The sequence below is a fragment of the Coregonus clupeaformis genome, chromosome 15, assembly GCF_020615455.1.
Source record: "Coregonus clupeaformis isolate EN_2021a chromosome 15, ASM2061545v1, whole genome shotgun sequence".
Taxonomy (NCBI): Eukaryota; Metazoa; Chordata; class Actinopteri; order Salmoniformes; family Salmonidae; genus Coregonus; species Coregonus clupeaformis.
Genome location: NC_059206.1, coordinates 24,582,428 through 24,726,606, shown reverse-complemented (window position 1 = coordinate 24,726,606; position 144,179 = coordinate 24,582,428). Strand labels below are relative to the sequence as shown.

At 45.1% G+C, this 144,179-nt stretch overlaps 3 protein-coding genes, 2 long non-coding RNA genes and 7 other non-coding genes across 13 annotated transcripts; 5 read left to right on the top strand and 7 right to left on the bottom strand.

Annotated features, from left to right (window-relative positions):
- Nucleotides 1-8,725: 8,725 nt before the first annotated feature.
- LOC121583184 lies at nucleotides 8,726-10,309 on the top strand. The gene is made up of 4 exons (XR_006003451.2): nucleotides 8,726-8,851; nucleotides 9,147-9,255; nucleotides 9,419-9,489; nucleotides 10,234-10,309. It is a non-coding gene; the product is annotated as an uncharacterized LOC121583184 (long non-coding RNA).
- Nucleotides 10,310-10,312: 3 nt separating this feature from the next.
- LOC121583104 (SUN domain-containing protein 2-like) lies at nucleotides 10,313-16,112 on the top strand. The gene is made up of 13 exons (XM_045225357.1): nucleotides 10,313-10,498; nucleotides 10,777-10,854; nucleotides 10,949-11,049; nucleotides 11,275-11,328; nucleotides 11,415-11,468; nucleotides 11,632-11,686; nucleotides 11,872-12,011; nucleotides 12,109-12,231; nucleotides 12,330-12,417; nucleotides 12,526-12,641; nucleotides 14,678-14,848; nucleotides 15,062-15,151; nucleotides 15,397-16,112. The coding sequence occupies exons 1-13, from the start codon at nucleotides 10,354-10,356 to the stop codon at nucleotides 15,508-15,510; spliced, it is 1,329 nt and encodes a 442-aa protein (XP_045081292.1). The 5' UTR covers nucleotides 10,313-10,353; the 3' UTR covers nucleotides 15,511-16,112.
- Nucleotides 16,113-46,201: 30,089 nt separating this feature from the next.
- LOC123492648 lies at nucleotides 46,202-47,784 on the top strand. The gene is made up of 4 exons (XR_006661822.1): nucleotides 46,202-46,327; nucleotides 46,623-46,731; nucleotides 46,889-46,959; nucleotides 47,700-47,784. It is a non-coding gene; the product is annotated as an uncharacterized LOC123492648 (long non-coding RNA).
- Nucleotides 47,785-47,792: 8 nt separating this feature from the next.
- On the top strand, nucleotides 47,793-53,537 carry LOC121583183 (SUN domain-containing protein 3-like). Its single transcript, XM_045225385.1, has 13 exons — nucleotides 47,793-47,962; nucleotides 48,241-48,318; nucleotides 48,413-48,513; nucleotides 48,739-48,792; nucleotides 48,878-48,931; nucleotides 49,095-49,168; nucleotides 49,334-49,472; nucleotides 49,568-49,690; nucleotides 49,789-49,876; nucleotides 49,985-50,100; nucleotides 52,113-52,283; nucleotides 52,502-52,591; nucleotides 52,799-53,537. Exons 1-13 carry the CDS (start codon nucleotides 47,818-47,820, stop codon nucleotides 52,910-52,912), a joined length of 1,347 nt encoding a protein of 448 aa, XP_045081320.1. The 5' UTR covers nucleotides 47,793-47,817; the 3' UTR covers nucleotides 52,913-53,537.
- A 5,234-nt stretch (nucleotides 53,538-58,771) lies between these two features.
- Nucleotides 58,772-71,619, top strand: LOC121581993 (vasculin). Of its 2 annotated transcripts, none has more exons than XM_045225068.1 (11): nucleotides 58,772-59,128; nucleotides 59,608-60,303; nucleotides 61,677-61,796; nucleotides 61,989-62,112; nucleotides 62,642-62,826; nucleotides 63,186-63,252; nucleotides 63,815-64,002; nucleotides 66,107-66,265; nucleotides 66,853-67,040; nucleotides 68,548-68,650; nucleotides 71,126-71,619. In XM_045225068.1, the coding sequence occupies exons 3-11, from the start codon at nucleotides 61,734-61,736 to the stop codon at nucleotides 71,279-71,281; spliced, it is 1,233 nt and encodes a 410-aa protein (XP_045081003.1). In that variant the 5' UTR covers nucleotides 58,772-59,128; nucleotides 59,608-60,303; nucleotides 61,677-61,733; the 3' UTR covers nucleotides 71,282-71,619. The 2 variants fall into 2 exon arrangements, with proteins under 2 accessions (XP_045081003.1, XP_041753412.2); XM_041897478.2 differs by having other exon boundaries at nucleotides 61,989-62,124.
- A 14,802-nt stretch (nucleotides 71,620-86,421) lies between these two features.
- Nucleotides 86,422-86,494, bottom strand: trnaa-agc. Its single transcript has one exon. It is a non-coding gene; the product is annotated as a tRNA-Ala (tRNA).
- A 1,702-nt stretch (nucleotides 86,495-88,196) lies between these two features.
- Nucleotides 88,197-88,269, bottom strand: trnaa-agc. Its single transcript has one exon. It is a non-coding gene; the product is annotated as a tRNA-Ala (tRNA).
- A 1,683-nt stretch (nucleotides 88,270-89,952) lies between these two features.
- trnaa-agc lies at nucleotides 89,953-90,025 on the bottom strand. Its single transcript has one exon. It is a non-coding gene; the product is annotated as a tRNA-Ala (tRNA).
- A 1,976-nt stretch (nucleotides 90,026-92,001) lies between these two features.
- On the bottom strand, nucleotides 92,002-92,074 carry trnaa-agc. The gene has a single exon. It is a non-coding gene; the product is annotated as a tRNA-Ala (tRNA).
- A 1,173-nt stretch (nucleotides 92,075-93,247) lies between these two features.
- On the bottom strand, nucleotides 93,248-93,320 carry trnaa-agc. The gene has a single exon. It is a non-coding gene; the product is annotated as a tRNA-Ala (tRNA).
- Nucleotides 93,321-94,998: 1,678 nt separating this feature from the next.
- On the bottom strand, nucleotides 94,999-95,071 carry trnaa-agc. The gene has a single exon. It is a non-coding gene; the product is annotated as a tRNA-Ala (tRNA).
- Nucleotides 95,072-99,999: 4,928 nt separating this feature from the next.
- Nucleotides 100,000-100,072, bottom strand: trnaa-agc. The gene has a single exon. It is a non-coding gene; the product is annotated as a tRNA-Ala (tRNA).
- Nucleotides 100,073-144,179: the final 44,107 nt, after the last annotated feature.

The window sequence follows — 144,179 nt, the reverse complement described above, 5'->3', positions numbered from 1 at the left end:
GATAATCAACTCAAACGAAATATCTCTCAAGACACAGGAGCTTGTGAATTCAAGAATTAGACTTTATTGCATAACAAAGTCAGAGTTTGCTCCATGAAGCAACTGCTTGCCCTGAACTGGAGTGCTCCTTTTTATACAGAAACATTGATACAACTGATGGTTACACCTCCCTATGTGAATCAACAGCATCTTTCAGTATCACATGTTGGCTGCTCACGAGGGCTACTTGCGCTTCTCTAAGTGGGGCCTCTGTGTCTTATTAGTGGCATGACTCAAAAAATTATGCACATACGTACGTTAAAGAACAATCACACTCTGTATTGACTATATTCACTATCCAGGCATGCATCTGGAGTACAAAGTATCAATCATGTTCATTCTGTTTCACCATTATCATTTCATAACACATTATAAAACATATCCATTAATACTTAAACATGATTTAAACATTTATCATTTACCATCCTCCCTGGCCCTTAAGATTATGTGCATGTGGCCATGTGTCAGGTCATAAGGTCATAAGCACAAAGAAATGATAACACTAGTTCCATTGTTACTCCAATCTCCACACAGCCACCACGAGGAGTTGTATCTCCATCACATGTCATTGACATGCCCTGACCATCTGCAGGGAGTTTATGATAAACACATAAATGTCTCTGCTCTGTATTAACCTTTCAACTGGTTCTCAATCCATAAACATTTTAAGGCATATAGGTGTTTAATTCTACAACATATGTACTTGAAAATCATCTATAGGATCAGCCAATAGTGAAGAAGAAAATGGACTACTTCAAAATGGAGATTCCCTCAATGGCTCTGCCCATACTGTCACAGGTGCTATGATGGTACAGATACAAAGATGAGTCTCCTATCTATCTCTATGGTTGTGGTTTACCTACAGCAAGGCTCCGTGCAACATGGCAGTGTTGCCATTGTTTATAGAAGTTTTTCTTTGTAATGTCAAAATAAACATGTCTCCAACCCCCATATCACACACTCAAAAAGTGTAAATATTCCTTGTACATTGTACCTTTGATCACATGGTTTTTGTGAAGTTCATGCAGTTGACATGCAGTTATCCCTATAATGCAACACACTTTGAAAGGCGGTGACCAACAATATTTTTACACAACCATCCATTCATAAATGGGAGACATTAGAGATGTGAAAAAACATGGTTGTGTTTTGTAACTTCTACTCCTGTATCTCAGTTGGTAGAGCATGGCGCTTGCAACGCAAGGGTTGTGGGTTCGATTCCCACGGGGGGCTAGTATGAAAAATGTATGCACTCACTAATTGGAAGTCGCTCTGGAGAAGAGCGTCTGCTAAATTACTAAAATATAAAATGCGTATCTGTGGGGGCGTTGCCAGTAGAGCTCACCAGCTTGTAGTCCTAAAAACAAGAAATGATTTACCTCATGCTCCTTCAGCCATTCCTATGGGGAAAGAATAGGGTTTTGGGATAAATGCTGAAAATAAGGTCTGAGGTTAACACAGGCTTATGAGATCTTATAAGTTTTGTTCTATGAGATATCAGTCAGTTAACATGATCTTTATGAATTATGAAGACTTTGTGTTTTGTTTTGTTTATTACATAAATGCTTCAAAATTCAGAAAAGTGACATTAGCTGATGAAGATGATCTCATAGAACAAAAAGTATAAGATCTAAGCCTGTTTACCACAGACCTTATTTTCGGCATTTATCTGAAAACCCTATAAAAAGAAACTCCATTCATTTTCCCATAGGCTTTGTCCAACTAGTTAGAGCCTACAAAAAGACGCCATTACTATTGCTCTCTATGGCATACTGTTCCAGACAGGTTCCAGAGGTGTCTTTTGTTTTGGTGTGGGGAGAAGAACAAAGGAGAAGGGGGAAGCTGCAGCTCAATATGGCGACCGGAGAATAGGCGAGTGGGCGTGTCGAAAGGAAAGTAGTGGGCTTGTGGAAAGAAGTGGGTGTGTCGAAAGGAAAGTAGTGGGCGTGTGGAAAGAAGTGGGTGTGTCGAAAGGAAAGTAGTGGGCATGTGGAAAGTAGTGGGCGTGTGGAAAGGAGTGGGTGTGTCAAAAGGAAAGTAGTGGGCGTGTGGAAAGAAGTGGGTGTGTCAAAAGGAAAGTAGTGGGCGTGTGGAAAGAAGTGTGTGTGTCGAAAGGGAAAGTAGTGGGCTTGTGGGAAGTAGTGGGTGTGTCGAAAGGAGTGGGTATGTCGAAAGGAAAGTTGTGGGCTTGTGGAATTTTGTGGGCGTGTGGAAAGGAGTGGGTGTGTGGAAAGGAAAGTAGTGGGCGTGTGGAAAGTAGTGGGCGTGTGGAAAGGAAAGTAGTGGGCGTGTGGAAAGTAGTGGGCGTGTGGAAAGTAGTGGGCGTGTGGAAAGGAGTGGGCGTGTCAAAAGGAGTGGGCGTGTCAAAAGGAGTGGTCGTGTTGAAAGCGCTCTGCTGTAGGTTAGACGTCTTTTTTCTTCTGTTTCTTACCACACAGCCTAACATTGAGCTACCATACCGCGTTTCACTGTTAGTTTTGCACAAATAATTTTACATTTTCAGTCATAAAACCAACTATTGTTCCTTTTTGATAAAGAAATACTGATGATGGGTGTACTGTTGCTTCATGCGTTGCATGCGTGTGCTTACTGTGACTCTCACCCTGATACTAGGCAGCTGCTTCCCACACCGTTGCCGGACAGTAGCGCTTGTCAAGCGAAGGGCACTGTGTCCAGGTGTTGTTGCTGTTCATCAAATCAAATCACATTTTATTTGTCACATGCCCCAATACAACAGGTGTAGGCCTTACAGTGAAATGCTTACTTACAAGCCCTTAACCAACAATGCAGTTTCAAGAAACAATAAGTGTTAAGTAAAAAATAGATTAATAAAAATAACAGTAAAATAACAGTAGCGAGGCTATATACAGGGGGTACCGGTACAGAGTCAATGTGCGGGGGCACAGGTTAGTCAAGGTAATTGAGGTAATATGTAGCGGCAGGTAGCTTAGTGGGTAAGAGCGTTGTGCCAGTAACCGAAAGGTCGCTGGTTCTAATCCCCGAGCTGACTAGGTGAAAAATCTGTCGATGTGCCCTTGAGCAAGGCACTTAACCCTAATTGCTCCTGTAAGTCGCTCCTGGATAAGAGCGTCTGCTAAATGACAAAATATAAATATATATATAAATATATGTACATGTAGGTAGAGTGACTATGCATAGATAATAAACAGTGAGTAGCAGCAGCGTTAAGGAAGGGGGGGGGGAATGCAAATAGTCCGGGTAGCCATTTCATTAGCTGTTCAGGAGTCTTATGGCTTGGGGGTAGAAGCTGTTAAGAAGCCTTTGGACCTAGACTTGGTGCTCCGGTACCGCTTGCCGTGCAGTAGCAGAGAGAACAGTCTATGTCTAGGGTGGCTGGAGTCTTTGACAATTTTTAGGGCCTTCCTCTGACACCGCCTGGTATAGAGGTCCTGGATGGCTGTAATCTCTGCCAAAGGTGCTTCTACAAAGTATTGAATCGGTGTGAATACTTATTGTGACGTCACGAGAGGCTACACAGCTTTCAGCGGGATTGCTCAAGTAGTGCAAGGAGACAAGGTTCAAACAAAACAAGGATTTTATTATAGGTCTTGGGAAATTAACGAAAATATAACAAAATTCTGTTCTCTTGTGGCTCTTTAAGGGTTAACAGTTCAGGGATGTCTCTTCCACATCCAAATCATAATTCTCACTCGCTCAGATAACTTTTCCCCAGCCTTACTGTAGTCCACGTTGCAGCTAGTGGCCAACCCAGCAAAAAGTCCTTCCAAATGTCTCTCACGTATTTCCACAGGTGCATATATCCAAAGGTGAGTATTTCCCAAAGGTAAGTATCTCCAAATCCTTATATTCCTCATGGAAGTGGACGTGCAGCACTCTTGTCCTCCCGAGAGCCCAGGTTGGAGACTGTGTCTCTTCACCCCCACACACTCCCTCAGTGTGTCTCTTCCCTTCCCAAACCTTCAGCTCATCAGCTCCTCATTTGTTTCAGCTGCGTGGGAAGATTGGCCATAGAGGGGTGGAGTTCCCGACCATACCAGCAGATGGAGCCATAGCTGTCTGGGTTTGCAGCCACCTCAGGGGGATGTAACGTCCCTCCAGGACACAGCCTCTCGTGACATCACACATCCCCCCTCCTCGGGACCGAGCGTCCTCGTCGGGGTAAAGGCAGCGAAGAAGGCATCACGCCGGGAGAGGGCGTCCGCATTGCCGTGGTGCTTGCCAGCCTGCTCTCTCTTCAACTCCTCCACCTCTAGGACCAGGGACTCAGCCTCCTGTTGTCTCTCCTTGAGTTTCTTACTGAACGCATCAGCCTTGGTTTTAGCAGAGTTTAGCTTCTGTTGAGCAGCTTTCAGTTCCTTCTCTCTCTCTGCCTCCGCATTCTTCATCTTGTTCTCCAACACCTTGTACTTCTCCTCTGCCTTCTTCTGGACCTCCTTACTACTGCGCAGGGTCTCCTCACACTCCTCGATGGTCCTGCGCAGCCTCTCCAGCTCCTCCTGTTGCTTATGGAAGGAGCTCTGTTGGAGTTTAGCCTGGAGGATATCTAACTCTTCTGTCTTCATGTCTAACTGTTGCTTTAACAAACGATACCTCTCAGCGGTCCCCTTCAGACCAGACAGTTCTTTGTCCAGATTCTGTAGCTCCGTCTCTGTGTCGGTCTGGGCACCTGCCATCCCTATCAGAGCCCGGGCGGGAGTGAGTAATTCGGAGGATTGCACCGGAGCCTTCCCAGGATGAGTTTTGCCTCTCCGTTTCCGAGGTACTCGGGTTATCCTCTCCTGAGACTCTCTCCAGAGTGGGTAAAAGGCTGGGCAGTCTCGTCCAATTAGGACAGGGACGGGGAGGGAATCAACCACCCCCGCCGTCGTGTGTATGGTTCCCCGTGTGCTGGTCATTGTAAGTTCAGTAATGGGGTATTCTCTGGTGTCCCCATGGACACAGGAAACTGGGAGGACTTTCCCCGGGGTCAGACACGTTGGGCCCACCAAATCCTTACGCACCAGGGTGGCCCGGCTACCAGAATCCAGTAAGGCCTCCACATCATGGTGATTCACAGTTACCGGGCAGGTGGGGGGTCGATCTGGGCCGCCATCTACGACTCCCAAGAGCGAGGCAAAATGGTGTGTGGGTGCTGAGCTGGAGGACTCCGCAGTGGGCATAGGTTCATCGGCTGGTTTCCCACACTGCCAGGAGATATGTCCCATCTCCCCACACCGGTAACACTGTCGAAGTTTCCCCCTCCTGGTGTACTCTTCTTGGACCCGCCTGGTTTCTGGCTCCCCCTGGAGCCGGGATAAGTCCTGACGTGGCTGGGTTCGAGACCTTGGGGTCCTTTGGACGGGTTCTTCCCATTTGTGGTGGGGCCGCCCTCCTGGGGTCTTTTCGGGAAGCATTCAGCATCTCCGCTGTGGCCTGGTACTTTTCCATAGCTTCCACGGTCAGATCAGCCGTGGTCAAGGCCTGTTGACTGATGAACCGTTTTGCCTCATAAGGCAGGGCGCGTAGGTAACGATCCACCACAACGGCCTCCACCACCGCCGCTGCTGTATTCCTCTGCGGATCCAGCCATTTCCTTGCGATTCGGACAAGTTCATGCATCTGCGCCCGAGGAGGTTGGTCTGGTTGGAAGGTCCAGCCGTGAAAGCGCTGGGCCATACCAAACTTTGTGAGTCCATATCTGCTGAGGATCTCAGACTTCAGGGGCATCATAGTCAGTAACCTGGTCAGGGCCCAGGTCCCGGACAGCATTCAGCGATTCCCCGGTTAGAAAGGGGGCTAACAGACCAACCCACTGTTGCTTGGGCCAGGCTTCCCTAGTGGCCGTGGCCTCAAATGCATGCAGGTATGCCTCAATGTCATCGGTAGCTCCCATCTTAGATATAAAGTCACTTGCCTTTATTGGGCGGGTATTTTGGACCACCCTCTGTCTCTGCAACTGCAATTCCTCTGCCTTCAGAAGGTTGGCTTTCTTTTTGCTCCTCCAAGAGAGCCACGTTTGCTTGCATCTGGGCTTGCTGGCCAGCAACAAGGGCTTTCAATATGTCCTCCATTTCAGTCGGCGGGGAGCCTACGGCCAACTTGGAAAACTGGGTGATCAAACCTTCGGTATCCTCCTCTGACATGCACTATTAACGCTTGAGCGAGCCCGTATTCTCCACCATCTGTGACGTCACGAGAGGCTACACAGCTTTCAGCGGGATTGCTCAAGTAGTGCAAGGAGACAAGGTTCAAACAAAACAAGGATTTTATTATAGGTCTTGGGAAATTAACGAAAATATAACAAAATTCTGTTCTCTTGTGGCTCTTTAAGGGTTAACAGTTCAGGGATGTCTCTTCCACATCCAAATCATAATTCTCACTCGCTCAGATAACTTTTCCCCAGCCTTACTGTAGTCCACGTTGCAGCTAGTGGCCAACCCAGCAAAAAGTCCTTCCAAATGTCTCTCACGTATTTCCACAGGTGCATATATCCAAAGGTGAGTATTTCCCAAAGGTAAGTATCTCCAAATCCTTATATTCCTCATGGAAGTGGACGTGCAGCACTCTTGTCCTCCCGAGAGCCCAGGTTGGAGACTGTGTCTCTTCACCCCCACACACTCCCTCAGTGTGTCTCTTCCCTTCCCAAACCTTCAGCTCATCAGCTCCTCATTTGTTTCAGCTGCGTGGGAAGATTGGCCATAGAGGGGTGGAGTTCCCGACCATACCAGCAGATGGAGCCATAGCTGTCTGGGTTTGCAGCCACCTCAGGGGGATGTAACGTCCCTCCAGGACACAGCCTCTCGTGACATCACATTATGTAAATGAGATATTTCTATATTTCATTTTCAATAAATTAGCAAAAATGTCTAAACATGTTTTCACTTTGTCATTATGGGGTATTGTGTGTAAATGGGTAACACAACAAAATGTGGAATAAGTCGAAGGGTATGACTACTTTCTGAAGGCACGGTATATGGTCAGTTTAACAGTGGTAAGAGAGCACATAGGGAGAACTGATGGTGCTGAGAAAGAACACTGTTTGGCGCAAACACTGACCCTCTCCTCATCACCATGGAAATAGAATTAGAATTGGACATGGGTTCTATTTCTATGCTCATTACAGTACGATCAACCTGTCAGGTGAAAACAAAGAGTTCAGAGGCTAGAGCAGGGATAATCAACTAGATTCAGCCACGGGATGAATTCTTCTTGAGCGGATGGTCAGGGGCTGGAACATAATTACAAATATGAGAAATACTCAAGGCTGATCCGAGAGGACCATGTACACCGAACAAAAATATAAACGCAACATGTAAAGTGTTGGTCCCATGTTTCATGAGCTGAAATAAAAGATCCCAGATATTTTCCATATGCACAAAAAGCTTATTTCTCTAAAATGTTGTGCACAAATTTGTTTACATCCCTGTTAGTGAGCATGTCTCCTTTGCCAAGATAACCCATCCACCTGACAGGTATGGCATATCAAGAAGCTGATTAAACAGCATGATCATTACACAGGTGCACTTGGTGCTGGGGAAAATAAAAGGCCACTCTAAAATGTGTAGTTTTGTCCCAGAACACAATGCCACAGATGTCTCAAGTTTTGAGAGAGCGTGCAATTAGCATGCTGACTGCAGGAATGTCCACCAGAGCTGTTGCCAGAGAATGTAATGTTAATTTCTCTACCATAAGCCGCCTCCAACGTCGCTTTTAGAGAATGTGGCAGTACGCCCAACCAGCCTCACAAACGCAGACCACGTGTATGACATCGTGTGGGTGAGCGGTTTGCTGATGTCAATGTTGTGAACAGAGTGCCCCATGGTGGCAGTAGGGTTATGGTATGGGCAGGCATAAGCTACAGACAATGAACACAATTAAATTTTATCGATGGCAATTTGAATGCACAGCGATACCGTGACGAGATCCTGAGCCCCATTGTCATGCCATTTATCTGCCGCCATCACCTCATGTTTCATGTTCCATGTCGCAAGAATCTGTACACAATTCCTGGAAGCTGAAAATGTCCCTGTTCTTCCATGGCCTGAATACTCACCAGACATGTCACCCATTGAGCATGTTTGGGATGCTCTGGATCGACGTGTACAACAGCGTGTTCCAGTTCCCGCCAATATCCAGCAACTTCGCACAGCCATTGAAGAGGAGTGGGACAACATTCCACAGGCCACAATCAACAGCCTGATCAACTTTATGTGAAGGAGATGAGTCGTGCTGCATGATACAAATACCGACTGGTTTTCTGATCGAATGATCGACGCCCTACTTTTGATTTTAAGGTATCTGTATTCCCAGTCATGTGAAATCCATAGAATACACATAATGACACACAAATAATGCAAGAAAATCAAGTTTCCCTGCAAGACAAGGATTTTCCCGACTTTCAAGAATCCCTGAGCTAATTTCTAAACATTTTGCCATGAGGCTGAGAGAAAATGTTGCAGTTTTACAGCTAATTTCCTGTAATATCATGGTTTATGACGTGTTCATGTGCTATATGGTGGCTAAATGTCGCCATCGTGTGTGGAATAGGCAGACATACAAGAAATGAGAGAAAAGTGGCGATATTTATTTATTTATTTGTATTAGGGAACGAAACAATCAAATGGATTTTGGAGAGCTGTCAATCAAAATACGTTTGGCGAGGAGAGCTGATTATGACGTAAACTGCGTCCCCCATTCTATTTCTATGGTTCCATAGACGCAACAATGTAAACGCTCTGTAAATTCCAGTGTTTTCAACACAGTGGCTCATTAGCAAAGTTACACTTTCTGCTGCTACATCTTAGTTTAAAGACTGCAAAAATTACTGTATGAATTGGCCTACAAGACTCCGGTAAGTAGAAGGCAATATTTGATCCAAAAAGCCCGGTTTTAGTCGGGGTTTTTCGACGCATCATCTTGTAATGCTATGCTGATTTAAACTCACAAAATGCGAGAAAAGTTTCCACGATGAATCAATTAATCAGAAGAGGAATTTGTACAAATTAGCTGTAGGACCCAATATTTTCCACTGTTGTCCAGTTTTGTGCTCTAAGTAAGATGAAGTTGTCCATGACAACACTGACCTAAGGTGGGGTTTGCTTAGGCTTGGCATTTGAAATCAATCAATCTCTTTATTTTTCTCTCAGTCATGTCTAGAAGAAGTGCGAGACTTCTTAATGTAGGGTACTATGACCAGTCCTCAGATGATGAAATCTCTGGCTCCATGGTCTCCTACAAGGAGAGCCCTGTGCCTAGGTAGGTAGGTGTGTGTGTGTGTGTGTGTGTGTGTGTGTGTGTGTGTGTGTGAGTGAGAGAGTATCGCTGTGTGTGCGGTGATGCTTATTGCACTTACGGTGGTATTAGCACAGTGTTAACTGTGTGTGTGTCAAATCAAAATGTATCTGTGTGTCTGTCTCAGGGTATTCAACAAGAGGAAACCGAGAACAGGGGGCCATAAGGGAATCCAAAAGCCAAATCAGCCAATCAAAGGTGATGAATTAATTGGTACTGCTGACATCACTTCCTGCCTGCGCTAGGGGTTGTCCAGATTGATAACCCCTATCTAGCCCCTTGTCCCTAGGACATGGTTGTTCTGTCTTGCCAACTCCATGACAATGATCATAGGAGTTGTGACAACACAGGATATGTCCCTAGCCCGGGTTAGACACTTTTGTAGATTGGAAATCATATGCGATGTATTACTAAAGTTCTTTCTCTCTCCCCCCACCCCTCTTTCCCTCTCTCTCTCCCCCCCACCCCTCTTTCCCTCTCTTTCCCTCTCTTTCTCCCTCCTCCCCCACCCCTCTTTCTCTCTCTCTCTCTCTCCCTCCTCCCCCCACCCCTCTATTTCTCTCTCTCTCCCTCCTCCCCCACCCCTCTCTTTCTCTCTCTCCTCCTCCCCCCACCCCTCTCTTTCTCTCTATCCCTCCTCCCCCACCCCTCTCTTTCTCTCTATCCCTCCTCCCCCAACCCTCTCTTTCTCTCTCTCCCTCCTCCCCCAACCCTCTCTTTCTCTCTCTCCCTCCTCCCCAACCCTCTCTTTCTCTCTCTCCCTCCTCCCCAACCCTCTCTCTCTCTCTCCCTCCTCCCCCATCCCTCTCTTTCTCTCTCCCTCCTCCCCCCACCCCCTCTTTCCCTCCTCCCCCCACCCTGTTTTCTCTCTCTCTCCCAACATCCTCCCACCCCTCTCTTTCTCTCCCCCTCCCCCCTATTCCTTCCCTCCCCCTCTGTCAGTCATGGCGCCAACTGTGAGGGCCGTCCAGAGAAGGCAGACCTTCCTGTCTCCTACTGTGGCACCCAGTGTGGCCCCCTGTTCCTTTGGCCCCCGCCGCCTCTGTGGCCCTGCAGCCCAGCATGAGCTCCTCCAGCATTGGATTCACCAGAATTGACAGCTCTGGCTACTGCTCTGATTCTGAGGAGCCACTGAGGGTCAAGACACGCTCCAACAGGAGACTATCCAGCGGGATAGGCACTAGGACCAGTGCCAGCGCTAGCTGCAGTGAGTTCAGTGTGTCTGTCTGTGAGAGACAACACAAGCTTGGCATTTGCATGTCTTTATATGCTTGTAAAAAATAAGAAGATAAAAAAAGCTGGTTAGTTAGCATTAGCTTAGCATCAGTGTGTCTCAATTCAATTTTCAATTTAAGGGCCTTTTTAATTTATGCGTGTCTCTCTGCTTGAAATTTGTCAGCATTAGTTTAGCATTAGCTCGTTGCTTTGCTTTTGCCTTGTTTGTTAGCATTAGCATTATCTTTGGCTCTGTGTGTCTCCCTGTAGGCCGTTCATGTTTCCCGACTGGTTTGCCATCCTGGTTTGTCATCTTCCTCTTCCTCCTGCCCGTTCTCCTGACCTTCCGTGAGTGTGACGTAACGTTCATGTTCACACATCTAAATATCCTCCTATAAACCTGTCCTCTGTGTGACCCCGAACCACAATGTCTTCCCTGCAGTATTTGTCTTTCCGACCGTGTTCCCCACCATGAACCTCAACCTTCCAATGAACCGGCCGACTCAACCTGACTCTCCGCCCGACCTGACATCAAAGGCTACAGTAGGACCTCTGTTTTTCATCTGTCTTCTGGTGACGTCTCACATGGCACACTATACCCTATATAGTGGCCCACTTATGTGGGCTCTGGTCAAAGGTAGTGCGCTACATAGGGAATAGAGTGCCCTTTGGGGCAGACTGTGTTATCTATGTCTTGATTGGGTGAATGCTGCAATGAAGCTATGCATGGGCAACACTCTGGTTGACTAGTTAAAACTCTTTCTACAGTATGGAACTTCTATCATGGATTCAGCTCTTGAAGACAAAATGGACAACATCCAGGTACAAAATAGAGAGAGGGGGGTGGAGAGAGAATGCACAAAATGTTTGGCCATATTAATTTATCTGTCCATGTGCTTGTCTTGCAGAGAGAGATTGAAATTCTTAAACAGAAAGCACACCAGCACCGAGGCATTTCCCAGGTGAGAATAGTCAATCTATCCCTTTGTAGTGGAAGTACCTGGGATTATTTTCTATTTGTTGCTGTAGTATTGCCAGTTTGTCAATTGAGATGTGGTGTCAATAATTGCCCTTCTGGAATTAATAAAGTTTATTCAATTGAATTGTGTTTGTGTCCACCAACAGATGGTACAAAGACTCAATATCGACATGAGGGGAGTAAGGAGCCGAGATGAACAACGTCAGAGGGAAAGGGAACAGGTGAGTGTGGACCAGTCCTGAAACTACCCATATAGTCCCTAGCTCCTACCCCATAAAAAAACAAGACAAAAGTTATGTTGTATTCTATTCTAGAAGACAAATATCTGTTTCTCCCAAAATAGAAAATACATTTGTTTTGTGTTGTTTCATTCTATTTTATTGTAGTGTCTCTATTGCTGTCTCTACTGCTGGAGAGCGTCTGGCCCAGGACGCTGCCGAGTTCGGCAGCAAGATGGCCTGATCTCCAAGAGGAACAGTCCATTACCACACAGAGGGTCAGAGCCCTGGAGGACACCAGTGATACGGTAACACACACGTACACGCAGGCACACGTGCACACACACACACACACATACACACACACACTTCTCCTAATATGCGTGATCTCTGTGTGTTCTCTAGCTGCAGCAACAGGTGACCACCATTCAAAACCAGCCTCCCCCTGCTCCCACACCAGAAAACATACACCTGACACCTGATTTTAAAGAGGCCATGGAGAAATGGCTGCGTGACCAACTGGCCCAGGTGGGTTTATTTATTTTCTTGTAAAATAAACAGAAGATGTGATGCGTTTTTAAAGTTGACCGTGCATGTGTGATTGTGTGTCTGTCTGTGTCTCACAGGATGAGAGATGGGACATGAAACGGGTGATAAAGGATTGCAGTCGTCCGTTAGCGGACCGACTGCCTGACTTTGCCTTGGAGTCTCAAGGTTTGTGACATCACTGTACTTCAGCATGTTTTCCGTATGTGCCACAGAAATAGTCCCAGCACGTGTGGATGCTTTATAGACTACAGTATCGTGTGTGTGTGTGTGTAGGTGGCAGTATTGTAACCAGCAGATGCTCTGAGACGTATCACACCCGTTCGGCCTGCGTGAGCTTCCTGGGGATTCCCCTGTGGTATCCTGAAGAGACCCCCCGGACTGTCATCCAGGTTGGTACCTCTCTCTCCCTTTGTGTCATCCTATATCTCTCTTTCTGAAGTGTGTCGTCTTGACCACCATGTTTAAATGCAGGTTAACCATTCTCCTACAATTTCCGTGGCCTGCGGAAATCTAATTAACATAATACAAAAATTCCCATCTAAATCCATCTGTTTAAGCTAGAGATATTTGTTTCTTTGTATGGGCTGCGTCTCAATCCACCACATCCACCCGATATCGCCCTTCCGCATCTGCGGTGAAAGGTGGCAAATTATTATGAGACTCTCACAAACACGATGATGTTCTGTTTTTTATATTTTTATACACTAAATTTTTTACATTTGAGTCATTTAGCAAACGCTCTTATCCAGAGCGACTTACAGTTAGTGAGTGCATACATACATTTTGTAATTTTTCATACTGGCTCCCCGTGGGAATTGAACCCACAACCAAGGCATTGCAAACGCCATGCTCTACCAACTGAGCTACATCCCTGCCAGCCATTCCCTCCCCTACCCTGGACGACACTGGGCCAATTGTGCGCCGCCCCATGGGTCTCCCGGTCGCGGCTGGCTACGACAGAGCCTGGATTCGAACCACGCGATGCAGTGCCTTAGACCACTGCACCCCTTCAAATGAGTGGATTCTGTTATTTCAGCCACACCCATTGCTGACAGGTGTATAAAATCGAGCACACAGCCATGCAATCTCCATAGACAAACATTGGCAGTAGAATGGCCTTACTGAAAAGCTCAGTGACTTTCAACGTGGCACCGTCATAGGATGGTCCTCTGTAGCTCAGCTGGTAGAGCACGGCGCTTGTAACGCCAAGGTAGTGGGTTCGATCCCGGGACCACCCATACACTAAAATGTATGCACGCATGACTGTAAGTCGCTTTGGATAAAAGTGTCTGCTAAATGGCATATTATTATTATTATTATTATTATTATGCCACCTTTCCAACAAGTCAGTTTGTCAAAATTCTGCCCTGCTAGAGCTGCCCCAGTCAATTGTAAGTGCTGTTATTGTGAAGTGGAAACATCTAGGAGCAACAACGGCTCAACCGCGTAGTGGTAGGCCACACAAGCTCACAGAACGGGACCGCCGTGTACTGAAGCGGTACCGAGGTCCAAACTGCCTCTGGAAGAAACGTCAGCACAATAACTGTTTGTCGGGAGCTTCATGAAATGGGTTTCCATGGCCGAGTAGCCGCACACAAGCCTAAGATCACCATGCGCAATGCCAAGCGTTGGCTGTAGTGGTGTAAAACTTGCCGCCATTGGACTCTAGAGCAGTGGAGATGCGTTCTCTGGAGTGATGAATCACGTTTCACCATTTGGCAGTCCGACGGACTAATCTGGGTTTGCGGGTGTCAGGAGAACACTACCTACCCCAATGCATAGTGCCAACTGTAAAGTTTGGTGGAGGAGGAATAATGGTCTGGGGCTGTTTTTTCGTGGTTCGGGCTAGGCCCCTTAATTCCAGTGACGGGAAATCTTAACGCTACAGCATACAATGACATTCTAGACGATTCTAGTGCTTCCAACTTTGTGGCAACAGTTTGTGGAAGGCCCTTTTCAGCATGACAATACCCCCGTGCACAAAGCGAGGTCCATACAGAAATGGTTTGTCAAGATCGGTGTGGAAGAACTTGACTGGCCTGCACAGAGCCCTGACCTCAAAATCAAATATCTAAATGATCCTTGGTATGACCATCTTAAAACAATTCCATATGTTGGCTTAGTAGAACCGACCCCCCCCCCCTCACCGCTGGCTTAGACAGGCCTTAGACTCTAGATCAGTGTTTCCCAACCCAGGTCCTCCCAACAATAACAAAAAATGTATTGTAACCCTGGACAAGCACACCTGATTCAACTTGTCAACTAATCATCAAGCCCTCAATGAGCTGAATCAGGTGTGCTTGTCCAGGGCTATAACGAAACAGTGTACTGTTGGGGGTACTGGAGGACCAGGGTTGGAAAACACTGCTCTAGAGGGTTAAAGACTGATCCAAATACACCTGTCACTCATCTTTCACCCCCTCAGGGCCAGCAGGTGCTGCCTGGCAAGTGTTGGCCGTTTCCTGGGGCCCAGGGCACTATGACCATCGCCCTGTCTCACCCCATCCACGTGACCCATGTCTCTCTGGAGCACCTCTCCACCGCCGTCTCCCCTAACGGACGCATCGACAGTGCCCCCAAGGACTTCGCCGTCTACGTGAGTCACCTCTGAGGGCCTGTATTCACAAAGTCTCTGAGTGTGGGGGGGGGGACCCTTTCCTTCCCTGTTCAGCACTCCAACTCTGAGGCTCTTTCCTTTCTTGTACCACATAGAATCTACAGTGGGATGATTTGTACAGGGATGTTTTAGTGCTATGTTGAATACCTTTTAATTGACTCCCTCACTTTTTCCCACTCGCTTTCTGTGTAGGGCATGTCTACTGTCAGCGAAGAGGGAACACTGCTCGGAATGTTTACATATGACCAGGCTGGAGATCCCCTCCAGACATTCAAATTGCCTGTGAGTCCAATGCTGACAAACTATTAGAGATACATAGTAAAGATACAGGCTAATGAGACAGGTAGGGATACATAGTAAAGATTCAGGCTAATGAGACAGGTAGTGATACATAGTAAAGATACAGGCTAATGAGACAGGTAGAAATACCTTTTGGGGCCTAATGTGTATGCATTAAGACTTATCTCAAAAGTAAATAAGCTTGGACCTCTCTCACCCTCTTCTCACTCTGACTTTTTTTTTCTCAGAACCCTACTGCAGTGTATCGGTATGTGGAGCTCCATGTCCTCAGCAACTGGGGTCACCAGGACTACACCTGTGTGTACCGCTTCCGGGTTCACGGCAAGATGGCTTCCTTTTGAAGGGGATCGTCTATCTATCTTAACCCCTGTGTGTGTGTGTGTGTGTGTGTGTGTGTGTGTGTGTGTGTGTGTGTGTGTGTGTGTGTGTGTGTGTGTGTGTGTGTGTCCACCCCAACCCCAGAATTTTCACTTTCATACTGGAGCATATATTTTGCCTCTAAATAAAATCTGTATCAGGCAGTGTTTGTATGGTTTTGGCACTAATTGGAACTGAGTGTAATGATGGTGGCCATATTGGATTCCCAATAGAGTTGAATTACACCAGAATAGTTGTAAATGTCATAAGTATAGTACGCCATTCTAAAAGATGTATCTTATTTGCAAAACTCATTTACAGGTGATTAAACCCCCATCAAATGGTATTATGGCAGCCATATTGGATTTTGCACACTATATTGGATTTGGGGCAAAATCCAGGGTGGCCCCGAGGCTCAATAACTCTCCATGCCCTGAAATACACTAAGGAGCCTTTGACTGGGGAAGAAAAACATAACTTTTCAGTGTCTGGGTCTGGGCCCTTTGTTTTCCTTAGAGCCATAACACTAAACAACTTTTTGTCAGGAAGTACCATACAGTAGGGTTTCCCAAACTTGGGGGGGGCCTGGTTGCACGTTTTGGTTTTTTGACCTAGCACTACACAGCTGATTCAAATTATCAACGCTTGATGATGAGTTGGTTATTTGAATCAGCTGTGTAGTGCTAGGGCAAAAACCAAAACGTACACCCGAGGGGGCCCCAGGACCAAATTTTTGGAAGTATTGAATGGGAGTAAATTTGACTTGGAACATTGTCTATTAACCAGCTACCAAAAAGTAAAGTCTACATTCATCATTAATATTCATAGTTCATATTTCTGCCTATTGTTAATCTGTGTTGATATTTCCACAATGCATCAAGATATCCTCATGCTGTTTGTGTATGTAGGGCAGCCAGGCAATATTCTGCACTAACGCAGCTGACTGTAGACGAAAGTCAACGAGTGAAGTCGGGGGAGATGTGTCTGCGACAGCTGAAAGTCAGACAGTGTTGTGGTCATAGAGAATGATAGAGGCCTCTAGTGGCCAAAAGGCATATTACCATGGGCAGAGCCATTGAGGGCTTCCACCATTTTTAATGTAGTCAACTGGGTGGGACTTCCAACTTGTAACTTGTTGGAGTCATCAGGGGGATTGTTGTAGAAACATTTGACTAAGAGATAATCAACTCAAACAAAATATCTCTCAAGACACAGGAGCTTGTGAATTCAAGAATTAGACGTTATTGCATAACAAAGTCAGAGTTTGCTCCATGAAGCAACTGCTTGCCCTGAACTGGAGTGCTCCTTTTTATACAGAAACATTGATACAACTGATGGTTACACCTCCCTATGTGAATCAACAGCATCTTTCAGTATCACATGTTGGCTGCTCACGAGGGCTACTTGCGCTTCTCTAAGTGGGGCCTCTGTGTCTTATTAGTGGCATGACTCAAAAAATTATGCACATACGTACGTTAAAGAACAATCACATTCTGTATTGACTATATTCACTATCCAGGCATGCATCTGGAGTACAAAGTATCAATCATGTTCATTCTGTTTCACCATTATCATTTCATAACACATTATAAAACATATCCATTAATACTTAAACATGATTTAAACATTTATCATTTACCATCCTCCCTGGCCCTTAAGATTATGTGCATGTGGCCATGTGTCAGGTCATAAGGTCATAAGCACAAAGAAATGATAACACTAGTTCCATTGTTACTCCAATCTCCACACAGCCACCACGAGGAGTTGTATCTCCATCACATGTCATTGACATGCCCTGACCATCTGCAGGGAGTTTATGATAAACACATAAATGTCTCTGCTCTGTATTAACCTTTCAACTGGTTCTCAATCCATAAACATTTTAAGGCATATAGGTGTTTAATTCTACAACATATGTACTTGAAAATCATCTATATATTTCCCCCTCTGGGACTTTTAAGTCCCAACCAATAAAACAAAAGATAACATAAAATGAGTGTAAGCATGTGCATATACTTATTCTTAGCCTTGCCATCTGTGGTTACATTTTATAAGAATATATATTCAGACCAATGTATCTTCCTCATTGTCTGACCCATCCTGATGAGGACCCATAGCCCAGTCAGGTATTGGATACAAGTCTGCAAGGTTTTTCTCTAAATTAACCTCCCCATTTTCCTGTTGGGCTTTGTAACCATGGCAGGCCCATCCACCCCCAGGAACAACTCCATACAGACATTCAGGATTCCCAAATGGACAGTCCATTGGTCCTCCTTTAACATTACAAGATTTCCCATATTTATTAACATACTGTCCTGGAGCTCCCTGAACTGGGTGTATTTCTTTGGCTGAACTAGTAACAATTGTCTGTACAGTCATTTGTTTTACTGTGGTTTGAATCAAAAGTGATTTTAACAGAGGTAGTATACAACAAAACACTACTCCCATTACTACAAGTGATATTCCTATCATTATTGCCATTTTTGTAAACATTGCACCCCATTTTCCCAAAGTTAATTCCATCCAGTCCCAAACATGAGCATCATACCCAGCATTATCCTTAACCTCTTTTCGTAGTCCTTTGAGCTTAGTCATTGCTTCAGTGAATGAACCATCCGGAGCAGTATTATTGGGGATAAAAGTACAACATTCATCTCCAAACATAACACAAACTCCACCTTTTTGCGCCAATAGCCAGTTTAGAGCCTGCCTATTCTGCCATGCCATTCTACTGGTAGCCTGTACTTGCTCTCCTAGAGCTGATAATGCAGAGTCTGTGTAATTAATAAACCTTTGTTGATTATAACAAATATAATTGATCCATTCTAGGTTTCTGTTGGCTGAAATCCAGACAAGTATTGATTCAAATCCTGCTTTAATTTCATCTCTTGCCTTATATTCATTTGGAATTCCTCTGGGTTGACCTATTGCATCTAAATATACATTGGGGTCATGTTCATATGATCTTTTTACCCTTTTATTATTATTCTGTGCATCCCTATTTGTTGTTTTGTCTACCTCCCACTCTGATATAACCACCTCCTGAAGCATTTGTACTCTAGCACATACTCCCTTCCATCCTTTAGGCAAAGTAGCTCTAATCTTTTGTCCTCCACATACCCAAAATAAATCTGCCACTGCCACCGATTGATCCTCATAAGGAGAAATCAATGGCATTGCCAGTGTTTGCTTCTCACATTCCCCAGGATCACCCGGCCCTCCATTTGTAGCTATTACCCCAGTACTTGATCCTGCTGCCTGATAAACTGCTCTGTAGGGGGTATCTGCATTCCAGGACGTATCATTATTTAGGTGCCATGTGGTCTCACACTTTCCCTTAAATGTTCCCAAATCGTGCTCCCCATCTGTTTTATTGTAGCATTCATAATTTAGATTATAGTCTATACGGTATTTTTCCGGTGCTTCCATTTTTCTGGGCTCTATTCTGATATCTAATTTTTTACACCACTCTCCCCATCCTGTTTGATTATAGAATCTGTAATGATAGGGATTTCCCAAAAATGATAAACATTCTGCAGGACAGTAGGGCCTTTCTCCTCTTTTAAGATGACAGTAGCTTAGTTGGAAGTTAGCACAGTCCTTGTAACTGTGTGGACTTGGTATTACTATCAATTCTTTTAATGGAGAAGGAGCACATACTAAACAATTTGTTTTTCTATTAATTATTTTAGCTGAATATTGTGCCCATTTGTACCAATCATTTTGCATGGCTCCCTCCCATAGCCTTTCTAATTTTGGTGATGCTATTATTACTTTCGGTATTACTGTTGGGGCTGAGGTAGATTGTCTATTTTCCTGACTTCCCCAATTTGTTAAAGAATCCCATACATTTTGAAAAAACCCATTTGTTCCTATTTTTTCTAATCCTGTCTTTGTTGGTTCAACTGCTATAGTAATTAGTGGTCCTTGGGTAGTGGTCATAGTTACATTAACTATTTCAGGTTCTTCCTCCTGTCTAGATTGGTGTTTGGAAATAGGATCAATGTCCATTGTTGTTATACTATTTCCTTCTAACCCTTTAACACTATCTATTTCCAATATGTACTTTGCATTATTTTCTTGAGTCAATTCCTTAAAGGTAATTTCCCAACTAGTGTCTCCTTTGTTAACTTCTATTTGGCAGCCATATTCATCCCAGATTGCTTCTCCTCTTGTTCGATGTTTAGCCCACCCACAAAGTGATTTTTTCTGGCAGAGGTTTTATCCTACGTATTGAAAAGGATCTTTGAGTTTCTTCAACTGTCAGTACTTGCGCTGGAATAGAAATACTAGTTCGAGCTATCCCCAATAGTACATGCTTTTTTTATTCTATTCTTCAATCTAACTTTAGGGGCCAATTTCTTAAGCACTGATGGAATCATGAGATGTTTAGCTTGTTTTATATCCATTATTTTTCCATGTCTATTTACTTTTGGCTCAACTTCTACACAATGATTTACTAGACATTTTATTCTAAACATTACATATCCTTCAACCTGACACTTCCCCAATCTAGGCCATCCTGTATACGATACTTGTTCTTTGTTTACAACAGCAATTCTTCCTGGCTCAGTAAGACTATCTCTAGAATATTGTATAGTTGTAGGCAGACCCACCACCATCTCTCCTAGGTTAACTGCTATTACCGTTAGAGCAATTCCACAGTTCTTAAATTGTCGGAGATCATGTGAGGGCAGAGAAGTCAATTGTGGGAAAGTCTCTTTCCTCAACAGCAGAGGAGTCTCTTCCTTCAATGGTAGAAAGATCGCTTCTTCCTCCTTCTCCTGTTGTCCCTCCACTCCCTGGGTGTCTGCTTGTGTTTGGGGGATCTGCCATAGCAGGCATCCTATCAGCAATATTCCCCACATCATCAGGCCCCTCCTCCCGACTCTCCGGATTTTCAGGTGGGAGTGCCTGTTGTCCTTCGACGTTGGCACTTGGACTCGTGCATGCTTCTTCTTCTTGGACTCCATCTGGTGCCTCGACATCCTCCTCTTCCCCATGGCTCGACGATGGCAGACTGGTTCTCTTCGGGACCCTGGTGCAGTGGTTTAGATGGTACCACGTCGTACTTCCTTCCACCTGTACTGCTGTGGGCGTCGCTCGGATCCCCGTATATGGTCCTTCTCTCCTGGGCCTCGTTCCACTTCCCACGAAACACTCGGATGTAGACTTGATCTCCTGGAATCACCGGTCCTGGCTCCTCTAGTCCAGGTTCCGGTTCTCGCCCCTTTTCCTGGAGATAGATCACTTTATGTATAGCAGTTAGTTGTCTTACATATGCTTTAAGTTCCATCTCTAATTGTTCCAATGAGGGTCCTTTGTAGGGCCCTCTTAGACCTGGCACTGGCATGGGTCGACCCGTAAGCATTTCATGCGGGGGTTAGATGCGTATTTCTGTTAGTTTGCATGTGATAACTCATCAATGCTAGTGGTAGTGCATCCACCCAATTGAGTTTTTGCACTAGCACATATTTTATTCAGTTTAGCCTTGAGGGTGCCATTAATTCTCTCAACCATCCCCTGAGATTGCGGATGATACACACACCTAATCTTTGCTTAATCCTTAGCTGCTGTAATACTTGCTTCACTGTTTTCTGAATAAACGCTGATCCATTGTCTGAACTGATTTCTGTTGGTATTCGAATCTGGGTATTACTTCTCTAGTTAGAAATTTGATTACTGTTCCTGATCCTAGATCTGCTGAGGGTACCGCTTCTACCCATCTACTGAATCTATCTATGATCACTAGCATGTACCTTTTGCCATTCACCTTTTTTATCATATCTACATAGTCCATGACTAAATGTCGAAATGGTCCTTCAGGAACCGGTATGTGCCCTATGGGTGTTGTTATCCCTTTCCTTACATTGTTTTGTGCACATACCTCACATCTTGCTAATGCCTCATCTATTGTTGCCTGTAGGTATGGAGACCAGTATCCTTGTTTTTTAATTTTCCTTACTATTTCCCCCCTTGCGCAATGGTCAAAACCATGCGCATCAGTTATCAGTAAGTTGAGCAACACAATGGGTGCTACTATGGTACCTTCATGTGACCTCCATAATCCCTTCACATCTTTGGTGGCCCCTCTTTTGTGCCACATAGTCTGTTCATAAGGTCCTGCTCTTTCCTGCATCCTTATTATATCGTCTGGCTGTGGCATGGATTCAATAATGACCATTGGTGCTGTTAACACTGGGACGGTGCATCTAGATGCCTTTCTTGCAGCTTCATCAGCTGCATTGTTTCCTTTAGTTATAAATCCTTTTCCTTTTCTATGCGCCTGACATTTCACTATCGCCAATTTAGTGGGATACATTAACGCCATCATTAATTCCACAATCTGCTCGTGGTGTTGTATGGGTGTACCATCGCTTTTCTTGAACCCTCGCTGCTTCCAGACTGCCCCAAATAGATGACACACCCCATGTGCATATGCTGAATCAGTATAGATATTAACAGTTTTTCGTTTCCCTAGGATGCAAGCTGCAGTGAGTGCTTTTAGTTCAGCCAACTGGGCTGAGCATGGCTGTGGACAGTACTCTGCTATCACCTCTTTGAAACTTTCTCCTTGTTTTTGCACTACTGCATAGCCCGCATGATTTCCCACATGATCTTTATAACAGGATCCATCAACAAAATACTCTTCTATGCACTCTTCCCCTAGGCTGGACAATGGGGTTGACTCTAAGTCTGGCCTTAGTCGAGTAAATGTCAATGAATCTGCTACACAGTCATGTGCTCGCCCCTCAAACTCTAAGGGGATTCTTTCAGCTGGGTTTACTGTACTGCATCGTTTAATGGAAACATCTGGATAGGTCAATAGAGTCAAGTATTCCAAAGTTCTAGCATTGGTAAGGACAAACTTCCCTTGTTCTATTAGTTCCACTATTTTATGGTGTGTATATATTATTACCGGGTATCCCATAGTAATTGTGGACGCTTTGTCATATGCATATTGTAATGCAGCTAGACCTTGATAACAGGGTGGATATCCCTGGGCAACAGAATCTAGTTTAGAACTATAATACGCAATAGGTTGTTTTCGTCTTCCACTGCATGTCTCTTGCATAAGTACCGCTGTTGCATACCTATCACATCTATTTGCCACATACAACAAGAATGGTTTTGTGTAATCTGGGGCTGCTAGAGCCGGAGCTGACTGTATTTCCTTCTTTATTGTTTGACGCAGTCAATGCGTCAATGTTCCATTCCTGTCATGAGCCCTCTCACTCCACCGGGTTACCACCTTAATGTGTTTCCACTATCTTCCACTCTGCTCATCTCTCTCTCTCTACTCAGCCTAACGAGCTCCACCTGTCCCTGCTCTGCTCGGCTCTAATTACTCTGCCAGCTGCGCTGCATTACCCACTAACCTCTCCCAGTATTTAAAGTCCCGTCTTTCAGCTCTCCTTTGTCAGATCGTCTGCAAAGCTCACACCCGGAACCTGTGTGCTCGCGCTTCTGGCTCACCCTTGTTTTGTGACCCCGGACCTGCCTGATTCCTGGATACTCTTCTGCCCCAGGAAAACCAGACCTGCTTTCTGCCATTACGACTCCTGACTACTCTTCGACCCCGGTAACTCTGACCAGCCTTCTGCCTTGCTACAACGTATTTGGATTTCCCTTGAACTGTACTTCTGCCTGTTTTCATCCGCCCGTTGTGTCTGTGTTTCCTCCCCCAGGACTTCTGGACCACCAACCACCGGCGTCATCGGACGCATCGCTGCCACTGGGGGAGGCACAGACCCAGCACATTGGACGGGATAACCCCTGGAGCCTTCACTCACTCCCTACTTCCCTTTTCCCTTAAGTTTAAATAAACTTTCTGGTGTGACGAATTGTGGTCCTCTTGTCGTCTGTCTGAACCGTGACAGTACGATCTGACCATCATGGACTCAGCGCACACTTCCCCCGACATGGAAACCGAAGAACCTGAGCAACCCACCGCCATGCTACGCCTGGAACACACTGAGAGAGAGCTAGGCCGCATGAGCGGCGACATCACCTCTCTGCTTCAGGTCGGCTACCAACAGCATCAGCAGTTCCAGCAGCACCAGCAGCAGTCCCAGCAGCAGCAACAACAACTCGCCAGGATCATCCAACTCCTCACCAACCTTACCCCAGCCAGTCTGCCCACCAGCCCTGCCTCCGAGTTACCTGCCCCGGTCATTTCAGCCGCTGCCCCGGAACCCAAGATTGGAAACCCCGAGCGGTTCAACGGCGATTCTACCCAGGTCCGGCCATTCCTGACTAGCTGCCGACTTCAGTTCTCCTTGCAGCCAAGGACCTTCGCCACGGAGGGGGCTAGGGTCGGGTATGCCATCACTCACCTGACGGGCCGAGCTCGACTCTGGGGAACAGCAGAGTTCGAACGTCAAACCCCCGCATGTGCAACCTTCGACCTGTTTGCTGAGGAGATGCTGAAGGTGTTTGACCTGGATTCACCAACCGCAGAGGCGTCTCGTGAACTGTTCAGTATTCGACAAGGCAGACGTACAGTCGCAGACCATTCCATCGACTTCCGAACCCTGGCAAGACGAAGTTCTTGGAACACACCATCGTTGGTGGACGCGTTCTTCCATAGCTTGGCTGACTATATCAAGGACGAAGTTGGTCTCCCATGAACTGCCTTCCACTCTTGATGAAGCCATCGCACTGACTGTCCGGATCGACAGAAGGATACAGACCCGTCATCGTGAGAGGGGGCGCCAAGGTCCACCAACTACCGGCATTCGGAGAGATCCGACTGGGCTCCTGTCAGCTACTGCCACTCACCCAAGTCAGCTTGATCAGTCTGAGCCTATGGAGATTGGGCGAGCCTCTCTCACTCCTGCAGAGCGCCAGCGCCGCTTCACCTCAAACCTCTGCCTCTATTGTGGAGGTGATGGACATCGTGTGGTAACCTGCCCTTTAAAGCCGAAGCTCACCGGGCATAGGGGGAGTCCGGTTGAGCTCAATGACCATCCAGTCCTCCGACCGCAAACCCTTGCTGCAAGTTCACCTCCGCCTCTCTGACTCTACTCACACCCTGGCTGCTCTGGTGGATTCTGGCGCCGAAGCCAACATAATGGACATCAAGCTGGCACGCCAACTGGGACTGGAGAACCTCCGTTTGACACCTCCTATTCCTGCCCGGGCACTGGACGGACACTTACTCGGATCGGTCACTCATGTCACGGCCCCGGTCTTGATGGGTCTGTCCGGAAACCATCAAGAAACTATCCAGTTTCACCTGCTCCCCTCTCCAGGCCAACCCCTCATCCTGGGTTACCCATGGCTCCGCCCGGCACAACCCTCAGCTCGACTGGGTGACCGGGGTGATCAGGGAGTGGGGAGAGGACTGCCACCGAACCTGCCTGCTTGCTGCCGCACTACCCCCTCGGCCAGTACCTACTAACTCCGCCCCTGACCTCTCCCATGTCCCAGAATGCTACCATGGTCTCAGAGAAGTGTTTAACAAAGCAAGAGCCACATCTCTGCCCCCTCACCGACCGTACGACTGTGCCATCGACCTCCTCCCTGGAACAGCCCCTCCAAGGGGGCCGTCTTTATTCGCTGTCTGCTCCTGAAAGAAGGTCCATGGAGGACTACATCAATGACTCTCTGTCCACAGGATTGATCCGTTCATCTTCATCTCCGGCTGGTGCTGGCTTCTTCTTTGTGGGGGAAGAGGGACGGATCTCTTCGCCCCTGCATCGACTACAGGGGACTCAACGACATCACAGTGAAAAACCGTTACCCTCTCCCTCTGCTCACCTCTGCTTTTGAGTTGCTCCAGGGAGCCACTGTTTTTACCAAGTTGGATCTCAGAAACGCTTACCACCTAGTGCGGATCCGGGAGGGAGATGAATGGAAGACCGCATTCAATACACCAACAGGCCACTACGAGTATCTGGTTATGCCTTTTGGCCTCACCAATGCTCCTGCTGTGTTCCAGGCTCTAGTGAATGATGTACTGCGGGACATGTTAAACAAGTTTGTCTTCGTTTACCTGGATGACATCTTAATCTACTCCAGAAACCTGTCTGAACACACCCGCCATGTCCAGCAAGTCCTTCATCGTCTTCTGGAGAATTCCCTCTACGCCAAGGCAGAGAAATGTGAGTTTCACGTCAAGACAGTGGCCTTCCTGGGGTACATAGTGGCAGAGGGAAGTATCCAAATGGATCCTGCCAAAGTATCAGCAGTCACGTCATGGCCAGTTCCGGAGAACAGAAAGAAGCTGCAACAGTTTCTGGGGTTTGCTAACTTCTATAGAAAGTTTATCCGGAACTACAGTACCGTTGCTGCCCCTCTCACTGCTCTAACCAGCACCAAGCAACCCTTCACCTGGACCCCAGCAGCCGACAAGGCCTTCAGTACCCTCAAGGTAAGGTTCACCTCCGCTCCCATCCTCCAGATGCCTGACGTGGACCGGCAATTCATTGTGGAGGTGGACGCCTCGGATGTGGGAGTTGGTGCTGTGATTTCTCAGTGGGCTGCGGAGGATAGGAAGCTCCATCCCTGTGCCTTTTTCTCACGTCGGTTGTCCCCCTCTGAGTGCAATTACGACATAGGGAACCGAGAGCTGCTGGCTGTGAAGCTTGCCTTGGAGGAGTGGCGTCACTGGCTGGAGGGGTCCACCATTCCATTTTCGTTTGGACCGATCATAAGAACTTGGAGTACATCCGCACGGCCAAACGGTTGAACTCCAGGCAGTCCCGCTGGGCCCTGTTCTTCACCAGGTTTAATTTCACTCTGTCATACCGGCCTGGATCACGCAACACCAAGCCAGACGCCCTCTCCCGTCAATTCCAGAAGGATGACAACCCCTCCAAGGATCCTGTGTCGATTCTGCCAAGTCCCTGCATCGTAGCAGCTCTGACCTGGGCTGTTGAGGAACAGGTGCTGGAAGCTCTCCGTAACCAGCCCGGTCCCAGCACTTGCCCAGCTGACCGCCTTTTTGTCCCCGAAAACCTAAGGTCCCAGGTCGTTCAGTGGGGACATGACTCCGCCTAGCTTGTCACCCTGGCTCCACCCGCACTTACAACCTGCTCGCCCAGAGGTTCTGGTGGCCCGCTCTGAGAAAGGATGTACGGGAATTCGTCCAAGCCTGCCCCATCTGCAACCAACACAAGTCGTCCTGCCAGCCCCCAGCCGGATTGCTGCAGCCCCTGCCTGTGCCCAGACGTCCCTGGTCTCACATCGCCCTTGACTTTGTCACGGGGCTGCCCCCTTCAAGGGGCAAGACCGTCATTCTCACCATAGTTGACCGATTCAGCAAGATGGCACACTTCATTCCCCTCCCCAAGCTCCCAACCGCCAAGGGAGACCGCCCAGGTGGTCCTGGTACACGTCTTCCGGATCCACGGACTGCCAAAGGATGTAGTTTCTGACCGTGGTCCACAATTCTCCTCCGCTTTTTGGAAGGAGTTCTGTCACCTGCTGGGAGCCACAGTCAGTCTGACTTCCGGATTCCATCCCCAATCCAATGGGCAGTCAGAGCGGGCAAATCAGGAGCTCGAGAAGGCACTGCGATGCATGACTTCACGCAACCCCCACTCCTGGTCGCAGCAATTGACATGGGTGGAGTACGCACACAATTCTCTGACCTGCTCTGCCATCGGTATGTCCCCTTTCCAATGTGTTTATGGATACCAGCCTCCTCTATTTGCCAGTCAGGAAGGGAGGTTACTTGCCCATCTGCACTTGCGTTTGCCCGTCGATGTCGCCGCACCTGGTCACAGGCCCGAGCCACACTTCTCAGATCCGTTGCCAGCTACACTACCGGGGCCAACCGTCGGAGAATCCCTGCTCCCACCTACCATGTTGGTCAAAGGGGTGTGGTTGTCGTCAAGGAACCTGCCACTCAGGGTGGAGTCGCAGAAGTTGGCACCTCGGTTCATTGGCCCATTCCCTATCATAAGAGTGATTAGCCCAACTGCTGTCCGGCTCCAACTGCCTAATTCCATGAGGGTGCACCCCACTTTCCATGTGTCTAGGATTAAGCCCATTCATGAGAGTCCGCTGGTCCCTGCTGCGCCTTGTCCTCCTCCTCCACGGCTCGTCGATGGTGGTCTGGTTTACACCGTCCGCCGCCTGCTTCGGTCCAGACGGAGGGGTAGGGGTCTCCAGTACCTCATTGACTGGGAGGGCTATGGACCTGAGGAAAGGACCTGGGTGCCAGCTAGTCGGATTGTGGATAGGACTCTCATCACCGCCTTCCACCAACGGCATCCTGATCAACCTGCAATCCGTAGGGGGCCGCCCAGAGGGATCCCTAACCGTCCTGCCCGCTCGGCTTCCTGTCCTGTGCCTGATCCTGTCTCGGGACCTGTCCCATCTCCCGACCACGGCCCTCCGGCTTCCTCCGAGGATGAGGGCGTTCGCTCGGACCGTTCGGAGGAGTTCTAGCCCTCCTCCGGCTCCCCTCCTCCCGCCCGGCGTGGTGTTGCTCTTGGGACTTCTGGGGCCGTCCCTTGGGGGGTCTGTCATGAGCCCTCTCACTCCACCGGGTTACCACCTTAATGTGTTTCCACTATCTTCCACTCTGCTCATCTCTCTCTCTCTACTCAGCCTAACGAGCTCCACCTGTCCCTGCTCTGCTCGGCTCTAATTACTCTGCCAGCTGCGCTGCATTACCCACTAACCTCTCCCAGTATTTAAAGTCCCGTCTTTCAGCTCTCCTTTGTCAGATCGTCTGCAAAGCTCACACCCCGGAACCTGTGTGCTCGCGCTTCTGGCTCACCCTTGTTTTGTGACCCCCGGACCTGCCTGATTCCTGGATACTCTTCTGCCCCAGGAAAACCAGACCTGCTTTCTGCCATTACGACTCCTGACTACTCTTCGACCCCGGTAACTCTGACCAGCCTTCTGCCTTGCTACAACGTATTTGGATTTCCCTTGAACTGTACTTCTGCCTGTTTTCATCCGCCCCGTTGTGTCTGTGTTTCCCCCCCCCCCAGGACTTCTGGACCACCAACCACCGGCGTCATCGGACGCATCGCTGCCACTGGGGGGAGGCACAGACCCAGCACATTGGACGGGATAACCCCTGGAGCCTTCACTCACTCCCTACTTCCCTTTTCCCTTAAGTTTAAATAAACTTTCTGGTGTGACGCAATTGTGGTCCTCTTGTCGTCTGTCTGAACCGTGACAATTCCAGGCTTGCTCTAAGGTCTAGTTGTCCTGCTTCTTTCATGATTTCTCGTAGAGGAGCAGTTTTAACTGCATACTCCTCTATCCAGTCTGAGCTGAATCCAGTCATCCCTAAGAACGTCATCATCTGAGCAACTGTTTGAGGTAGTGGTGCCTTGCTGATTCCTTCCAATTGTCCTGGTGCTATTGCCTTTGTTCCATGTGCAATTGTTCTTCCTAGATATTCAACTAGGGATTGGCAATACTGAAGTTTCTTTTTGACACCTTGTGTCCTCCTTCTGCCAGTCGCTTTAAAACCTTTATAGAATCAGCATGGCATTGTTCTAAGGAGGTAGCGCAGATCAACAGGTCATCCACGTACTGGATCAATGTTCCTTCAAGTATTAGATCTTCTAGATCTACTCTTAACACCCGATTGAACAAATGAGGAGAATGCTTAAATCCCTGTGGAGTTCGAGTATACGTAAGTTGTTTACCTTTGTAGGTAAATGCAAACAAGTGTCTGCATTCTTCTGCCAGGGGCACACTAAAAATGCTCCACATAAGTCAATCACTGTGAAGTACTTTGCTTCTGGGGGAACATTGGTGAGTAGCGTATGAGGGTTTGGAACATCAGCAGGCCAATCGTGTACTATTTCATTTATGGCCCTTAAATCATGTACCAGCCTCCACGTTTTCCCATCTGCTTTAAGGACCGGCAACAAAGGTGTATTACAACAACTTTGTGTTTCTATTAGTACTCCTGCTTTTATCAGTCCTTCAATTTTGCCACTGATGCCCTCTTCTGCTTCAGGTTTCATATGGTATTGAGCCCTCCAAGGGGGCTTAACATGTGGCTTTGTTTTGACAAACACAGGACTTGCCGATTTTACCAATCCAACATCTGTATCATGTTGTGACCATACCTCCTGAGGTATGTTTTTCTCCATTTCCTGTTTTAGCTTGTCCTCCAATTCTGTTACTTCCCCTAGCTGTGTTAGCTGTTGGGATGTAACTTCCACTGCCCTGGGGTCCCCAGTCATTATTGTAGTATGGTGTATTTTGATTAAGGCTTTATCTTTCGAGTGATAAATCTGTGGATTTTCTGTTTTGTTCCATTGAATTGTTTTTGCTCGCATCATCATGGTGCCCAAATCCTTAGCCTCCATTCCCTTGTTCACCAGCAAGGTAATGTGTGGGGCAGCTTTAGAAACATTATACCATTTTGCCACAAAGTCTGAGCCATCCATGTCCATCACCTCCATTGCTGCTCCTTGATTTCCTATAATTATGTACTGAGACATTATAGGTACTGATTTCCCATTTGTATTTAACAACCACAGTTGCTCTAAAAGATCATCACGATAGGGATCATATTGCATGGTGCAGTGAAATTCTGACTTTCCTCTTTCCGCTTCTGGTATCTGAGCCTGAATAAACCTACCCCATTTCTTTACTGCTCTATCTACTTCTGTCTCAATATCCCCTAACCAATAGACATTTGCTGAATCCTGTTTCATTACCATTTGTAAGTTCAACCCCTGCCCTTTCTATAATTACTCCTTCAGAGGAACATCGAATTTGTATACCCATTTTGCATAGGGCATCTCTTCCCAATAGATTGACAGGGGGTGTGTTCTGATACAAGTATAGGGAGGGTTGCGGATTTGTCATCCGCTGTCAGGCGAACTGGAGCTGTCATTGGAATTAACTGCGTTTGTCCCGAGAATCCTATAGTTTTTGCATATTTGCCAGACATGGGGAGGTGAGAGGCATAATTTGGACTTACACAAGTGTAAGTGGCTCCAGTATCAACCATCATTGGTGTGCCTCTGTTCTCTATTTGAACCTGCAGCATAGGTTCTTGATCAGCTTGTGTAGTTAGTACTGTAAACTGACCCTCCCCGGTAGGATTCTCTGGGCACCCCTAGTACCCCTGATTGGGCCCAGCCCATGGATTCACAGAACCTTGGATTTGTTGCTGATTTTGTTGCCAGCCGTCAGGTTGCTTCCAATTATTTTGGTTTTTGTTCCCCTGTTGTTGCCAGGGTTTTGTGGGGCAGTTTCGTCTGATATGCCCTTGCTGCTGGCATCCCCAGCAAATTCCAGGTTGCCCTTGTGGGCCCTGATTTCCTCCTTTTTGATTATTTTGCTGACATTTTTGTTGTTTATTGTTATTATTCCATTGCCGGGGTTGTTGTGCATACACATTCACTACTGGTACTGTGGGTTGTACTTGGGCCTGTGGCGCGGGAGGCAGATATGGCCCTCCTGGAGTAACTGCAGCCATCATTCCTGTTTCATTCGCAGGTGCTGCTACTGGGGCCTGGATTTTCTTCTTCCCTCTGTTTGTCAGTTCTTCCAATTGGAGTTGAGTCAGCTTCCTCTGAATGTCTCTCCCCTGCTCCATAAGTCTCTGTTCATCCTTTCTGTGTTTTTCTACTGCATGTATCACATGGTCACAGAATTCTTTGTGTGTCTTTGAGGTTAGTCCCACCACATCCTCCAGCCTGCTTCTTACTGATTGGGGCATTGCCTCTATTATGGAGTTTCGGAATAGAGTTGTCATCAGTGGGTCCCCTTCTGGATCTCGTTCCGTTTCCAGTCTCCATCGTTTCATCTGTTCATGTAGATAGGCAGCTGGATTCTCAGTTTCTCCCAGTGTCCCCCCTTTCAGTGACTTGGGGTCAATTCTCGCCGGGTATTCCAGTCTTAGTGCTTGCCAGACTTCGGGGCGGTGTGAATCAAAGTCCATCCCATCTCCTTGCGGGTCACTCACTTCTCTACTCAGGTCACTGTTCCCCAGTATATCCTCCATCTTTGCCTTTCCAACCACCCTTGCCAACAGTGCCTTCAGATCCCCCACAGCCAGCAGTTTCCCCATGGTCTGTTCCTCAAAAATCCTAATCCATTTTCCCGCCCCATCATGCAAATCTGGCAGACGGGCAACCAATCCTTCCAGGTCCTGTGATCCCCACGGAGCATAGTGAGCCTGGGTACCTTTTATCAGAATTGGATATTGTCCCTTATATTTTTCAGGCCTTCTCAATGTTCTCCTATTGCGCAATCTTTCTTCTCTTATGCCTTGATTGCAATCCCCCCATATGTCAGCTGCTGCTCCCTCCTCCTCTAGCTCTCTACCTGTATGCTGTCTTACCTCACTTTGCTCCCTTTTCTTTTCTTCCTTTTCTCTCAACATTCGCCTCATCCTGTCCATTTCTCTCTCTATTTGTTCGTTTGTTGCTTCAATTTCTGCCATTTCTTCATCTGAGAGTTCTCCATCATCTCTCTTCGTCATTTTCATTCTTCCCAATGCTTCCCTCAGCTCTCCATAGCAGTCCAATCTATTTGGCTTGATTTCTACCCTTCGCTTGATTCCTTCTGTTTCCTTTGAGTTTTTTTCCATCCTTTGGGAGGATGTAAACAAAGGTCTTTCTTCTTCCATTTCTATTTCTCCTTTTATTGATACTACTCCGGACACCTGGGGATATTGTCCACCAACATATGGTGGGGGTCCCACAGACCAATCTGCTTTCTTTTTGTTTGTTTTCTCATCATCTTTTCTCAACATGTTTCTGGCTTCTCGCATGTTCCGTAGCAATCCTTCTCCTTCCATTTTGAACATGTTGAGTACTTCTTTTTCTCTTTCTTTTTTGACGCTTCTCTTCTTTCCTGTGTCTTTTGTTTTATGGTTCTTTATCAGTGTTTCCATTTCCTCACACACCGAGACATCAAATGTTCCTCCTTCTGGCCATTTGGTGCCCATTTTCCTGGTGCGTTTCTCCCATTTTTCAGATGTTTTCGCTATTTCTTCCTTGCCTAAGGGATACCTGGCACTCAGTATTTCTACCGCCGTTTTATTCATATTTATGGCCTATATTTTTTAACTTCCTTTTTAATCTATTTTAGTATTCCTCCTATTTATTTATTCTTATATTAGTATTTGTTTTTATTGTTAGACTATTTGTGCTTCTTTGATTATTGTTTGGTTAGAACTTATTTATTATTAATGGGCATTTGACAGTCTCCTTATATCATAATAATATTTCCTGATGTCCACTTTTGTGTGGACACCTCATAAATCTTTCTCTTCCTCGTGTTTTTATCTTAGCTTTAAATCACTCAGCTATATTCTTTATGTAATAATAAAATGACTTATCCTGATGTCCACTTTTCTTTTGTGTGGACAACTTATACATCTTTCCCTTCCTAGTACAGAGATTTTCACACTCACTTGCTCTCTCACTCTTTTACTCTTTCACTCTCGGTGTGAGACCGGGTGCGTCCTTCCTACCGGGTCACACTTAAGTGACAGTCCAGAAAAGGTGCGCCAACCTTTCTCCACCCAACACAGAGATTTTCACACTCACTTTCACTCTCACTCTTTCACTCTTTCACTCTCGGTGTGAGACCGGGTGCGTCCTTCCTACCAGGTTACACTTAAGTAACAGTCCAGAAAAGGTGCGCCAACCTTTCTCCACCCAACACAGAGATTTTCACACTCACTTTCACTCTCACTCTTTCACTCTTTCACTCTTGGTGTGAGACCGGGTGCGTCCTTCCTACCGGGTCACACCTAAGTGACAGTCCAGAAAAGGTGCGCCAACCTTTCTCCACCCAACACAGAGATTTTCACACTCACTTTCACTCTCACTCTTTCACTCTTTCACTCTCGGTGTGAGACCGGGTGCGTCCTTCCTACCGGGTCACACCTAAGTGACAGTCCAGAAAAGGTGCGCCAACCTTTCTCCACCCAACACAGAGATTTTCAAACGACCTCAAACACAGCTTCTCTCCTCAACACAGAAAATGAGCTGTTATCTGCAGGATTTCTTATTATTCTCATTCATATAGATGAGCAGCCACTTGTGCCCAAATGAATCAGACAGTTGAATGACTCACAGCCACCAAAGTAAACCACTCACTCACATAAGATGAGCAGACCTACTCTTAGTTAACACTTTATCAAAAGGTTTAAGCCCTTGTGACTATTTAACCCGTTCACCTACTCAGGATAACCGGTGTTACTCCAATTTATGGTGTCACCTACGCCGGATGACCTAACTTTTTACCTGATCAACCCTACCTAATTTTGGCATCACCACAACACAGGATGATGACCTGCCCGTTCAGTCCTCTGGAATTTTAGCTCTCCAAAGCGTTATCCACAGGATTTATATTTATTTAGCCCCCTAGGTATTACACTTCCTCAACACACCTGGACTTCTACTACGCTTTCCTAAGCGACCTGTCAATTCTGCCCTATTTTTCTGTTACACTTTCTCAACACAGAAAAAGGAGCGGTATTACACAGGATTTCTGCCTACCTAAGCAGCCTATAAACGATACACTTTCGCTACACGTTCATAGCGGTATTCGAAGGACTTAACATGTTATTGTCTGATCACTCAACCAGCTGGACAGCCGCCCGTGTCGAAATGACCCAGACAGAGCGATCAGCAAAATGAATCAAATGAATCGACCGAATCGAACAGACGCATCAGATGAGCAACCGAGTGACCCCGACGATTGAACGCACGAGTTGAGCAGTCGAATCAAACAGATCAATCAGACTGTCCAACTCAGCAACCCGAATGAGACAGATTAATCATCCAACCTGACCCCAATCTATCAAATCTCAATGGATTAAACAGAATTAGTAGCAGGATGAACAATTGAATCAGATGTTTTGAAAAGAAAACGGTTCAGACGAACAACCGAGTGTCATTGACAAGTACAAGACGCGTCAAACCGTCGGTTTAGTCAAACAGATGCATTCATACTGACCAAATGATCAACTCAAACGAGACAGATAACCCACCCCACTCAACCACAATGACTGACCCATCCCAACCCAGGCAGACCTATTTATACTATTTTCTACTTATTGCAACCCTCGAGGCTTTTTTATCATTTAGCATGTATTTTAAATTCAAAAGCTCCCAGTGTCTAATTTTCTGGTTCTTATATTTGGAGAGACCTACTAGGTTTTTCTGCAGATGTTGCCGAGCCCCAGATCGAACCACACAAACGTTATACTATATGAGTAAGAACTTAGCTTACCTCTTAAAAGCGGCCGCTTTTGTTTGTATGGTCCGTCCTGTCATGAGCCCTCTCACTCCACCGGGTTACCACCTTAATGTGTTTCCACTATCTTCCACTCTGCTCATCTCTCTCTCTCTACTCAGCCTAACTAGCTCCACCTGTCCCTGCTCTGCTCGGCTCTAATTACTCTGCCAGCTGCGCTGCATTACCCACTAACCTCTCCCAGTATTTAAAGTCCTGTCTTTCAGCTCTCCTTTGTCAGATCGTCTGCAAAGCTCACACCCGGAACCTGTGTGCTCGCGCTTCTGGCTCACCCTTGTTTTGTGACCCCGGACCTGCCTGATTCTTGGATACTCTTCTGCCCCAGGAAAACCAGACCTGCTTTCTGCCATTACGACTCCTGACTACTCTTCGACCCCGGTAACTCTGACCAGCCTTCTGCCTTGCTACAACGTATTTGGATTTCCCTTGAACTGTACTTCTGCCTTGTTTCATCCGCCCCGTTGTGTCTGTGTTTCCTCACCCCCCAGGACTTCTGGACCACCAACCACCGGCGTCATCGGACGCATCGCTGCCACTGGGGGGGGGCACAGACCCAGCACATTGGACGGGATAACCCCTGGAGCCTTCACTCACTCCCTACTTCCCTTTTCCCTTATGTTTTAATAAACTTTCTGGTGTGACGCAATTGTGGTCCTCTTGTCGTCTGTCTGAACCGTGACAGTACGATCTGACCATCATGGACTCAGCGCACACTTCCCCCGACATGGAAACCGAAGAACCTGAGCAACCCACCGCCATGCTACGCCTGGAACACACTGAGAGAGAGCTAGGCCGCATGAGCGGCGACATCACCTCTCTGCTTCAGGTCGGCCACCAACAGCATCAGCAGTTCCAGCAGCACCAGCAGCAGTCCCAGCAGCAGCAACAACAACTCGCCAGGATCATCCAACTCCTCACCAACCTTACCCCAGCCAGTCTGCCCACCAGCCCTGCCTCCGAGTTACCTGCCCCGGTCATTGCAGCCGCTGCCCCGGAACCCAAGATTGGAAACCCCGAGCGGTTCAACGGCGATTCTACCCAGGTCCGGCCATTCCTGACTAGCTGCCGACTTCAGTTCTCCTTGCAGCCAAGGACCTTCGCCACGGAGGGGGCTAGGGTCGGGTATGCCATCACTCACCTGACGGGCCGAGCTCGACTCTGGGGAACAGCTGAGTTCGAACGTCAAACCCCCGCATGTGCAACCTTCGACCTGTTTGCTGAGGAGATGCTGAAGGTGTTTGACCTGGATTCACCAACCGCAGAGGCGTCTCGTGAACTGTTCAGTATTCGACAAGGCAGACGTACAGTCGCAGACCATTCCATCGACTTCCGAACCCTGGCAAGACGAAGTTCTTGGAACACACCATCGTTGGTGGACGCGTTCTTCCATAGCTTGGCTGACTATATCAAGGACGAGTTGGTCTCCCATGAACTGCCTTCCACTCTTGATGAAGCCATCGCACTGACTGTCCGGATCGACAGAAGGATACAGACCCGTCGCCGTGAGAGGGGGCGCCAAGGTCCACCAACTACCGGCATTCGGAGAGATCCGACTGGGCTCCTGTCAGCTACTGCCACTCACCCAAGTCAGCTTGATCAGTCTGAGCCTATGGAGATTGGGCGAGCCTCTCTCACTCCTGCAGAGCGCCAGCGCCGCTTCACCTCAAACCTCTGCCTCTATTGTGGAGGTGATGGACATCGTGTGGTAACCTGCCCTTTAAAAGCCGAAGCTCACCGGGCATAGGGGGAGTCCGGTTGAGCTCAATGACCATCCAGTCCTCCGACCGCAAACCCTTGCTGCAAGTTCACCTCCGCCTCTCTGACTCAACTCACACCCTGGCTGCTCTGGTGGATTCGGGCGCGAAGCCAACATAATGGACATCAAGCTGGCACGCCAACTGGGACTGGAGAACCTCCGTTTGACACCTCCTATTCCTGCCCGGGCACTGGACGGACACTTACTCGGATCGGTCACTCATGTCACGGCCCCGGTCTTGATGGGTCTGTCCGGAAACCATCAAGAAACTATCCAGTTTCACCTGCTCCCCTCTCCAGGCCAACCCCTCATCCTGGGTTACCCATGGCTCCGCCCGGCACAACCCTCAGCTCGACTGGGTGACCGGGGTGATCAGGGAGTGGGGAGAGGACTGCCACCGAACCTGCCTGCTTGCTGCCGCACTACCCCCTCGGCCAGTACCTACTAACTCCGCTCCTGACCTCTCCCATGTCCCAGAATGCTACCATGGTCTCAGAGAAGTGTTTAACAAAGCAAGAGCCACATCTCTGCCCCCTCACCGACCGTACGACTGTGCCATCGACCTCCTCCCTGGAACAGCCCCTCCTAGGGGTCGTCTTTATTCGTTGTCTGCTCCTGAAAGAAGGTCCATGGAGGACTACATCAATGACTCTCTGTCCACAGGATTGATCCGTTCATCTTCATCTCCGGCTGGTGCTGGCTTCTTCTTTGTGGGGAAGAGGGACGGATCTCTTCGCCCCTGCATCGACTACAGGGGACTCAACGACATCACAGTGAAAAACCGTTACCCTCTCCCTCTGCTCACCTCTGCTTTTGAGTTGCTCCAGGGAGCCACTGTTTTTACCAAGTTGGATCTCAGAAACGCTTACCACCTAGTGCGGATCCGGGAGGGAGATGAATGGAAGACCGCATTCAATACACCAACAGGCCACTACGAGTATCTGGTTATGCCTTTTGGCCTCACCAATGCTCCTGCTGTGTTCCAGGCTCTAGTGAATGATGTACTGCGGGACATGTTAAACAAGTTTGTCTTCGTTTACCTGGATGACATCTTAATCTACTCCAGAAACCTGTCTGAACACACCCGCCATGTCCAGCAAGTCCTTCATCGTCTTCTGGAGAATTCCCTCTACGCCAAGGCAGAGAAATGTGAGTTTCACGTCAAGACAGTGGCCTTCCTGGGGTACATAGTGGCAGAGGGGAGTATCCAAATGGATCCTGCCAAAGTATCAGCAGTCACTTCATGGCCAGTTCCGGAGAACAGAAAGAAGCTGCAACAGTTTCTGGGGTTTGCTAACTTCTATAGAAAGTTTATCCGGAACTACAGTACCGTTGCTGCCCCTCTCACTGCTCTAACCAGCACCAAGCAACCCTTCACCTGGACCCCAGCAGCCGACAAGGCCTTCAGTACCCTCAAGGTAAGGTTCACCTCCGCTCCCATCCTCCAGATGCCTGACGTGGACCGGCAATTCATTGTGGAGGTGGACGCCTCGGATGTGGGAGTTGGTGCTGTGATTTCTCAGTGGGCTGCGGAGGATAGGAAGCTCCATCCCTGTGCCTTTTTCTCACGTCGGTTGTCCCCCTCTGAGTGCAATTACGACATAGGGAACCGAGAGCTGCTGGCTGTGAAGCTTGCCTTGGAGGAGTGGCGTCACTGGCTGGAGGGGTCCACCATTCCATTTCTCGTTTGGACCGATCATAAGAACTTGGAGTACATCCGCACGGCCAAACGGTTGAACTCCAGGCAGTCCCGCTGGGCCCTGTTCTTCACCAGGTTTAATTTCACTCTGTCATACCGGCCTGGATCACGCAACACCAAGCCAGACGCCCTCTCCCGTCAATTCCAGAAGGATGACAACCCCTCCAAGGATCCTGTGTCGATTCTGCCAAGTCCCTGCATCGTAGCAGCTCTGACCTGGGCTGTTGAGGAACAGGTGCTGGAAGCTCTCCGTAACCAGCCCGGTCCCAGCACTTGCCCAGCTGACCGCCTTTTTGTCCCCGAAAACCTAAGGTCCCAGGTCATTCAGTGGGGACATGACTCCCGCCTAGCTTGTCACCCTGGCTCCACCCGCACTTACAACCTGCTCGCCCAGAGGTTCTGGTGGCCCGCTCTGAGAAAGGATGTACGGGAATTCGTCCAAGCCTGCCCCATCTGCAACCAACACAAGTCGTCCTGCCAGCCCCCAGCCGGATTGCTGCAGCCCCTGCCTGTGCCCAGACGTCCCTGGTCTCACATCGCCCTTGACTTTGTCACGGGGCTGCCCCCCTTCAAGGGGCAAGACCGTCATTCTCACCATAGTTGACCGATTCAGCAAGATGGCACACTTCATTCCCCTCCCCAAGCTCCCAACCGCCAAGGAGACCGCCCAGGTGGTCCTGGAACACGTCTTCCGGATCCACGGACTGCCAAAGGATGTAGTTTCTGACCGTGGTCCACAATTCTCCTCCGCTTTTGGAAGGAGTTCTGTCACCTGCTGGGAGCCACAGTCAGTCTGACTTCCGGATTCCATCCCCAATCCAATGGGCAGTCAGAGCGGGCAAATCAGGAGCTCGAGAAGGCACTGCGATGCATGACCTCACGCAACCCCCACTCCTGGTCGCAGCAATTGACATGGGTGGAGTACGCACACAATTCTCTGACCTGCTCTGCCATCGGTATGTCCCCTTTCCAATGTGTTTATGGATACCAGCCTCCTCTATTTGCCAGTCAGGAAGGGGGAGGTTACTTGCCCATCTGCACTTGCGTTTGCCCGTCGATGTCGCCGCACCTGGTCACAGGCCCGAGCCACACTTCTCAGATCCGTTGCCAGCTACACTACCGGGGCCAACCGTCGGAGAATCCCTGCTCCCACCTACCATGTTGGTCAAAGGGTGTGGTTGTCGTCAAGGAACCTGCCACTCAGGGTGGAGTCGCAGAAGTTGGCACCTCGGTTCATTGGCCCATTCCCTATCATAAGAGTGATTAGCCCAACTGCTGTCCGGCTCCAACTGCCTAATTCCATGAGGGTGCACCCCACTTTCCATGTGTCTAAGATTAAGCCCATTCATGAGAGTCCGCTGGTCCCTGCTGCGCCTTGTCCTCCTCCTCCACAGCTCGTCGATGGTGGTCTGGTTTACACCGTCCGCCGCCTGCTTCGGTCCAGACGGAGGGGTAGGGGTCTCCAGTACCTCATTGACTGGGAGGGCTATGGACCTGAGGAAAGGACCTGGGTGCCAGCTAGTCGGATTGTGGATAGGACTCTCATCACCGCCTTCCACCAACGGCATCCTGATCAACCTGCAATCCGTAGGGGCGCCCCAGAGGGATCCCTAACCGTCCTGCCCGCTCGGCTTCCTGTCCTGTGCCTGATCCTGTCTCGGGACCTGTCCCATCTCCCGACCACGGCCCTCCGGCTTCCTCCGAGGATGAGGGCGTTCGCTCGGACCGTTCGGAGGAGTTCTAGCCCTCCTCCGGCTCCCCTCCTCCCGCCCGGCGTGGTGTTGCTCTTGGGACTTCTGGGGCCGTCCCTTGGGGGGTTCTGTCATGAGCCCTCTCACTCCACCGGGTTACCACCTTAATGTGTTTCCACTATCTTCCACTCTGCTCATCTCTCTCTCTCTACTCAGCCTAACTAGCTCCACCTGTCCCTGCTCTGCTCGGCTCTAATTACTCTGCCAGCTGCGCTGCATTACCCACTAACCTCTCCCAGTATTTAAAGTCCTGTCTTTCAGCTCTCCTTTGTCAGATCGTCTGCAAAGCTCACACCCGGAACCTGTGTGCTCGCGCTTCTGGCTCACCCTTGTTTTGTGACCCCGGACCTGCCTGATTCTTGGATACTCTTCTGCCCCAGGAAAACCAGACCTGCTTTCTGCCATTACGACTCCTGACTACTCTTCGACCCCGGTAACTCTGACCAGCCTTCTGCCTTGCTACAACGTATTTGGATTTCCCTTGAACTGTACTTCTGCCTTGTTTCATCCGCCCCGTTGTGTCTGTGTTTCCTCCCCCCCCAGGACTTCTGGACCACCAACCACCGGCGTCATCGGACGCATCGCTGCCACTGGGGGGGGGCACAGACCCAGCACATTGGACGGGATAACCCCTGGAGCCTTCACTCACTCCCTACTTCCCTTTTCCCTTATGTTTTAATAAACTTTCTGGTGTGACGCAATTGTGGTCCTCTTGTCGTCTGTCTGAACCGTGACACGTCCAAGCCGTTTCACAACCGCAGATGTACACCGTCTCTGATCCCTATTTTTAAACTTCTGGACAAGCTCGCCAATTATGTTGTAGAAACATTTGACTAAGAGATAATCAACTCAAACGAAATATCTCTCAAGACACAGGAGCTTGTGAATTCAAGAATTAGACTTTATTGCATAACAAAGTCAGAGTTTGCTCCATGAAGCAACTGCTTGCCCTGAACTGGAGTGCTCCTTTTTATACAGAAACATTGATACAACTGATGGTTACACCTCCCTATGTGAATCAACAGCATCTTTCAGTATCACATGTTGGCTGCTCACGAGGGCTACTTGCGCTTCTCTAAGTGGGGCCTCTGTGTCTTATTAGTGGCATGACTCAAAAAATTATGCACATACGTACGTTAAAGAACAATCACACTCTGTATTGACTATATTCACTATCCAGGCATGCATCTGGAGTACAAAGTATCAATCATGTTCATTCTGTTTCACCATTATCATTTCATAACACATTATAAAACATATCCATTAATACTTAAACATGATTTAAACATTTATCATTTACCATCCTCCCTGGCCCTTAAGATTATGTGCATGTGGCCATGTGTCAGGTCATAAGGTCATAAGCACAAAGAAATGATAACACTAGTTCCATTGTTACTCCAATCTCCACACAGCCACCACGAGGAGTTGTATCTCCATCACATGTCATTGACATGCCCTGACCATCTGCAGGGAGTTTATGATAAACACATAAATGTCTCTGCTCTGTATTAACCTTTCAACTGGTTCTCAATCCATAAACATTTTAAGGCATATAGGTGTTTAATTCTACAACATATGTACTTGAAAATCATCTATAGGATCAGCCAATAGTGAAGAAGAAAATGGACTACTTCAAAATGGAGATTCCCTCAATGGCTCTGCCCATACTGTCACAGGTGCTATGATGGTACAGATACAAAGATGAGTCTCCTATCTATCTCTATGGTTGTGGTTTACCTACAGCAAGGCTCCGTGCAACATGGCAGTGTTGCCATTGTTTATAGAAGTTTTTCTTTGTAATGTCAAAATAAACATGTCTCCAACCCCCATATCACACACTCAAAAAGTGTAAATATTCCTTGTACATTGTACCTTTGATCACATGGTTTTTGTGAAGTTCATGCAGTTGACATGCAGTTATCCCTATAATGCAACACACTTTGAAAGGCGGTGACCAACAATATTTTTACACAACCATCCATTCATAAATGGGAGACATTAGAGATGTGAAAAAACATGGTTGTGTTTTGTAACTTCTACTCCTGTATCTCAGTTGGTAGAGCATGGCGCTTGCAACGCAAGGGTTGTGGGTTCGATTCCCACGGGGGGCTAGTATGAAAAATGTATGCACTCACTAATTGGAAGTCGCTCTGGAGAAGAGCGTCTGCTAAATTACTAAAATATAAAATGCGTATCTGTGGGGGCGTTGCCAGTAGAGCTCACCAGCTTGTAGTCCTAAAAACAAGAAATGATTTACCTCATGCTCCTTCAGCCATTCCTATGGGGAAAGAATAGGGTTTTGGGATAAATGCTGAAAATAAGGTCTGAGGTTAACACAGGCTTATGAGATCTTATAAGTTTTGTTCTATGAGATATCAGTCAGTTAACATGATCTTTATGAATTATGAAGACTTTGTGTTTTGTTTTGTTTATTACATAAATGCTTCAAAATTCAGAAAAGTGACATTAGCTGATGAAGATGATCTCATAGAACAAAAAGTATAAGATCTAAGCCTGTTTACCACTGACCTTATTTTCGGCATTTATCTCAAAACCCTATAAAAAGAAACTCCATTCATTTTCCCATAGGCTTTGTCCAACTAGTTAGAGCCTACAAAAAGACGCCATTACTATTGCTCTCTATGGCATACTGTTCCAGACAGGTTCCAGAGGTGTCTTTTGTTTTGGTGTGGGGAGAAGAACAAAGGAGAAGGGGGAAGCTGCAGCTCAATATGGCGACCGGAGAATAGGCGAGTGGGCGTGTCGAAAGGAAAGTAGTGGGCTTGTGGAAAGAAGTGGGTGTGTCGAAAGGAAAGTAGTGGGCGTGTGGAAAGAAGTGGGTGTGTCGAAAGGAAAGTAGTGGGCATGTGGAAAGTAGTGGGCGTGTGGAAAGGAGTGGGTGTGTCAAAAGGAAAGTAGTGGGCGTGTGGAAAGAAGTGGGTGTGTCAAAAGGAAAGTAGTGGGCGTGTGGAAAGAAGTGTGTGTGTCGAAAGGAAAGTAGTGGGCTTGTGGGAAGTAGTGGGTGTGTCGAAAGGAGTGGGTATGTCGAAAGGAAAGTTGTGGGCTTGTGGAATTTTGTGGGCGTGTGGAAAGGAGTGGGTGTGTGGAAAGGAAAGTAGTGGGCGTGTGGAAAGTAGTGGGCGTGTGGAAAGGAAAGTAGTGGGCGTGTGGAAAGTAGTGGGCGTGTGGAAAGTAGTGGGCGTGTGGAAAGGAGTGGGCGTGTCAAAAAGGAGTGGGCGTGTCAAAAGGAGTGGTCGTGTTGAAAGCGCTCTGCTGTAGGTTAGACGTCTTTTTTCTTCTGTTTCTTACCACACAGCCTAACATTGAGCTACCATACCGCGTTTCACTGTTAGTTTTGCACAAATAATTTTACATTTTCAGTCATAAAACCAACTATTGTTCCTTTTTGATAAAGAAATACTGATGATGGGTGTACTGTTGCTTCATGCGTTGCATGCGTGTGCTTACTGTGACTCTCACCCTGATACTAGGCAGCTGCTTCCCACACCGTTGCCGGACAGTAGCGCTTGTCAAGCGAAGGGCACTGTGTCCAGGTGTTGTTGCTGTTCATCAAATCAAATCACATTTTATTTGTCACATGCCCCAATACAACAGGTGTAGGCCTTACAGTGAAATGCTTACTTACAAGCCCTTAACCAACAATGCAGTTTCAAGAAACAATAAGTGTTAAGTAAAAAATAGATTAATAAAAATAACAGTAAAATAACAGTAGCGAGGCTATATACAGGGGGGTACCGGTACAGAGTCAATGTGCGGGGGCACAGGTTAGTCAAGGTAATTGAGGTAATATGTAGCGGCAGGTAGCTTAGTGGGTAAGAGCGTTGTGCCAGTAACCGAAAGGTCGCTGGTTCTAATCCCCGAGCTGACTAGGTGAAAAATCTGTCGATGTGCCCTTGAGCAAGGCACTTAACCCTAATTGCTCCTGTAAGTCGCTCTGGATAAGAGCGTCTGCTAAATGACAAAATATAAATATATATATAAATATATGTACATGTAGGTAGAGTGACTATGCATAGATAATAAACAGTGAGTAGCAGCAGCGTTAAGGAAGGGGGGGGGAATGCAAATAGTCCGGGTAGCCATTTCATTAGCTGTTCAGGAGTCTTATGGCTTGGGGGTAGAAGCTGTTAAGAAGCCTTTGGACCTAGACTTGGTGCTCCGGTACCGCTTGCCGTGCAGTAGCAGAGAGAACAGTCTATGTCTAGGGTGGCTGGAGTCTTTGACAATTTTTAGGGCCTTCCTCTGACACCGCCTGGTATAGAGGTCCTGGATGGCTGTAATCTCTGCCAAAGGTGCTTCTACAAAGTATTGAATCGGTGTGAATACTTATGTAAATGAGATATTTCTATATTTCATTTTCAATAAATTAGCAAAAATGTCTAAACATGTTTTCACTTTGTCATTATGGGGTATTGTGTGTAAATGGGTAACACAACAAAATGTGGAATAAGTCGAAGGGTATGACTACTTTCTGAAGGCACGGTATATGGTCAGTTTAACAGTGGTAAGAGAGCACATAGGGAGAACTGATGGTGCTGAGAAAGAACACTGTTTGGCGCAAACACTGACCCTCTCCTCATCACCATGGAAATAGAATTAGAATTGGACATGGGTTCTATTTCTATGCTCATTACAGTACGATCAACCTGTCAGGTGAAAACAAAGAGTTCAGAGGCTAGAGCAGGGATAATCAACTAGATTCAGCCACGGGATGAATTCTTCTTGAGCGGATGGTCAGGGGGCTGGAACATAATTACAAATATGAGAAATACTCAAGGCTGATCCGAGAGGACCATGTACACCGAACAAAAATATAAACGCAACATGTAAAGTGTTGGTCCCATGTTTCATGAGCTGAAATAAAAGATCCCAGATATTTTCCATATGCACAAAAAGCTTATTTCTCTAAAATGTTGTGCACAAATTTGTTTACATCCCTGTTAGTGAGCATGTCTCCTTTGCCAAGATAACCCATCCACCTGACAGGTATGGCATATCAAGAAGCTGATTAAACAGCATGATCATTACACAGGTGCACTTGGTGCTGGGGAAAATAAAAGGCCACTCTAAAATGTGTAGTTTTGTCCCAGAACACAATGCCACAGATGTCTCAAGTTTTGAGAGAGCGTGCAATTAGCATGCTGACTGCAGGAATGTCCACCAGAGCTGTTGCCAGAGAATGTAATGTTAATTTCTCTACCATAAGCCGCCTCCAACGTCGTTTTAGAGAATGTGGCAGTACGCCCAACCAGCCTCACAAACGCAGACCACGTGTATGACATCGTGTGGGTGAGCGGTTTGCTGATGTCAATGTTGTGAACAGAGTGCCCCATGGTGGCAGTAGGGTTATGGTATGGGCAGGCATAAGCTACAGACAATGAACACAATTAAATTTTATCGATGGCAATTTGAATGCACAGCGATACCGTGACGAGATCCTGAGCCCCATTGTCATGCCATTTATCTGCCGCCATCACCTCATGTTTCATGTTCCATGTCGCAAGAATCTGTACACAATTCCTGGAAGCTGAAAATGTCCCTGTTCTTCCATGGCCTGAATACTCACCAGACATGTCACCCATTGAGCATGTTTGGGATGCTCTGGATCGACGTGTACAACAGCGTGTTCCAGTTCCCGCCAATATCCAGCAACTTCGCACAGCCATTGAAGAGGAGTGGGACAACATTCCACAGGCCACAATCAACAGCCTGATCAACTTTATGTGAAGGAGATGAGTCGTGCTGCATGATACAAATACCGACTGGTTTTCTGATCGAATGATCGACGCCCCTACTTTTGATTTTAAGGTATCTGTATTCCCAGTCATGTGAAATCCATAGAATACACATAATGACACACAAATAATGCAAGAAAATCAAGTTTCCCTGCAAGACAAGGATTTTCCCGACTTTCAAGAATCCCTGAGCTAATTTCTAAACATTTTGCCATGAGGCTGAGAGAAAATGTTGCAGTTTTACAGCTAATTTCCTGTAATATCATGGTTTATGACGTGTTCATGTGCTATATGGTGGCTAAATGTCGCCATCGTGTGTGGAATAGGCAGACATACAAGAAATGAGAGAAAAGTGGCGATATTTATTTATTTATTTGTATTAGGGAACGAAACAATCAAATGGATTTTGGAGAGCTGTCAATCAAAATACGTTTGGCGAGGAGAGCTGATTATGACGTAAACTGCGTCCCCCATTCTATTTCTATGGTTCCATAGACGCAACAATGTAAACGCTCTGTAAATTCCAGTGTTTTCAACACAGTGGCTCATTAGCAAAGTTACACTTTCTGCTGCTACATCTTAGTTTAAAGACTGCAAAAATTACTGTATGAATTGGCCTACAAGACTCCGGTAAGTAGAAGGCAATATTTGATCCAAAAAGCCCGGTTTTAGTCGGGGTTTTTCGACGCATCATCTTGTAATGCTATGCTGATTTAAACTCACAAAATGCGAGAAAAGTTTCCACGATGAATCAATTAATCAGAAGAGGAATTTGTACAAATTAGCTGTAGGACCCAATATTTTCCACTGTTGTCCAGTTTTGTGCTCTAAGTAAGATGAAGTTGTCCATGACAACACTGACCTAAGGTGGGGTTTGCTTAGGCTTGGCATTTGAAATCAATCAATCTCTTTATTTTTCTCTCAGTCATGTCTAGAAGAAGTGCGAGACTTCTTAATGTAGGGTACTATGACCAGTCCTCAGATGATGAAATCTCTGGCTCCATGGTCTCCTACAAGGAGAGCCCTGTGCCTAGGTAGGTAGGTGTGTGTGTGTGTGTGTGTGTGTGTGTGTGTGTGAGTGAGAGAGTATCGCTGTGTGTGCGGTGATGCTTATTGCACTTACGGTGGTATTAGCACAGTGTTAACTGTGTGTGTGTCAAATCAAAATGTATCTGTGTGTGTCTGTCTCAGGGTATTCAACAAGAGGAAACCGAGAACAGGGGGCCATAAGGGAATCCAAAAGCCAAATCAGCCAATCAAAGGTGATGAATTAATTGGTACTGCTGACATCACTTCCTGCCTGCGCTAGGGGTTGTCCAGATTGATAACCCCTATCTAGCCCCTTGTCCCTAGGACATGGTTGTTCTGTCTTGCCAACTCCATGACAATGATCATAGGAGTTGTGACAACACAGGATATGTCCCTAGCCCGGGTTAGACACTTTTGTAGATTGGAAATCATATGCGATGTATTACTAAAGTTCTTTCTCTCTCCCCCCACCCCTCTTTCCCTCTCTCTCTCCCCCCACCCCTCTTTCCCTCTCTTTCCCTCTCTTTCTCCCTCCTCCCCCACCCCTCTTTCTCTCTCTCTCTCTCTCCCTCCTCCCCCACCCCTCTATTTCTCTCTCTCTCCCTCCTCCCCCACCCCTCTCTTTCTCTCTCTCACTCCTCCCCCACCCCTCTCTTTCTCTCTATCCCTCCTCCCCCACCCCTCTCTTTCTCTCTATCCCTCCTCCCCCAACCCTCTCTTTCTCTCTCTCCCTCCTCCCCCAACCCTCTCTTTCTCTCTCTCCCTCCTCCCCCAACCCTCTCTTTCTCTCTCTCCCTCCTCCCCAACCCTCTCTTTCTCTCTCTCCCTCCTCCCCCATCCCTCTCTTTCTCTCTCCCTCCTCCCCCCACCCCTCTCTTTCCCTCCTCCCCCCACCCTCTTTTTCTCTCTCTCTCCCAACATCCTCCCACCCCTCTCTTTCTCTCCCCCCATTCCTTCCCTCCCCCTCTGTCAGTCATGGCGCCAACTGTGAGGGCCGTCCAGAGAAGGCAGACCTTCCTGTCTCCTACTGTGGCACCCAGTGTGGCCCCTGTTCCTTTGGCCCCGCCGCCTCTGTGGCCCTGCAGCCCAGCATGAGCTCCTCCAGCATTGGATTCACCAGAATTGACAGCTCTGGCTACTGCTCTGATTCTGAGGAGCCACTGAGGGTCAAGACACGCTCCAACAGGAGACTATCCAGCGGGATAGGCACTAGGACCAGTGCCAGCGCTAGCTGCAGTGAGTTCAGTGTGTCTGTCTGTGAGAGACAACACAAGCTTGGCATTTGCATGTCTTTATATGCTTGTAAAAAATAAGAAGATAAAAAAAGCTGGTTAGTTAGCATTAGCTTAGCATCAGTGTGTCTCAATTCAATTTTCAATTTAAGGGCCTTTTTAATTTATGCGTGTCTCTCTGCTTGAAATTTGTCAGCATTAGTTTAGCATTAGCTCGTCGCTTTGCTTTTGCCTTGTTTGTTAGCATTAGCATTATCTTTGGCTCTGTGTGTCTCCCTGTAGGCCGTTCATGTTTCCCGACTGGTTTGCCATCCTGGTTTGTCATCTTCCTCTTCCTCCTGCCCGTTCTCCTGACCTTCCGTGAGTGTGACGTAACGTTCATGTTCACACATCTAAATATCCTCCTATAAACCTGTCCTCTGTGTGACCCCGAACCACAATGTCTTCCCTGCAGTATTTGTCTTTCCGACCGTGTTCCCCACCATGAACCTCAACCTTCCAATGAACCGGCCGACTCAACCTGACTCTCCGCCCGACCTGACATCAAAGGCTACAGTAGGACCTCTGTTTTCATCTGTCTTCTGGTGACGTCTCACATGGCACACTATACCCTATATAGTGGCCCACTTATGTGGGCTCTGGTCAAAGGTAGTGCGCTACATAGGGGAATAGAGTGCCCTTTGGGGCAGACTGTGTTATCTATGTCTTGATTGGGTGAATGCTGCAATGAAGCTATGCATGGGCAACACTCTGGTTGACTAGTTAAAACTCTTTCTACAGTATGGAACTTCTATCATGGATTCAGCTCTTGAAGACAAAATGGACAACATCCAGGTACAAAATAGAGAGAGGGGGTGGAGAGAGAATGCACAAAATGTTTGGCCATATTAATTTATCTGTCCATGTGCTTGTCTTGCAGAGAGAGATTGAAATTCTTAAACAGAAAGCACACCAGCACCGAGGCATTTCCCAGGTGAGAATAGTCAATCTATCCCTTTGTAGTGGAAGTACCTGGGATTATTTTCTATTTTTTGCTGTAGTATTGCCAGTTTGTCAATTGAGATGTGGTGTCAATAATTGCCCTTCTGGAATTAATAAAGTTTATTCAATTGAATTGTGTTTGTGTCCACCAACAGATGGTACAAAGACTCAATATCGACATGAGGGGAGTAAGGAGCGAGATGAACAACGTCAGAGGGAAAGGGAACAGGTGAGTGTGGACCAGTCCTGAAACTACCCATATAGTCCCTAGCTCCTACCCCATAAAAAAACAAGACAAAAGTTATGTTGTATTCTATTCTAGAAGACAAATATCTGTTTCTCCCAAAATAGAAAATACATTTGTTTTGTGTTGTTTCATTCTATTTTATTGTAGTGTCTCTATTGCTGTCTCTACTGCTGGAGAGCGTCTGGCCCAGGACGCTGCCGAGTTCGGCAGCAAGATGGCTGATCTCCAAGAGGAACAGTCCATTACCACACAGAGGGTCAGAGCCCTGGAGGACACCAGTGATACGGTAACACACACGTACACGCAGGCACACGTGCACACACACACACACATACACACACACACTTCTCCTAATATGCGTGATCTCTGTGTGTTCTCTAGCTGCAGCAACAGGTGACCACCATTCAAAACCAGCCTCCCCCTGCTCCCACACCAGAAAACATACACCTGACACCTGATTTTAAAGAGGCCATGGAGAAATGGCTGCGTGACCAACTGGCCCAGGTGGGTTTATTTATTTTCTTGTAAAATAAACAGAAGATGTGATGCGTTTTTAAAGTTGACCGTGCATGTGTGATTGTGTGTCTGTCTGTGTCTCACAGGATGAGAGATGGGACATGAAACGGGTGATAAAGGATTGCAGTCGTCCGTTAGCGGACCGACTGCCTGACTTTGCCTTGGAGTCTCAAGGTTTGTGACATCACTGTACTTCAGCATGTTTTCCGTATGTGCCACAGAAATAGTCCCAGCACGTGTGGATGCTTTATAGACTACAGTATCGTGTGTGTGTGTGTGTAGGTGGCAGTATTGTAACCAGCAGATGCTCTGAGACGTATCACACCCGTTCGGCCTGCGTGAGCTTCCTGGGGATTCCCCTGTGGTATCCTGCAGAGACCCCCCGGACTGTCATCCAGGTTGGTACCTCTCTCTCCCTTTGTGTCATCCAGGTACCTATATCTCTCTTTCTGAAGTGTGTCGTCTTGACCACCATGTTTAAATGCAGGTTAACCATTCTCCTACAATTTCCGTGGCCTGCGGAAATCTAATTAACATAATACAAAAATTCCCATCTAAATCCATCTGTTTAAGCTAGAGATATCTGTTTCTTTGTATGGGCTGCGTCTCAATCCACCACATCCACCGATATCGCCCTTCCGCATCTGCGGTGAAAGGTGGCAAATTATTATGAGACTCTCACAAACACGATGATGTTCTGTTTTTTTATATTTTTTATACACTAAATTTTTTACATTTTAGTCATTTAGCAAACGCTCTTATCCAGAGCGACTTACAGTTAGTGAGTGCATACATACATTTTGTAATTTTTCATACTGGCTCCCCGTGGGAATTGAACCCACAACCCTGGCATTGCAAACGCCATGCTCTACCAACTGAGCTACATCCCTGCCAGCCATTCCCTCCCCTACCCTGGACGACACTGGGCCAATTGTGCGCCGCCCCATGGGTCTCCCGGTCGCGGCTGGCTACGACAGAGCCTGGATTCGAACCACGCGATGCAGTGCCTTAGACCACTGCACCCCTTCAAATGAGTGGATTCTGTTATTTCAGCCACACCCATTGCTGACAGGTGTATAAAATCGAGCACACAGCCATGCAATCTCCATAGACAAACATTGGCAGTAGAATGGCCTTACTGAAAAGCTCAGTGACTTTCAACGTGGCACCGTCATAGGATGGTCCTCTGTAGCTCAGCTGGTAGAGCACGGCGCTTGTAACGCCAAGGTAGTGGGTTCGATCCCCGGGACCACCCATACACTAAAATGTATGCACGCATGACTGTAAGTCGCTTTGGATAAAAGTGTCTGCTAAATGGCATATTATTATTATTATTATGCCACCTTTCCAACAAGTCAGTTTGTCAAAATTCTGCCCTGCTAGAGCTGCCCCAGTCAATTGTAAGTGCTGTTATTGTGAAGTGGAAACATCTAGGAGCAACAACGGCTCAACCGCGAAGTGGTAGGCCACACAAGCTCACAGAACGGGACCGCCGTGTACTGAAGCGCGTACCGAGGTCCAAACTGCCTCTGGAAGAAACGTCAGCACAATAACTGTTCGTCGGGAGCTTCATGAAATGGGTTTCCATGGCCGAGTAGCCGCACACAAGCCTAAGATCACCATGCGCAATGCCAAGCGTTGGCTGTAGTGGTGTAAAACTTGCCGCCATTGGACTCTAGAGCAGTGGAGATGCGTTCTCTGGAGTGATGAATCACGTTTCACCATTTGGCAGTCCGACGGACGAATCTGGGTTTGGCGGGTGTCAGGAGAACACTACCTACCCCAATGCATAGTGCCAACTGTAAAGTTTGGTGGAGGAGGAATAATGGTCTGGGGCTGTTTTTCGTGGTTCGGGCTAGGGCCCCTTAATTCCAGTGACGGGAAATCTTAACGCTACAGCATACAATGACATTCTAGACGATTCTAGTGCTTCCAACTTTGTGGCAACAGTTTGTGGAAGGCCCTTTTCAGCATGACAATACCCCGTGCACAAAGCGAGGTCCATACAGAAATGGTTTGTTAAGATCGGTGTGGAAGAACTTGACTGGCCTGCACAGAGCCCTGACCTCAAAATCAAATATCTAAATGATCCTTGGTATGACCATCTTAAAACAATTCCATATGTTGGCTTAGTAGAACCGACCCCCCCCTTAGACTCTAGATCAGTGTTTCCCAACCCAGGTCCTCCCAACAATAACAAAAAATGTATTGTAACCATGGACAAGCACACCTGATTCAACTTGTCAACTAATCATCAAGCCCTCAATGAGCTGAATCAGGTGTGCTTGTCCAGGGCTATAACGAAACAGTGTACTGTTGGGGGTACTGGAGGACCAGGGTTGGAAAACACTGCTCTAGAGGGTTAAAGACTGATCCAAATACACCTGTCACTCATCTTTCACCCCCTCAGGGCCAGCAGGTGCTGCCTGGCAAGTGTTGGCCGTTTCCTGGGGCCCAGGGCACTATGACCATCGCCCTGTCTCACCCCATCCACGTGACCCATGTCTCTCTGGAGCACCTCTCCACCGCCGTCTCCCCTAACGGACGCATCGACAGTGCCCCCAAGGACTTCGCCGTCTACGTGAGTCACCTCTGAGGGCCTGTATTCACAAAGTCTCTGAGTGTGGGGGGGGGGGGGGCCCCTTTCCTTCCCTGTTCAGCACTCCAACTCTGAGGCTCTTTCCTTTCTTGTACCACATAGAATCTACAGTGGGATGATTTGTACAGGGATGTTTTAGTGCTATGTTGAATACCTTTTAATTGACTCCCTCACTTTTTCCCCACTCGCTTTCTGTGTAGGGCATGTCTACTGTCAGCGAAGAGGGAACACTGCTCGGAATGTTTACATATGACCAGGCTGGAGATCCCCTCCAGACATTCAAATTGCCTGTGAGTCCAATGCTGACAAACTATTAGAGATACATAGTAAAGATACAGGCTAATGAGACAGGTAGTGATACATAGTAAAGATACAGGCTAATGAGACAGGTAGAAATACCTTTTGGGGCCTAATGTGCATGCATTAAGACTTATCTCAAAAGTCAATAAGCTTGGACCTCTCTCACCCTCTTCTCACTCTCACTTTTTTTTTCTCAGAACCCTACTGCAGTGTATCGGTATGTGGAGCTCCATGTCCTCAGCAACTGGGGTCACCAGGACTACACCTGTGTGTACCGCTTCCGGGTTCACGGCAAGATGGCTTCCTTTTGAAGGGGATCGTCTATCTATCTTAACCCCTGTGTGTGTGTGTGTGTGTGTGTGTGTGTGTGTGTGTGTGTGTGTGTGTGTGTGTGTGTGTGTGTGTCCACCCCAACCCCAGAATTTTCACTTTCATACTGGAGCATATATTTTGCCTCTAAATAAAATCTGTATCAGGCAGTGTTTGTATGGTTTTGGCACTAATTGGAACTGAGTGTAATGATGGTGGCCATATTGGATTCCCAATAGAGTTGAATTACACCAGAATAGTTGTAAATGTCATAAGTATAGTACGCCATTCTAAAAGATGTATCTTATTTGCAAAACTCATTTACAGGTGATTAAACCCCCATCAAATGGTATTATGGCAGCCATATTGGATTTTGCACACTATATTGGATTTGGGGCAAAATCCAGGGTGGCCCCGAGGCTCAATAACTCTCCATGCCCTGAAATACACTAAGGAGCCTTTGACTGGGGAAGAAAAACATAACTTTTCAGTGTCTGGGTCTGGGCCCTTTGTTTTCCTTAGAGCCATAACACTAAACAACTTTTTGTCAGGAAGTACCATACAGTAGGGTTTCCCAAACTTGGGGGGGGCCTGGTTGCACGTTTTGGTTTTTGCCCTAGCACTACACAGCTGATTCAAATAATCAACGCTTGATGATGAGTTGGTTATTTGAATCAGCTGTGTAGTGCTAGGGCAAAAACCAAAACGTGCACCCAGGGGGGGCCTCAGGACCAAATTTTGGAAGTATTGAATGGGAGTAAATTTGACTTGGAACATTGTCTATTAACCAGCTACCAAAAAGTAAAGTCTACATTCATCATTGCCCTTGAGCAAGGCACTTAACCCTAATTGCTCCTGTAAGTCGCTCTGGATAAGAGCGTCTGCTAAATGACTTAAATGTAAATGTAAATCATTAATATTCATAGTTCATATTTCTGCCTATTGTTCATCTGTGTTGATATTTCCACAATGCATCAAGATATCCTCATGCTGTTTGTGTATGTAGGGCAGCCAGGCAATATTCTGCACTAACGCAGCTGACTGTAGACGAAAGTCAACGAGTGAAGTCGGGGGAGATGTGTCCTCCCGAGTGGCGCAGTGGTCTAAGGCACTGCATCGCAGTGCTAGCTGTGCCACTAGAGATCCTGGTTCGAATCCAGGCTCTGTCGTAGCCGGCCGCGACCGGGAGACCCATGGGGCGGCGCACAATTGGCCCAGTGTCGTCCAGGGTAGGGGAGGGAATGGCCGGCAGGGATGTAGCTCAGTTGGTAGAGCATGGCATTTGCAACGCCAGGGTTGTGGGTTCGATTCCAGTATAAAAAATAAAAATGTATGCACTCACTAACTGTAAGTCGCTCTGGATAAGAGCGTCTGCTAAATGACTAAAATGTAAATGTAAATGTAATGTGTCTGCGACAGCTGAAAGTCAGACAGTGTTGTGGTCATAGAGAATGATAGAGGCTAGTGGCCAAAAGGCATATTACCATGGGCAGAGCCATTGAGGGCTTCCACCATTTTTAATGTAGTCAACTGGGTGGGACTTCCAACTTGTAACTTGTTGGAGTCATCAGGGGGGGATCAGCCAATAGTGAAGAAGAAAATGGACTACTTCAAAATGGAGATTCCCTCAATGGCTCTGCCCATACTGTCACAGGTGCTATGATGGTACAGATACAAAGATGAGTCTCCTATCTATCTCTATGGTTCTGGTTTACCTACAGCAAGGCTCCGTGCAACATGGCAGTGTTGCCATTGTTTATAGAAGTTTTTCTTTGTAATGTCAAAATAAACATGTCTCCAACCCCCATATCACACACTCAAAAATTGTAAATATTCCTTGTACATTGTACCTTTGATCACATGGTTTTTGTGAAGTTCATGCAGTTGACATGCAGTTATCCCCATAATGCAACACACTTTGAAAGGCGGTGACCAACAATATTTTTACACAACCATCCATTCATAAATGGGAGACATTAGAGATGTGAAAAAACATGGTTGTGTTTTGTAACTTCTACTCCTGTATCTCAGTTGGTAGAGCATGGCGCTTGCAACGCAAGGGTTGTGGGTTCGATTCCCACAGGGGGCTAGTATGAAAAATGTATGCACTCACTAATCGGAAGTCGCTCTGGAGAAGAGCGTCTGCTAAATGACTAAAATGTAAAATGGGTATCTAAAAAGTGTGGGGGCGTTGCCAGTAGAGCTCACCAGCTTGTAGTCCTAAAAACAAGAAATGATTTACCTCATGCTCCTTCAGCCATTCCTATGGGGAACATTTATGGGGAAAGAATAGGGTTTTGGGATAAATGCTGAAAATAAGGTCTGAGGTTAACACAGGCTTATGAGATCTTATAAGTTTTGTTCTATGAGATATCAGTCAGTTAACATGATCTTTATGAATTATGAAGACTTTGTGTTTTGTTTTGTTTATTACATAAATGCTTCAAAATTCAGAAAAGTGACATTAGCTGATGAAGTTTATCTCATAGAACAAAAAGTATAAGATCTAAGCCTGTGTTTACCACAGACCTTATTTTCGGCATTTATCTGAAAACCCTATAAAAAGAAACTCCATTCATTTTCCCATAGGCTTTGTCCAACTAGTTAGAGCCTACAAAAAGACGCCATTACTATTGCTCTCTATGGCATACTGTTCCAGACAGGTTCCAGAGGTGTCTTTTGTTTTGGTGTGGGGAGAAGAACAAAGGAGAAGGGGGAAGCTGCAGCTCAATATGGCGACCGGAGAATGGGCGAGTGGGTGTGTCGAAAGGAAAGTAGTGGGCTTGTGGAAAGGAAAGTAGTGGGCTTGTGGAAAGTAGTGGGCTTGTGGAAAGGAGTGGGTGTGTCGAAAGGAAAGTAGTGGGCTTGTGGAAAGTAGTGGGCGTGTGGAAAGGAGTGGGTGTGTCGAAAGGAAAGTTGTGGGCTTGTGGAAAGTAGTGGGCGTGTGGAAAGGAGTGGGTGTGTCGAAAGGAAAGTTGTGGGCTTGTGGAAAGTAGTGGGCGTGTGGAAAGGAGTGGGTGTGTCAAAAGGAAAGTAGTGGGCTTGTGGAAAGGAGTGGGTGTGTCGAAAGGAAAGTAGTGGGCTTGTGGAAAGTAGTGGGTGTGTCGAAAGGAAAGTAGTGGGCGTGTGGAAAGTAGTGGGCGTGTGGAAAGGAGTGGGTGTGCCGAAAGGAACAATGCGGGGGACAATGCAAATAGTCCGGGTAGCCATTTCATTAGCTGTTCAGGAGTCTTATGGCTTGGGGGTAGAAGCTGTTAAGAAGCCTTTGGACCTAGACTTGGTGCTCCGGTACTGCTTGCCGTGCAGTAGCAGAGAGAACAGTCTATGACTAGGGTGGCTGGAGTCTTTGACAATTTTTAGGGCCTTCCTCTGACACCGCCTGGTATAGAGGTCCTGGATGGCAGGAAGCTTGGCCCCAGTGATGTACTGGGCCGTACGAACTACCCTCTGTAGTGCCTTGCGGTCTGAGGCTGAGCAGTTGCCATAGCAGGCAGGGATGCAACCAGTCAGGATGCTCTCGATTGTGCAGCTGTAGAACTTGTTGAGGATCTGAGGACCCATGCCAAATCTTTTCAGTCTGCTGAGTGGGAATAGGCTTTGTCGTGCCCTCTTCATGACTGTATTGGTGTGTTTTGTCGTGCCCTCCCCATTGAGTAGACTGTATGTGCATGTATCAAGGTGACATCTAGATGGTTTTTAATATGAGTTATTTCTTGTGTAGGCTGCTATCCTACTTGAACTAAAATCATGGGAGGCGGGGAAAAATGGCCACATTAGCTACCATTGAGGATTTCATGTTGAAGGCACACCGCGGTACTAGAATGGTACCAATAATTGCTTTTATTTCACCAGATGTATGACCTTGAGCCGTTTACTTTAAAATCACACACAGAGGAAGTTATAAGGATAATTTAGTTGCTAATGGCAGCCTGCAGTACCTCAGTCGGCCTTCAACTTGAGATACTCCATGAGAGAAAGCAGCACTGAGCTAGCCTACAACGTCATTTCCTAGAGTACCTCAAACTGCACATGCAATGTTTCCAAAAACTCCTCCATGTAGCAAGATGGCGACTCGCTGAATTGACACTTCCTGATCAAATGCGCCACTGATCATTCTCATAGGAAACAATGGGGTGATGTCATCGATGGCTTTGTTCATATTTTTTTACAGTCTATGGCAGCAACCCATCCATGTATGTTGCATTGATCCGATCTGTAATAGACTATGGCAGTATAGCGTATGGTTCGACAGCCCGAACCACATTGGAAAGGCTAGATGTCATACAGGGGCAAAGACTCAGAATAGGTAGTTGGGCGTTTCGGATGTCCCCAGTGGCTGCATTACAGGTGGAGATGGGGGATATGCCATTGCAGATTAGGAGACAGCAGCTGGCAATGAATTATTGGGTCAACCTACAGGGACATGGGGTGTCTCATCCTGCGAAAGGGATTTTGCAGGCATGCTGGGAACATGAGCGAAGACAGAACACGAGCTTTGGGTGGGTGGGTAATACCCAGGCGAAGGAGATGGGACTGTATGGAAAGGGAGTTTAGTCCAACGGTAGCTATTCCTGTAAATCCACCATGGCTACTCCCGCCTCCAGTAGTTGATCTAGAAGTGTTGGAGAGACTACAGAATGATTGGGAGGGTGTTCATCCATCTGATTTGTTTAAGAGAAGTCTGGATACTGTGTATCAGGATTTTGTGGCCATTTACACAGATGGTTCAAAAGATCCAAGGACAGGACGTACTGGGTCAGCATTTGTAGTGCAGGAATGTGTGGTGGAAGTCAGGAAACGTATTACAGATCATCTGGCCCTCTGTAGCTCAGTTGGTAGAGCATGGCGTTTGCAACGCCAGAGTTGTGGGTTTGATTCCCACGGGGGGCCAGTATGAAAATGTATGCACTCACTAAATGTAAGTTGCTCTGGATAAGAGTGTCTGCTAAATGACTAAAATGTAAAATCTAGCTGTATATATGGTGGAGCTGATGGCCATACTGTTGGCCTTGCAGTGGGTGGAGGAAGTTAAGCCAGACAGAGTAGTTATTTGCTCTGATTCATGTGCAGTGTTAATGAGTCTCCCGTCCTTTAGCTCACATAGCAGACAAGACCTGCTTTATGAGGTGCTACAAACCCATGGCAGGATTAGACAGATGGGTATACAGATAAGATTTACTTGGGTCACAGCCCATGTGGGGGTGGAGGGGAATGAGGCAGTTGATGTACTGGCTAAACAAGCACTTAGTAGTGGGGATGTTGATGTTGTAGTTTCAATGAGCAAGGCAGAGGGAAAAAGCCTGATATGGACAGTGATGGTGCAGAGATGGCAGGAGCAGTGGAATAGAGATAATAAGGGCAGGCATTTATTTCAAGTACAGAGGAAAGTCGGGGAGGGGAGGACGGCAGGAAGGGACAGAAGAGAGGAGGCTATTTTTACAAGATTAAGGGTGATAGGAAAGCATCCAACAGGAAAGTGTGATTATTGCCAGGAAACAGAGACCGTAGAGCATGTATTGCTACAGTGTGGGCAGTATCAGAGAGAAAGAGAGAGGATGAGATCTAGTATGAGGGAGAAGGGGATACAGGAAATTAGTTTAAAGAGTATACTGAGTAGAACGTCATTAGATATAGTCTGAAATATTTTGTTATCTTTTTTTAAGAGAAACGGGGCTGGCAGGTAGGATTTAGTTTCTCCCTGTCTCTGGGCCACACTCCAGTACAGTAGGTGGCGGTAATGCACCATAACGTTGGATGCCAACCGCCGATAAACCCCACTGAAGAAGAAGCCCCCCACCCCACACGCTTAGAAAAAAAGGGGGGCGGGGGGTTATTCACGTTAATGTTTGACGAGATTCTCGTCAAACATTGATGTATCAGCGCCATTTTGGGAAGGAGACAGGCAAAAGCGGCAAAAATTAAAAAATAAGCGAGGAATTTGCAAACACTTTAACAAGTTAATGAGATGGTCAGTGTGAAAAGGTTTATACATACATATCAGCGTCTTGACCTAGTGTTACGAAACAACAAAAAAGCGAATGACAACTGCTTAAGGGGGCACGAGCGAGTAAGCTGTGACTGACTGATTCTGCAAGCTACCTAAAAGCTAACGACGCTAGCTAACGTCAGCTTGTGTTTGTTGAACCACATGAAGGAGTCACTATCTGCAATGTAGCTAACTAGCGAAGTTATAGGAAGAGCTTTGACATAATTGAAAGGTAAGTATTGCGGAATGGCTCACTGAACGTATCAAGAACAGGGAATAGCATTAGCTCGTTTGGCAAACTACCTGGTCAACTAGCTAAGTTAGCTAGCTGACATTTCAAGAGTTGAGTGAGCTAGCTAGCTAGTAACAGCAGCTAACTTGTGTACGTTAGCTGGTGGTGTTTAAAAGGTATTGACTGTAGAGTGAATAACACAGCCATGTGACCAAATCGCAAATTTAACACAGGCTATAGTCAAATATACTTTTAACTAACCCTTAGGTTTCCTCTCTTATCTGTGATATATTCTACACACTCAATATAATGCCAACTAGGTCACGTTACGCTAGCTGTAACTGTCAAAGGTACAAGTACAGCTAACGTGACTTTCTAGCCTGCTAACTTTTGCCCTTAACTAGCAATCAGCCTTATGTATCGTTTAACGCAGTCTTAGCAAACTATATTGCTTTCATTCTTTCTCTTTTGGAATACAGGTGAACACTGAACAGCCTCACTTTGTAGGATATCCCAATCATCAAAGAAGAGAGACGTGACTTTCTACTGTTGGCTCAACGTCCGAGTTGCATTGAATGGGATAAACAGCATCTGAACATGTGGACTGGTTTTGTGGAATTACAGAATAACTATTTCATTTAGCATTTTATTTGAGACTTTGTGATATTATGTGAACTTACATAAGGCACTGACCGGATTTAGTCTCCTCTTCCAATTTTTCCATGTTTCTCAAAAAATGAATCATTATTGAAAGTTACAGTTAGCTAGCTAACTTTACTTTTGGCAATATGTGATCACACAAAAATGTTAACGCCTGATTTAAACAAATATGAGTTAATGGTATCTGGGCAGTTAAAACCCCAACAAAATCACTGAATCCTTCCTAAAGGGATCTTAGTAAATCCACCCCAATGTCTCTTTTGTAAAATTGGGCGAGAACTTCGTTGGATTTCCTTCAACATCTCTGAAGGACTTAATCATTCTGGGAACTGGAATTACATGGCAGAAATGGAAAGTTAGTTGGGAATATCAACTTCAACATTTTGTAATTGACCCTATCTGCACGATACATGTGGGGAGCAGACTAACTGGATAACTAATTGTGAGAACAAAAACACTGGGAGAATTTTGGGATTACAGCGCAGCAGACGCCTCTGCTCAGTCCTCCGTAGCTGGTTTGTATGACTTTGAATTTATTGCACCCAAATGTCTTGCAACAACAAGAATGTCTTGATATTTGCATTGTTAGACATCAAGCCAAGGTAGTAAACAATGTTGATATTTGTTTTTTCCTCTTTTGTCACCTATCCATCAACATGTAGAATTAGTATTGTTGATCGACTGCAGGTTTAACATCTCAAATGTTGTGCTTGTGAGCTAGTAAGCAATTGGAAACAGTTATGCAATGCTCACATAGGTCTGTAGTGAGAGGAACAAAATGCTGCTGGTTGAATCTCGACTGTGACCTCTTGTTATCTGACTAGACGGTCGTGTTAATAGTTCAAACACTGTCTGGCTGTTGAAATCAAATGCCGCCACAGACTTCCCAGTGTTTTGGAGGGATTAAAATGCCTCACAGTTGGAAGCAGTTAATGAATATTTCTTAATCTCACATAGAGGTCCCTTCTATGCTTTGGTCTCTTGTCACAATGATTATGTTGATCTGTGTGTGGCACTGGATAAAAACCTATTCTCAGTCTGGTCCACTGAGATAATGAAGGGCTCTTGACATATTTGAACAAAGCATTGTTTTCCGATAGCAGGATGCATCTCATATAGTAGACACGCATGCCCAGAGGAAGATAGTACAAGGTTCTTTCTCACACAACGTCCCAGGTGTATGTTTGAATTGTCATTTTGACAGCCAGTAGTACAAGCCATGCTTCCTTTTCTAGTATTTGACGTTTCCATTCACAACTGTGTATTTGTGAGACTACTAACTGATGACCAACCCTGAGAGAACCATTTTGTTAACCTCCTGATGTAACTAGGGTTGCTAAATTCCCTGGTTTTCCAGAAATCATATCCTGGTTGGAAGATTCTAGATTTCCTTCTTATTCCCTCCTCATTACAGAAATCCTCCAACCGGGATTTTGGGAAAACCAGGGAATTTATTGAAAGAACCTCGATTTGTGCAACCCTAGACGTGACACTGTCATGGTCCATCCGATCTTCATCAGTCGGGCCCTGTGATGATGAATAGCTCTCTGTTGCATCAGCTTTAAACTTCCATTGGACTCTTTCATGTCATGCAAGGGTTGGATGCAACTCACTGCCACATGAATGTAATATCTGCTGTCTGCTATGCCTAATGGGAAGCTAAAGGGACTGGAGCAGGAAAAACTCCATTCAGTCCCCTTGCATTGTATAGGTTGGTTTGTAGTTTGCCACTTGAAAGTGAATTCAATTGAGAAGTCGTTGGGCCTAATGCCCATAAACACACTGTCATAAATCCTGGAGTTGGCTCAGTTACTACAGTATCTCTCTCAAATTCCACAGTGCCTCTTTCTCACCCTCTCTTTATCTCTCTCCTCTCTCTCTTATTCAGGGGCTGGAGAAATGATGTGTTGATGTCTTGCCCACCTCACTGGAGACGCAAACCTAAATGGCGCAGCATGACTTCACTCCAGCCTGGCTTAACTTTCCCACAGCACCCTCATCAGCCAAGGTACCTTTGTGTTTGTACTTTCAGTGTGTTTGTGTGTAGCCCTTGTCCAGTCCTGTGTGTGTACAAGATATACTGCCTGTCCCCTTGTGAAGAAACACGTCTTCTGTTCATGTCAGACACACACCGAACATAACATGTGATGGTTGTTGTCCGGAGGATTCGTTAGCCTGACAGTCTGTCCATGTGTGTTAGCCCTCTCAGGTCTATGACAAGTCTTTCCAGTCTCCTGCCAAATGTCTGGACAACCACGGGGATGTGAGTCGCAGACGCCACAACTCATCAGACGACTCAGAGTCTGTCAACGGACGCACTGGGGGTACGGAACTGGGTTAGAACATCTATTAATGTTAGTGAGAATGAACAAATCAAGAGCTGGTTTGACTCTGTGCCTCTCAGTTAACCGCTTGCTTGTCTGGCTGTCTACCCATCTAACAATCTATTCTTCATCTACCTATTCATCCATGTGTCTGTCTCTGCGATAGAGGGACTAGATTCAGCCGTGGGACACTTTATTATTATTATTATTATTATTTTCTTGATTGGATGGTCAGGGGGACGGAACATAATTATAAATCATTTGTAGACTGTAAATTGACCACAAGTAGCCCAAACAGAAAATATATTTGACTGAAACATAATCATTTCAAACCTTGCTTCCATTTGTATACGATCACATGTATCTCTCTATTATGTGTCGGAATATTTTGGAACAGATTTCCAAAATTAAAATCACTTGGAGCTGATAAGATGTTTTTAGTCTTTTGTGTCCAACAATAAAAAAATCACAGCCAGTTGGGGAACCCTGCTCTATACTCTGTGGTAAAGTCAAGTTGTCTGTTTCACAGGAGGCTACTCCAGGAAAGAGAGGAACGGATGGAGAGTCCGGAACGGCAGCGAGGGCTCCAGCTCCCGCGCTCCCCTCCAGCAAGGTGGACCCTCGCCTCGCTCCAAGAGCAAAGGCCAGCCGAAGGGCCAGCAAGGCCACAGGGACGACGGGGACAGACGCAAACAGTTTCAAGCGGAAGACTTTGTGAGTGGTGTAGTAAGGAAGCCCTATGGAGCTGTGACCATCCCTAGGCTTTTTTCTTATGACCCTTCAAATAATCCTAAACAAAACCAGTTTGAAGTCATCACACAATCTCACGCAAATACAATCAGCCATTACATATTGGTTTAGCTCACCCCAACTCCCCTTTAGGAAACACTCCTCAATCTGTCTTCCCTAAATTCCTCATCTAGTATTTAATATTATGCTAGTGTCTTCCAAACATATGGATATGGATTGGGAATTTTGTCATATTGTTTAAAAAACTCTTTGTTTTTGCCACGTGTCAGATTTATCCTACACAACTTGCTTGTGTAGTAAGATGCCTGTTGTTTTTCTTTCAGCCATCACTCCATCCTGATGCGGACCGGGAGGTCAACCGTGACAAAGCTGTTGCCACTGGAGTATGGGGTGAGCTCCCAATCTATTCTCTCCATTCTCCAACTTCATTTGACTTTTATGCAGTTGTCTCCTTTGGTTGCCCTTTTGGAACAAATAGGATTAATACATATTTAAAGCTACAATATGTAACTTTTTGTGCGACCCTGACTAAATTCACAGAGAAATGTAAGTTATAGATCTGTCATTCTCATTGAAAGCAAGTCTAAGAAGCGGTAGATATGTTCTATGTGTGCAATTTTTATGCTCTCCATTCTTAAGTTTTTTTGTTTTCGCGTACTTTACTTTTTGTTTTGTACTCCAGCTGAAGATACAATATTTTTGGTTATTGAAGAGAGATGTCACAGCGGTTTAAATGGTAGAATGATTCTCTAAACTGCTTGTTTTGTCACACAAAATGAACTATTAGAATTTTAGCAACCAGCAAATGGCGGTGCGTTCTCTGCATATTGCGCCTTTTAATTCATCTATTATTATGATAACTGTACCTTTGTGGGTTTTTTTTATAGTGAGGCTTTTACATTTTGAGGCAAATTGAAAAGCTGTGGTGTTTCATCCTGCTCCGTCTGTTTAGAACACCCGCCCAACCCTCAATCCAGGGCCTCTAAAATGATGGTAATCAAACGCGTCTCCAGGGAGGAGCCCACACCAGCACAGACCTGCGCGTCCACGCCTCAACAACCACAAGCCCCTTCCCGCAACGGCACTGGCCCCTCCCTCTACAAGGGCCCCATCCCCAAATCTGTCAGTCTTCCAGTCAAGGTGAGATTGTCATGTCCTTGTCTCCTTTTGACTTTTCCTTCCTGATCTGAAAGGCCAGGATTGTAGACGGTGTGAAAGGTGTGCTTTCTTCTGTATCCCTGTCAGCTATTCAGTCCTGTCAGACCAGTTGCTGTTTCATTCTCAGTTGGCTTTGTAAAAAGCACATGCACGCAGTTTTTTAGTATTGATTGAAGAAACAAATTAACCAATGATTGATATGCTCTTTTTTTAAAAGATATACACTACCGTTAAAAAGTTTGTGGTCACTTAGAAATGTCCTTGTTTTCCATGAAAACATACATAAATTGAGTTTGAATAGGAAATATAGCAAAATGCATAGGAAATGTAGTCATTGACAAGGTTAGAAATAATGATTGTGTCCTTCAAAATTTGCTTTCGTCAAAGAATCTTCCATTTGCAGCAATTACAGCCTTGCAGACCTTTGGCATTCTAGTTTATTTATTTATTTAGTCATTTTAGCAGATGCTCTTATCCAGAGCGACTTACAGTTAGAGTGCATACATTTTTCATACTGGCCCCCCGTGGGAATCGAACCCACAACCCTGGCGTTGCAAACGCCATGCTCTACCAACTGAGCTACACGGGGCCCTAGTTGTCAATTTGTTGAGGTCATCTGAAGAGATTTCACCCCATGCTTCCTGAAGCACCTCCCACAAGTTGGATTGGCTTGATGGGCACTTCTTACGTACCATATGGTCAAGCTGCTCCCACAACAGCTCAATAGGGTTGAGATCCGGTGACTGTGCTGGCCACTCCATTATAGACAGAATACCAGCTGACTGCTTCTTCCCTAAATAGTTATTGCATAGTTTGTAGCTGTGCTTTGGGTCATTGTCCTGTTGTAGGAGGAAATTGGCTCCAATCAAGTGCCGTCCACAGGGTATGGCATGGCGTTGCAAAATGGAGTGATAGCCTTCCTTCTTCAAGATCCCTTTTACCCTGTACAAATCTCCCACTTTATCACCACCAAAGCACCCCCAGACCATCACATTGCCTCCACCATGCTTGACAGATGGCATCAAGCACTCCTCCAGCATCTTTTCATTTGGTCTGCGTCTCACAAATGTTCTTTGTGATCCGAACACCTCAAACTTCGATTCGTCTGTCTATAACACTTTTTTCCAATCTTCCTCTGTCTAGTGTCTGTTATTTTGCCCATCTTAATCTTTTCTTTTTTTGGGCCAGTCTGAGATATGGCTTTTTCTTTGTAACTCTGCCTAGAAGGTCAGCATCCTGGAGTCGCCTCTTCACTGTTGACGTTGAGACTGGTGTTTCGCAGGTACTATTTAATGAAGCTGCCAGTTGAGGACCTGTGAGGTGTCTGTTTCTCAAACTAGACACTCTAATGTATTTGTCCTCTTGCTCAGTTGTGCACCAGGGCCTCCCACTCCTCTTTCCATTCTGGTTAGAGTCAGTTTGCGCTGTTCTGTGAAGGGAGTAGTACACAGCGTTGTACGAGATCTTCAGTTTCTTGACAATTTCTCGCATGGAATAACCTTCATTTCTACAACAAGAATAGACTGAGTTTCAGAAGAAAGTTATTTGTTTCTGCTCATTTTGAGGCTGTAATCGAACCCACAATTGCTGATGCTCCAGATACTCAACTAGTCTCAAGAAGGGCAGTTTTATTGCTTCTTTAATCAGCACAACAGTTTTCAGCTGTGCTAACATAATTGCAAAAGGGTTTTCTAATTATCAATTAGCCTTTTAAAATGATAAACTTGGATTAGCAAACACAACGTGCCATTGGAACACAGGACTGATGGTTGCTGATAATGGGCCTCTGTACGCCTATGTAGATGTTCCATTAAAAATCAGCCGTTTCCATTTACAACATTAACAATGTCTACACTGTATTTCTGATCAATTTGATGTTATTTTAATGGGCAAAAAAAATGATTTTCTTTCGAAAACAAGGACATTTCTAAGTGATCCCAAACTTTTGAACGGTTATAATTATATATGAATGAATGTTTGATGTTTTGTTTCTATTGACTGACTTATTGATTGATATAGGCTAGAGGGAAGAAATGATCGTTAGGAATGTACATTGGAATGATTGACTAATTGCTGTGTTTCCCAGGCGAGTCGCTCCAGCTCGTCGTCCCCGGTGGACAAGGGCAGTCAGCCGCGGCTCATGATGCGTCTGACACGCATGACACGCTCAGACCGCAAGAGCACCTTCCTCAAAGCCCTCAAAAAGGACATGGTGGACGAGGAGGACCTCCATCACCACTGCAAGGTGTGTGTGTCACCCAGAGAGAAACTACTTTTCCCCCTCAAGAAATGTACAGAAAAGTGTGTTTGAAGGTGTATCAAACCAAATTCACTGACATTACATTTACATTTACATTTTAGTCATTTAGCAGACGCTCTTATCCAGAGCGACTTACAGTTAGCGCATACATTATTTTATCGAACCCACAACCCTGGCGTTGCAAACGCCATGCTCTACCAACTGAGCTACATCCCCTGCCGGCCATTCCCTCCCCTACCCTGGACGACGCTGGGCCAATTGTGTGCCGCCCCATGGGTCTCCCGGTCGCGGCCGACCTACAACAGAGCCTGAATTCGAACCAGGATCTCTAGTGGCACAGCTAGCACTGCGATGCAGTGCCTTAGACCACTGCGCCACTCGGGAGTACATCACTTTGAATAGCCAGCATACAAGGAAGTAGTTGTTGGAACACTTCGTAACGCTGTCTTTCATGCCTTTACACTTTCTTGACAACAGTCGCCCACCCATCATTCTATCATTTTTAAATGGTTATTTCAATGAGAAGTTGTGTGATATGACACAGCCTTGACCTTCGCCCTCTCACCCCTCAGGATGACGATGGTTTCCATCCACAGAACAGCAATGTGGGCTGCGGGGACGAGAACCGTAACCGGTGCGAGCGAAGTGTCTCTCAGGAGAACGGCAACACGACCACACTAAGAATGAGGCAGCAGGTGCTGCGTTCCTCCACCCTCCCCCAGCAGGAGGTGCTGTCCAGCTCTTTGGAGGCAGAGCATAGGTAAACACTGGACGTTCTGACAACAGTTACACTTGGGTTAGTGCTATCTGGAATCCTTGGGACGTCCCTACCCTAAACCTTAACCCTAACCTTAATCATTTTAAATTTCAATATCAATGGGGTGACGTCAGAGTTGAACGTCCCAATGATACCGGTTAGCTCCTATTTACTGTTAGGAGTTTGTGGATCTGAAGCAACCAGATAGATGTTATTAAAGGGATAGTTCACTTAAATTACAAAATTACATTGGTTTCCTTACCCTATAAGCAGTCAATGGACAATGTATGACAGCAAGCCATTGTTTGGTTTAGTTTCCCTAGCACTGTTTCCACATGCTAAGGTTTTAACATTTGTGGCACAAACCCTGTTCAAGTCATGGGACCGATATTAGCATTACGTCCAAATCATCTGAAAGTATCTCAGATTTTGAAGCTCAGTAAATTCACTTGTTGCACACATGCATCACACATCACACATATCCGGTCCCTTCAGATCTGCAAATACTGAATTGGTTGGGGCAAGTAGGCAGGGCCTAAAATTAACACCCGCCAAGTGCGGGTAGATTTTGGCATTGGATGGTAAGATGTCTATTTCACCAGCCTCGTTGGCAGGTGGAGAGGGCTCCACAGTACGAGCATTTAACTCGCATTTGTGAAGAAAAATAGTGAAGTATGATCTAATTTCTGTTAAAACAACTGCTTCAGTAGCTGTTTTCAAAGTATTTCTGCCATTTTGTTTCACAGCTGGTAAATGAATCGCACAAAGTCATAGAACTATGAATCCTATAGCCTATCTCACCTCGCGCAGCAACACTGCCTGGCTGTGCGCACATGAAGTGCTGAGTGAAAGATACATTTTTAGACGCGCTGTGCACAGGCATAAGTTGGTCTAATTTACTTGAACCGAAAGTCTACTGAGACTTTGTCCTTGTTTCTTGGCTATTTAAATTGTTTTGTTCACAAGCTAGGTTGTTTTTCAATGTTTGAGTTTCAACTGTTAGGGAAGAGAAGACAACGTGGCTACTAGTTAGTCTCTCTGTCTCAGGCACCAAACATGACTCCAGTCACATTACCACGGTAACCTCCTGCCCTTAAAGGGGCAGGTAAAAATGTTTCTCATCTGTTTCTCAAACGTTTCTCATTTTGGTTTAAAAAATAATAATTTAAATTAAACAATATACCACGTTACTTATTACTAGTAATACATTTTATTGTTTTAGAAACATTACAAAGCATGCTTATCTGTTTTTTTTTTTCTGTTTTGTTGGTGTAATTCTGGCAACAACAACTTTTGCTTGGTCAAATATCTGAGTGGCTGGTAGATTTGTAAAATCTTCCTACCACAGTGGCTGGTAGACAAAAAAAAGTTTTAGGCCCTGCTAGTAGTGTTGTTGTGGAGGAGCAACAGAGCAAGTGGGTGTGGTGAAATGTGTTTCTCTTTTGTCTGGCTTATAATTGTAGAGGCACAATTGATAGAAATCCTAAAAGTGAATCTCATCCCTCCCCAGGTTATTGAAAGAGATGGGTTGGCAGGAGGAAAGTGAAAACGACGAGACGTGTGCCCCTCTGACAGAGGATGAGATGAAGGAGTTCCAGGCCATCAGTGAACAGGTAGTTACTCATCCACCCATTCATACTGCAGTATTCTCTACTCCCTTCATACTGCAGTATTCTCTACTCCCTTCATAGAGCGGTATTCTCTACTCCCTTTATAGAGCGGTATTCTCCACTCCCTTCATAGAGCGGTATTCTCTACTCCCGTCATAGTACTGTTCTATTACGACGCCTGTGTTCCTGAACTCCAGTCTGTCATAAAACACTCATTACTCTGTCACGTGTGACGTGCCCTTGTCAAACAAATCATTATAGTTTACAATAACCATAATTACATTTCTAGAAATTCACTGCCTTTCAAGCCTAGTTGCCTAAACTGTCACTAACACCCACACATTTACACCAACACACTCACTCACAACACACACACACACACACACACTCACACTCACCACCACACACACTCACCACTCATGTTGCTGCCGTACTGTTTACTATTATTATTATTTATCCTGCTACCAGTCACTTTCTCCTAATCCCTACCTACATGTACACATCTACCTCAATACTCCAGTATCCCTGCACATTAGAAATTGGGTATTGGCAATGACCCTGTATATAGCTTCCTCTCTTATTTCTCATGTTTTCTTTCTTTATATATACTATATACAGTACCTGTCAAAAGTTTGGACACACCTACTCATTCAAGGGTTTTTCTTTATTTTTACTATTTTTTACATTGGTAAATAATAGTGAACACATCAAAACTATGAAATAACACATATGGAATCATGTAGTAACCAAAAAAGTGTTAAACAAATTTATATTTGAGATTCTTCAAATAACCACCCTTTGCCTTAATGACAGCTTTGCACACTCTTGGCATTCTCTCAACCAGCTTCACCTGGAATGCTTTTCCAACAGTCTTGAAGGAGTTCCCACATGTGCGGAGCACTTGTTGGCTGCTTTTCCTTCACTCTGCCGTCCGACTCATCCCAAACCATCTCAATTGGGTTGAGATCGGGGGATTGTGGAGGTCAGGTCATCTGATGCATCACTCTCCTTCTTGGTAAAATAGCCCTTACACAGCCTGGAGGTGTGTTGGGTCATTGTCCTGTTGAAAAACAAATGATAGTCCCACTAAGCCCAAACCAGATGGGATGGCGTATCACTGCAGAATGCTGTCGTAGCCATTCTGGTTAAGTGTGCCTTGAATTCTAAATAAATCACAGTGGGTCACCAGCAAAGCACCCCCACACCATAACACCACCTCCTCCATGCTTTACGGTGGGAACTACACATACAGAGATCATCCATTCACCCACACCGCGTCTCAAAAAGACACAGCGGTTTGAACCAAAAATCTCCAAATTGGACTCAATGTCCATTGCTCGTGTTTCTTGGCCCAAGCAGGTCTCTTCTTATTATTGGTGTCCGTTTAGTAGTGGTTTCTTTGCAGCAATTCGACCATGAAGGCCTGATTCACGCAGTCTCCTCTGAACAGTTGATGTTGAGATGTGTCTGTTACTTGACCTCTGAAGCATTTATTTGGGCTTCAATTTCTGAGGCTGGTAACTCTAATGAACTTATCCTCTGCAGCAGAGGTAACTTTGGGTCTTCCATTCCTGTGGCGGTCCTCATGAGAGCCAGTTTCATCATAGAGCTTGATGGTTTTTGCGACTGCACTTGAAGAAACTTTCAAAGTTCTTGAAACTTTCCCTATATTCTAACCTTCATGTCATAAAGTAATGATAGACTGTTGTTTCTCTTTGCTTATTTGAGCTGTTCTTGCCATAAAATGGACTTGGTATTTTAGCCCTATTGGTATCTTCTATATACCCCCCTCCCTACCTTGTCACAAAACAACTGATTGGCTCAAATGCATTAAGGAGGAAAGAAATTACACTAATTAACTTTTAAGAAGGCACACCTGTTAATTGAAATGCATTCCAGGTGACTACCTCATGAAGCTGGTTGAGAGAATGCCAAGAGTGTGCAAAGCTGTCATCAAGGCAAAGGGTGGCTATTTAAATAATCTTTGTTTAACACTTTTTTTGGTTACTACATTATTTCATAGTTTCATTTTTCATTCAAAAAAAAAAATATATATATATATAGTTTCGATGTCTTCACTATTATTCTACAATGTAGAAAATAATAAAAATAAAGAAAAACCCTTGAATGAGTAGGTGTGTCCAAACTTTTGACTGTACTGTGTATGTATATATGTGTGTGTGTGTGTGTGTGTGTGTATATATATATATATATATATATATATATATATATATATATATATATATATATACACACACACACACACACATATCTCAATTATAGTTTAATTTTTTATTAGTTATACTATTTTGATATCGATTGCTGCACTGTAATTGTACATGTGACAATAACTTGAACTTAATTTGTTCATATTTGTTCTCACTCCAGCTCTCTGTAGGCTTTTTGACAGCCATTTCCAAGTTAATTGCTTCTGAAATCAGTCCCTCACCCCGCCCAATTGTCTTCTTCCCTCTCCAGCTGCAGAAGAACGGTCTGAGGAGAAACAGCTTCCTGAAGAACGGCCCTCCCATCGACTCCCTGGCCGTGTGGAAGACCAGCAACCTCAAAATGGCCACCGACACCACGGAGGAGACGGAGACCAGCAGCAGCGACACCTCGGACGACGATGCCTAAAGCAGCCTTCATCAATAACCCACTTCACTACTAGCACACCTAACCCTCTCTCACGAGAGGAAAGAGACATTCCCCCCCTGCAGCAGAGTTCAGACGTCCTCCCACCATTTCACAGGCCCCCTTCAAGACATGGACAAATGTTCCGAATGGACTTGAGAAAGAACACTGCTTTATGGCTTTGTAGCAAGGCCCCTATTTGTTGGGGCCGGGGGGGTGGAGATTTCAATGTTGGACTCAATGTTTGTTCCATCACTGAAAAGATTGATAATACGTACCGTATGATGAATGTGAAAAAAAGGTCCGTTCTGGAGGCTATTGAATAAAATGATTGCAATTCAGTGTATTTGTCTGATGGAGGTTGTTCAGGTACATGTCATACACCTGTCCTGAGTGTCAAAATACTTGTCTGTAGGTAACCCTGAAATTGGAAGTAAAAAGGGTGACATGAGCAAAGATGATAAATGACGGGAGAACCTCCCCTATTTGACACCACATCTTTTTATTTTCAACCACATCCGTATTGAACCAAACTATTGACAGCTATTTTCAGATGTTTGGTTAAATGACTAGCTCAACCAACCCAGCATGATCTTCACTCTTACGCCTCATACACAATTGAATTGTATAGTCCTTTATGTTACGCTGGAAGTGGATTATTTCAATGGTACACATGACGCACCGGAGCTGCATCGGGTGCTGCATGCATAGAATTTTTACTAACTTTGAGTCGTCTACAGTCCGACCAGAGTCTGAAAATAGAACAGGAAGTTACCAAACCAGAGAATATATTTTTTATAAGCCCTTTACTGATGTTGGTTGCCAGGAAGAGGTCAGGAAGCGTAGCTCTGCATCAGTACTTCTAGATCATGTTAACCACAGACCTCACATCCTTCTGTTTCACACGGACAGTAAAGTTCCCTACTAAACCGCTCTCTTCACTGTAAGTACACTTGATAATACCTTCTATACCAGGGTTCCCCAACTGGCTGCCTACAGGCCGACGCGGCTGATTTTATGTGTCCCCCCAAGTTTTCTGAGCGTTTAATTTTATTTTCTTGTTGGACATAAAAAACTAAAAACACCAGCAAACCAGCTCCAAGTGATTTTAATTTTGGAAATCTGTTAGTCTTCCGACCCATAATAGAGCTATATTTGATCCTATACAAATGTAAGCAAGGTTTAAAATGATTGTTTTAGTCAAATATCTGTTTGTGCTACTTGCGGTGAATTTGCAGTCTACAAATTATTTATAATTAGTTTCCGGCCACTCAAGAAAAGAATATCGGCCCGTGGCTGAATCTAGTTGATGATCCCTGTTCTGTGCACATTTTTCTTACTTTTTAACTCAACATATTTAGGTGGAATGGCACATAGCTGACACTTAGCTGAGCATCTTATACACTGATTAGGAACACCTGCTTTTTCCATGACAGACTAGCCAGGTGAAAGCTATGATCCCTTATTGATGTCACCTGTTAAATCCACTTAAATCATTGCAGATGAAGGGGAGGATACAGGTTAAAGAAGGATTTTCAAGCCTTGAGACATGGATTTTGTGTGTGTGTGTGTGTGTGTGTGTGTGTGTGTGTGTGTGTGTGTGTGTGTGTGTGTGTGTGTGTGTGTGCGCGCGTGCGTGCCGTTCACAGGGTGAATGGGCAAGACAAAATATTTAAGTGCCTTTGAACGGGGTATGGTAGTCGGTGCCATGCGCACCAGTTTGTGTCAAGAACTGCAACGCTGCTGTGTTTTTCACGCTCAACTGTTTCCCGTGTGTATCAACAATGGTCCACCACCCAAAGGACATCCAGCCAACTTGAAACAACTGTGGAAAGCATTGGAGTCAACATGGGACAGCATCCCTGTGGAACGCTTTCAACACCTTGTAGAGTCATGCCCGATAGTTTGAGGCTGTTCTCGGGGCAAAAGGGGATGCAACTCAATATTAGGAAGGTGTTCCTAATGTTTTGTACACTCAGTGTACATGAACATATAATTATCTAAATTATATATGCTGATTAATATTCTAATTTATTTTCCCACGGTTCCATTGAATCCTTTGTGCATCATCGTATTGTTTATATTTCTCTCTACTGCTCTTTTGTGATTGATCAAGTCACTCTGAAAGAGGAGGTGACATATGGCCCTGACGTCATGGTCACATGGGACGGTGGTGGTGGCTTGATTACCTTGTGTGCACTGCTCGTGGCTGTGGAGGGGGCACAGGAGGTGAACATCTTTCTTCTGCCAAGGTGAAGGTTCAAAGAGCACTTGATCAGCAGTAGATGATTAAACAATTGTGAATTTCTGCTGCATTTGTTTTTCTATGTGCTTTAACCACAGTTTTGATCAAGTTTATAGAGCCCTTTTCACATCATCAGTTCTCACAAAGTGCTTTTAAAGTCTTTAATCTGCATAATCAATTGACATGTTTACGATTTAGGGAGGTTAGGGACAGCAACTATAGGGTTACAAATGCATTAATACTGTTTTGTGTTTTGAACTTTAGGGTTATGTATAACATGTATTTCTATGTTCCCCTCTTACCAATTCGATTAACCATTTGATAAGTAATGTTAACATTTCAAAATGTTTGCCTGTGATTGTAATCAAATGAAAATGATATTACTTGTTGTTTATTCACAGCTCAGGCTCCTTCCTTTTTCTAAACCTTACTGAGGAGGTTACCCACTCATTCCAATGTACCTGCTTTGACCAATCAGAGGGAGTTTATAAGTCACAGAGCATCAGTGTTGTAGCTGGTGAGTGACCTTGTAATGAGAATCAATCTACACTAGACGGGGATACTCAGTACTTTTATTGCTCTAATTATATTCTAAGTACTGTCAGCACTTTTTCAACCTGTTTGGTTATTATAGCGCAATATATTGATCTATCACTCAATTTGGACAGTGTGATCTAGCATGTCAATTTGGACAGTGTTTGCTTTGCAGTAACTTCTAAGGCCAATGGTTTGGGGATGTGTCGTGTGTGTGTGTGTGTGTGTCCAGTCGTCCCCTACTACCATTTGACATGTTGTCCTTCAGGTTCACCTTCTACCACTCCACCACCAACCAGGTGACCATGCTGGACAGCCATGCAAGTCAGAACAACACATAAGCTTACAGTAACTCTCTGGATGCTAGACAATCAAATTACAAGAATAAGGATCTGAATTAGGGTTTTATTGAGGGTAGCCGTTGATTATATCATCCATGACCGGGACATGTTCATACTGAATTGATTTCTCTATGCCACTAGAGGGCACAATATGACTTTTTTTTCTCAGTCCAATAACAAGCTGAGGGTTACTTTAGATATGCCTGCACCGTCTATAAAGTATTGAGAGGATATGAGTTTACCAGCAAGCTTACTGTTAACAACATGACAAACGTATAAAAAAATTAATTGTTTTCATTTAAGAATGAGTTGATTTAATGTTTAGGTGGACAGACAGCACCATGATGCCACAGCATGCCGACTTTATGTTCTGGTAATCTGTCATCCCTAGAGGGAGTATAGTTTTGATACATTTACATTTTTAGTCATTTAGCAGACGCTCGATAAGAGCAACTTACAGGAGCAATTAGGGTTAAGTGCCTTGCTCAAGGGCACATCGACAGATTTTTCACCTAGTCGGCTCGGGGATTAGAACCAGCGACCTTTCAGTTACTGGCACAACGCTCTTAACCACTAAGCCACCTGCCGCCCCTACTGTTGCTAGTGGAACTTTATCTCTTTTGTAAACTTGGCAAACACAGGTGGTCTATTTCCATGTTTCCCCACACTAGTTGTGCCATATTGAATTACCAGAATGTATCTTATGACTTGTGTTGTACATATGTGATGTGCGTCATTTTGTTTATAACCTCTCTCATGAAATCAAAACAGTGGGATTTTATTGATATATTCACTTTTGCCTGGAAAAGTAGCCTTGTCTAAACCGCTGGAGGCCCATCTTTGTACTGGCGGACCGGGAGCGTGACGAGGCTCGGTTAACTCACTGACTGCATCACAACAGTAAACAGGAAAGGGAAACTCCAAGACTCAGATCTGATCGGAAAAAGCTTAACCCCCTTAGGACACTTCTGTGTCAGAAGTACTCTTTGCGCCTCGATTTAGTCCTCTCCAAGTCTTCAAGAAATCCAGTAATGTCAATTAACCTACTGTAATGTGATAATGCCTTCTATAAGAAGACCAATAATTCATTTATGTATTGATTTTCCTGACAATTTTCCAACCAACACACACCTTTATAGTCAGTGTATTAAGTTTTATTGAAAGTTATACCGGTTTGACATAATAATATTGTGTTAACTCTCAAACCTTGATCTGTCACAATGCATTACGTTATGCATCATGAAAACCCTCTGGACCATTCTGTAAGAACAAATCTTACTTGAAGTTACTGAAGACATCACCTTATTGGAAACTGCACTGACTCACTCATAAACGTACACACTCTACTTCAATTGCACATTTGTTGAATCCATGTTTACATTTTCTCTTTGTTGAATCCATGTTTACTTGATCTCTTTGTTGAATCCATGTTTACATGATCTCTTTTTTTGTGATGGGCTGACAAATAGGGAGTACCATCCAGCTTGTCAACCCGGGCCGTGTGTGGGTGTGTGTTTGTGTGTATGGGGGGTGGGTGATTAGACGGACGGACGGGTGTTGTTTATCTGAATACTAATGACTTGCAAATGACAGAGAGCAGATAGCATGATTCCTGAGCCAGTTAGCCAGTATTGCATAAACAGTCAACAGCATCAAGCCTTAGTAAGTTAGGATGGTTTGTAGCAAGCAGCAGCTGCTAATGCAGCATGAAGCCCACAGCCTCAGATCCATTGGCTCTCTGCTCTCATGTTTATACCTCCATCAGATGGAGTCAAAAGCGCAACAATTCTGAAAGTTGCTTGTTTAATGGCAGTGACGTCAAATGAACAGCTCACACGGAAAATTGCGTCGTTTTTTCCTCACCATAGAAAAGTGAAAACGTTCCATCTAATCAACATTTAATCCAGCTAATCAACATTAAATGAAATACAGTTAATCACAACAGATTAACAATGTTTGCTTGGTTTAATTACATGAGATTTAAAAGAATCCATGGGCATTTATAGTGTGTTGTCTTCTCTCAGTGACTCTGTAACGGAGGGTGTCTTTGGGACCATCGGCGGAGGCCTACTCATCATCATCTATGGCTTCTGCAGGAAATGGCTGGGAGAAGAGAGACTGAAAGCCATATTCAGGTACAAGGAGGGCTCTGATCAGTTTCCCTCTGACTGTTACTGTAGGCAGGTTAGACACTGTGACATCAGTTTCCCTCTGACTGTTACTGTAGGCAGGTTAGACACTGTGACATCAGTTTCCCTCTGACTATTACTGTAGGCAGGTTAGACACTGACATCAGTTTCCCTCTGACTGTTACTGTAGGCAGGTTAGACACTGTGACATCAGTTTCCCTCTGACTGTTACTGTAGGCAGGTTAGACACTGTGACATCAGTTTCCACCTGACTGTTACTGTAGGCAGGTTAGACACTGTGACATCAGTTTCCCTCCGACTGTTACTGTAGGCAGGTTAGACACTGTGACATCAGTTTCCCTCTGACTGTTACTGTAGGCAGGTTAGACACTGTGACATCAGTTTCCCTCTGACTGTTACTGTAGGCAGGTTAGACACTGTGACATCAGTTTCCCTCTGACTGTTACTGTAGGCAGGTTAGACACTGTGACATCAGTTTCCCTCCGACTGTTACTGTAGGCAGGTTAGACACTGTGACATCAGTTTCCCTCCGACTGTTACTGTAGGCAGGTTAGACACTGTGACATCAGTTTCCCTCTGACTGTTACTGTAGGCAGGTTAGACACTGTGACATCAGTTTCCACCTGACTGTTACTGTAGGCAGGTTAGACACTGTGACATCAGTTTCCCTCCGACTGTTACTGTAGGCAGGTTAGACACTGTGACATCAGTTTCCCTCCGACTGTTACTGTAGGCAGGTTAGACACTGTGACATCAGTTTCCCTCTGACTGTTACTGTAGGCAGGTTAGACACTGTGACATCAGTTTCCCTCTGACTGTTACTGTAGGCAGGTTAGACACTGTGACATCAGTTTCCCTCTGACTGTTACTGTAGGCAGGTTAGACACTGTGACATCAGTTTCCCCTCTGACTGTTACTGTAGGCAGGTTAGACACTGTGACATCAGTTTCCTCTGACTGTTACTGTAGGCAGGTTAGACACTGTGACATCAGTTTCCCTCTGACTGTTACTGTAGGCAGGTTAGACACTGTGACATCAGTTTCCCTCTGACTGTTACTGTAGGCAGGTTAGACACTGTGACATCAGTTTCCTCTGACTGTTACTGTAGGCAGGTTAGACACTGTGACATCAGTTTCCTCTGACTGTTACTGTAGGCAGGTTAGACACTGTGACATCAGTTTCCCCTCTGACTGTTACTGTAGGCAGGTTAGACACTGTGACATCAGTTTCCCTCTGACTGTTACTGTAGGCAGGTTAGACACTGTGACATCAGTTTCCTCCGACTGTTACTGTAGGCAGGTTAGACACTGTGACATCAGTTTCCCTCTGACTGTTACTGTAGGCAGGTTAGACACTGTGACATCAGTTTCCACCTGACTGTTACTGTAGGCAGGTTAGACACTGTGACATCAGTTTCCCTCTGACTGTTACTGTAGGCAGGTTAGACACTGTGACATCAGTTTCCCTCTGACTGTTACTGTAGGCAGGTTAGACACTGTGACATCAGTTTCCTCCGACTGTTACTGTAGGCAGGTTAGACACTGTGACATCAGTTTCCCTCTGACTGTTACTGTAGGCAGGTTAGACACTGTGACATCAGTTTCCCTCTGACTGTTACTGTAGGCAGGTTAGACACTGTGACATCAGTTTCCCTCTGACTGTTACTGTAGGCAGGTTAGACACTGTGACATCAGTTTCCCTCCGACTGTTACTGTAGGCAGGTTAGACACTGTGACATCAGTTTCCCTCTGACTGTTACTGTAGGCAGGTTAGACACTGTGACATCAGTTTCCCTCTGACTGTTACTGTAGGCAGGTTAGACACTGTGACATCAGTTTCCCTCCGACTGTTACTGTAGGCAGGTTAGACACTGTGACATCAGTTTCCCTCTGACTGTTACTGTAGGCAGGTTAGACACTGTGACATCAGTTTCCCTCTGACTGTTACTGTAGGCAGGTTAGACACTGTGACATCAGTTTCCCTCTGACTGTTACAGTAAGCAGGTTAGACACTGTGACATCAGTTTCCCTCTGACTGTTACTGTAGGCAGGTTAGACACTGACATCAGTTTCCCTCTGACTGTTACTGTAGGCAGGTTAGACACTGTGACATCAGTTTCCCTCTGACTGTTACTGTAGGCAGGTTAGACACTGACATGGGTCAGTCCCGTGAATCATTATCATTGTAAGTCTATTGAATAGTTAATTGTACTTTCACTTGCTTTTCCTTAGGTTTCCTCGCCTTGTGATTCTTTATCAGATGTTCGACCACTGATCATCATCAAACAGACAATACTTTCTAGCAGGACGCTCTGCCTGAATCTTTGTGTGTCGCTCAGGATTAAGAGCTTTGGTTAAATGACCAAAATGTATGTATGAATGAACAAGGAAACCATGTTCGGTTGTGATCAGAGTTGCTTTGAAACCATGTTCGGTTGTGATCAGAGTTGCTTTGAAACCATGTTCGGTTGTGATCAGAGTTGCTTTGAAACCATGTTCGGTTGTGATCAGAGTTGCTTTGAAACCATGTTCGGTTGTGATCAGAGCTACTTTAAAACCATGTTCGGTTGTGATCAGAGCTCCTTTAAAACCATGTTCGGTTGTGATCAGAGCTACTTTAAAACCATGTTTGGTTGTGATCAGAGCTACTTTAAAATCATGTTTGGCTGCTTTGAAACGATACTTCATAGACCCACAGCTTTGACCTTAAAGTGATTCTACATGTGCTGTCAAATACTTCATTAGCCAGCCTATGAAGTACTAATAAATTCATGTTTATTTGAAAGCCCTTCATCTTGAGTTGACGCTACAGTAGCATGTGTAACCTATCAGCCTTGGTTAGGTTCACTAGAGTCCTCAAGGAGCCATATTAACTAGTACCAAAGCTAAGCCAACAGAAGAGACTATTAGGACCAACAGAGACCTTCATGTACACCTTCTCTGGACCAAAAAGAGAGTGAGTGTCATTGCTAATACTGGTTATGTAATTTAAGTGACGGGTGTACTGTAAAAACTTTCTGTGGGTTTTACAGTTGTTGTTTTTTTAGCACTTTGGTGCATTTTTCAGAAGTGGTATATTTTCAAAACTGTAAGTACAAAACTCAAAACTGATAACACTTGTAATGCCCTGTCTTATGTTCAGAACCTTTGATTGTGCATTCATTGGGGTGTCACACATCTTTCACCCCTGAGTCATTCATGCAAAATCAAAGTTTTTCATGAAATACCATGAGAATATTTAGTTCAGTCATTTAATCCACCAAAAAATACCTGATACAATTTTCAAAACAGATCTTTTTGAAGTGCTGAACAAAAGGAATAATTGTATTTAGCTATAACTTGACATTTACCATTTTATAAGTTTACTGCAAACCAAGGTTTGGAGCATGTTGAGAAAAATGCCACTCTTACAGATGTAGTATCTTTATACAGGACAGACGTAGAAGAAATCATCCGATGCCATTTACGGCTGTGTTGTAATAGTAATGTAGCTTTGCAATAGTTAATTGAGTACAGTTAATCAAAGCTATCCAGGTTGTGGTTAGACCTCTTCATAGCACTTATGAATGAGAATGCATCATTAATTCCTCATGGACAAGGCTTTGGCAATGAACGCGCACACACACACACACACACACACACACACACACACACACACACATCTCTCTCTCTCTCTCTCTCTCTCCTACACACACACTTTCATTTTATAAGCTGTTAAGTGCAGGAACTCTTTGGGCCATCCTGTCACGTGTATCACTCTGTCTTGTAAACTGTAGCTGGCTGTTGCTTGTGACTAATTGTAGAAGAACTGCAGTCTTCACCACAAAGGGCTCTGGGTTCTCTGCGTCATGTTGTGTCAAAACGAGGGGTTGAATAGGTCTTTTGAAAAAAAAAACTCTTCAATCAGGATATTGTGGTGTGGCGCTCGCACGCACACACACACACACACACACACACACACACACACACACACACACACACACACACACACACACCACACCACACCACACCATGCACAGCGCACACACACACTCCACATAGCAGAACCTTTAATATCATTCACCAGTAGTTTTCCTTGTCTTGTAGCTTCCACAAGAGACAACTTGTTCCGTTGTTTTTGTATGCTAATGCAACCTCAGCTCAAACACTGTGTTGTATTGTTTACTAAACACTGTTAGCTAGCTGACTCAGACTTTATCAGTTCGTTTGTGCCTTACAAGATAAGAAAATACATTCATAAAATACTAAGCTTTACTTAGCCAGGTAAACTGTTGAGAATGTAGGACTCAACTTCAGATAACCTCCTGTTTTATCTTAAGCTGAAACTGGAATCAAGCTATTTTGACAAGTGTTTGTTTATAAGAATTGCTGTATAAAAGTTTGTTTATTGCATCGTCATCTAATCTAATCACTTGTGTTTGGACTGACTTTAACCACACATCGCCATCGGGTGGCGATATAGTTTCACCAACCACACACAACCCTGCAGATATGAAGAAACAGCAATGAACAAACAGACTGGTACACAGGTTAGTCCTTTGTATTAATGAGAACATAACGCACTGATTTTATATTTAGCTTTGTCAGCCATACTAGTGCAACTGTGAATGTAGCAAACTGCTTTTTGTATGTTCCGTCTCTCTTTACCTTCACAGCAAAGATCCATAGTGAAGTCACTGAAAGCTATTGCAAATGGCTTTATACACTGAGTGTACAAAACATTATGAACACCTGCTCTTTCCATGACATAGACTGACCAGGTGAATCCAGGTGACAACTATGATCCTTTATTGATGTCACTTGTTAAATCCACTTCAATCAGTGTAGATGAAGGAGAGGAGACAGGTTAAAGAAGGATTTTTAAGCCTTGAGACATGGATTGTGTATGTGTGCCATTCAGAGGGTGAATGGGCAAGACAAAAAGATGTAAGTGCCTTTGAACGGGGTATGGTAGTAGGTGCAAGGCACACCGGATTAAAGTTGTGTACACTGAGTGTAGTTGCTGGAACTGGACTGAAAATTACAATGTGAAAAGAAAATATGAGCAGCGCAGTTCGGTTCAGGGTTGTATTCAGTAGTACACCATACCAAACTGTTTTTCTATGGAAAATGTTTTGCAACTACAGAAAGTGATTCTTATTAGACATGTTCAGGTAGTTCCTCCCTGTTTCGGTCCATTTTCTTCCATTTGGTGTCTAGTGAATATGACCCAGGTTGGCAAGATACTGTGAAAAAGGTAGTAATATCCCTTTGGCATCTCTGTGATACGTTGGTCCAGTGCTATCTCTGTGATCTAAGAGGTTTTAGCCCATAGAATTGGAAATGAGTAATTGAATAGGATCTCTGTGTTTTAGCCAGAGGGAAGGTTTCATTGGGTCCTGTCCAGGATCAATACACCAATCGGATGCATCTGACCTCACTCGTTGATGTTAATGGACCGGGGATGTTCTTCAATAGGCCAGAATCACCGGGTACAATGCCACGTGCAGCTGCTCAAATACAAACAGATTGGGCTACCCTATGGGAAAGGATCATATAACATTGTTCAGGACATCATTCATGTTTTCACGATTTGCTCTGGAAAAAGTTTATTGCTGATATGGTTATCAACGCAAAGATGAAATCTGAAACGTGTGTCTTGATGAAAGCCTAAAGAGGTCTACACAGTTTATGGTAATTGTTACGTATGTTTGAACATACAAGCCAATACAGGGCTCTTCAAGTGTTTGATGTACAGAGTCGAACACTTGATTGTCTTCAGTGTCAGGGCGTGATTGGAACATTCCCTCTTAATGGTTGCTTCCAAAATGGCACCCTGTTCCATATATAGTGCACTACTTTTGACCAGGGCCCATAGTGAATAGGGTGCCATTTGGGACACACTCTAGATTTCAAAGCAAATGGAATGTTGACTTTGGAATACGGCAGAATACCTAGCTGGCAGAATACAGCGGGACGGCCTGTCCTTACAGGTATACAGAATTCAGTGAATTTCCACCCTGTTCAATTACGGATAGCATCCTTGTCATTAATGCAGCTGGCATGCAGCAGAATGCTTTCATCAGTGTTAATGGATGGTTACCCAATGCAACAACAACACATCTTAGTGATGTATTTTTCAGATATTTTGAAACATTGCATTCCATTACATAAAGTTAATCTGTGATACCAGAGACAAAAGGCCTGCATCTCTTTGGATAATGACCCGTATACAGTATAAGATATGGGGGGTGTCAAGATCACAAAGGTCATGGCTTTTCTCTTTTCTCGTTCCCAGAGGAATATTGAAGTCCTATTTAATCCGTTTTCATATTTATTTCTATGTTGAATCATAGCAGGAAAACAATTGGCTATTTTTAAGGTAGGCTGTGCAGTAGGCCTATTTCAAGGTTTCATGGGTGAAAATGAATGAAAATAAAGACTTTGTTGACAATGGACATTGTTCACGCTGGACATTCGAAAAGCTTTATACATCTCGTGCCGGCAGGCAAAGCAATTTTTCCTATGCTTACCAAGACTGTGATTTGAAAGGGGAGTATATATATTTAAAAAAACAAAGGGGGATTGGAAGTGATGCAGACAATTACATTGATAGAAGATACAATCTATCTGCAATATTAAGCTGATCCATTCCCCCCCCCCCCAAAAAAAATAAAAAAATAAAAAATAATAAAAAATAAGACTGTGATTTGAAGAATAAGGGTTGGCAGATAATTACGTGACTATCAAACCTACTTGAAGGTAACGGCGCTCACTGTTGCCCCTAGTGGCCGGTTTCCACGTAATCTCCCGACGTCCTCAGACATGGATGGACGTCGAATACTGACTTGTATCACGGGTGACCTGGCTGGTAACTATAGCTATCCTCAATTGGTTAATGTGTTTATAGGTCAAAGTTGAGGAAATGTAATGAAGCACCATTACCTGGATTTTCTATCGCCATAGCTGTGGTGTGAATAAAGTAAATAATATAATTTGCCATTTAGCAGACACTTTTATCCAAAGCGACTTACAGTCATGTGTGCATACATTTTTACGTATGGGTGGCCCCGGTGATCGAACCCACTACCCTGGCGTTACAAGCGCCATACTCTACCAATTGAGCTACAGAGGACCACAAATGATGTATTACAATTTAGTCATTTAGCAGACGCTCTTATCCAGAGCGACTTACAGGAGCAATTAGGGTTAAGTGCCTTGCTCAAGGGCACATCGGCAGATTTTTCACCTAGTCGGCTCGGGGATTAGAACCAGCGACCTTTCGGTTACTGGCACTACGCTCTTAACCACTAAGCTACCTGCCGCCCTATTGGGTATTGGGAACCAATCTGAATAAGACCCTATAATAATAATAATAATATGCCATTTAGCAGACGCTTTTATCCAAAGCGACTTACAGTCATGTGTGCATACATTTTTTGTGTATGGGTGGTCCCGGGGATCGAACCCACTACCTTGGCGTTACAAGCGCCGTGCTCTACCAGCTGAGCTACAGAGGAGGACCCTATGACTTTATGGGATTAGGATATTCCTCCCTAACATAGACTAGACGGTTTTCACTTTGTATGGATCGGAAAGGGTCTTCATCATAAGGTTTATGCTGCTTCAATAGCAACCATCCTAGGTACGAGCTCCATAGCCTGACCTTTATAAGATATTTCTGACAGAGTGCTACATCAAAATGCTACCCTTTAAATGCTCTTGAAACTACACGTGCTGAAACGACACTGAAAATACCCAAGTTATATGGAGCACAGTTAGTGCATGTCATCATGGTCATTATCATGGTGTAGGCCTGTGCATGTTGCTTGAGAAGATAGACAGTGGACACCCAGAAGTGTATAGAAAAAATTATAGCCTATAAATGAAAGAGTGTACAGAGGGGAACTCACACCTTGCCCAACCTATGGTTGGCTGTTGGGGGGGTGTAAGAGGCAATCTGGGTAAAAGGTAATCTGGGTAAAAAGTAAGAGGTAATCTGGTCAAGAGGTAAGAGGTAATCTGGGTAAGAGGTAATATAGGTCAAAGGTCATCTGGGTAAGAGGTAATATAGGTAAAAGGTAATCTGGGTAAGAGGTCATCCGGGTAAAAGGTAATCTGGGTAAGAGGTAATATAGGTAAAAGGTCATCTGGGTAAGAGGTAATATAGGTAAAAGGTCATCTGGGTAAGAGGTAATATAGGTAAAAGGTCATCTGGGTAAGAGGTAATATAGGTAAAAGGTCATCTGGGTAAGAGGTAATATAGGTAAAAGGTCATCTGGGTAAGAGGTCCCACTGCTTTCTATGCCCTTCCTATTCCTGTGTGCGTGTGTTTGTATGTGTATGTGACACACTTGCATCCAGGCAGCGTGCACACGTGGGTGGTGACATCCCGGATCAGCTGGGGAACGCTGTGGAGAGCTGCTCCCTGCGGTGGCCTCACAAGATGAAGGGATGTATCATTCGGACAACTGCAGGGCCTGGCGCTAAACATTCCAATGTAGCCAAGTCAACAACACAAAGGGACAGTCACTGGCCTGAGTGTCTGTCTGCATTAACAGTCTATGGGCCTACAACAACTACATTTCACCTCCATTTGAGATACTTTTAATTCAGTTTTTGGTCCATACAACTTTTATTAAAGATTTATTACAATGCAATATACAACAATTATGTAACACAGTTATAAACAGGAGCACATTGATCATGGATTAATCAATTCTTAATTGCATGCTGGGGTTGCTGCAGAGAGAGGGAGTGAAGTGTAGTTTGGTGAACAACGCTCATGTGATGAGTAACATATTTATAAAATAATTGCCTTTACGTTTCTATGGTGGGATTTTGGCTATAGCCTACTTTGATACAAGGTAAGACATGCCTCATAATATGAAGTAAAACGTCCAGGTTTCAAACAATTAAGGAACAGGAAAAATATAGCGATGCTAATGACCGTCTTCTGGTAGATTGAAAGGCTTTCCCTAAAACCTCCAATGAAATGTTAACTAGCTACAAAATAGCCTATGCCCACCTGGAAAAATTATATAATATTATTTGCATCAATCCAGTGGCCATTCCATCTCATGTGCACACTGCTAACCAAATAACAGTGGTAGGTGCTTGTACAGTTGAATTAAACAATATCTACAATCAAAAATCAAAATGTCTTAGATTTTTCCAAGACATCAAAAGTGTTCTCCTGATGTGGTTAAAGCATTGTTGTGGACTTAGAACATCCAATTTAGCTGTTTTTCTATAACAAATGTGTGACATTGAGAGTGAAAAAATTTAAAATCATGAACAAAATCTGAAACCTGTGAATTTCTGACTGAGTTGACAGTCTCATTCACGTGTATCTGTTTCAATAGTAGGACTACTATTATCCTACTTGCACAGTACAGCTTGGGATGGCCTGACTGTGAAAAAACAATATGGGATTTATAATTTTAGGTAATTCAGAGTGTATGTCACTGTTTGTCATAGAATCTTTCACACAGGGCGCCTTTCCTTCACCGAACGGGCCGTTTGGGTATATTTTGGCAAAATTAGATAATATTCACTTTTCCAGGCACCTATTCACTACTGTGTGCAGTGGGAACTCTTACCCAGATTGGTGCAGGGGGAACTCTTACCCAGATTGGTGCAGGGGGAATCTGCCCGTCATCTCGGGCATGCGAGGACACCCGATACACTCTCCGTTTCCATTTGGCGGCCTCGACACAGCTGCCACAAAAACAAAGATCCGCTTCCCTGTTTGTGTGTTATCAATACACACACTGAGATACACTGCTCATCCAATGCCACAGATGTTTATCTGTTTTTGTGAATGAGGGATCCTTTGCCCAGAGAGCAATGTATGAGAGTATGGAGAGTGTGTGTGTGTCAAAACAAGGAATCTTGGAGAATGCGGGCATCGATCCCGCTACCTCTCGCATGCTAAGCGAGCGCTCTACCATTTGAGCTAATTCCCCAGCTGTTAGATGTGGCCACAAGCAGTAATCTAGAGGCTCCCACCCTGGCCAGGGGCTCCTCTTGGCTTAACTGGTAACTTACTCACTAGCAGTTGCTGAGCCATGATGACTCGTAAGAACTGTCACTTCTGGCAAGTAGGACTGGTTAGCTCAGTTGGTTAGAGTGTGTTGCTAACAATGCCAAGGTTGTGTGTTCAATCCCTGTACTTGCCACAAGATGCTTTTTGAGTGCCTATGTTCTGTGCCCCTTGCAGGTGTGGCGTCTGCTTAAAGTGAAAAAATGTGTGTGTGAGAGAGAGAGTAAGTTGACAGAAGCTCTGATATACCTTGCTATACAGAGTGGAATATGAATCCAAACCTTTTCATGAATAAATCATGAACAAAATCTGAAACCTGTGAATTTCTGACTCAGTTGACAGTCTCGTTTACGTGTATCTGTTTCAATAGTAGGACTACTATTATCCTACTTGCACAGTACAGCTTGGGATGGCCTGACTGTGAAAAACCAATATGGGATTTATAATTTTAGGTAATTCAGAGTGTATGTCACTGTTTGTCATAGAATTTTTCACACAGGGCGCCTTTCCTTCACCGGACGGGCCGTTTGGGAATATTTTGGCAAAATTAGAGTATACTTACTTTTCCGGGCACCACTTCACTACTGGGTGCAGTGGGAACTCTTACCCAGATTGATGCAGTGGGACCTCTTACCCAGATTGGTGCAGGGGGAACTCTTACCCAGATTGATGCAGTGGGACCTCTTACCCAGATTGGTGCAGGGGGACCTCTTACCCAGATTGATGCAGGGGGACCTCTTACCCAGATTTGTGCAGTGGGACCTCTTACCCAGATTGGTGCAGTGGGACCTCTTACCCAGATTGGTGCAGTGGGACCTCTTACCCAGATTGATGCAGGGGGACCTCTTACCCAGATTGATGCAGGGGGACCTCTTACCCAGATTGGTGCAGTGGGACCTCTTACCCAGATTGATGCAGGGGGACCTCTTACCCAGATTGATGCAGGGGGACCTCTTACCCAGATTGGTGCAGGGGGTCCTCTTACCCAGATTGATGCAGTGGAAACTCTTACCCAGATTGGTGCAGTGGGAACTCTTACCCAGATTGATGCAGTGTAAACTCTTACCCAGATTGATGCAGTGGGACCTCATACCCAGATTGGTGCAGGGGGTCCTCTTACCCAGATTGGTGCAGAGGGACCTCTTACCCAGATTGATGCAGGGGGACCTCTTACCCAGATTGGTGCAGTGGGACCTCTTACCCAGATTGATGCAGGGGGACCTCTTACCCAGATTGATGCAGGGGGACCTCTTACCCAGATTGATGCAGTGGAAACTCTTACCCAGATTGATGCAGTGGGACCTCTTACCCAGATTGGTGCAGGGGGAACTCTCACCCAGATTGGTGCAGTGGGAACTCTTACCCAGATTGATGCAGGGGGAATCTGCCCGTCATCTCGGGCATGCGAGGACACCCGATACACTCTCCGTTTCCATTTGGCGGCCTCGACACAGCTGCCACAAAAACAAAGATCCACTTCCCTGTTTGTGTGTTATTAATACACACACTGAGATACACTGCTGATCCCATGCCACAGATGTTTATCTGTTTTTGTGAATGAGGGATCCTTTGCCCAGAGAGCAATGTATGAGAGTATGGAGAGTGTGTGTCAAAACAAGGAATCTTGGAGAATGCGGGCATCGATCCCGCTACCTCTCGCATGCTAAGCGAGTGCTCTACCATTTGAGCTAATTCCCCAGCTGTTAGATGTGGCCACAAGGAGTAATCTAGAGGCTCCCGCCCTGGCCAGGGGCTCCTCTTGGCTTAACTGGTAACTTACTCACTAGCAGTTGCTGAGCCATGATGACTCGTAAGAACTGTCAGTTCTGGCAAGTAGGACTGGTTAGCTCAGTTGGTTAGAGTGTGTTGCTAACAATGCCAAGGTTGTGTGTTCAATCCCTGTACTTGCCACAAGATGCTTTTTGAGTGCCTATGTTCTGTGCCCCTTGCAGGTGTGGCGTCTGCTTAAAGTGAAAGAATGTGTGTGTGTGAGAGAGAGAGAGAGAGAGAGAGAGAGAGAGAGAGAGAGAAATTTGACAGAAGCTCTGATATACCTTGCTATACAGAGTGGAATATGAATCCAAACCTTCCCATGAATAAATCATGAACAAAATCTGAAACCTGTGAATTTCTGACTCAGTTGACAGTCTCGTTTACGTGTATCTGTTTCAATAGTAGGACTACTATTATCCTACTTGCACAGTACAGCTTGGGATGGCCTGACTGTGAAAAACCAATATGGGATTTATAATTTTAGGTAATTCAGAGTGTATGTCACTGTTTGTCATAGAATTTTTCACACAGGGCGCCTTTCCTTCACCGGACGGGCCGTTTGGGAATATTTTGGCAAAATTAGAGTATACTTACTTTTTCCGGGCACCACTTCACTACTGGGTGCAGTGGGAACTCTTACCCAGATTGATGCAGTGGGACCTCTTACCCAGATTGGTGCAGGGGGAACTCTTACCCAGATTGATGCAGTGGGACCTCTTACCCAGATTGGTGCTGGGGGACCTCTTACCCAGATTGATGCAGTGGGACCTCTTACCCAGATTGATGCAGGGGGACCTCTTACCCAGATTGGTGCAGGGGGACCTCTTACCCAGATTGGTGCAGTGGGACCTCTTACCCAGATTGGTGCAGTGGGACCTCTTACCCAGATTGGTGCAGTGGGACCTCTTACCCAGATTGATGCAGGGGGACCTCTTACCCAGATTGATGCAGGGGGACCTCTTACCCAGATTGGTGCAGTGGGACCTCTTACCCAGATTGATGCAGTGGGACCTCTTACCCAGATTGGTGCAGTGGGACCTCTTACCCAGATTGGTGCAGTGGGACCTCTTACCCAGATTGGTGCAGTGGGACCTCTTACCCAGATTGATGCAGGGGGACCTCTTACCCAGACTGATGCAGGGGGACCTCTTTCCCAGATTGATGCAGTGGAAACTCTTACCCAGATTGATGCAGTGGGACCTCTTACCCAGATTGGTGCAGGGGGAACTCTTACCCAGATTGGTGCAGTGGGACCTCTTACCCAGATTGATGCAGTGGGACCTCTTACCCAGATTGGTGCAGGGGGAACTCTTACCCAGATTGGTGCAGTGGGACCTCTTACCCAGATTGATGCAGTGGGAATCTACCCGTCATCTCGGGCATGCGAGGACACCCGATACACTCTCCGTTTCCATTTGGCGGCCTCGACACAGCTGCCACAAAAACAAAGATCCACTTCCCTGTTTGTGTGTTATTAATACACACACTGATATACACTGCTGATCCCATGTCACAGATGTTTATCTGTTTTTGTGAATGAGGGATCCTTTGCCCAGAGAGCAATGTATGAGAGTATGGAGAGTGTGTGTGTGTCAAAACAAGGAATCTTGGAGAATGCGGGCATCGATCCCGCTACCTCTCGCATGCTAAGCGAGCGCTCTACCATTTGAGCTAATTCCCCAGCTGTTAAATGTGGCCACAAGGAGTAATCTAGAGGCTCCCACCCTGGCCAGGGGCTCCTCTTGGCTTAACTGGTAACTTACTCACTAGCAGTTGCTGAGCCATGATGACTCGTAAGAACTGTCACTTCTGGCAAGTAGGACTGGTTAGCTCAGTTGGTTAGAGTGTGTTGCTAACAATGCCAAGGTTGTGTTCAATCCCTGTACTTGCCACAAGATGCTTTTTGAGTGCCTATGTTCTGTGCCCCTTGCAGGTGTGACGTCTGCTTAAAGTGAAAGAATGTGTGTGTGTGAGAGAGAGAGAGAGTAAATTGACAGAAGCTCTGATATACCTTGCTATACAGAGTGGAATATGAATCCAAACCCTCCCATGAATAAATCATGAACAAAATCTGAAACCTGTGAATTTCTGACTCAGTTGACAGTCTCGTTTACGTGTATCTGTTTCAATAGTAGGACTACTATTATCCTACTTGCACAGTACAGCTTGGGATGGCCTGACTGTGAAAAACCAATATGGGATTTATAATTTTAGGTAATTCAGAGTGTATGTCACTGTTTGTCATAGAATTTTTCACACAGGGCGCCTTTCCTTCACCGGACGGGCCGTTTGGGAATATTTTGGCAAAATTAGAGTATACTTACTTTTCCGGGCACCACTTCACTACTGGGTGCAGTGGGAACTCTTACCCAGATTGATGCAGTGGGACCTCTTACCCAGATTGGTGCAGGGGGACCTCTTACCCAGATTGATGCAGTGGGACCTCTTACCCAGATTGGTGCAGGGGGACCTCTTACCCAGATTGGTGCAGAGGGATCTCTTACCCAGATTGATGCAGGGGGACCTCTTACCCAGATTGATGCAGGGGGACCTCTTACCCAGATTTGTGCAGTGGGACCTCTTACCCAGATTGGTGCAGTGGGACCTCCTACCCAGATTGGTGCAGTGGGACTTCTTACCCAGATTGATGCAGGGGGACCTCTTACCCAGATTGATGCAGGGGGACCTCTTACCCAGATTGGTGCAGAGGGACCTCTTTCCCAGATTGATGCAGGGGGACCTCTTACCCAGATTGGTGCAGTGGGACCTCTTACCCAGATTGGTGCAGTGGGACCTCTTACCCAGATTGATGCAGGGGGATCTCTTACCCAGATTGATGCAGGGGGACCTCTTACCCAGATTGATGCAGTGGAAACTCTTACCCAGATTGGTGCATTGGGAACTCTTACCCAGATTGATGCAGTGGAAACTCTTACCCAGATTGATGCAGTGGGACCTCATACCCAGATTGGTGCAGAGGGACCTCTTACCCAGATTGGTGCAGTGGGAACTCTTACCCAGATTGATGCAGGGGGACCTCTTACCCAGATTGGTGCAGTGGGACCTCTTACCCAGATTGGTGCAGTGGGACCTCTTACCCAGATTGGTGCAGTGGGAACTCTTACCCAGATTGATGCAGGGGGTCCTCTTACCCAGATTGGTGCAGTGGGACCTCTTACCCAGATTGGTGCAGTGGGACCTCTTACCCAGATTGATGCAGTGGGACCTCTTACCCAGATTGATGCAGGGGGACCTCTTACCCAGATTGATGCAGGGGGACCTCTTACCCAGATTGATGCAGTGGAAACTCTTACTCAGATTGATGCAGTGGGACCTCTTACCCAGATTGATGCAGGGGGAACTCTTACCCAGATTGGTGCAGTGGGACCTCTTACCCAGATTGGTGCAGGGGGAATCTACCCGTCATCTCGGGCATGCGAGGACACCCGATACACTCTCCGTTTCCATTTGGCGGCCTCGACACAGCTGCCACAAAAACAAAGATCCGCTTCCCTGTTTGTGTGTTATCAATACACACACTGATATACACTGCTGATCCAATGCCACAGATGTTTATCTGTTTTTGTGAATGAGGGATCCTTTGCCCAGAGAGCAATGTATGAGAGTATGGAGAGTGTGTGTCAAAACAAGGAATCTTGGAGAATGCGGGCATCGATCCCGCTACCTCTCGCATGCTAAGCGAGCGCTCTACCAATTGAGCTAATTCCCCAGCTGTTAGATGTGGCCACAAGGAGTAATCTAGAGGCTCCCGCCCTGGCCAGGGGCTCCTCTTGGCTTAACTGGTAACTTACTCACTAGCAGTTGCTGAGCCATGATGACTCGTAAGAACTGTCACTTCTGGCAAGTAGGACTGGTTAGCTCAGTTGGTTAGAGTGTGTTGCTAACAATGCCAAGGTTGTGTGTTCAATCCCTGTACTTGCCACAAGATGCTTTTTGAGTGCCTATGTTCTGTGCCCCTTGCAGGTGTGGCGTCTGCTTAAAGTGAAAGAATGTGTGTGTGAGAGAGAGAGAGAGAGAGAGAGAGAGAGAGAGAGAGAGAGAGAGAGAGAGAGAGAGAGAGAGAGAGAGAGAGAGAGTAATTTGACAGAATCTCTGATATACCTTGCTATACAGAGTGGACTATGAATCCAAACCCTCCCATGAATAAATCATGAACAAAATCTGAAACCTGTGAATTTCTGACTCAGTTGACAGTCTCGTTTACGTGTATCTGTTTCAATAGTAGGACTACTATTATCCTACTTGCACAGTACAGCTTGGGATGGCCTGACTGTGAAAAACCAATATGGGATTTATAATTTTAGGTAATTCAGAGTGTATGTCACTGTTTGTCATAGAATTTTTCACACAGGGCGCCTTTCCTTCACCGGACGGGCCGTTTGGGGAATATTTTGGCAAAATTAGAGTATACTTACTTTTCCGGGCACCACTTCACTACTGTGTGCAGTGGGACCTCTTACCCAGATTGATGCAGGGGGACCTCTTACCCAGATTGATGCAGGGGACCTCTTACCCAGATTGATGCAGTGGAAACTCTTACCCAGATTGATGCAGTGGGACCTCTTACCCAGATTGGTGCAGGGGAACTCTCACCCAGATTGGTGCAGTGGGAACTCTTACCCAGATTGATGCAGGGGGAATCTGCCCGTCATCTCGGGCATGCGAGGACACCCGATACACTCTCCGTTTCCATTTGGCGGCCTCGACACAGCTGCCACAAAAACAAAGATCCACTTCCATGTTTGTGTGTTATTAATACACACACTGAGATACACCGCTGATCCCATGCCACAGATGTTTATCTGTTTTTGTGAATGAGGGATCCTTTGCCCAGAGAGCAATGTATGAGAGTATGGAGAGTGTGTGTCAAAACAAGGAATCTTGGAGAATGCGGGCATCGATCCCGCTACCTCTCGCATGCTAAGCGAACGCTCTACCATTTGAGCTAATTCCCCAGCTGTTAGATGTGGCCACAAGGAGTAATCTAGAGGCTCCCGCCCTGGCCAGGGGCTCCTCTTGGCTTAACTGGTAACTTACTCACTAGCAGTTGCTGAGCCATGATGACTCGTAAGAACTGTCAATTCTCTCAAGTAGGACTGGTTAGCTCAGTTGGTTAGAGTGTGTTGCTAACAATGCCAAGGTTGTGTGTTCAATCCCTGTACTTGCCACAAGATGCTTTTTGAGTGCCTATGTTCTGTGCCCCTTGCAGGTGTGGCGTCTGCTTAAAGTGAAAGAATGTGTGTGTGTGGAGGAGAGAGAGAGAGAGAGAGAGAGAGAGAGAGTAATTTGACAGAAGCTCTGATATACCTTGCTATACAGAGTGGAATATGAATCCAAACCTTCCCATGAATAAATCATGAACAAAATCTGAAACCTGTGAATTTCTGACTCAGTTGACAGTCTCGTTTACGTGTATCTGTTTCAATAGTAGGACTACTATTATCCTACTTGCACAGTACAGCTTGGGATGGCCTGACTGTGAAAAACCAATATGGGATTTATAATTTTAGGTAATTCAGAGTGTATGTCACTGTTTGTCATAGAATTTTTCACACAGGGCGCCTTTCCTTCACCGGACGGGCCGTTTGGGAATATTTTGGCAAAATTAGAGTATACTTACTTTTCCGGGCACCACTTCACTACTGGGTGCAGTGGGAACTCTTACCCAGATTGATGCAGTGGGACCTCTTACCCAGATTGGTGCAGGGGGAACTCTTACCCAGATTGATGCAGTGGGACCTCTTACCCAGATTGGTGCAGGGGGACCTCTTACCCAGATTGATGCAGTGGGACCTCTTACCCAGATTGATGCAGGGGGACCTCTTACCCAGATTGGTGCAGGGGGACCTCTTACCCAGATTGGTGCAGTGGGACCTCTTACCCAGATTGGTGCAGTGGGACCTCTTACCCAGATTGGTGCAGTGGGACCTCTTACCCAGATTGATGCAGGGGGACCTCTTACCCAGATTGATGCAGGGGGACCTCTTACCCAGATTGGTGCAGTGGGACCTCTTACCCAGATTGATGCAGTGGGACCTCTTACCCAGATTGGTGCAGTGGGACCTCTTACCCAGATTGGTGCAGTGGGACCTCTTACCCAGATTGGTGCAGTGGGACCTCTTACCCAGATTGATGCAGGGGGACCTCTTACCCAGACTGATGCAGGGGGACCTCATACCCAGATTGATGCAGTGGAAACTCTTACCCAGATTGATGCAGTGGGACCTCTTACCCAGATTGGTGCAGGGGGAACTCTTACCCAGATTGGTGCAGTGGGACCTCTTACCCAGATTGATGCAGTGGGACCTCTTACCCAGATTGGTGCAGGGGGAACTCTTACCCAGATTGGTGCAGTGGGACCTCTTACCCAGATTGATGCAGTGGGATTCTACCCGTCATCTCGGGCATGCGAGGACACCCGATACACTCTCCGTTTCCATTTGGCGGCCTCGACACAGCTGCCACAAAAACAAAGATCCACTTCCCTGTTTGTGTGTTATTAATGCACACACTGATATACACTGCTGATCCCATGCCACAGATGTTTATCTGTTTTTGTGAATGAGGGATCCTTTGCCCAGAGATCAATGTATGAGAGTATGGAGAGTGTGTGTGTGTCAAAACAAGGAATCTTGGAGAATGCGGGCATCGATCCCGCTACCTCTCGCATGCTAAGCGAGCGCTCTACCATTTGAGCTAATTCCCCAGCTGTTAAATGTGGCCACAAGGAGTAATCTAGAGGCTCCCACCCTGGCCAGGGGCTCCTCTTGGCTTAACTGGTAACTTACTCACTAGCAGTTGCTGAGCCATGATGACTCGTAAGAACTGTCACTTCTGGCAAGTAGGACTGGTTAGCTCAGTTGGTTAGAGTGTGTTGCTAACAATGCCAAGGTTGTGTGTTCAATCCCTGTACTTGCCACAAGATGCTTTTTGAGTGCCTATGTTCTGTGCCCCTTGCAGGTGTGGCGTCTGCTTAAAGTGAAAGAATGTGTGTGTGTGAGAGAGAGAGAGAGTAATTTGACAGAAGCTCTGATATACCTTGCTATACAGAGTGGAATATGAATCCAAACCCTCCCATGAATAAATCATGAACAAAATCTGAAACCTGTGAATTTCTGACTCAGTTGACAGTCTCGTTTACGTGTATCTGTTTCAATAGTAGGACTACTATTATCCTACTTGCACAGTACAGCTTGGGATGGCCTGACTGTGAAAAACCAATATGGGATTTATAATTTTAGGTAATTCAGAGTGTATGTCACTGTTTGTCATAGAATTTTTCACACAGGGCGCCTTTCCTTCACCGGACGGGCCGTTTGGGAATATTTTGGCAAAATTAGAGTATACTTACTTTTCCGGGCACCACTTCACTACTGTGTGCAGTGGGACCTCTTACCCAGATTGATGCAGGGGGACCTCTTACCCAGATTGATGCAGGGGGACCTCTTACCCAGATTGATGCAGTGGAAACTCTTACCCAGATTGATGCAGTGGGACCTCTTACCCAGATTGGTGCAGGGGGAACTCTTACCCAGATTGATGCAGTGGAAACTCTTACCCAGATTGATGCAGTGGGACCTCATACCCAGATTGGTGCAGAGGGACCTCTTACCCAGATTGGTGCAGTGGGAACTCTTACCCAGATTGATGCAGGGGGACCTCTTACCCAGATTGGTGCAGTGGGACCTCTTACCCAGATTGGTGCAGTGGGACCTCTTACCCAGATTGGTGCAGTGGGACCTCTTACCCAGATTGATGCAGGGGGTCCTCTTACCCAGATTGGTGCAGTGGGACCTCTTACCCAGATTGGTGCAGTGGGACCTCTTACCCAGATTGATGCAGTGGGACCTCTTACCCAGATTGATGCAGGGGGACCTCTTACCCAGATTGATGCAGGGGGACCTCTTACCCAGATTGATGCAGTGGAAACTCTTACTCAGATTGATGCAGTGGGACCTCTTACCCAGATTGATGCAGGGGGAACTCTTACCCAGATTGGTGCAGTGGGACCTCTTACCCAGATTGGTGCAGGGGGAATCTACCCGTCATCTCGGGCATGCGAGGACACCCGATACACTCTCCGTTTCCATTTGGCGGCCTCGACACAGCTGCCACAAAAACAAAGATCCGCTTCCCTGTTTGTGTGTTATCAATACACACACTGATATACACTGCTGATCCAATGCCACAGATGTTTATCTGTTTTTGTGAATGAGGGATCCTTTGCCCAGAGAGCAATGTATGAGAGTATGGAGAGTGTGTGTCAAAACAAGGAATCTTGGAGAATGCGGGCATCGATCCCGCTACCTCTCGCATGCTAGCGAGCGCTCTACCATTTGAGCTAATTCCCCAGCTGTTAGATGTGGCCACAAGGAGTAATCTAGAGGCTCCCGCCTGGCCAGGGGCTCCTCTTGGCTTAACTGGTAACTTACTCACTAGCAGTTGCTGAGCCATGATGACTCGTAAGAACTGTCACTTCTGGCAAGTAGGACTGGTTAGCTCAGTTGGTTAGAGTGTGTTGCTAACAATGCCAAGGTTGTGTGTTCAATCCCTGTACTTGCCACAAGATGCTTTTTGAGTGCCTATGTTCTGTGCCCCTTGCAGGTGTGGCGTCTGCTTAAAGTGAAAGAATGTGTGTGAGAGAGAGAGAGAGAGAGAGAGAGAGAGAGAGAGAGAGAGAGTAATTTGACAGAATCTCTGATATACCTTGCTATACAGAGTGGACTATGAATCCAAACCCTCCCATGAATAAATCATGAACAAAATCTGAAACCTGTGAATTTCTGACTCAGTTGACAGTCTCGTTTACGTGTATCTGTTTCAATAGTAGGACTACTATTATCCTACTTGCACAGTACAGCTTGGGATGGCCTGACTGTGAAAAACCAATATGGGATTTATAATTTTAGGTAATTCAGAGTGTATGTCACTGTTTGTCATAGAATTTTTCACACAGGGCGCCTTTCCTTCACCGGACCGGCCGTTTGGGAATATTTTGGCAAAATTAGAGTATACTTACTTTTCCGGGCACCACTTCACTACTGTGTGCAGTGGGAACTCTTACCCAGATTGGTGCAGGGGGAACTCTTACCCAGATTGGTGCAGGGGGAATCTGCCCGTCATCTCGGGCATGCGAGGACACCCGATACACTCTCCGTTTCCATTTGGCGGCCTCGACACAGCTGCCACAAAAACAAAGATCCGCTTCCCTGTTTGTGTGTTATCAATACACACACTGAGATACACTGCTGATCCAATGCCACAGATGTTTATCTGTTTTTGTGAATGAGGGATCCTTTGCCCAGAGAGCAATGTATGAGAGTATGGAGAGTGTGTGTCAAAACAAGGAATCTTGGAGAATGCAGGCATCGATCCCGCTACCTCTCGCATGCTAAGCGAGCGCTCTACCATTTGAGCTAATTCCCCAGCTGTTAGATGTGGCCACAAGGAGTAATCTAGAGGCTCCCGCCCTGGCCAGGGGCTCCTCTTGGCTTAACTGGTAACTTACTCACTAGCAGTTGCTGAGCCATGATGACTCGTAAGAACTGTCACTTCTGGCAAGTAGGACTGGTTAGCTCAGTTTGGTTAGAGTGTGTTGCTAACAATGCCAAGGTTGTGTGTTCAATCCCTGTACTTGCCACAAGATGCTTTTTGAGTGCCTATGTTCTGTGCCCCTTGCAGGTGTGGCGTCTGCTTAAAGTGAAAGAATGTGTGTGTGAGAGAGAGAGAGAGAGAGAGAGAGAGTAATTTTACAGAAGCTCTGATATACCTTGCTATACAGAGTGGACTATGAATCCAAACCCTCCCATGAATAAATCATGAACAAAATCTGAAACCTGTGAATTTCTGACTCAGTTGACAGTCTCGTTTACGTGTATCTGTTTCAATAGTAGGACTACTATTATCCTACTTGCACAGTACAGCTTGGGATGGCCTGACTGTGAAAAACCAATATGGGATTTATAATTTTAGGTAATTCAGAGTGTATGTCACTGTTTGTCATAGAATTTTTCACACAGGGCGCCTTTCCTTCACCGGACGGGCCGTTTGGGAATATTTTGGCAAAATTAGAGTATACTTACTTTTCCGGGCACCACTTCACTACTGGGTGCAGTGGGACCTCTTACCCAGATTGGTGCAGGGGGAACTCTTACCCAGATTGATGCAGTGGGACCTCTTACCCAGATTGATGCAGTGGGACCTCTTACCCAGATTGGTGCAGTGGGACCTCTTACCCAGATTGGTGCCGTGGGACCTCTTACCCAGATTGATGCAGGGGGACCTCTTACCCAGATTGGTGCAGAGGGAACTCTTACCCAGATTGGTGCAGGGGGACCTCTTACCCAGATTGGTGCAGAGGGAACTCTTACCCAGATTGATGCAGGGGGACCTCTTACCCAGATTGGTGCAGTGGGACCTCTTACCCAGATTGGTGCAGGGGGACCTCTTACCCAGATTGGTGCAGTGGGACCTCTTACCCAGATTGATGCAGGGGGACCTCTTACCCAGATTGATGCAGGGGGACCTCTTACCCAGATTGATGCAGGGGGACCTCTTACCCAGATTGATGCAGTGGAAACTCTTACCCAGATTGGTGCAGGGGAACTCTTACCCAGATTGATGCAGTGGAAACTCTTACCCAGATTGATGCAGTGGGACCTCATACCCAGATTGGTGCAGGGGGACCTCTTACCCAGATTGGTGCAGAGGGAACTCTTACCCAGATTGATGCAGGGGGACCTCTTACCCAGATTGGTGCAGAGGGAACACTTACCCAGATTGGTGCAGGGGGACCTCTTACCCAGATTGGTGCAGAGGGAACTCTTACCCAGATTGGTGCAGGGGGACCTCTTACCCAGATTGATGCAGGGGGAACTCTTACCCAGATTGATGCAGGGGGACCTCTTACCCAGATTGATGCAGGGGGACCTCTTACCCAGATTGATGCAGGGGGACCTCTTACCCAGATTGATGCAGGGGGACCTCTTACCCAGATTGATGCAGGGGGACCTCTTACCCAGATTGATGCAGGGGGAACTCTTACCCAGATTGATGCAGTGGGACCTCTTACCCAGATTGGTGCAGGGGGAACTCTTACCCAGATTGGTGCAGTGGGAACTCTTACCCAGATTGATGCAGTGGGACCTCTTACCCAGATTGGTGCAGTGGAAACTCTTACCCAGATTGATGCAGTGGGACCTCTTACCCAGATTGGTGCAGGGGGACCTCTTACCCAGATTGGTGCAGTGGGACCTCTTACCCAGATTGGTGCAGTGGAAACTCTTACCCAGATTGATGCAGTGGGACCTCTTACCCAGATTGGTGCAGGGGGAACTCTCACCCAGATTGGTGCAGTGGGAACTCTTACCCAGATTGATGCAGGGGGAATCTGCCCGTCATCTCGGGCATGCGAGGACACCCGATACACTCTCCGTTTCCATTTGGAGGCCTCCACACAGCTGCCACAAAAACAAAGATCCGCTTCCCTGTTTGTGTGTTATCAATACACACACTGAGATACACTGCTGATCCAATGCCACAGATGTTTATCTGTTTTTGTGAATGAGGGATCCTTTGCCCAGAGAGCAATGTATGAGAGTATGGAGAGTGTGTGTGTGTCAAAACAAGGAATCTTGGAGAATGCGGGCATCGATCCCGCTACCTCTCGCATGCTAAGCGAGCGCTCTACCATTTGAGCTAATTCCCCAGCTGTTAGATGTGGCCACAAGCAGTAATCTAGAGGCTCCCACCCTGGCCAGGGGCTCCTCTTGGCTTAACTGGTAACTTACTCGCTAGCAGTTGCTGAGCCATGATGACTCGTAAGAACTGTCACTTCTGGCAAGTAGGACTGGTTAGCTCAGTTGGTTTAGAGTGTGTTGCTAACAATGCCAAGGTTGTGGGTTCAATCCCTGCACTTGCCATGAGATGCTTTTTGAGTGCCTATGTTCTGTGCCCCTTGCAGGTGTGGCGTCTGCTAAGAGAGAGAGAGAGAGAGAGAGAGAGAGAGAGAGAGAGAGACAGAGACAGAGATAGAGACAGAGACAGAGACAGAGACAGAGACAGAGACAGACAGACAGACAGACAGACACTCTGACGTACAGAGTGGACTATGTATCCAAACCCTCCCATAAATAATAGAAGCAATCCAGCCATGGCATCTGACAGGTGTAGGCCTATCATGAGGGGTTGGGGGTATTCCAGGTGATTTGTGTCATTTGTTCCAAACTCAATCATCTTGAAAGGTCTTACATAATGGCTGAGAGGTACCTGCTTTAGATTTAAACACTCAGTACTACCAGAGATCGTTTCTAACTGTGTGACATAATGTTTACAGTATTATTGTCTAGACCCATAATGTAAAACCTAGCTAGGAGCAGTGCATCAAAAACAACAGTCATATTGACAAACAGTATTGATAGTACACGAAGGTTAGCTAGTGTACTGTCCTGCACATCATTGCATAATGTGCGGTGTCACAATGGGATGCAGGACTGGGGACACCTTTGCTCAGACCTCCCAAAACCCTGGGCTATTTCCCAGCCGTATCGATCCTACCATGACAGACAGAAGACTAAATGAGGACACAGGTATTGATCTGAAACTGGATTAAAAACTCATCTGAAATATACTCTGAGAGTTTAGGTATCTGTGGATATGTTAGTATCGTTGTTGTAGTCCTAGAAGCCACGTCCTGTAACTATATCCTGTCTTCCTACATTTTATCTGTTTAGAGCAGTTACCCACTGCTATTTCTGGATGTGAATAATTTGTGGATTATTTATTAGCCTACAGCAGATCACTGAATGACAATCTAAATGAACTAGTAAACAGAACTAGTGATGTTATGTTCTCTGACATCTTGAACAACTAGCTGTTGCTTCAAGTTGACCGATATATCGCCAAACCAGTAAGTGGTGTCCATGACAACATAGCAAACTATTGTTTTGTTTTATGGTAAACACAAACTGCTTTCAACAGGTCAGTAGAATAGAAGAAACCATACAACCTAACACAACAGCAGGCAGGTCTCAGGTTTGTTTAAATAGTGTTTGACTCTCACCCTGATAAGAAAGATCTATGTCAGTCTTTGTATGAGTGAATAGAGTATACTTAACTGTCCTCTCTCTCTCTCTCTCTCTCTCTCGCTCTCTCTAGTCCTGTGCTACTGCCTCTGGCTTAGAGGTTTTCATTTTATTGCCTTTTTGAACGTGTATCCTACCTACCTACAAAGCGTTTCACAATAAGGCTTGGTTTTGTCTTGCCACCACAATTAAGTTAATTCAACGCAATGAATCCCTCATGGCCTTTCATGGCATTGTGCTCCTTTATACATGACTGTAGGGGATTTAAAGGATCCAAGAAGGATGGTTTTGTGGTCTAAGTGCTGTGTCAACATGTCCAACAGAAGAGCTACCTGTGTACTCACATACCTTAGACTCAGAGAGTGACTGGCCGTGTCCCAAAACCCATACTAGCGTGCTACATAAACTGCATACTTATTTCGGCGTTTGATCTAGTAGAATTCACACATCCTTTCCCACTCACGTGTTTGACGGCAGCTGATAATCAGATAAATTGACGTGCTGTACCAAAATGAACGCATGATGGTAGTCAACGCAATCACGCATTACATGAAATTTCACACCCTATAACACAGTATTTTTTCGCATACTATTTAGTATGCTAGTATGGGTATTTGGACACGGCCACTGTCTTATAAAGCTGTAGGGAGATGCAGGGCACGTACTAATCACAAGCATTGTTTAACCATACCATATCATCATAGTCAACAAGCATGCTAATTCTAAGCAAGGTGTGTGTATGTGTGTTTGTGTGTCTGTGTGTGTGTGTGTGTGTCTTGTGTGTGTGTGTGTGTGTGTGTGTGTGTGTGTGTGTGTGTGTGTGTGTGTGTGTGTGTGTGTGTGTGTGTGTGTGTGTGTGTGTGTGTCGATTTGTTTGGACCAACTGGTGGCATTTTGTTAGTCCCCACAAGGTCAAATGCTATTTCTAGGGGGTTTAGGGTTAGGGTTAGAATTAGTGTTAGCGTTAGGGTTAGAATTAGGTTCAGGGTTAGGAGCTAGGATTAGGTTTAGGGTTAAGATTAGATTTTCGAGTTAGGGTTAATGTTAGGGTTAGGGAAAATAGGATTTTGAATGGGATTGAAATGTGTTTCCCCACAAGGTTAGTTATACAAGACTGTGTGTGTGTGTGTGTGTGTGTGTGTGTGCACGTGTATGTGAGAGAGAAAGAGAGTGAGTGGGTGTGTGTGTGTCTATGTCCGTGTGTGTCTGTGTGTGTGTCTGTGTGTGTCTGTGTGTCTGTGTCTGTATCTGTCTATGTCTCTGTATGTCTGTGTCTGTGTGTGTCTGTGTGTGTCTGTGTGTGTCTGTGTGTGTCAATGTCTGTGTGTGTGTGTGTGTCTATGTCTGTGTGTGTCTGTGTGTGTATGTCTGTTTTTGTGTGTGTGTCTGTGTGTGTGTCTGTGTGTGTCTATGTATCTGTGTCTGTGTGTGTCTGTGCCTGTGTGTGTCTATGTCTCTGTGTGTGTCTGTGTGTGTCTGTGTCTATGTGTGTCTGTGTGTGTGTGTCTGTGTGTGTCGGTGTGTGTGTCTGTGTCTGTCTGTGTCTGTCTGTGTCTGTGTGTCTGTGTGTGGCAATGTCTGTCTGTGTGTGTCTGTGTTTGTCTGTGTCTGTGTTTGACAATGTCTGTGTGTCTGTGTCTGTGTGTGGCAATGTCTGTGTGTTTCTGTGTGTGTTTGTGTCTGTGTGTGTCTTTGTGTGCCTGTGTGTGTCTGTGTCTGTGCTTGTCTGTGTGTGTGTGTGTGTGTGTGTGTGACTATGTCTGTTTGTGTGGCTATGTCTGTGTGTCTGTGTCGGTGTCTGTGTGTGGCAATGTCTGTGTGTGTGTGTGTCTGTGTGTGTGTGTCTGTGTGTGTCTATGTCTCTGTGTGTGTCTGTGTGTGTCTATGTCTGTGAGTGTATGCGTGTGTCTGTGTGTGTCTATGTTTGTGTGTCTCTATATTTGTGTGTGTCTGTGTGTGTCTGTGAGTGTCTGTATGTGTCTGTGTGTGTGTGTGTGTTTGTCTGTGTGTGTCTGTGTCTGTCTGTGTGTCTCTATTTCTCTGTGTGTCAATGTATGTGTCTATGTCTTTGTGTGTCTGTGTCTGTGTGTTTCTATGTCTGTGTCTGTGTGTGACAATGTCTATGTGTGTGTGTCTGTGTTTGTCTGTGTGTGTCTGTGTGTGTCTTTATGTGTCTGTGTCTGTCTGTGTCTGTGTGTCTGTGTGTGTCCGTGTGTGTCTGTATGTGTGTGTTTGTGTTAATGTCTGTGTGTGTCTGTGTGTGTGTCTGTGTGTGTCTGTGTCTCTGTGTGTATGTCTGTGTCTTTGTGTGTATGTCTGTATGTGTCTTTGTGTGTCTATGTGTGGCTGTGTCTATATGTGTCTATTTTTGTGTGGGTCTGTGTGTGTCTGTGTCTAAAACCTAATACCCAACATTCTAAAGACACTATACAAGAGAAAGTAATTCTCCAATCTGCATTTGTCATCACTATTAACTGTTATTATAAACCAATGAGAAAGGATTAACACATTTAGGACCAACTGCAAAAATAACTGCAGTGTACCGTACCAGGGACAGTGAAGAAAGCAAACTAACTGGTAGGGTAAGGTCTCAGGTAAACTAACTGGTAGGATGAGGTCTCAGGCAAACTAACTGGTAGGATGAGGTTTCAGGTAAACTAACTGGTAGGGTGAGGTTTCAGGCAAACTAACTGGTAGGGTGAGGTCTCAGGTAAACTAACTGGTAGGATGAGGTCTCAGGCAAACTAACTGGTAGGATGAGGTTTCAGGTAAACTAACTGGTAGGATGAGGTTTCAGGCAAACTAACTGGTAAGGTGAGGTCTCAGGTAAACTAACTGGTAACATAATGAGTTACAACAACAATGGCAACCGTCACCTCAAGGCACATCAAAAGGCTTCTGTAACTTTGAATTCATTTTCCATTGTGTGATCAAACATCGCAGAGATGAAGGGGAACAGGAAGGAGGGGGTGTTGTGCCGTAAGTTATGTTACTGCTGAGACGTTTAGTTGTACTGCATGAGCAGGCTCTACAAACCCTGCAAACATAGGAATGACAAAGCTGTTAGTTGTACACCAACTTATTATTCATACATGAACTATATGATATACAATGATTGTCCATCTACCAAACAATGAACCACTATTAGTACCAAACAATGAACCTCTATTAGTACCAAACAATGAACCTCTATTAGTACCAAACAATCAACCTCTATTAGTGATGGCTTCTTTAGACATATCATATTATCTCTTTGATCCAGAGGACAGCGTTCACCTCAGAAGTGAGAGTACATTGTTTTATCTGGGTCAACATATATGGATCCTGATGTGTTAGACGATGTTTGTATAAGGTCAAAATCAAGGAATGGAACAGCTGTTCAAGAGATGATTGGTCATAAGGATGGTGTCTATGTTTTTATGGAAATGTAAATTCAATGTTGCCTTAAATCAGTGGTGTAATGTAATGCTTTTTCAAATTCAAAATGGATCAAATGTGGGAGCTCAAAGGATGTGAAACAATCTAACCCACTTTTAGCAATGAAGGCGGTCGTTGGTACTCAACTGTGGTCTAAACGGAATAGATCTATCATTATATATCGCTATCATCCATCTATCACAGCTGTATAGTCCATCACCTATTTCAAAGCATTATGAAGAAGATCTAGGAGAACTGATGGACAACACTGTCACACCAGGCAGGGAAACATATCATCTGTCTGTGAGAGAGAGAGAGAGAGAGAGAGAGAGAGAGAGAGAGAGAGAGAGAGAGAGAGAGAGAGAGAGAGAGAGAGAGAGAGAGAGAGAGAGAGAGAGAGAGAGAGAGAGAGAGAGAGAGAGAGAGAGAGAGAGAGAGAGAGAGAGAGAGAGAGAGAGAGAGAGAGAGAGAGAGAGAGAGAGCCATCTACCTCCTAGACTGCAGTGCAGGGACCTCTTGTATTCAACCCACAACATGACTGACTCTCTCTCCCTCCATCAGCCAGCCCTTTCACCTTGGCTATTGAAATTCTATTAAGAGATTAGGCACGGCTGGTTACATCCTCTCTCTCTCTCTCTCTCTCTCTCTCTCTCTCTATTGACGTCAGAGATGCCAGACGCCAGTCGAGCAGACTTCCAAAGTGTTGCATCGCCGCCTCTCGTTCACGTCTCCCTTTCCCCCGGAGACACGCACACAGCGAAGCGGCAGGTTAGCAGGTCCCTCCTCAGGCAGGGAAGAGTGTGCTTGGAATACCAAAGAGTCCCTCTCTGTGACAAGGCAATGGGTAGTAGATATATCTGGAGCCGTGCCAGTCCGTTGTCAGATACAACACCCAGTAACAAGACCCCAGGTCATTAGTAGTAGATTGGTTCCTGGATCCCGAGGTGCCATGTCCTCTGGAGGGGAATGTCATTGAGTGTAGACTGAGATTGGTAGCGACAACGGGCCATGGCGGACCTGGGGTTTGATAGAATCTGGGGAAAGTGTGACCAAGGTTTATTACCTTTACAATGTTATTTTCAGACTGTAGAATTCTAAATTATTTGTGTTTTTTGGCAGTTTTTGATAACTAACCTCTTACATTCTTTATTTCAAATCATTTTTGCGGTTGTTGTTTTCAAAAGGGTTTATCTGGTATGAAGGAGACATGAATCTCTGGTATCCAGCTGATGGTGAAGGTCAACCGGTATTTTGAGCCCACACTATGCTCCGGGTCGGGGTGCTGGAAGTAGGGTGAAAACTCCATCACAAGAAGCTAGCTGCCAAATGTAATTACATTTCAGGCAGTCTCAGACAGTTCGCTCTTGAGGTGACAGAGTGAAAAGGCGACCATCATTGCTAATTAAAGTTGAATGTCCTCTGCAGGGGCCGAATATTGCATTTCATTATGCATTACTTTCATTTTTCATCCTACCATAGAGAGTAACAAAGAAACTTGGGAATGCCAGGCACATATCTGTTGATTGGGTGCCAGACCTCCTCATGTTCTGGCTACATTACCACCTGTGCTCTATGTGTGTGTGTGTGTGTGTTTGTGTGTTTGTGTGTGTGTGTGTGTGTGAGAGAGAGAGTGAGAGAGAGAGACTCATCTCTGTCTCCGAGTAATTTCACGGCAGTAACCCAATCTCCCCGGAGTCTGCTGTCTGTAGTGCCGCCGTGAAAAATTGTTTTTTGTTTAAATGTAGAGAAAAATTGCATAAGGCGGCCCCTGCCTGCTGCTTTCATAACTCGTAAGAAATCTATTGTGGGCCTTTCGGTTGTATCGCTGGAGAGCCATGCTCTCATAGATTTTCTGTGTCAAGGATTCAGGTTTGTATGCCACAACATACTGACTAAACATTCACTGGCTCTTTTTATGTGTTGTTTGTATTACAGAACAGGAAATGTACTCATATACAGGAAGTGATGCCCTACTACAAATATGCCCTACTACGATAGAAAACGTTGATAATAATGGTTTCTGTGTTCATATTTCTGTGTTAACAAATGTTTCGAAGCAAAATATATGATCTGTGCTAGGAAATTCAAATTGGAGGGAAATGGCATATTCTGTTAAAGCACAGGAAATGAAGTCATCGCACTAATCCTTCCATAATAGAAAGACAATGTTATATGCCTATCCTCTCAGTGTCAATGGTTGTCAAGGCAAAATACTTAATCTGTGCTGAACATGAATAAAGCATTGGGGGAAAACAGAATACATAATGACATTCAAAACATGTTTTAGGAGCACAGCCAGCGGTCGGCACTTCCGAGATCAAAGGCTTATACCCAGAAGACACTGGGGTCTCTCTCTAAGCTCCTGGTGGCCTACTCAATTCCATGGACAATAGGCAGAGGGTTGCCAGTTACAAGTCGAGCCTTTGAACACACCCAGCGCCCCAGAGACATGCCACACACACACACACACACAAGCATTTCACTGAACCTTTTCTATTTGCCTTTTATAAACTGTGTGTGACAAATAAAATTCGATTTGATTTGATTTCACACACATACACACACACATGCAAACAAACTCCCTGCGGGCATACGCGTAGTGTTGGTCACCTTGTGTTCGCAATCTGAAGATGAAGGGACAAATGTTAACTGCCATCACACAGTAGCTTTAAAACAACAATTACCCCCTAAGACACTATCTGGTATTATATCACTGTTCCCAGAGGATCACATTGAGGTGTGACTAATGATGACAATGATATTTCATGTGCTGATTCTATGCAAAACACATCCATCAATCAATATTTAAACCTCTGAGAAAGAGTGGTCCTGCAATCAATAGTGTGCGTGTGTGTGTGTAAAGGTGCATGTGTGGGCAAGTGTGTGTGTGTGTGTGTGTGTATGTGTGTGTGTGTGTATAAACAGTAGGAAATCATATCAAATAAAATGTTATTTGTCAGAACTGGCGACTTTAACGTGAAATGCTTGCTTACGAGCCCTTCCCAACAATGCAGAGTTTATAAAACAGTAACAACAGGAATGAAATAAAATACAGAAGAATGGAGCTATATACAGGGAGTATACCTGTACCAGATCAATCAATCAATCAAATGTATTTATGAAGCCCTTTTTACATCAGCAGATGTCACAAAGTGCTATACAGAAACCCAGCCTAAAACCCCAAACAGCAAGCAATACCATGCAGCACGGTGGTTAAGAAAACTCCCTAGAAAGGCAGAAACCTAGCAATGCAGCTATATACAGGGAGTACCTGTACCAGATCAATGTGCAGCTATATACAGGGAGTACCAGTACCAGATCAATGTGGAGCTATATACAGGGAGTACCAGTAACAGATCAATGTGGAGCTATATACAGGGAGTACCTGTACCAGATCAATGTGGAGCTATATACAGGGAGTACCAGTACCAGATCAATGTGCAGCTATATACAGGGAGCACCAGTACCAGATCAATGTGGAGCTATATACAGGGAGTACCAGTACCAGATCAATGTGCAGCTATATACAGGGAGTACCAGTACCAGATCAATGTGCAGCTATATACAGGGAGTACCTGTACCAGATCAATGTGCAGCTATATACAGGGAGTACCTGTACCAGATCAATGTACAGCTATATACAAGGAGTACCAGTACCAGATCAATGTGGAGCTATATACAGGGAGTACCAGTACCAGATCAATGTGGAGCTATATACAGGGAGTACCTGTACCAGATCAATGTGGAGCTATATACAGGGAGTACCAGTACCAGATCAATGTGGAGCTATATACAGGGAGTACCAGTACCAGATCAATGTTCAGCTATATACAGGGAGTACCAGTACCAGATCAATGTGAAGCTATATACAGGGAGCACCAGTACCAGATCAATGTGCAGCTATAAAACAGGGAGTACCAGTACCAGATCAATGTGCAGCTATATACAGGGAGTACCAGTACCAGATCAATGTGCAGCTATATACAGGGAGTACAAGTACCAGATCAATGTTCAGCTATATACAGGGAGTACCTGTACCAGATCAATGTGGAGCTATATACAGGGAGTACCAGTACCAGATCAATGTGCAGCTATAAAACAGGGAGTACGAGTACCAGATCAATGTGCAGCTATATACAGGGAGTACCAGTACCAGATCAATGTTCAGCTATATACAGGGAGTACCTGTACCAGATCAATGTGCAGCTATATACAGGGAGTACCAGTACCAGATCAATGTGCAGCTATATATAGGGAGTACCAGTACCAGATCAATGTTCAGCTATATACAGGGAGTACCTGTACCAGATCAATGTGCAGCTATATACAGGGAGTACCAGTACCAGATCAATGTGCATCTATATACAGGGAGTACCAGTACCAGATCAATGTGCAGCTATAAAACAGGGAGTACCAGTACCAGATCAACGTGCAGCTATATATAGGGAGTACCTGTACAAGATCAATGTGCAGCTATATACAGGGAGTACCAGTACCAGATCAATGTGCAGCTATATACAGGGAGTACCTGTACCAGATCAATGTGCAGCTATATACAGGGAGTACCAGTACCAGATCAATGTGCAGCTATATACAGCGAGTACCAGTACCCGATCAATGTGGAGCTATATACAGGGAGTACCAGTACCAGATCAATGTGCAGCTATATACAGGGAGTACCTGTACCAGATCAATGTGCAGCTATATACAGGGAGTACCTGTACCAGATCAATGTGCAGCTATATACAGGGAGTACCAGTACCAGATCAATGTGCAGCTATATATAGGGAGTACCTGTACCAGATCAATGTGCAGCTATATACAGCCAGTACCAGTACCAGATCAATGTGCAGATATATACAGGGAGTACCTGTACCAGATCAATGTGCAGCTATATACAGGGAGTACCAGTACCAGATCAATGTGGAGCTATATACAGGGAGTACCTGTACCAGATCATGTGCAGCTATATACAGGGAGTACCTGTAACAGATCAATGTGCAGCTATATACAGGGAATAACAGTACCAGATCAATGTGCAGCTATATACAGGGAGTACCTGTACCAGATCAATGTGCAGCTATATACAGGGAGTACCTGTACCAGATCAATGTGCAGCTATATACAGCGAGTACCAGTACCAGATCAATGTGGAGCTATATACAGGGAGTACCTGTACCAGATCAATGTGCAGCTATATACAGGGAGTACCAGTACCAGATCAATGTGCAGCTATATACAGGGAGTACCAGTACCAGATCAATGTGGAGCTATATACAGGGAGTACCTGTACGAGATCAATGTGCAGCTATATATAGGGAGTACCAGTACCAGATCAATGTGCAGCTATACATAGGGAGTACCAGATCAATGTGCAGCTATATACAGGGAGTACCTGTACCAAATCAATATGCAGCTATATACAGGGAGTACCAGTACCAGATCAATGTGCAGCTATATACAGGGAGTACCTGTACCAGATCAATGTGCAGCTATATACAGGGAGCACCAGTACCAGATCAATGTGCAGCTTTATACAGGGAGTACCAGTACCTGATCAATGTGCAGCTATATACAGGGAGTACCAGTACCAGATCAATGTGGAGCTATAAAACAGGGAGTACCAGTACCAGATCAATGTGCAGCTATATACAGGGAGTACCTGTACCAGATCAATGTGCAGCTATATACAGGGAGTACCTGTACCATATCAATGTGCAGCTATATACAGGGAGTACCTGTACCAGATCAATGTGCAGCTATAAAACAGGGAGTACCAGTACCAGATCAATGTGCAGCTATATACAGGGAGTACCTGTACCAGATCAATGTGGAGCTATATACAGGGAGTACAATTACCAGATCAATGTGCAGCTATATACAGGGAGTACCAGTACCAGATCAATGTGGAGCTATATACAGGGAGTAACAGTACCAGATCAATGTGCAGCTATATATAGGGAGTACCAGTACCAGATCAATGTTCAGCTATATATAGGGAGTACCAGATCAATGTGCAGCTATATACAGGGAGTACCAGTACCAGATCAATTTGGAGCTATATACAGGGAGTACCTGTACCAGATCAATGTGCAGCTATATACAGGGAGTACCTGTACCAGATCAATGTGCAGCTATATACAGGGAGTACCAGTACCAGATCAATGTGGAGGTATATACAGGGAGTACCAGTACCAGATCAATGTGGAGCTATATACAGGGAGTACCTGTACCAGATCAATGTGGAGCTATATACAGGGAGTACCAGTACCATATCAATATGGAGCTATATACAGGGAGTACCAGTACCAGATCAATGTTCAGCTATATACAGGGAGTACCAGTACCAGATCAATGTGAAGCTATATACAGGGAGTACCAGTACCAGATCAATGTGCAGCTATAAAACAGGGAGTACCAGTACCAGATCAATGTGCAGCTATATACAGGGTGTACCAGTACCAGATCAATGTGCAGCTATATACAGGGAGTACAAGTACCAGATCAATGTTCAGCTATATACAGGGAGTACCTGTACCAGATCAATGTGGAGCTATATACAGGGAGTACCAGTACCAGATCAATGTGCAGCTATAAAACAGGGAGTACCAGTACCAGATCAATGTGCAGCTATATACAGGGAGTACCAGTACCAGATCAATGTTCAGCTATATACAGGGAGTACCTGTACCAGATCAATGTGCAGCTATATACAGGGAGTACCAGTACCAGATCAATGTGCAGCTATATATAGGGAGTACCAGTACCAGATCAATGTTCAGCTATATACAGGGAGTACCTGTACCAGATCAATGTGCAGCTATATACAGGGAGTACCAGTACCAGATCAATGTGCAGCTATATACAGGGAGTACCAGTACCAGATCAATGTGCAGCTATAAAACAGGGAGTACCAGTACCAGATCAATGTGCAGCTATATATAGGGAGTACCTGTACCAGATCAATGTGCAGCTGTATACAGGGAGTACCAGTACCAGATCAATGTGCAGCTATATATAGGGAGTACCAGTACCAGATCAATGTTCAGCTATATATAGGGAGTACCAGATCAATGTGCAGCTATATACAGGGAGTACCAGTACCAGATCAATTTGGAGCTATATACAGGGAGTACCTGTACCAGATCAATGTGCAGCTATATACAGGTAGTACCTGTACCAGATCAATGTGCAGCTATAAAACAGGGAGTACCAGTACCAGATCAATGTGCAGCTATATACAGGGAGTACCTGTACCAGATCAATGTGGAGCTATATACAGGGAGTACCAGTACCAGATCAATGTGCAGCTATATACAGGGAGTATCAGTACCAGATCAATGTGGAGCTATATACAGGGAGTACCTGTACCAGATCAATGTGGAGCTATATACAGGGAGTACCAGTACCAGATCAATGTGCAGCTATATACAGGGAGTACCAGTACCAGATCAATGTGCAGCTATATACAGGGAGTACCTGTACCAGATCAATGTGCAGCTATATACAGGGATTACCAGTACCAGATCAATGTGCAGCTATATACAGGGAGTACCAGTACCAGATCAATGTGGAGCTATATACAGGGAGTACCAGTACCAGATCAATGTGCAGCTATATATAGGGAGTACCAGTACCAGATCAATGTTCAGCTATATATATACGGAGTACCAGATCAATGTGCAGCTACAGTGGGGAAAAAAAGTATTTAGTCAGCCACCCATTGTGCATGTTCTCCCACTTAAAAAGATGAGAGAGGCCTGTAATTTTCATCATAGGTACACGTCAAATATGACAGACAAAATTAGAAAAAAAATGCCAGAAAATCACATTGTAGGATTTTTAATGAATTTATTTGCAAATTATGGTGGAAAAAAAGTATTTGGTCAATAACAAAAGTTTCTCAATACTTTGTTATATACCCTTTGTTGGCAATGACACAGGTCAAACGTTTTCTGTAAGTCTTCACAAGGTTTTCACACACTGTTGCTGGTATTTTGGCCCATTCCTCCATGCAGATCTCCTCTAGAGCAGTGTCGCTGGGCAACACAGACTTTCAACTCCCTCCAAAGATTTTCTATTGGGTTGAGATCTGGAGACTGGCTAGGCCACTCCAGGACCTTGAAATGCTTCTTACGAAGCCACTCCTTCGTTGCCCAGGCGGTGTGTTTGGGATCATTGTCATGCTGAAAGATCCAGCCACGTTTCATCTTCAATGCCCTTGCTGATGGAAGGAGGTTTTCACTCAAAATCTCACGATACATGGCCCCATTCATTCTTTCCTTTACACGGATCAGTCGTCCTGGTCCCTTTGCAGAAAAAACAGCCCCAAAGCATGATGTTTCCACCCCCATGCTTCACAGTAGGTATGGTGTTCTTTGGATGCAACTCAGCATTCTCTGTCCTCCAAACACGACGAGTTGAGTTTTTACCAAAAAGTTATATTTTGGTTTCATCTGACCATATGACATTCTCCCAATCCTCTTCTGGATCATTCAAATGCACTCTAGCAAACTTCAGACGGGCCTGGACATGTACTGGCTTAAGCAGGGGGACACGTCTGGCACTACGTCTGGCGGCGTAGTGTGTTACTGATGGTAGGCTTTGTTACTTTGGTCCCAGCTCTCTGCAGGTCATTCACTAGGTCCCCCCGTGTGGTTCTGGGATTTTTGCTCACCGTTCTTGTGATCATTTTGACCCCACAGGCTGAGATCTTGAGTGGAGCCCCAGATCAAGGGGAGATTATCAGTGGTCTTGTATGTCTTCCATTTCCTAATAATTGCTCCCACAGTTGATTTCTTCAAACCAAGCTACTTACCTATTGCAGATTCAGTCTTCCCAGCCTGGTGCAGGTCTACAATTTTGTTTCTGGTGTCCTTTGACAGCTCTTTGGTCTTGGCCATAGTGGAGTTTGGAGTGTGACTGTTTGAGGTTGTGGACAGGTGTCTTTTATACTGATAACAAGTTCAAACAGGTGCCATTAATACAGGTAACGAGTGGAGGACAGAGGAGCCTCTTAAAGAAGAAGTTAGAGGTCTGTGAGAGCCAGAAATCTTGCTTGTTTGTAGGTGACCAAATACTTATTTTCCACCATAATTTGCAAATAAATTCATAAAAAATCCTACAATGTGATTTTCTGGATTTTTTTTCCTCAACTTGTCTGTCATAGTTGACGTGTACCTATGATGAAAATTACAGGCCTCTCTCATCTTTTTAAGTGGGAGAACTTGCACAATTGGTGGCTGACTAAATACTTTTTTTCCCCACTGTATATACAGGGAGTACCAATACCAGATCAATTTGGAGCTATATACAGGGAGTACCTGTACCAGATCACTGTGCAGATATATACAGGGAGTACCAGTACCAGATCAATGTGCAGCTATATACAGGGATTACCAGTACCAGATCAATGTGGAGCTATATACAGGGAGTACCTGTACCAGATCAATGTGCATCTATATACAGGGAGTACCAGTACCAGATCAATGTGCAGCTATATACAGGGAGTACCTGTACCAGATCAATGTGCAGCTATATACAGGGAGTACCAGTACCAGATCAATGTGGAGCTATATACAGGGAGTACCAGTACCAGATCAATGTGCAGCTATATATAGGGAGTACCAGTACCAGATCAATGTGCAGCTATATACAGGGAGTACCTGTACCAGATCAATGTGCAGCTATATACAGGGAGTACCTGTACCAGATCATTGTGCAGCTATATACAGGGAGTACCAGTACCAGATCAATGTGGAGCTATATACAGGGAGTACCAGTACCAGATCAATGTGCAGCTATATAGGGAGTACCAGTACCAGATCAATGTGGAGCTATATACAGGGAGTACCTGTACCAGATCAATATGCAGCTATATACAGGGAGTACATGTACCAGATCAATGTGCAGCTATATACAGGGAGTACCTGTACCAGATCAATGTGCAGCTATATACAGGGAGTACCAGTACCAGATCAATGTGGAGCTATATACAGGGAGTACCAGTACCAGATCAATGTGCAGCTATATATAGGGAGTACCAGTACCAGATCAATGTGCAGCTATATACAGGGAGTACCTGTACCAGATCAATGTGCAGCTATATACAGGGAGTACCTGTACCAGATCATTGTGCAGCTATATACAGGGAGTACCAGTACCAGATCAATGTGGAGCTATATACAGGGAGTACCAGTACCAGATCAATGTGCAGCTATATATAGGGAGTACCAGTACCAGATCAATGTGGAGCTATATACAGGGAGTACCTGTACCAGATCAATATGCAGCTATATACAGGGAGTACATGTACCAGATCAATGTGCAGCTATATACAGGGAGTACCTGTACCAGATCAATGTGCAGCTATATACAGGGAGTACCAGTACCAGATCAATGTTCAGCTATATATAGGGAGTACCAGATCAATGTGCAGCTATATACAGGGAGTACCAGTACCAGATCAATTTGGAGCTATATACAGGGAGTACCTGTACCAGATCAATGTGCAGCTATATACAGGTAGTACCTGTACCAGATCAATGTGCAGCTATAAAACAGGGAGTACCAGTACCAGATCAATGTGCAGCTATATACAGGGAGTACCTGTACCAGATCAATGTGGAGCTATATACAGGGAGTACCAGTACCAGATCAATGTGCAGCTATATACAGGGAGTATCAGTACCAGATCAATGTGCAGCTATATACAGGGAGTACCAGTACCAGATCAATGTGCAGCTATATATAGTGTGATGTCACGAGAGGCTGTGTCCTGGAGGGACGTTACATCCCCCTGAGGTGGCTGCAAACCCAGACAGCTATGGCTCCATCTGCTGGTATGGTCGGGAACTCCACCCCTCTATGGCCAATCTTCCCACGCAGCTGAAACAAATGAGGAGCTGATGAGCTGAAGGTTTGGGAAGGGAAGAGACACACTGAGGGAGGGTGTGGGGGGTGAAGAGACACAATCTCCAACCTGGGCTCTCTGGAGGACAAGAGTGCTGCACGTCCACTTCCATGAGGAATATAAGGATTTGGAGATACTTACCTTTGGGAAATACTCACCTTTGGATATATGCACCTGTGGAAATACGTGAGAGACATTTGGAAGGACTTTTTGTTGGGTTGGCCACTAGCTGCAACGTGGACTACAGTAAGGCTGGGGAAAAGTTATCTGAGCGAGTGAGAATTATGATTTTGGATGTGGAAGAGACATCCCTGAACTGTTAACCCTTAAAGAGCCACAAGAGAACAGAATTTTGTTATATTTTCGTTAATTTCCCAAGACCTATAATAAAATCCTTGTTTTGTTTGAACCTTGTCTCCTTGCACTACGTGAGCAATCCCGCTGAAAGCTGTGTAGCCTCTCGTGACGTCACAGATGGTGGAGAATACGGGCAAGCTCAAGCGTTAATAGTGCATGTCAGAGGAGGATACCGAAGGTTTGATCACCCAGTTTTCCAAGTTGGCCGTAGGCTCCCCGCCCGACTGAAATGGAGGACATATTGAAAGCCCTTGTTGCTGGCCAGCAAGCCCAGATGCAAGCAAACGTGGCTCTCTTGGAGGAGCAAAAGAAAGCCAACCTTCTGAAGGCAGAGGAATTGCAGTTGCAGAGACAGAGGGTGGTCCAAAATACCCGCCCAATAAAGGCAAGTGACTTTATATCTAAGATGGGAGCTACCGATGACATTGAGGCATACCTGCATGCATTTGAGGCCACGGCCACTAGGGAAGCCTGGCCCAAGCAACAGTGGGTTGGTCTGTTAGCCCCCTTTCTAACCGGGGAATCGCTGAATGCTGTCCGGGACCTGGGCCCTGACCAGGTTACTGACTATGATGCCCTGAAGTCTGAGATCCTCAGCAGATATGGACTCACAAAGTTTGGTATGGCCCAGCGCTTTCACAGCTGGACCTTCCAACCAGACCAACCTCCTCGGGCGCAGATGCATGAACTTGTCCGAATCGCAAGGAAATGGCTGGATCCGCAGAGGAATCCAGCAGCGGCGGTGGTGGAGGCCGTTGTGGTGGATCGTTACCTACGCGCCCCTGCCTTATGAGGCAAAACGGTTCATCAGTCAACAGGCCTTGACCACGGCTGATCTGACCGTGGAAGCTGTGGAAAAGTACCAGGCCACAGCGGAGATGCTGAATGCTTCCCGAAAAGACCCCAGGAGTGCGGCCCCACCACAAATGGGAAGAACCCGTCCAAAGGACCCCAAGGTCTCGAACCCAGCCACGTCAGGACTTATCCCGGCTCCAGGGGGAGCCAGAAACCAGGCGGGTCCAAGAAGAGTACACCAGGAGGGGGAAACTCGACAGTGTTACCGGTGTGGGGAGATGGGACATATCTCCTGGCAGTGTGGGAAACCAGCCGATGAACCTATGCCCACTGCGGAGTCCTCCAGCTCAGCACCCACACACCGTTTTGCCTCGCTCTTGGGAGTCGTAGATGGCGGCCCAGATCGACCCCCCACCTGCCCGGTAACTGTGAATCACCATGATGTGGAGGCCTTACTGGATTCTGGTAGCCGGGCCACCCTGGTGCGTAAGGATTTGGTGGGCCCAACGTGTCTGACCCCGGGGAAAGTCCTCCCAGTTTCCTGTGTCCATGGGGACACCAGAGAATACCCCATTACTGAACTTACAATGACCAGCACACGGGGAACCATACACACGACGGCGGGGGTGGTTGATTCCCTCCCCGTCCCTGTCCTAATTGGGACGAGACTGCCCAGCCTTTTACCCACTCTGGAGAGAGTCTCAGGAGAGGATAACCCCGAGTACCTCGGAAACGGAGAGGCAAGACTCATGCTGGGAAGGCTCCGGTGCAATCCTCCGAATTACTCACTCCCGCCCGGGCTCTGATAGGGATGGCAGGTGCCCAGACCGACACAGAGACGGAGCTACAGAATCTGGACAAAGAACTGTCTGGTCTGAAGGGGACCGCTGAGAGGTATCGTTTGTTAAAGCAACAGTTAGACATGAAGACAGAAGAGTTAGATATCCTCCAGGCTAAACTCCAACAGAGCTCCTTCCATAAGCAACAGGAGGAGCTGGAGAGGCTGCGCAGGACCATCGAGGAGTGTGAGGAGACCCTGCGCAGTAGTAAGGAGGTCCAGAAGAAGGCAGAGGAGAAGTACAAGGTGTTGGAGAACAAGATGAAGAATGCGGAGGCAGAGAGAGAGAAGGAACTGAAAGCTGCTCAACAGAAGCTAAACTCTGCTAAAACCAAGGCTGATGCGTTCAGTAAGAAACTCAAGGAGAGACAACAGGAGGCTGAGTCCCTGGTCCTAGAGGTGGAGGAGTTGAAGAGAGAGCAGGCTGGCAAGCACCACGGCAATGCGGACGCCCTCTCCCGGCGTGATGCCTTCTTCGCTGCCTTTACCCCGACGAGGACGTCGGTCCCGAGGAGGGGGATGTGTGAGGTCACGAGAGGCTGTGTCCTGGAGGGACGTTACATCCCCCTGAGGTGGCTGCAAACCCAGACAGCTATGGCTCCATCTGCTGGTATGGTCGGGAACTCCACCCCTCTATGGCCAATCTTCCCACGCAGCTGAAACAAATGAGGAGCTGATGAGCTGAAGGTTTGGGAAGGGAAGAGACACACTGAGGGAGGGTGTGGGGGGTGAAGAGACACAATCTCCAACCTGGGCTCTCTGGAGGACAAGAGTGCTGCACGTCCACTTCCATGAGGAATATAAGGATTTGGAGATACTTACCTTTGGGAAATACTCACCTTTGGATATATGCACCTGTGGAAATACGTGAGAGACATTTGGAAGGACTTTTTGTTGGGTTGGCCACTAGCTGCAACGTGGACTACAGTAAGGCTGGGGAAAAGTTATCTGAGCGAGTGAGAATTATGATTTTGGATGTGGAAGAGACATCCCTGAACTGTTAACCCTTAAAGAGCCACAAGAGAACAGAATTTTGTTATATTTTCGTTAATTTCCCAAGACCTATAATAAAATCCTTGTTTTGTTTGAACCTTGTCTCCTTGCACTACGTGAGCAATCCCGCTGAAAGCTGTGTAGCCTCTCGTGACGTCACAATAGGAAGTACCAGTACCAGATCAATGTGCAGCTATATACAGGGATTACCTCTACCAGATCAATGTGCAGCTATATCAAAATCAAATCTAATCTTAATTTATTTGTCAAATGCTCCGAATACAACAGGGGTAGACCTTACAGTGAAATGCTTACTTTCAAGCCCTTAACCAACAATGCAGTTTTAAGAAACAATTAGTGTTAAGAAAGTATTTACTAAATAAACTGAAGTAAACAATAAATAAATAAAAATAGAAAAATAACAAATAATTAAAGAGCAGCAGTAAAATATCAGTAACGAGGCTATATACAGGGGGTACTAATACTTTATCAATGTGCAGCTATATATAGGAAGTACCAGTACCAGATCAATGTGCAGCTATATACAGGGAGTACCAGTACCAGATCAATGTGCAGCTATATATAGGAAGTACCAGTACCAGATCAATGTGCAGCTATATACAGGGATTACCTCTACCAGATCAATGTGCAGCTATATCAAAATCAAATCTAATCTTAATTTATTTGTCAAATGCTCCGAATACAACAGGGGTAGACCTTACAGTGAAATGCTTACTTTCAAGCCCTTAACCAACAATGCAGTTTTAAGAAACAATTAGTGTTAAGAAAGTATTTACTAAATAAACTGAAGTAAACAATAAATAAATAAAAATAGAAAAATAACAAATAATTAAAGAGCAGCAGTAAAATATCAGTAACGAGGCTATATACAGGGGGTACTAATACTTTATCAATGTGCAGTTATCTACACGATGTACCCGTACCAGATCAATGTTCAGCTATATACAGGGAGTACCAGTACCAGATCAATGTGCAGCTATATACAGGGAGTACCAGTACCAGATCAATGTGCAGCTATATACAGGGAGTACGAGTACCAGATCAATGTGGAGCTATATACAGGGAGTACCAGTACCAGATCAATGTGCAGCTATATACAGGGAGTACCTGTACCAGATCAATGTGGAGCTATATACAGGGAGTACCAGTACCAGATCAATGTGCAGCTATATACAGGGAGTACCAGTACCAGATCAATGTGCAGCTAAATACAGGGAGTACCAGTACCAGATCAATGTTCAGCTATATATAGGGAGTACCAGTACCAGATCAATGTGCAGCTATATACAGGGAGTACCAGTACCAGATCAATGTGCAGCTATATACAGGGAGTACCAATACCAGATCAATTTGGAGCTATATACAGGGAGTACCTGTACCAGATCACTGTGCAGATATATACAGGGAGTACCAGTACCAGATCAATGTGCAGCTATATACAGGGATTACCAGTACCAGATCAATGTGGAGCTATATACAGGGAGTACCTGTACCAGATCAATGTGCATCTATATAAAGGGAGTACCAGTACCAGATCAATGTGCAGCTATATACAGGGAGTACCTGTACCAGATCAATGTGCAGCTATATACAGGGAGTACCAGTACCAGATCAATGTGGAGCTATATACAGGGAGTACCAGTACCAGATCAATGTGCAGCTATATATAGGGAGTACCAGTACCAGATCAATGTGGAGCTATATACAGGAGTACCTGTACCAGATCAATGTGCAGCTATATACAGGGAGTACATGTACCAGATCAATGTGCAGCTATATACAGGGAGTACCAGTACCAGATCAATGTGCAGCTATATATAGGGAGTACCAGTACCAGATCAATGTGCAGCTATATATTGGGAGTACCAGAGCAATGTGCAGCTATATACAGGGAGTACCTGTACCAGATCAATGTGCAGCTATATACAGGGAGTACCAATACCAGATCAATTTGGAGCTATATACAGGGAGTACCTGTACCAGATCACTGTGCAGATATATACAGGGAGTACCAGTACCATATCAATGTGCAGCTATATACAGGGATTACCAGTACCAGATCAATGTGGAGCTATATACAGGGAGTACCTGTACCAGATCAATGTGCATCTATATACAGGGAGTACCAGTACCAGATCAATGTGCAGCTATATACAGGGAGTACCTGTACCAGATCAATGTGCAGCTATATACAGGAGTACCAGTACCAGATCAATGTGGAGCTATATACAGGGAGTACCAGTACCAGATCAATGTGCAGCTATATATAGGAGTACCAGTACCAGATCAATGTGGAGCTATATACAGGGAGTACCTGTACCAGATCAATGTGCAGCTATATACAGGGAGTACATGTACCAGATCAATGTGCAGCTATATACAGGGAGTACCAGTACCAGATCAATGTGCAGCTATATATAGGGAGTACCAGTACCAGATCAATGTGCAGCTATATATTGGGAGTACCAGAGCAATGTGCAGCTATATACAGGGAGTACCTGTACCAGATCAATGTGCAGCTATATACAGGGAGTACCAGTACCAGATCAATGTGGAGCTATATACAGGGAGTACCTGTACCAGATCAATGTGCAGCTATATACAGGGAGTACCAGTACCAGATCAATGTGGAGCTATATACAGGGAGTACCAGTACCAGATCAATGTGCAGCTATATATAGGAAGTACCAGTACCAGATCAATGTGCAGCTATATACAGGGATTACCAGTACCAGATCAATGTGGAGCTATATACAGGGAGTACCTGTACCAGATCAATGTGCATCTATATACAGGGAGTACCAGTACCAGATCAATGTGCAGCTATATACAGGGACTACCTGTACCAGATCAATGTGCAGCTATATACAGGGAGTACCAGTACCAGATCAATGTGGAGCTATATACAGGGAGTACCAGTACCAGATCAATGTGCAGCTATATATAGGGAGTACCAGTACCAGATCAATGTGCAGCTATATACAGGGAGTACCTGTACCAGATCAATGTGCAGCTATATACAGGGAGTACCTGTACCAGATCATTGTGCAGCTATATACAGGGAGTACCAGTACCAGATCAATGTGGAGCTATATACAGGGAGTACCAGTACCAGATCAATGTGCAGCTATATATAGGGAGTACCAGTACCAGATCAATGTGGAGCTATATACAGGGAGTACCTGTACCAGATCAATGTGCAGCTATATACAGGGAGTACATGTACCAGATCAATGTGCAGCTATATACAGGGAGTACCAGTACCAGATCAATGTGCAGCTATATATAGGGAGTACCAGTATCAGATCAATGTGCAGCTATATATTGGGAGTACCAGAGTAATGTGCAGCTATATACATGGAGTACTTGTACCAGATCAATGTGCAGCTATATACAGGGAGTACCAGTACCAGATCAATGTGGAGCTATATACAGGGAGTACCAGTACCAGATCAATGTGCAGCTTTATACAGGGAGTACCAGTACCAGATCAATGTGGAGCTATATACAGGGAGTACCTGTACCAGATCAATGTGCAGCTATATACAGGGAGTACCAGTACCAGATCAATGTGGAGCTATATACAGGGAGTACCAGTACCAGATCAATGTGCAGCTATATATAGGAAGTACCAGTACCAGATCAATGTGCAGCTATATACAGGGATTACCTCTACCAGATCAATGTGCAGCTATATCAAAATCAAATCTAATCTTATTTTATTTGTCAAATGCTCCGAATACAACAGGGGTAGACCTTACAGTGAAATGCTTACTTTCAAGCCCTTAACCAACAATGCAGTTTTAAGAAACAATTAGTGTTAAGAAAGTATTTACTAAATAAACTGAAGTAAACAATAAATAAATAAAAATAGAAAAATAACAAATAATTAAAGAGCAGCAGTAAAATATCAGTAACGAGGCTATATACAGGGGGTACTAATACTTTATCAATGTGCAGTTATCTACACGATGTACCCGTACCAGATCAATGTTCAGCTATATACAGGGAGTACCAGTACCAGATCAATGTGCAGCTATATACAGGGAGTACCAGTACCAGATCAATGTGCAGCTATATACAGGGAGTACGAGTACCAGATCAATGTGGAGCTATATACAGGGAGTACCAGTACCAGATCAATGTGCAGCTATATACAGGGAGTACCTGTACCAGATCAATGTGCAGCTATATACAGGGAGTACCAGTACCAGATCAATGTGGAGCTATATACAGGGAGTACCAGTACCAGATCAATGTGCAGCTATATACAGGGAGTACCAGTACCAGATCAATGTGCAGCTAAATACAGGGAGTACCAGTACCAGATCAATGTTCAGCTATATATAGGGAGTACCAGTACCAGATCAATGTGCAGCTATATACAGGGAGTACCAGTACCAGATCAATGTGCAGCTATATACAGGGAGTACCAATACCAGATCAATTTGGAGCTATATACAGGGAGTACCTGTACCAGATCACTGTGCAGATATATACAGGGAGTACCAGTACCAGATCAATGTGCAGCTATATACAGGGATTACCAGTACCAGATCAATGTGGAGCTATATACAGGGAGTACCTGTACCAGATCAATGTGCATCTATATACAGGGAGTACCAGTACCAGATCAATGTGCAGCTATATACAGGGAGTACCTGTACCAGATCAATGTGCAGCTATATACAGGGAGTACCAGTACCAGATCAATGTGGAGCTATATACAGGGAGTACCAGTACCAGATCAATGTGCAGCTATATATAGGGAGTACCAGTACCAGATCAATGTGGAGCTATATACAGGGAGTACCTGTACCAGATCAATGTGCAGCTATATACAGGGAGTACATGTACCAGATCAATGTGCAGCTATATACAGGGAGTACCAGTACCAGATCAATGTGCAGCTATATATAGGAAGTACCAGTACCAGATCAATGTGCAGCTATATATTGGGAGTACCAGAGCAATGTGCAGCTATATACAGGGAGTACCTGTACCAGATCAATGTGCAGCTATATACAGGGAGTACCAATACCAGATCAATTTGGAGCTATATACAGGGAGTACCTGTACCAGATCACTGTGCAGATATATACAGGGAGTACCAGTACCAGATCAATGTGCAGCTATATACAGGGATTACCAGTACCAGATCAATGTGGAGCTATATACAGGGAGTACCTGTACCAGATCAATGTGCATCTATATACAGGGAGTACCAGTACCAGATCAATGTGCAGCTATATACAGGGAGTACCTGTACCAGATCAATGTGCAGCTATATACAGGGAGTACCAGTACCAGATCAATGTGGAGCTATATACAGGGAGTACCAGTACCAGATCAATGTGCAGCTATATATAGGGAGTACCAGTACCAGATCAATGTGGAGCTATATACAGGGAGTACCTGTACCAGATCAATGTGCAGCTATATACAGGGAGTACATGTACCAGATCAATGTGCAGCTATATACAGGGAGTACCAGTACCAGATCAATGTGCAGCTATATATAGGGAGTACCAGTACCAGATCAATGTGCAGCTATATATTGGGAGTACCAGAGCAATGTGCAGCTATATACAGGGAGTACCTGTACCAGATCAATGTGCAGCTATATACAGGGAGTACCAGTACCAGATCAATGTGGAGCTATATACAGGGAGTACCAGTACCAGATCAATGTGCAGCTTTATACAGGGAGTACCAGTACCAGATCAATGTGGAGCTATATACAGGGAGTACCTGTACCAGATCAATGTGCAGCTATATACAGGGAGTACCAGTACCAGATCAATGTGGAGCTATATACAGGGAGTACCAGTACCAGATCAATGTGCAGCTATATATAGGAAGTACCAGTACCAGATCAATGTGCAGCTATATACAGGGATTACCTCTACCAGATCAATGTGCAGCTATATCAAAATCAAATCTAATCTTATTTTATTTGTCAAATGCTCCGAATACAACAGGGGTAGACCTTACAGTGAAATGCTTACTTTCAAGCCCTTAACCAACAATGCAGTTTTAAGAAACAATTAGTGTTAAGAAAGTATTTACTAAATAAACTGAAGTAAACAATAAATAAATAAAAATAGAAAAATAACAAATAATTAAAGAGCAGCAGTAAAATATCAGTAACGAGGCTATATACAGGGGGTACTAATACTTTATCAATGTGCAGTTATCTACACGATGTACCCGTACCAGATCAATGTTCAGCTATATACAGGGAGTACCAGTGCCATATCAATGTGCAGCTATATACAGGGAGTACCAGTACCAGATCAATGTGCAGCTATATACAGGGAGTACCAGTACCAGATCAATGTGGAGCTATATGCAGGGAGTACCAGTACCAGATCAATGTGCAGCTATATACAGGGAGTACCTGTACCAGATCAATGTGCAGCTATATACAGGGAGTACCAGTACCAGATCAATGTGGAGCTATATACAGGGAGTACCAGTACCAGATCAATGTGCAGCTATATACAGGGAGTACCAGTACCAGATCAATGTGCAGCTAAATACAGGGATTACCAGTACCAGATCAATGTTCAGCTATATATAGGGAGTACCAGTACCAGATCAATGTGCAGCTATATACAGGGAGTACCAGTACCAGATCAATGTGCAGCTATATACAGGGAGTACCAGTACCAGATCAATCTGGAGCTATATACTGTGAACCATCAGATCCTCCTCTCCACCCTCTCCGAGCTGGGCATCTCCGGCGCGGCTCACTCTTGGATTGCGTCCTACCTGACCGGTCGCTCCTACCAAGTGGCGTGGCGAGAAGCTGTCTCCGCACCACGTGCTCTCACCACTGGTGTCCCCCAGGGCTCAGTTCTAGGCCCTCTCCTATTCTCGCTATACACCAAGTCACTTGGCTCTGTCATATCCTCACATGGCCTCTCCTATCATTGCTACGCTGACGACACACAACTAATCTTCTCCTTTCCCCCTTCTGATAACCAGGTGGCGAATCGCATCTCTGCATGTCTGGCAGACATATCAGTATGGATGACGGATCACCACCTCAAGCTGAACCTCGGCAAGACGGAGCTGCTCTTCCTCCCGGGAAGGACTGCCCGTTCCATGATCTCGCCATCACGGTTGACAACTCCGTTGTGTCCTCCTCCCAGAGTGCGAAGAGCCTTGGCATGACCCTGGACAACACCCTGTCGTTCTCCGCTAACATCAAGGCGGTGACCCGATCCTGTAGGTTCATGCTCTACAACATTCGGAGAGTACGACCCTGCCTTACACAGGAAGCGGCACAGGTCCTAATCCAGGCACTTGTCATCTCCCGTCTGGATTACTGCAACTCGCTGTTGGCTGGGCTCCCTGCCTGTGCCATTAAACCCCTACAACTCATCCAGAATGCCGCAGCCCGTCTGGTGTTCAACCTTCCCAAGTTCTCTCACGTCACCCCGCTCCTCCGCACACTCCACTAGCTTCCAGTTGAAGCTCGCATCTGCTACAAGACCATGGTGCTTGCCTACGGAGCTGTGAGGGGAACGGCACCTCCGTACCTTCGGGCTCTGATCAGTCCCTACACCCAAACGAGGGCACTGCGTTCATCCACCTCTGGCCTGCTGGCTCCCCTACCTCTGCGGAAGCATAGTTCCCGCTCAGCCCAGTCAAAACTGTTCGCTGCTCTGGCACCCCAATGGTGGAACAAGCTCCCTCATGACGCCAGGACAGCGGAGTCACTCACCACCTTCCGGAGACATTTGAAACCCCACCTCTTTAAGGAATACCTGGGATAGGATAAAGTAATCCTTCTACCCCCCCCCCAAAAAAAAATAAATAAACATTGTAAAGTGGTTATCCCACTGGCTATAAGGTGAATGCACCTATTTGTAAGTCGCTCTGGATAAGAGCGTCTGCTAAATGACGTAAATGTAAATGTAAATGTAATGTGGAGCTATATACAGGGAGTACCAGTACCAGATCAATGTGCAGCTATATACATTTACATTTACATTTTAGTCATTTAGCAGACGCTCTTATCCAGAGCGACTTACAATTAGTGAGTGCATACATAATTTTTTTTTTCTTCATACTGGCCCCCCGTGGGAAGCGAACCCACAACCCTGGCGTTGCAAACGCCATGCTCTACCATGCTCTACCGTGGCCTCCCGAGTGGCGCAGTGGTCTAAGGCACTGCATCGCAGTGCTAGCTGTGCCACAAGAGATTCTGGTTCGAATCCAGGCTCTGTCGTAGCCGTCCGCGACCGGGAGACCCATGGGGCGGCGCACAATTGGCCCAGGGTAGGGGAGGGAATGGCCGGCAGGGATGTAGCTCAGTTGGTAGAGCATGGCGTTTGCAACGCCAGGGTTGTGGGTTCGATTCCCACAGGGGGCCAGTATGAAAAAATTAAATAATAATGTGTGCACTCACTAACTGTAAGTCGCTCTGGATAAGAGTGTCTGCTAAATGACTAAAATGTAAATGTAATGCTCTACCAACTGAGCTACATCCCTGCCGGCCATTCCCTCCCCTACTCTGGATGACGCTGGGCCAATTGTGCGCAGCCCCATGGGTCTCCCGGTTGCGGGGAGTAGCCGGGGAGTACCAGTACCAGACCGATGTGCAGGGGTACGAGGTATTTAAGGTAGATATGTACATGAAGACAGGGTAAAGTGACTATGAGCGTGACTAGGTAAACAGGCACATGTTTGAGGCTGCTGGCGCTTCAGAGGTTTTTCTAGTTAACCACGTCAGTATGTGTTGAATGAGGAGATCTCTATAACAACGACCTACTGTATTGATTTCAATATAAGATGAACCACAAAGCTGGAGTCATTCTATGATATCAATTAGCATACAACACATGACATCAGAAAGAACAATGAAACCAATTTAACTTAAAGGTCAAATAATAAACAGCTTTAAAAGTGACGTGTTTGTATGTTGATCTGAATGATGTATTTTACCATGAATGATTTGCTATTAATAGTTAGTCATTAGTGTCTCTTTCTGAACATCTTAGGACAAGATTCATTCAAAGGCGCTTTGCAGAGGTCATTATTTTATTCATTCTTCAGACAATATCCTCAGCGATTACCATGAATGCGATCTCCACACGTCAGGTAAATTTCCATTGAAAAGCTAATTGTCTGTGTGACGTGAATGTATGTGAATCTTTGAATGTATCAGCTTTTAATTTACATAGACTATTTAGTGAATCTACGTGGCTCTTTAAAGCTGAGGTGATGGGAAAACCCCAGCCTCACAATCTTCTTCTCATGTCCTGTGAACAGAACAATAGGTGTAGCATAACATACTGGCTTGAAGGGGGTTTTATCAGACTTTACCTAAGAATTATATCAGTTATCTCAGACTTTACCTAACAATTATATCAGTTATCTCAGACTTTACCTAAGAATTATATCAGTTATCTCAGACTTTACCTAACAGTTATATCAGTTATCTCAGACTTTACCTAACAATTATATCAGTTATCTCAGAGTTACCTAACAATTCTATCAGTTATCTCAGAGTTACTTAACAATTATATCAGTTATCTCAGAGTTACCCAACAAGTATATCAGTTATCTCAGAGTTACCTAACAAGTATATCAGTTATCTCAGAGTTACCTAACAAGTATATCAGTTATCTCAGAGTTACCTAACAATTCTATCAGTTATCTCAGAGTTACCTAACAAGTATATCAGTTATCTCAGAGTTACCTAACAATTCTATCAGTTATCTCAGAGTTACCTAACAAGTATATCAGTTATCTCAGTTACCTAACAATTATATCAGTTATCTCAGAGTTACCTAACAATTATATCAGTTATCTCAGAGTTACCTAACAAGTATATCAGTTATCTCAGAGTTACCTAACAAGTATATCAATTATCTCAGAGTTACCTAACAATTCTATCAGTTATCTCAGAGTTACCTAACAAGTATATCAGTTATCTCAGAGTTACCTAACAAGTATATCAGTTATCTCAGAGTTACCTAACAATTATATCAGATATCTCAGGCTTTACCTAACAATTATATCAGTTATCTCAGAGTTACCTAACAATTCTATCAGTTATCTCAGAGTTACCTAACATTATATCAGTTATCTCAGAGTTACCTAACAATTATATCAGTTATCTCAGACTTTACCTAACAAGTATATCAGTTATCTCAGAGTTACCTAACAATTATATCAGTTATCTCAGACTATACCTAACAAGTATATCAGTTATCTCACAGTTACCTAAAAATTATATCAGTTATCTCAGAGTTACCTAACAATTCTATCAGTTATCTCAGAGTTACCTAACAAGTATATCAGTTATCTCAGTTACCTAACAATTATATCAGTTATCTCAGAGTTACCTAACAATTATATCAGTTATCTCAGAGTTACCTAACAAGTATATCAGTTATCTCAGAGTTACCTAACAAGTATATCAATTATCTCAGAGTTACCTAACAATTCTATCAGTTATCTCAGAGTTACCTAACAAGTATATCAGTTATCTCAGAGTTACCTAACAAGTATATCAGTTATCTCAGAGTTACCTAACAATTATATAAGTTATCTCAGACTTTACCTAACAAGTATATCAGTTATCTCAGAGTTACCTAACAATTCTATCAGTTATCTCAGAGTTACCTAACATTATATCAGTTATCTCAGAGTTACCTAACAAGTATATCAGTTATCTCAGAGTTACCTAACAATTATATAAGTTATCTCAGACTTTACCTAACAAGTATATCAGTTATCTCACAGTTACCTAAAAATTCTATCAGTTATCTCAGAGTTACCTAACAATTCTATCAGTTATCTCAGAGTTACCTAACAATTCTATCAGTTATCACAGAGTTACCTAACAATTATATCAGTTATCTCAGAGTTACCTAACAAGTATATCAGTTATCTCAGAGTTACCTAACAATTCCATCAGTTATCTCAGAGTTACCTAACAAGTACAGTGGGGGAAAAAAGTATTTAGTCAGCCACCAATTGTGCAAGTTCTCCCACTTAAAAAGATGAGAGAGGCCTGTAATTTTCATCATAGGTACACGTCAACTATGACAGACAAATTGAGAAAAAAAAATCCAGAAAATCACATTGTAGGATTTGTAATGAATTTATTTGCAAATTATGGTGGAAAATAAGTATTTGGTCACCTACAAATAAGCAAGATTTCTGGCTCTCACAGACCTGTAACTTCTTCTTTAAGAGGCTCCTCTGTCCTCCACTCGTTACCTGTATTAATGGCACCTGTTTGAACTTGTTATCAGTATAAAAGATACCTGTCCACAACCTCAAACAGTCACACTCCAAACTCCACTATGGCCAAGACCAAAGAGCTGTCAAAGGACACCAGAAACAAAATTGTAGACCTGCACCAGGCTGGGAAGACTGAATCTGCAATAGGTAAGCAGCTTGGTTTGAAGAAATCAACTGTGGGAGCAATTATTAGGAAATGGAAGACATATAAGACCACTGATAATCTCCCTCGATCTGGGGCTCCACGCAAGATCTCACCCCGTGGGGTCAAAATGATCACAAGAACGGTGAGCAAAAATCCCAGAACCACACGGGGGGACCTAGTGAATTACCTGCAGAGAACTGGGACCAAAGTAACAAAGCCTACCATCAGTAACACACTACGCCGCCAGGGACTCAAATCCTGCAGTGCTAGACGTGTCCCCCTGCTTAAGCCAGTACATGTCCAGGCCCGTCTGAAGTTTGCTAGAGTGCATTTGGATGATCCAGAAGAGGATTGGGAGAATGTCATATGGTCAGATGAAACCAAAATAGAACTTTTTGGTAAAAACTAAACTCGTTGTGTTTGGAGGACAAAGAATGCTGAGTTGCATCCAAAGAACACCATACCTACTGAGAAGCATGGGGGTGGAAACATCATGCTTTGGGGCTGTTTTTCTGCAAAGGGACCAGGACGACTGATCCGTGTAAAGGAAAGAATGAATGGGGCCATGTATCGTGAGATTTTGAGTGAAAACCTCCTTCCATCAGCAAGGTGAAACGTGGCTGGGTCTTTCAGCATGACAATGATCCCAAACACACCGCCCGGGCAACGAAGAAGTGGCTTCGTAAGAAGCATTTCAAGGTCCTGGAGTGGCCTAGCCAGTCTCCAGATCTCAACCCCATAGAAAATCTTTGGAGGGAGTTGAAAGTCCGTGTTGCCCAGCGACAGCCCCAAAACATCACTGCTCTAGAGGAGATCTGCATGGAGGAATGGGCCAAAATAACAGCAACAGTGTGTGAAAACCTTGTGAAGACTTACAGAAAACGTTTGACCTGTGTCATTGCCAACAAAGGGTATATAACAAAGTATTGAGAAACTTTTGTTATTGACCAAATACTTATTTTCCACCATAATTTGCAAATAAATTCATTAAAAATCCTACAATGTAATTTTCAGGATTTCTTTTCTCATTTTGTCTGTCATAGTTGACGTGTACCTATGATGAAAATTACAGGCCTCTTTCATCTTTTTAAGTGGGAGAACTTGCACAATTGGTGGCTGACTAAATACTTTTTTCCCCCACTGTATATCAGTTATCTCAGAGTTACCTAACAAGTATATCAGTTATCTCAGAGTTACCTAACAAGTATATCAGTTATCTCAGAGTTACCTAACAAGTATATCAGTTATCTCAGAGTTACCTAACAATTATATCAGATATCTCAGGCTTTACCTACCAATTCTATCAGTTATCTCAGAGTTACCTAACAATTCTATCAGTTATCTCAGAGTTACCTAACATTATATCAGTTATCTCAGAGTTACCTAACAAGTATATCAGTTATCTCAGAGTTACCTAACAATTATATCAGTTATCTCAGACTTTACCTAACAAGTATATCAGTTATCTCAGAGTTACCTAACAATTATATCAGTTATCTCAGACTATACCTAACAAGTATATCAGTTATCTCACAGTTACCTAAAAATTATATCAGTTATCTCAGAGTTACCTAACAATTATATCAGTTATCTCAGAGTTACCTAACAATTCTATCAGTTATCTCAGAGTTACCTAACAATTCTATCAGTTATCTCAGACTTTACCTAACAAGTATATCAGTTATCTCAGAGTTACCTAACAATTATATCAGTTATCTCAGAGTTACCTAACAAGTATATCAGTTATCTCAGAGTTACCTAACAAGTATATCAGTTATCTCAGAGTTACCTAACAATTCCATCAGTTATCTCAGAGTTACCTAACAATTATATCAGTTATCTCAGAGTTACCTAACAAGTATATCAGTTATCTCAGAGTTACCTAACAAGAATATCAGTTATCTCAGAGTTACCTAACAAGTATATCAGTTATCTCAGAGTTACCTAACAATTATATCAGATATCTCAGGCTTTACCTACCAATTCTATCAGTTATCTCAGAGTTACCTAACAATTCTATCAGTTATCTCAGAGTTACCTAACATTATATCAGTTATTTCAGAGTTACCTAACAAGTATATCAGTTATCTCAGAGTTACCTAACAATTATATCAGTTATCTCAGACTTTACCTAACAAGTATATCAGTTATCTCAGAGTTACCTAACAATTATATCAGTTATCTCAGACTATACCTAACAAGTATATCAGTTATCTCACAGTTACCTAAAAATTATATCAGTTATCTCAGAGTTACCTAACAATTCTATCAGTTATCTCAGAGTTACCTAACAATTCTATCAGTTATCTCAGAGTTACCTAACAATTCTATCAGTTATCTCAGACTTTACCTAACAAGTATATCAGTTATCTCAGTTACTTAACAATTCTATCAGTTATCTCAGAGTTACCTAACAATTCTATCAGTTATCTCAGAGTTACCTAACAATTCTATCAGTTGTCTCAGAGTTACCTAACAATTCTATCAGTTATCTCAGAGTTACCTAACAAGTATATCAGTTATCTCAGAGTTACCTAACAAGTATATCAGTTATCTCAGAGTTACCTAACAAGTATATCAGTTATCTCAGAGTTACCTAACAAGTATATCAGTTATCTCAGAGTTACCTAACAAGTATATCAGTTATCTCAGAGTTACCTAACAAGTATATCAGTTATCTCAGAGTTACCTAACAAGTATATCAGTTATCTCAGAGTTACCTAACAAGTATATCAGTTATCTCAGAGTTACCTAACAAGTATATCAGTTATCTCAGAGTTACCCAACAAGTATATCAGTTATCTCAGAGTTACCTAACAAGTATATCAGTTATCTCAGAGTTACCTAACAAGTATATCAGTTATAAAAGTTAGAACTTGTTTTATCCCTTGACCAAGCTCTGGTTTATAACTCCAGTCTTCTACCCTATGTTAATCTGACCCTGTTTCTCCTGTGTCCTATTGGTCTGTTGTGGATGGATGGAGTCCGCTCCATAAGCCACCACACACACACACACACACACACACACACACACACACACACACACACACACACACACACACACACACACACACACACACACACACACACACACACACACACACACACACACACACACACACACACACACACACACACACAATAATGACAAACAAGGGTGTTGGCAGCTTTTCACAGCATTGTTCTCCACACTCCACTCTACCCGGTCGGAAGCCCCTGCCACACTTTTCCCATCACCCCAGCCTCTTCACACACAACCATCCTCCCCTTCTCTCCCTCCTTCTCTCTCTCCTTCTCTCTCTCCTTCTCTCTCTCCTCTCTCTCCTTCTCTCTCATTCTCTCTCTCCTTTTCCCTCCTTCTCTCTCTCCTTCTCTCTCTCTTCTCTCTCTCCTTCTCTCCCCTTCTCTCTCTTCTTCTCTCTCCTTCTCTCTCTCCTTCTCTATATCCTTCTCTCTCTCCTTCTCTCTCCCCTTCTCTCTCTCCTTCTCTCTCCTTCTCTCTCTTCTCTCTCTCCTTCTTTCTCCTTCTCTCTCTCCTTCTCTCTCTCCTTCTATCTCTCCTTCTCTCTCCCCTTCTCTCTCACCTTCTCTCTCTCCTTCTCTCTCTCCTTCTCTCTCTCCTTCTCTCTCTCCTTCTCTCTCTCCTTCTCTCTCTCCTTCTCTCTCTCTTTCTCTCTCCCCTTCTCTCTCTCCTGCTCCCTCACCTTCTCTCTCTCCTTCTCTCTCCCCTTCTCTCTCTCCTTCTCCCTCACCTTCTCTCTCCCCTTCTCTCTCTCCTTCTCCCTCACCTTCTCATTCTCCTTCTCTCTCCACTTCTCTCTCCCCTTCTCCCTCTCCTTCTCTCTCTCCTTCTCCCTCCTTCTCTCTCTCCTTCTCTCTCTCCTTCTCCCTCCTTCTCTCTCGCCTACTCTCTCTCCTTCTCTCTCTCCTCTCTCTCCTTCTCTCTCCTTCACTCTCCCCTTCTCTCTCTCCTTCTCTCTCCTATCTCTGCTTCTCTCTCCCCTTCTCTCTCTCCTTCTCTCTCCTTCTCTCCCCCCTTCTCTCTCTCCTTCTCTCTCTCCTCTCTCTCCTTCTCTCTCCCCTTCTCTCCCCTTCTCTCTCTCCTTCTCTCTCCCATTCTCTCTCTCCTTCTCTCTCCCCTTCTCTCCCTTCTTCTCTCTCTCCTTCTCTCTCTCCTTCTCTCTCTCCTTCTCTCTCCTTCTCTCTCTCCTTCTCTCTCCTTCTCTCACCCCTTCTCTCTCCCCTTCTCTCTCCTTCTCTCTCTCCTTTTCTCTCTCCTCTCTCGCCTTCTCTCTCCTTCTCTCTCTCATTCTCTCCCCTTCTCTCTCTCCTTCTCTCTCCTTCTCTCTCCTTCTCCTGTGCCCTGATAACATGTTCAGCCGTGATGTCTCCCACCACGCTCTGATAACATGGTCAGCCATGTTGTCTCCCACCACACTCTGATAACATGGTCAGCCATGTTGTTTGATGGTACAGTGAGTTTTCCATGTTCAAAGCTCTCTGTGGTCTAGTGGGTGGTCTAGTGGGTCCCAGTCTCTTTCACATTTTGATAACTAGCAAATGTATAATTTTACAGAAACAGGTAGTAGTAGGTGCTGTGCGGTTGCCCACGTTTATTCTAGATCTCTGTTTACTTTTGATTTATTGAGAAGTTTTGAAATTAAAATAATTAGCAAGTATAAAAATTAGCGTGGAAAAATTCTCCTCCACAAACAAGGAAATTACGTATTCCTCAGAGAAGTTTGGATAATGACTCACAGAGTTTTTGTGGAGAGAGTTAGAAATACCTAATCTTGAACGAATGCAGAGTCACAGTCCCATAGAGGAAGTGGAGCTACAATGTGTTTTGTTTTGCATATTGCTATCAAGCCTCTCCATTAGTCCAAATGTAGTAATGGTGAACCGTGAGGGAAATGAACTGTTACATCCTGAACACTGCAAGAAAACAACACACACAGCACACACACACACACACACACACACACACACACACACACACACACACACACACACACACACACACACACACACTCAAACACATCCATTCCAGTATATGGTCCTGCGGGCCTCTTATTGGTTTCCTGTTGATGCCCCATGCAGGGAACAGAAGCACCTTGAGAAAATAAACTCCTCTCAGTGAGTCTCTAGAGGTTTGAGTGAGGGAGAGGGAGAGAGAGCGAGACTGAGAGAGGGAGATAAGTGAGAGATAAGAAACATTGTGGCTTCAGCCTTCCTTGTCCTCTGAAGAGACTGGGGCTTCACCCTTCCTTGTCCTCTGAAGAAACACTAGGGCTTCCCCTTTGCTTGTCTTCTGAAGAGACTGGGGCTTCACCCTTCCTTGTCCTCTGAAGAAACACTGGGGCTTCCCCTTTGCTTGTCTTCTGAAGAGACTGGGGCTTCACCCTTCCTTGTCCTCTGAAGAAACACTAGGGCTTCCCCTGTGCTTGTCCTCTGAAGAGACACTGGGGCTTCCCCCTTCCTTGTCCTCTGAAGAGACACTGGGGCTTCCCCCTTCCTTGTCCTCTGAAGAGACACTGGGGCTTCCCCCTTCCTTGTCCTCTGAAGAGACACTGGGGCTTCCCCCTTCCTTGTCCTCTGAAGAGACACTGGGGCTTCCCCCTTCCTTGTCCTCTGAAGAGACTGGGGCTTCCTCCTTCCTTGTCCTCTGAAGAGACACTGGGGCTTCCCCCTTCCTTGTCCTCTGAAGAGACTGGGGCTTCCCCCTTCCTTGTCCTCTGAAGAGACTGGGGCTTCCCCCTTCCTTGTCCTCTGAAGAGACTGGGGCTTCCCCTTCCTTGTCCTCTGAAGAGACTGGGGCTTCCCCCTTCCTTGTCCTCTGAAGAGACTGGGGCTTCCCCTTCCTTGTCCTCTGAAGAGACACTGGGGCTCCCCCCTTCCTTGTCCTCTGAAGAGACTGGGGCTTCCCCTTCCTTGTCCTCTGAAGAGACACTGGGGCTTCCCCCTTCCTTGTCCTCTGAAGAGACTGGGGCTTCCCCCTTCCTTGTCCTCTGAAGAGACTGGGGCTTCCCCTTCCTTGTCCTCTGAAGAGACTGGGGCTTCCCCCTTCCTTGTCCTCTGAAGAGACTGGGGCTTCCCCTCCCTTGTCCTCTGAAGAGACTGGGGCTTCCCCTTCCTTGTCCTCTGAAGAGACTGGGGCTTCCCCCTTCATTGTCCTCTGAAGAGACACTGGGGCTTCCCCCTTCCTTGTCCTCTGAAGAGACTGGGGCTTCCCCCTTCCTTGTCCTCTGAAGAGACTGGGGCTTCCCCCTTCCTTGTCCTCTGAAGAGACTGGGGCTTCCCCCTTCCTTGTCCTCTGAAGAGACTGGGGCTTCCCCCTTCCTTGTCCTCTGAAGAGACACTGGGGCTTCCCCCTTCCTTGTCCTCTGAAGAGTGTGGTATTGTATGTATCCTATACCTATAGGCTATATGTCTTGAGAATGAGTGGGTACACTCTTGTATAGTCATATGACTACTGTAAACAACACATTAAACTCTAGTAAAGTAGGTAATTGATTCATTGAAACTAAATTAATATTACACTGAAGTCAACTATATGGTGTTTTAAAATATAATTCAGTATTGTATCTTATGTATTACCAACCCTAAAGAAATGGAAATGATTGGAAACTGACTGCACATTTGTACATGCAGTGTTGAGTGCCAATGAAGTGCCAAATAAAGTAACAGGGTTGACCGTAACAGGTTTGAGGTTTTCATCTTAAATCAGCCATGAATCCCCTTGTGACAGGGGGAATGGAAGCGTATTGTGTGCAACAGGGAGGGGCAATTGAATGCAAGCTTCACATTTATTGGGGGGGTGTTATAATGTATTGCCTGTCTCTATGAGTAATAGGGATGACTTGTTATAATAGACGTGCTCAGTTGCCCACCACAAAACACCAGGAAATTACCAAAAAGAGTGGAACCAGCTCACCTGCTTTGACACTATGATTTGACTTTTATATGTTCAATGTTTCTTTTGATATTTTTTTAAAAATAGTTTCACCATATTAAAACCAGAGTTCAGTTCACATAACAGGGTTAATCTTAAAATAAGGGACAGACATAAATTAATCACTAATCACATGAAATAAATCATAATGAAAACTTAAAGTAATTTTGGGGTTAAGTGGGTTAAATCTTAATAGAAGTTGGAAAAACTTTAGCAAGTCTTTCTTCATATAAAAACATTTGATGTATATAATTCTCCATGCGGGCTATATTGAAGGGCACTTTATTTAATATAACAGGCTTTTAAAATTCAGTATTGGGGCACAATACTTGAAATATCAAAGGGATGCAAAATGTTATTTATTCGGAACGACCCTGCTAATACATGATAGTCAGGATGCCAGCTGTGGTTAGAACAATGGGTCAGCAATTAACCCTAATTCCTCCTTTAAGTCGCTCTGGAGAAGAGCGTCTGCTAAATGACTAAAAATGTAAATGTTTGATTATCAAGCTATCATGATGAGAACCATCTATCACAGCGAGCATATATAATTTTTCGGACAGTTTATATGTGATTTTTTTTTTTTTTATAATACTTTGAGATTTTCCTAACTCACTTCACTCGCCCCGAAGAGGCAGACTCGTGAGGACTAGAATGTTTGCAACACTACTGTAGGATCTTAGCAGTGTCCATTCCATCCCTTTGATTTAAGCCTCTGCAATGTCGCCTGCCAATTAGCTACAGTATGGCAACATTTTGACATATCAAGCATGGCCAGGTTTGCTGTCGGATGTATTCCATAGAGTAATGGTGTTGGTGGTAGATCAGCTGGTGATTTTTGTAGTCTACAATCTTTCCTCAAATGTCTTATTGCATCGAAAGTATATCTACAAACTTCGAGCAGTTTTGATGGGGTTGTCGGCAAAGTTGTTTTTTTAGGAGGAGACTGTTGCGCCATGTTCGTGTAATGAAAATGCCATAGGAGGACGGGCCTGTCAAGAGTTTCCCATCGTACATTGACTACTGCACACCACAGGTGGCTGGTGGTACCTTAATTAGGGAGGATGGACTCATAGTAATGGCTGGAACGAAATAAATGGAATGGTATCAAACACATCAAACACCTGGTTTCCATGGTTTCCATGCGTTTGATACCACTCCATTCACTCCATTCCAGCCATTATTATGAGCCATCCTCCCCTCACCAGCCTCCTGTGCTGCACACACAAGTAAGAGTCTATTGAAGACCCGTGCGTCCATCTAAGTAACATATAAAAAATAATCCCCATCAAAATCCGTCAGTTTAAGCTAGAGATATCTGATGTTTTGCATGGGCTGCGTCTCAATATGGTGGAAGGTGGCTGAGCTACAGCGGAGTTTGTCAGACCATGAGCCATCCCGAAAATGTATCTTCTCACAACAACGTCTGTAGTGGCCGAACAGTTTGGCCTACAAACTAATATGGAAAGATGAGACTCCCACGAACACGATGGGGTTCTCCGTTTTGCTCTACGACCCCAACAAGTGTCATGGGACACGTCTGAAGGTAACCCATACAAATGAATGGAAGTATGGAGGTAGTTTTGTACTAACAAAAATGAAAGGGTTAAATATGGGTCCAAAAAAATATATAAATAGTTCTGTTTACAGAGTCTTATGGCAGATGTACAGAACCAGTTATGTTTACAGAGTCTTATGGCAGATGTACAGAACCAGTTCTGTTTACAGAGTCTTATGGCAGATGTACAGAACCAGTTCTGTTTACAGAGTCTTATGGCAGATGTACAGAACCAGTTATGTTTACAGAGTCTTATGGCAGATGTACAGAACCAGTTCTGTTTACAGAGTCTTATGGCAGATGTACAGAACCAGTTCTGTTTACAGAGTCTTATGGCAGATGTACAGAACCAGTTATGTTTACAGAGTCTGTCCATGAGAGATGACTTAATAACTGACTTTACTCAATAGTTTGTTATTTGGTTATTGCATTGTAGTAAGACTGGTATAAGGTGTGTATGATGAAAAGAGTGACATTTCTTAGCATTACACACTGGAGCTGAACTGAAGGGCACTTTGAAAAGACAAAGTACAATTCAATTTAATTTGGTGAGATTTCCCTGAAGAGTCATGGGTGATAGACTTATGGCCTGTGACTCAGTCAGAAGCACTTTCCTCAGTTACCTGAAGAGGAGAAGACAGCATGCTAAATTACATTATTTTCTCACCTTCAGTTACATAACTGGAAATATTTATCCAACTTGTACAAATGTCAGATTTTGTACACTTTCAACCAGCTTTTCCAAGGACCTGTTATTTTCAGTTGGGAATGAGATAGTCTATGCCGGGGTGGGCAAACTGCAGCCCGCAGGCCGGATTTGGCCTGCAAGACGATTAAATGCGGCCCTCGATAGATTTAGTAATGTTTGCCCACCCTGGTCTAGGCCTTTGTAACTGTAACTGTCAAAAAAGTATATCAAGGACCTCTTTATATAAATAACTACAGTGGGGAAAAAAAGTATTTAGTCAGCCACCAATTGTGCAAGTTCTCCCACTTAAAAAGATGAGAGAGGCCTGTAATTTTCATCATAGGTACACGTCAACTATGACAGACAAATTGAGGAAAAAAAATCCAGAAAATCCCATTGTAGGATTTTTAATGAATTTATTTGCAAATTATGGTGGAAAATAAGTATTTGGTCACCTACAAACAAGCAAGATTTCTGGCTCTCACAGACCTGTAACTTCTTCTTTCAGAGGCTCCTCTGTCCTCCACTCGTTACCTGTATTAATGGCACCTGTTTGAACTTGTTATCAGTATAAAATACACCTGTCCACAACCTCAAACAGTCACACTCCAAACTTCACAATGGCCAAGACCAAAGAGATGTCAAAGGACACCAAAAACAAAATTGTAGACCTGCACCAGGCTGGGAAGACTGAATCTGCAATAGGTAAGCAGCTTGGTTTGAAGAAATCAACTGTGGGAGCAATTATTAGGAAATGGAAGACATACAAGACCACTGATAATCTCCCTCGATCTGGGGCTCCACGCAAGATCTCACCCCGTGGGGTCAAAATGATCACAAGAACGGTGAGCAAAAATCCCAGAACCACACGGGGGGACCTAGTGAATGACCTGCAGAGAGCTGGGACCAAAGTAACAAAGCCAACCATCAGTAACACACTACGCCGCCAGGGACTCAAATCCTGCAGTGCGAGACGTGTCCCCCTGCTTAAGCCAGTACATGTCCAGGCCCGTCTGAAGTGCATTTGGATGATCCAGAAGAGGATTGGGAGAATGTCATATGGTCAGATGAAACCAAAATATAACTTTTTGGTAAAAACTCAACTCGTCATGTTTGGAGGACAAAGAATGCTGAGTTGCATCCAAAGAACACCATACCTACTGTGAAGCATGGGGTTGGAAACATCATGCTTTGGGGCTGTTTTTCTGCAAAGGGACCAGGACGACTGATCCGTGTAAAGGAAAGAATGAATGGGGCCATGTATCGTGAGATTTTGAGTGAAACCCTCCTTCCATCAGCAAGGGCATTGAAGATGAAACGTGGCTGGGTCTTTCAGCATGACAATGATCCCAAACACACCGCCCGGGCAACGAAGGAGTGGCTTCGTAGAAGAAGCATTTCAAGGTCCTGGAGTGGCCTAGCCAGTCTCCAGATCTCAACCCCATAGAAAATCTTTGGAGGGAGTTGAAAGTCTGTGTTGCCCAGCGACAGCCTCAAAACATCACCGCTCTAGAGGAGATCTGCATGGAGGAATGGGCCAAAATACCAGAAACAGTGTGTGAAAACCTTGTGAAGACTTACAGAAAACGTTTGACCTGTGTCATTGCCAACAAAGTGTATATAACAAAGTATTGAGAAACTTTTGTTATTGACCAAATACTTATTTTCCACCATCATTTGCCAATAAATTCATTAAAAATCCTACAATGTGATTTTCTGGATAATTTTTTCTCATTTTGTCTGTCATAGTTGACGTGTACCTATGATGAAAATTACAGGCCTCTCTCATCTTTTTAAGTGGGAGAACTTGCACAATTGGTGGCTGACCAAATACTTTTTTTCCCCACTGTATATGCCAGGTAGAATTGGCTTGTGTAATAGAATAGGTGGACAATTACAGATCACCAGGGACATTGGATCAACCCCACCCTACTTTCAGATGTATATGAACTGAAAACACATCCAGTGTCACTTAAAGGAAAGGGTCACCCATTTTGAATGTTATATTGTTTTTGTGCATCTCTGAGTGATGTTCAATTCATGTTTTCCTGTGTATCTGAGTTATTGGCGTTCAAGCAGGCAGAAATCTGGCCGGTATTACGTCGCACCGTGATAAAATTGGTCTCACTACACTGGAAGTTAATAGGATTACGACTTTTAGATCGCGAAAACGTCTAGCATACATGTCAGATTTCAATACTGTCCGATGTCATAACTCGGTAGGATGTCATCTCTCGAATGAGCCATTGATCATATTTTTGCGATATTCCTACCTACTGAAATGAGTAATTTAATGGAGGGTCTAGCACAGGGGTGTCAAACTCATTTTAGCTCAGGGGCCACATGGAGGAAAATCTATTCCCAAGTGGGCCGGACCGGTAGAATCATGGTATATATAACTTAAAAACAACAACTTCAGATTGTTTTCTTTGTTTTAATACTATCAACATAAAACATAAAACTGGAGCCTGAGGACAGTGTGTCCAAAATAGTACAAGTACAACATCACTATTAATCATAAAACACCTCAAGTTTATTTGAAAATTCTAAAGAAAAAACACACAAACACACAATGCCTCAGTGATTCACATAACTGTTTCACAGATCACAGAACTATATCAGGGTGTCATTTCTCAGGCAGAAATGTAGATACAAATAATGAAATCCTGTTCCCCAAACAAGTGCAAGAACCACAGAGTCAAGAATAGGTTAAATATACAAATAAAATAAAAACAATTAAAAACAATAGCACATCAACATAAAAACATATAAACATAAAGCTGGAGCCTGAGGACAGTGTGTCCAAAAGCACAACATCACTATTAATCATAAAACACCTCAAGTTATTTGAAATTCTGAGGACAAACAACACACAAACACACAATGCCTCAGTGATTCACAGAAGTATATCACAGATCACAGAACTATATCAGGGTGTCTCATGCAGCAATTTAAGTGGGGTTGCATAGTTTATTTGACTCCTGATACCTGGCATCTTTTAGCTTTCACCAGCGCATCAATATCAGGCGTCACATCCTGAGTGGCAGCCAACTTCAGGATGTGATTCAAGTGCTTGTGCGTGAGCCTTGAGCGCAGCTTTGTTTTATTTATGCTCATTACAGAGAACTTGCTCACAAAGATATGTGGTTCCAAACATGCACAACCGTTTTGCAGCGAGGGCTGTCAAGTTGGGGTAACCTGGCAAGAGATTCTGATAAAATGTGTCCAAGCCAGCTGCGGCAAATTTGCCCTTCAAATCCGAGTCACACTGCAAGTCTATTATTTCAAGTTGGATGCTGACGGGCAGATCAGAGGGATTCACGGTGAATGGCGAACAAAAAACTTTGAAGTCTTTCTCCAGTTCACCAAAAATCTGAAAGCGTTGCTCAAACTCCCTTAACAGTCCTGTTATTTTATCTTTGAACCGCTTCATGTCTGCCACCTGTTGGGTCGCGCACACATTTTTCAGACAGGGGAAGTGAGCTGCATCACCACCGGCGAGTTGCATCTCCCACAATGACAGCTTCAACTTGAAAGAACGTATTTTACATTTAAGTCATTTAGCAGACGCTCTTATCCAGAGCAACTTACAGTTAGTGAATACATATTTTTTTATACTGGCCCCCCGTGGGAATCAAACCCACAACCCTGGCGTTGCAAACGCCATGCTCTACCAACTGAGCTACATCCCTGCCGGCCATTCCCTCCCCTACCCTGGACGACGCTGGACCAATTGTGCGCCGCCCATGAGTCTCCCGGTCGCGGCCGGCTGCGACAGAGCCTGGATTCGAACCAGGATCTCTAGTGGCACAGTTAGCACTGCGATGCAGTGCCTTAGACGACTGTGCCACTCAGGAGTATGCTGTCATAATGCTGTCATAATACTGTCATAATACTGCGTGGCAACTTTGTTGCGCCCTTGCAGCTGTTTGTTCAAGTTATTCAGGTGCTCTGTAACATCCACCATAAATGCAAGGTCCTGCATCCATTCTGCGGAATTAAATTCTAACACTGGTTTGCCCTTTTCTTCCATGAACTGTTCAATTTCTTCTCGTAAATCAAAGAAACGCCTCAGCACAGCACCTCGCTTAACCATCTTACCTCAGTGTGGTATGGCAGGCCATAGATGTGGTCTTTCTCTCTGAGAAGGCTGTCAAACTGAAGGTGATTCAGGCTTCTGGATCGGATGAAATTAACAGTTTGGATGACCACCTTCATGACGTTATCCATCTTTAATGACTTGCAACACAAAGCCTCCTGGTGCAAAATACAGTGAAAAGTCCAAAAATCACGTCCTCCATTTGCAGATTGCACTTTCTCTCTGAACTTTGTCACAACGCCTGCTTTTTTCCCGATAATTGAGGGCGCACCATCTGTAGCCTGGCTGACAGCGCGGGACCAGTCCACTCCGACCCTGACCAGCGTTGTATCTGTCATCGGCACCAACTCCACGAACTCCTCGGTGACGGTCAATGTGTCATCAACTCCGCGGATGAAAATGGCCAGTTGTGCAACATCTGTAATGTCCGTGCTTTCATCAATTGCAACCGAAAACGCAATAAATGACTTTACTTTTTGCTTCAACTTGCTGTCCAAATCCACTGAAAGATCGGAAATCCTGTCTGCAACTGTGTTTCTTGTCAGGCTGATATTTGCAAAAGCCTGTTGCTTTTCAGGGCACACAATCTCTGCTGCCTTCATCATGCATGTTTTTACAAATTCACCCTCACTAAATGTTTTTGAAGCCACTGCGATTTCATTAGCAATGAGGTAGCTAGCTTTCACTGCAGC

Coding starts and splice junctions, on each gene's coding strand:
- LOC121581993 (XM_041897478.2), top strand. CDS start 61,734: ATGGCGCAGCATGACTTCACTCCAGCCTGGCTTAACTTTCCCACAGCA. Junction 66,266..66,852: donor ACCTCCATCACCACTGCAAG/GTGTGTGTGTCA, acceptor CTCACCCCTCAG/GATGACGATGGTTTCCATCC. Junction 68,651..71,125: donor TCCAGGCCATCAGTGAACAG/GTAGTTACTCAT, acceptor TTCCCTCTCCAG/CTGCAGAAGAACGGTCTGAG.
- LOC121583104 (XM_045225357.1), top strand. CDS start 10,354: ATGAGCTCCTCCAGCATTGGATTCACCAGAATTGACAGCTCTGGCTAC. Junction 11,469..11,631: donor AGCACCGAGGCATTTCCCAG/GTGAGAATAGTC, acceptor GTCCACCAACAG/ATGGTACAAAGACTCAATAT. Junction 12,012..12,108: donor TGGAGGACACCAGTGATACG/GTAACACACACG, acceptor TGTGTTCTCTAG/CTGCAGCAACAGGTGACCAC.
- LOC121583183 (XM_045225385.1), top strand. CDS start 47,818: ATGAGCTCCTCCAGCATTGGATTCACCAGAATTGACAGCTCTGGCTAC. Junction 48,319..48,412: donor GCCCGTTCTCCTGACCTTCC/GTGAGTGTGACG, acceptor TCTTCCCTGCAG/TATTTGTCTTTCCGACCGTG. Junction 49,169..49,333: donor GTCAGAGGGAAAGGGAACAG/GTGAGTGTGGAC, acceptor ATTTTATTGTAG/TGTCTCTATTGCTGTCTCTA.